This window comes from Notamacropus eugenii, chromosome 4 (genome assembly GCF_028372415.1).
Source record: "Notamacropus eugenii isolate mMacEug1 chromosome 4, mMacEug1.pri_v2, whole genome shotgun sequence".
NCBI lineage: Eukaryota > Metazoa > Chordata > Mammalia > Diprotodontia > Macropodidae > Notamacropus > Notamacropus eugenii.
Window position 1 is genome coordinate 35602988 of NC_092875.1, and position 122476 is coordinate 35725463.

A 122476-nucleotide genomic window follows, 5' to 3' on the forward strand; every position below is an offset into this window, starting at 1 on the left:
TATAAATGTGCCTTAAATTGTTCCCAAAGAACTAGTAAAGTAAGGCTAAATACTACTCATTTGTGAATTGGATTGATGTGACAGGATAGAGAAAAAGGAGACAGAGGACATGTTAATCAACATAATTTCTGAAAAAACCCACAGAAAGAAAGAAAGGAAGAGAAAAAGAAAAGGAAGGAAGGAAAGAAGGGAGGGAGGGAGAGAAGGAAGGAAGGAAGGAAGGAAAAGCACTCCGTACTTTATAAATATCATTTTATTTGATCCTCACAACAATCCTGGGAGATAGGTGCTATCATTATCCCCATTTTATAACTGAGGAAACAGGTAAACAGAGGTGGAGTGACTTGTCCAAGTTCACACAGCTAGTAAGAGTCTAAGGTCAAACTTTGAACTTCCTCCAGGCCCAATGCACTTCCATGCACTCTGAACTTCACCACCTAGCTGGTCACAGATTCACTGACCTGCACCTTTAAAAAGAACATAGAATTTCTCTATACCAGTTTATGAGTTAACTCCCTTTTGTCCTCTATCCATTCACCTCTACATTTATATGTGATTTTTTCTTTTTACATAACTAGGTACAGCAGGCTATCTTGCACTCTTCTGTTGTAGCCTGCTGTCTGCTCTACATTACTTTATGTCTCCTTGCATGTTTCTTTGTGTTACTTTTACTCAATGACCCTGCAGCACCTACTTCCTTTCTCCATACCAGTTGATTCAGCCATTCACCAAACGTTAGGCAAGTAGCTGCACTGCATTTGCTGTCCCAAAGGCTGCTCCTTGAATGTGTGAAGTCATTGCTCCTTCCAAATCAGATGGGAGCCAAGTTCCCAGCCTCTCTCTAGTTCTAGTCTCCAAAGAAATATGCTTAAAGGTGAAATTTCATTTCTGAGAGTAGGGATGCACTGAGTCAAGGAGGAAGGGGAAAAACAATGGGAATTGTTCCTCAGATCTGCCTGAGTCCCATAAGCCTGTCTATTCAGCAGAAGACAGTAGTTCTTTGTGACAGCTGGAGTTCCCAGCATCTCCTTAAGTTGTATAGAACACTTTATTCATTTACTCACTCAACAAGCATTTACTTAAGAACTTACTACATGCCAACATAACACTGAGCACGAAGACAAAATTAGTCTCTCACCTCAAGGACCTTACATGAGCATGGAAGGGAGGATAATAAACATATCAATAAAGTGGGGGGGAGGGAAGTGAGAGAAAGAACAAGCATTTATTAAGCACCTACTATGTGCTCAGTACTGTGCTAAGAGCTTTATATGCATATTATCTCATTTGAACCTACCCTAGGAGGTAAATGCTATTATTATCATTCCTATTTTACAGTCCAAGGAACTGAGGCAAACAGGGGTTATGTGATTTACCCAGCTGGTAAATGTCTGAGGCTGGATTTGGACTTGGATCTTCTGACTTCTGGCCCAGCCGTCACTCTATCAAGTTAGCCAGCTAGCTGAAGAGGACTGAGAATAGAGCTGGGGTGATCCCCACAGTTAGGGGGTGGGCCATGGATGACGGTTCTGAACAGGAGACTGAGAAAAAGCAATGACACAGAAGATAGGAAGCAAGAAGGACAGTGTCATGAAAACACAAGGAAAAAGTGTCCAGGAGAAGAGGGTAAGCAAGTGTCAAAGGCTTCAGGGAGCTCAAGAGGACTGAGAAAAAGCCATTGGGTGTAGCCATGAAGAAATCACTGGTCACTTTGGAGGGAACAGTTTCAGATCATTGCTACTCTAAGGAAGGGACCCCCCCTGAGAGATCAGCCTCAAGCAAGACCCCTTGAGCCCTTCTTGACATTATGTTAATATGATCAGGGTTGAACCATCACGGTAATGAAGGAGTCTGGGAAGGGAGGGAGTCAGGCCATTTGCTTACCCCTTGCCCAGGTTTAGTAGTGGGTGCAGAATGAAACTTTTGTTTATTCTCCTATTTCAATACACCTAAATCAACTATTCATCAATCAACAAGAGGCAAGTGTGAAACAGTCCAAGTCTTCAAGGAGTTGCACTCTTTATGTTTTATTTTTATTCTGAGTTCCAAATTCTCTCCCTCCACCCCTCTCCCATCCATTGAGAAGGCAAGAAATACAAGGCTCATTACACATATGAAGTCATACAAAATGTATTTCCATATTAGCCATGTTCCCACCCCACTCCCTCCCTGCCAAAAAGAAAAAAAGCAAGAAAAATAAAGGAAAAACAAGCTTCAATCTGTACATTGGTTCTCTCTCTGGAAGTGGATAGCATTTTTCATCATGGGTCCTTTGGAATTGTCTTAGCTCATTGTATTGATCAGAGTAGTTGTCTTCCACAATTAATCATTCTTACAATATTGCTGTTACTGTGTACAGTGGTATCCTGGTTCTGCTCATTTCACTTTGCATCAGTTCATATAAGTCTTCCCAGGTTTCTCTGAAATTTTCCCCTTCATCATTTCTTACAGAACAATAGTGTCCATCCCAATCTCAGACCACAACTTGTTCAGCCTTTCCCTAATTAATGGGCATCACCTCGTGTTCCAAGTTTTTGCCACCACTGAAAAAGCTACCATAAATATTTTTTCCATACATATGGGAAGGAACTAACATTCTCTACTTGGAGGGGCACAAATTCATTCTTTTAACAAGGATTTATTGAGCACCTGCTGTTTAAGAGGTGCCAAGTTTGGGGCCACAAAGATGAAAGTGAACCAGTTCCTGCCCTCAAGGAGCTTGCATTTTACTGGAAGGGCACAAAATTCATTCATTTAACAGGTATTTATTAAGCACCAGGCTGCAAAAAAGACAAGCATGAACCATTTCTTCTAACCATGAAGACAATATAAATGTACATAAATATGCTCAAAATAGAAGGGAGGACTAGCTCATTTTTGCTACTTATTTTATAAAGTTCAAAAGGCAGTGTGACATAATGGGTACAGAGCTCATACCAAGGAGACCAGAGTTCAAGTCCCACCACTGATCCATCCTGGTTTAGTGACTCTGGGCAAGTCACTGGACCTTTCAGTGATCCAAAGTCTTTAAGACTAGAAGATACAAAGAAGGTATCAGACTGCAATAAGTTCCTTCATCAAGGAGCTCCTTAAACCAGTGAAATCTCCATCTATTTATGCCCCTTTACATGGTGAATCTAACATGTCAGAGAAGCTAAGCCACCTTGCTGTGATGATGTTCCTTATACATGGCTTGAGAGTCCAACTCAGAGCATGGGGCAAAGCATTCTGGGAAGGTCAACCTGCACTAGCTCTACTTCATTCCTGAGGCAGTAAGGTACAAGGCAGGTAAAGAGAACTGGGGGAGAGAGGGTGAGTGGGGACCAGGGATAAAAGATTCAGAGCCAGTATGATGCTGTGGGTATGGGAGATAAGGGGCACAGTTAATAGAGCACTGGGCCTAAAGTCATGAAGACCTGAGTTCAAATTCAACTTCAGGCACTTACTAGCTGTGGCACCTTGGGTAAGTCACTTAACCTCTACCTATCTCAGTCTCCTTAGCTGTAAAATTGGGATACTAACAGCACCTGCCTCCTAGGGTTTGTTGTGAGGATCAAATGAGAATGAGATAATACTGAGAAAAAGTGCTTAGCACAGTGTTTGATATACATTGGGGGCCCTATAAATGCTTGTTCCTTTCCCCATTGCTTGACACAGGATCTGGTGTACAGCAGTTGCATAATAAACATTTGTTGACATGAGTCTGGAGGATTGGAGTAAAAAAGAATGCTGCCCATTTCCTACCCTAGAGAGATTTAAGATGTATTTTTGGACATGGTCAATGTGGGAATTTATTCTGCTGGATTATGGGTATTTGTTATGAGGTTTTTCTTTTTCTTATTTCAGTTGATGGAGCAACAGGAGGGAAAGAGTTGACAGGTTTTTAAAATTAATTTTAAAAATCAATGCTTATAAAATTAGTCCATTAAAGAAAAATACTTGTAAAAAAATAAACCAACTAATTGAAAATAAGTGTTTATTGATTAATGGACAGGTAGGAGGAACTGGTATCTAAGTTTGAATAATAAATCTTGAAGAAGCTAGTGTGAAAAAGCACTGAATTCCAAGTCAAAGAACCTGAGTTCCAAACCATGGCAAATAATTTCCCCTTTCTGGCTTCACTTGCCTAAAGAAGGAAATGAAAGGGATTCAGCTTTAACTCTCTGATCTTGTCAGTCTAAGATCTAGGCTGTTTGGGGTCAGGTCAACAATACACCCTTTCCTTTCCCTAACCATAAAAATGCTGTCATGTTCCTCATTGCTGTTTTGTTCTGTAGGGGTATTCCCATATGATTGTAATGGTAAATGGTAAATATTTAGAAGAAAAGGGTGAAAAGTTCCCTGGAACTGGCATAGGTTGGATCATGGTTTTAAAAACATATGATTTGATTTTGTAAGCAAGAATTGAAAATTAGATGCAGAAGAAAGGAAGATTTTGACTCTTCACCCAGGCCTGAGAACCATGGAGCATATAGCCCAGAATGAACTAGTGCTATTAATAATAATTATTATTTATTATAATTATAATATAATTACAATTATATACAAAAATATAATTACAATTATAAATAATTGTATACCACTTTAAGATTTGCAAAATATTTTGTAAATATTATCTCATTTTATTCTCATAGCAAATCCTATAAGTCAAGTGCTACTATCACTCTCATTTTACAAATGAGGAAACTGAAGCAAACAAATTAAATGACTTGCCCAGGGTCATACAACTATTGAGTATCTAAGGCTAGATTTAAAGTCAGATCTTCCTTGACTTCAGGTCCAGCATCTTATCCAGCACAGTACCTTACTGCAGACAAAAATTCATTCATAATTATAGACCTAACAATCTAGTTCAGGGAATAAAACAATTATGCACTCACACAAAAAGACTTAGGAACATTTATAAATCATCATGGAACACTATCTTACCTTTTTAATAGCTCTTCCTAACATGACAAAACAGGAAAATGAAAATTTTGGAGATGTGGAAAAACTGGAACACTAATGTATTGTTGGTGGAGTTGTGAATTGATCCAGCCATGCTGGAGAGCAATTTGGAACTATGCTCAAAGAGCTACAAAACTGTAGCTAACCTTTAACCCACTTCTAGGTCTGTATCTCAAAGAGATCATCCACATGAGAAAAGGACCCACATGTACAAAAATATGTATAGCAGCTCTTTTTGTGGTGGCCAAGAATTGGAAATTGAGGGGATGCCCATCCATTGGGGAATGCCTGAACAAGCTGTGATACATGAATGTAATGGAATACTATTGTGCTATAAGAAATGATGAGCAGGTGGGCTTCAGAAAAACCTCGAAAGACTTATATGAACTGATGCTGAGTGAAGTGAGCAGAACCAAAACATTGTACACAGTAACAGCAACATTGTCTGATGGCTAACTTTGATAAACTTAACTCTTCTTACCAATGCAAGGATCTAAAACAACTCCAAAAGTCTCATGATCGAACATGCCATCCACATCCAGGGAAAGAAATCTGGAGCCTGAATGTAGATCAAAGTATACTATTTGCTCTCTCTCTCTCTCTCTCTGTCTTTCTTTCTCTCTCTCTATTTTTTCTTGTGGCTCCTCTCATTGGTTTTAATTCTTCTTTACAACATGACTGATGTGAAAATGTTTAATATGAATATATATGTAGAGTCTATATCAGATTACATGCCATCTTGGGGATATTTAGAACTCAAAATCTTATGGAAGTGAATGTTGAAAACTAAAAATAAATTAATAAAAAGGGTTTTTTAAGAGTTCTTCCTTTGTTTTCACATACATATGGAAAATGACAAATTTTCTGATTCAAAAAGCATTTATTAAGGGTCTCCTCTTTTCAGGACACTAGATGTTCCAACTAGATGCTGGGGACAAAATGTTGCATCAGTCCCTGTTCTTCAGGAGCTCACACACTAGTGGCATATTGGAGGAGGATACTAGTAACTGCAGAGGTCAGAAAAGGCCACAGGTGGGAAGTGCTACCCACATTGTGTTTGAAGGGAAGATTCAAATTCCAATAAGCAGAGGGTGAGGCATTTCAGGTCCATACATGCAAAGGCACAGAAAATGGAACACTGTGATTAGGGAGGAAACAAATAAGCATGTAGTGTCCATATGAGCAGTTCCTAATCCTGAGTTTTCTGGCATAATATTGTATGTTTGCCCTCTTGACTCTATAGCTCACAAACTTTAGCCTATGAGCCTCCCATTAACAATTAGCTAAATAAAATGAATATTAGCAAGGAAGCTACGGTGATATATCACAAAAATTATATACTATTTATAACTGGGCTGAATTTATGACAAAAATGAAGGGATGGTTCAATATTAAGGAAATCATAAACATAATCGACCATATTATAACAAAAATCATGACTATATCAATTGATGCAGAAAAAGTTTTTTTTAATAAGATGTCATTCCCATTCTAATTAAAAACTTTGTAAAGCACAGGAAAAAATGGGATGCCTTAATATGATAAATAGTATCTATCTATCTAAAACCAAGAGCCAGCACTATCTGCAATGGGAATAAAATAGAGACTTTTCCAATAAGATCAGGAGTAAAGCAAGGATGTCCATTATCACCATTACTATTCAATGCTGAGCTAAAAATACTAGGTATAGAAATAAGACAAGAAAAAGAAATTCAGAGGATAAGCATAAGCAAAGAGGAAATATAATGATCACTATTTATAAATGATATGACAGTTTATTTAGAGAACCCTAGTGAGTTAACAAAAAGCTAATTGAAGCAATTAACAACTTCAGCAAAGTTGTAAGATGTAAAACATATCCACATAAATCACCGACATTTCTATATATTATCAACAAAACTCAATAGGAAGAAATAGAAGGAGAAATTAATTTATCATAACTACAGATGATATAAAATATTTGGACAATACCTACCAAAACACATACAGGAACTATACAAGCACAATTATAAAACATTCTTTATACAAATGAAGACTTCTAAATAAATTGTATAAATGCTAATTACTCATGGATAAGCCAAGTCAATATAATAAAAATTACAATACTACCTAAATTAATTTTCCTGTTCATTGGAATACCAATCAAACTACCAAAGAATTATTTTACAGAACTAGAAAAAAATAACAACAAAATTCCTCTGTAAGAACAAAAGGTCAAGAATATCAAGGATGTTCATGAAAAGAAAAGGGGGAAAGAAGGGGATCCAACAGTGTCACATCTCAAAGTATACTACAAAGCTGGAATCACCCAAACAATTTTGTGCTGGGTAAGAAAAAGAGAGGTTGATCATTTGAAAAAATTGGGTATAATATACAGAAACCAAGAAGCACAGTAGCCTAGTGTTTAATAAACCCAAAGATCCCAACTACTAGGGCAAGATCTCAACACGCACACACACACACACACACACACACACACACACACACACACACACAAAGGTGTTAGGAAAACTGGAATTCTGTTAGGAAAGTCTAGATATAGGCCAGCATGTCATATTGTATACCAAGACGAGCTCCAAATGGGTTCATGACTTAGACAAAAAGGATGACACCATAAACAAATTAGGTGAGCATGGAAGAAAATACCTATCAGATCTATAGATAAGTGAAGACTTCATAACCGCAAAAGAAGCAGAGGGAAAGTTGGTACACTAATCTACTGTTGGTAGAGCTATGAACTTGTCCAGCCATTCTGGAAATCTATTTGGAACTATGTCTGAAGGGTAATAAAACTGTGCATACCTTTTAACCCACTGATGTCCCTAGGGAGAAAGGATATAAACATTTATTAAGCACCTACTGTGTGCCAGGCACTGTCCTAAGTAACTGATTTGATTCTGTTTGATCTACATTCTAAAGAGATCAAAGAAAGAAAAAAGATCAATACGAATAAAAATATTTATAGCAACTCTTTTTATGATGTCAAAGTACTGGAAAATGAGGTGGTACCCATCAGTTGGGGAATGGATAAAAATGTTATGGCATATGAAAATGATGGAATACTGATGTGCTGTTAGAAATGCTGGAGTGGATCATTTCTGAGAAATATGAGAAGACTTGTATGAACTGATTAAAAATGGAAATGAACAGAACCAGGGGAATAGTTTTTGTGCTAACAACAATAGTGTAAGGACAAACAACATTTTTTAATTATAGAAATTTATTTATTACCATTTTGGTTGTTCAGTTGTATTCAACTCTTTGTAGCCCTATTTAGAGTTTTCTTGGCAAAGAAGTGGAGTGGCTTTTCATTTCCTTCTTTAGTTCATTTTACAGATGAGGAAACTGAGTCAAACAGAGTTAAATAACTTGCCCATGGTCACACAGCTAGTAAGAGTCTGGGGCAGATTTGAACTCAGAAAGATGTGTCTTCCTGACTTTAGGTCTGGCATTCTATTTACTATGCTACCTAGCTGTTCCCACTTTAACCAAATAAATATTAGTATCTTCACAAAATATTTGCCTTTTAATCCAATTTTAACATTTGCATTTTGACTTAGTACAGTGTTTGACATACAGTAATACTTGGAACTTGTCTGATCAGACCCTAATGGCTTTTTTAAAGGTGTAATTGATTCATTTCATTTATTTCTCCTTCCAAATTCTCTCCCTTCCTTCCCCTTTAAGAAGGTGAGACAAATTAAAAACACTACAGATAGGTATAGATGTGCAAAACAAATTTCCTCATTAATCATGTTCCAAGAAAAATAAAAACAAGAAAAAGAAAGAATTTGAAAAAATTATGCTTCAGCTTACACTCTAAGTCCATCAGCTCTTTATCTGAAGGTGGATAGCATGCTTCATCATGGGTCCTTTGGAATTATGGTTGGTCATTGTGTTGACCAGAATTACTGTCTTTCAAAGTTGATGATCTTTACAATATTGCAGTTGTTGTATAAGTTGTTCTGGTTCTGTTCTTTTCACTTCGCATCAGTTCATACAAGTTTTCCCAGGTTTCTCCAAAACCATTCTCTTCAGCATTTCTTATAGTACAATAGTATTCCATCACATTCATATGTCACAACTTGATCAGCCAATTCCCCAATTGATGGGCATCCCTAAGTTTCTAATTGTCACCAGAAAAACAGCTGCTATGAATATTGTTGTACCCATGGGCCCCTTTCATCTTTCTTTGATCTCTTTGGATTATAAATGTAGAAGTGGTGGCCCTGAGTCAGAGGGTGTGCAGTTTCATAGCTTTTGGGGCATAGTTATAAATTGCTTTCCTGAATGGTTGGACTATTAGCCAATTACTGTACCTATATTCCCACATCTCCAGCATTTGCCACTTAACCTCTGTCTTCAACTGTAACATGAGGATAATTCTAGCATCTACTTCCCATGGTTGTTGTGAGGGTCAAAAGGGATAATATTTGTAAAACACTTGGCACAGTGGGGCGACTAGGTGGCACAGTGAGTAAAGATCTGGACCTAGAGTTAGGAAGATTCATCTTCCTGAGTTCAAATCTGGCCTCAGACACTAGCTGTGTGACCCTGAGCAAGTCCTTAACCCTCTTTTCCTCAGTTTCCTCAGCTGTAAAATGAACTGAAGAAGGAAATGGTAAACCACTTTAGTATATTTGTCAAGAAATCCCCAAAAGGGGTCACGAAGAATCAGAAGTGACTGAGAAAAAAATTAAACAACAAAAACTTAGCATAGTGCCTAGCACATAGTAGGTGCTTAATAAATGCTTGTTCTATTCCCTTTTCCTAAAAAGATCCACTCACATTTCAAAAATGGCTCAACCTCTACAAAATATAGTCTAAGTAGGACATACAAACTCTAAGTAGGACTACAAATTCACTGAAGTCTGGAAAGGACACATCCATACTGTAATATGTTTGGATGAGTAGGCTAGAGCTATTTAAAGGGCCTTAATTGGCAAAGGAGGTCTACACACAATCTCACCTTGACTCTAACCATCATCCTCATCCCTCTTCCACTGGAACCTTGGACTCTACCTCAGGTTGCCAAGTTCTGATCATTGAGTTTTCACCTTTTTTGCCTGAAATTAGGCCTCACATCACTTTCTGCCTGTTGGTACCCAGAACCAATTCCAGTGCTGCCCATAAGACCCTTTCTCTCTCCTAGCCCTTAGGGAAGGAAAAATGATCACCTTCTCCTGACTAGGGTTCAAATTTCTAACTGTTTCTGCATGCACTGAGGCTGATCTCCTAGAGCTTTACAGAACATACTATCACCACTTGCTATGAGGTGGGACCTCAAGGAAGGACCTTGGCCAATTTAACCAGGCACCTCCCTCAGCAGATGACCCTCCAATCACTGAGACTGTGCCTGGACATACTCATCAATGGCAGTACCTTCAGCCCCTGGAGTCAGTCCCTCCCTCTTATTTGAAAGGTGGAGAGCTCCTCACAGAACAGCCATCTAAGGAGGAGCATCAGGCCAGTCATCTCTTCAATTTCCGCCTGGCTAGACTTCTCTGGTCCACCTCCCCTTCCCCCCTTTTGTGTATTGTGTTCTCCCATTTGACTGTAAGTCCCTTGAGGGCAGGGTCCATCTTTTTTTTTTTGTATTTACTTGGCACAATGCCTTATTAGAGGGGCTTCATAAAAGTTTATTAACTGACAAACTCGAAGGTTAGTATGCTCCTACCCGTTATGTTCCTTCCATCTCACTGGTTCTGAATCCCTGGCTGCTGACGGTGAAAGTCTTTGTCCTCCCCCCAACTCCATTACTCCTATGCACCTCATCCCTAACTTCCCAGTGTCCCATTTCAGAGGGCAGAATGGAAGGGGTAGCAAATATGGAATGGGTCATTGGGATAGGGCTGCATAATTAACAAACTCTCATCTTAATTCCAGCACCTTTCTTCTGTTAATTATTTCCTATTTATCCTTGTATTTGGCTTGCTTTGTAAATATTTGTTTGCATGTTGTCTTCTCTCTTAGTTTGTGAACTCCTTGAGGGCAGGGACTGTCTTTTGCCTCTTTTTGTATCTTCATCACTTAGCACAATGCCTGGCACTTAGTAAAAATGTTTATTGATTGATTGATTGATTGAAATTAAACCTCTTCCTGTCTCACTCCTTCCATCCTCTGCAATTCTATTTGATTTGGCTCTGCTTCCCTCAACACTTTCCAATATTGACTGTGCTTTCTCTTATATCCTCCAACTCACTGGTCATGATGGAAGAGTCAGAATACTCCTTCCTCCTGCCTGCAGGGGACACAGAGATTCCATTCCTTTCTCCTCTCCAATTGCTCACCTGGTTAGCCTACAGGGATAGGAAAGAAACATCATCCCCCACTGGTCCCCTGACCTGAGCAGACAGACCTAGAGGCAGTCGTCTGGGGGTTGCTATCTCCGCCTAGAGAACCCCCCTACCAGACTGAATTCCCAGTGATGCTAACAACCCACCTGCACTCATTCATCAATGATTATCAAACCCCCTTTCCATCATACCCTCCTCATCCCAAAGACACTGAATTCCCAGCAGATATCATTCTCCATCCTCTTTTGGTGGCTTTCTTATTTCCACTCCCTTTAACCCAACCCCTTCCCACCATGCCCATTCTCAATCTATTTCCCCCTGAAAAGTTCACTCTCTTCCTTTCCCACTCCTTTTGTGGAGACCTGGCTCCCTCCTGATGAGACAGCTTCCCTAACCACTCTTTCTAGGCCCCCAGCTACATTTTCACTCATTCCCCAGACTCCCTGATCGAGCTGGGAGAGTTGAAAGACTCTTTGTTCTCCATTACCACTTCCAAGTGACATTACCATTATTTAGGAAACTCTTCTCCTTTGATGTTTACTCAGTCCATACCTGGATAGCTAGGTGGCACATTGGATAGAACATGGGGCTTAGAATCAGGAAGCCCCATCTTCATGAGTTCATATCCAGCCTCAGACACTTACTAGCTGTGTGACCTTGGTCAAGTCACTTAACCCTGTTTGCCTCAGTTTCCTCATCTGTAAAATAAGCTAGAGAAAGAAATGGCAAACCCGTACCTCTGCCAAGAAAACCCTAAATGGGGTCACTACTGAAAAGACAGAATAAAAACAACAAGCTACCTCTACTTCCCCCAATCAAAATTCTGGTGGCTGTTGTCTACAGACCCACAGGACACTCCCTTTCTTTCTTTAATGAGTTCATTGCCTAGCCTTACACTTTTTCCTCCCTAATGCCTGCCCTCATACTAGGGGATTTCAACATGTGTGCTCAGTCAGTTGATTATAGAAGAATATTTGATTCTGTAAAGAAAAATGAAGCATTGAGGTCTTGTCTCTGGTAAGACCTCTCTCATGCAATAGGTTAATCCAGAGGAGGGGAACAAATGGGGAATAATTCAGTCAAAGGGCTACACTTGAGGACCTAGGTCACATGTGGCCACATGTGGTCTTGAGGCTGCACATTCCTCACCTCTGGAATTTCTTATCAAATTCCTTTAGAGGTCCCTACATGATTCTTGATTCTGTCTGTTTTAAAATGTAAAATCCTTTGCAGATGATATTAGATTTCAACATGCTCCCTCAAACATCCTAATCTCCCATTTCCCCAATTTCCTCATTTCCCATGACTTCAACCCCATCTCAGCTACACATAGAAATCGTCCAACACTTCATTTTGCCATCACACACAAATAGACCATTTTCATATTGGTGAACTCTGAAATTCCTTTATCTGATTACAGTCTGTTGTCATTCCATCTCTCCTTCTACCTTGCAGCACCAACTTTTGTTCTTTATTCTCACTGAGACCTCTGATCCCTTGCCCCCTTGGTTGGTTCCCAAGCCATCACCCCCTTCAGGCCAAAATGTCCAACAGGTAGTTTGAGATGCAAGACTGATGGTCAAGAGAGAGGTTCTGAGTAAATCTGAGAGCCATCAGTATAGAAATGATAAGTGAAAATATGAAAGCTGGTGAGATCACCAAGGGAAATATTAGAGAAGAAGGTCCTTTATGGGACCTTATAGGGCATCTAAGGTCATCAAGATCATATATATATATATATATATATATATATATATATATATATATATATATATATATATATATATATATATATATATATATACAGAGAGAGGGAGAGAGAGAGAGAGAGAGAGAGAGAGAGAGAGAGAGAGATGGAGAATGAGTAGTCAGTCAGATAAGAAGAGAACCAGAACAGAACATCACTTAGAACAGTGCCTAGTGCATAGTAGGTGGTTAATAATGGTTATTGATTGTTCCCCATTTCCACTTGCTTCATAAGCAACTTTTCCTCTTTTGGGGTTCACACTATCCACACTCATCACTCAATCTAAATATTGGTGGTTTTTTTCTATTGACTCCCAGGCCTCCTCCCTTCCTTCTTTGAGTTCAATGACTGGCTCATAGTGTGTCTCTCCTACCCACCTCCTACCCTCATACTGGGGAACTTTGACATACATATTGTTACTCCCTCAAACACCTTAACCTCACAATTCCTCAATGTACTCCGTTCCCTTGACCAATACTCTTCAGAGCTTTTAGTAATCAATCTCTATCATGTCTTATGTAAATGGACTCAGACTCAGGATACATTATTGACAGGATGGATTAACAATGGGTATGAAGAAAATTTGGTGCATCGAACCCATTTAAGCTAGGTTATCCCAAGAATATTTAAAGTTGAAACTGAAAGGAAGCCAAAAAAGAGATTGAAATAGATCTATTGCTAAATCAAAAATAACTGTGTGGACCTTCCACAGCTGGACCATCTCAGTCACAGGTCATGTCTTCCTTCCCCTGAGAAACTCCTCATTGGGAAATCTCAGCCTGCAAGATTGAATTTGCCTGGTCCTCCCATCTCACCAGTCCCCTCAGTGCCTCTGATTGGACCCTTTGGAAAGCAGGGCCATGGGCTCTGCCACTTTTATTTAAAGAATGGAGTTTAGCAAAGGGTTTTTCCCTCATTTCCTATCAGCTTTATTGATTTTTGGCTTCTTTGAAACTCTCCTTGCTCCATTGCTGGGAATCTTCTATCCTGACCCCACCTCAACACTTGCAAGTTTCTTTTCCCATGTTGTCTTCCTTCATTAGATGGTAAGCTCCTTGAGGGCAGGGAGTATCTTTGTTATTTTTGCACTCAGCATACAGCCTGGCACATGGTTGGTATTCAATAAATGTCTTTTGACTGAGTAACCCTGACAGGAAGAGCTTCTGGACCAAAATGAGTATAGACCAGAGGTGGGGAACCTGAGGCCTTGAGACCACTGAATCAGTCAGAAGGCCACACTTGACCACCTAGAGGGCCACATGTGACCTCAAGGCTGCAGGCTGCCTACCCCAATATAGACAGAGGACTTTATATTAGAGGCAAAATAATTTGAAGAGATCAAATCTCTAAAGGAGAAGATACCAAAATTAATAGGAGGGAAATCATAGACAATATTACTACCCAAAAAAGGCAAACAAGACAACATCAGTAGCTACAGCCTCATATGAGAATAGCCTACATAAGCACCAGAAGTATCCTTGATAAGAACATAAGAAGGGAATAGATAAGATTTTGCAAATAATTTTCTACTCACAAAACTGAGTGGAAGAGGTAGAGAATACAAGATCACAGGATAATAAATGAAAAGAATCTTAGAAGCCATCTCATCAAACCCTTTATTTGACAGATGAGGAAACTAAGGCTCAGAGAATTAAAGTACTTGTCCAAGGTCACACAGGTCACACATGGCAAAGCTAAAATTCCAACCCAGATCCTCTGACTCCAGAACCCTCCCTTTTCCCATTAGACCATATCCCAGTAAGTTCAGAGTCTGTTGATGATAGATGAGCATTTGATTCAAGAAAGGAATATGCAGATTTGAAATCTGGTTTCTTAGCAATCAATGTCTCTCCCATGCAGTAGGTTAAGATCTTATTCAATTACTTGATGGGTTACAGAAGGCACCTGTGCCCTCATGTCCCAACTGCTCTTGGCTCTATGTTTTAACATGTAAAATTCTTTGCAGATGATAGTTCCGAAATTTAAGTCTAATTTGACTCATTTGTCCTATCCAGATATGAAGCTTTAAGACAGTTAGCAAATATGACTCCTGTTCCACGTCCCATTAAGTAGCTAATCTTCTACCTACCTTTGCATGACCCTGAAGGAAAATACAGTGATCTCATACTTGAAAGTATGTTTGTGGTTTGAAATCAGGATTTTTTAAAAACAGCATCAAACTTCTAGATGCTTCATTTCTCCAATAAAAAGCTAAGTCCTGGGATCTCCACAGTCTCTCTCTCTTTCATGGGGGAGGGGGAAAGGGGAAAGCAATAAGGGTGAAGTGACTTGCCCAAGGTCACACAGCTAGTAAGTGTCTGAGGACAGATTTGAACTCAGGTCCTCCTGATTTCAGGGCCAGTGAACACAGTCTCTTAAGCATCAAAATTGTGGGTGACCAAGAAGGTAACCAAGAGGTGAATAGTGGATAGAAGTCAGATGTAACACATTTTAGTGACTGAGAAAAGAGAAGGGATTTCTGAGGTGTGTCTGGACTTGTAATTTTGTGAGGGACATGGGGAGTTGCCCCCACCATTGCAGACTGGTATTCATCTGTAATTTATAATCTGAAAGTCATTCACAATCTGCTTCTCATTTTTGTTCCCAACCTTTTAAAATTATTTACTACTCCTCATCGTGCCCTCTCTGACATACTTACTATATACCACATCTAGCATCCTGTCTTCCACCTCCATACTTTTGCACATGGCAGTCTCCCATGCCTAGAACACCTTCCTCTCTCTCCTCTGCCTCAGAGCATAGTGCATCACCTTCCTGCTTAAACACCCTCAACGGCTCCCTTTTGACTCTTGGAGAAAAAGCAAACTCTTTAGCCATGCATTTAAAGCCCTCTACAATCAGCTCCCACCTACGTTTCCAAGTTTATTTCTTTTCGCTCCCCTTCACGTATCTTTTGTTCTAGTCAAACTGGCCTGCCAGAAGCTCCTTGAATACAAAATTACATTTCCTGCCTTCATGCCTTTGCATAGGCTGGTCCCCATCCCCAGAATGCTCTCCTTCTTGGTCTCTGCTTCTTGGAAACATGAAAGTTCAGCTCAAATGTGACCTTGCAAAAAGTATTTTCTGATTCCCCCATTCTTCAGTGCTCCTCCAAAAAATGCAAATTACTTTATGTTTGTTTTAAATATCTATGTACATTTTAATATACATAAATATCTATGTGTATATATATATATCTATGTAAATTCATTTGTATACATGTATTTATATATAAAATATGTGTGTATGTACATATATTTAATATATGTATATATCTAAATATGTGTATATGTGAATACAAATATATTTAAATGTCTGTATTTAGATATGTGTATACATTAAATATATGTGTATATGTACATATATTTTATTTACTCATCTGCATCCATTATCCCCCCCAAATGCTGAGATCCTTAAAAGCACGAACAATTTCATTTTCATCTTTTTTTTACCTGTAATACCTGGCACTTTTTTTGGTCTAAACCTGTGCATGCATTCACTGACACAGGGAACTCCCAGTGAGGAAGTTTCCTCTACTAATACAGATTGGTACCAGCTCTTTCAGTCTTAGAAAATTACTTGGGCAGCAGAGAATAAAAGAAAACCTTCAAGGAAGCCAAGATGGACAGCTCTGAACATAGTGCATATTGCTTATTATAGAGACTTTCTTGAAATGGAAATTTATTGTTGCATATTTTGAAAATTACTTGGAAACGCTGAGAGGTTGAGTTGTTTGGGATCACACAGCCTGTATATATCAGAGATAAGACTAGAACCCAACTCTAGAATGGCAAGAGCAACTCTCTGTCTACTGTGCCATGTTGGCAATCATCTAGGAAATGAGTCATCAGAAAAGGAAGTGATACAGGGAGAGGAAGAGTCCCACTTCTGCCCAGCTACCTACAGAATCAATCAACCCACCAATTAGCATTTATTAAGTACCTCCATGCACCAGGCACTGGGCTGGGCACTGAGAATACTGAGATAAAAATGCATGAGCCCTGTCCTCAAGGAGCTTAGACATAAAGAAAGAACTCCAATACATTGGGTGGGTTCTTCTTAAAGATTTATGGCAAAATCTCCCTAGTTTCTTTTCTGAGGTGGGGGATTATGGGCATGAAATACTACATATAATATTGGACTTGTTTGATCTGTTGTTTAGTTTTGTTAAACTGTTTTTTCTCCTCTTTTTAATTTTCATTCCGTGTTACCAGAAATGACCATCCAGGTAAAGGAGTGAAAGGGATATATTCAGAAATGAGGATGATAACAGTAAACAAATATTAATATTTTTGAAGGAGCTATAACAGTCATGAGAAGATGCCGAGGATTTTGATCTGAACCCAATGAAGGCATTACTCAAGTTGATGAGATTACAGATCCATTGGCACATTCCATCCTTTTAACACGGCAAGTTAGGGTCATAGATTTAAATTCTAAAGGGACCTCAGAGGTCATCTAATCCAGGAGTCCCCATTAAGTGGTTCACAAACCCCCAAAGGGTTCAAGATGAGTATAATTAGTTCACATTAAAAATTCTATAATGAGCAAATAATTGCCCAGTTATGTTACATATATATTCCTCTGTGACAAGAATGTGCATGATTAAAGCGTTATAGATTTGTTGCTGGGGCAATTTAAAACCATCATGCTCTCATGCTCACATATACAATAATGTGGGTGTTCGTGCAGCAATTACTACGAACTCTGACCATTTCTGACTAAGTACAATGTATTCTTATAGGTTCTCAACCTGTCATCAAATTTTTTTCAAACCACCACAAGATTTCAACATTCAAGCACATACCAACTCGAAACACATGTTCAAACACACGCATACCCTCATTTGTATTCCGTAGACATCACCAGAGTAGCTCCTCCATCCTTCCCATTACCCTATAATTCTGTGCAAACAAAGGGTTTTCATTCTTGCAACACAAATATCGAACTGTTTGAGAACCATGATCGTGGGGCATGTGTATTATAAGTGTCATCTTGAAACCATCATGGACCATGTCAAACATTCAGCAGAAACAACTTATCTTTCACTTTTGTTACTATTTTTTTATCTGCTGAATTTTCGAAGGAACTCATCAACTCTGGTCAGTAGTTCAACAAACTTTCTGTGAGAGTGTAGCTGGCATGCCAGTGGAAAATAGAAGAAAATTGTATCTGAAGAGATTCTTTACAAAGATTTAAAACAAAAAGATATATGCAATTGAACTGTAAGTATATCTATCATTTAATATAATGCTTGTTTGTCATTAGCCAGTAGAAAAGTTAATATTTTATATCCTAATTAGCTACTCATTTTAGCTGATTGATTAGGTAGCCATGCCTTCTGGGTCCATGTATACTGATAAATTCAGTGTTTAGCTACAGGCCTGATGTCTGTCTACTGTTGTGAAACAAAGCATATGTCACTGCATCAATGGTGCTAAAACAAGGCTGTTGCGTAATTAACAAGTATTGAATATAAAATGAAATTTTTGGGAAATTCTTAAATTTTATTTTAAAATATTTAAAAATTAATATAATATATATAAATAAAAATTATAATAACCCCATTGGAAGACTGGAAGACTGGAAGCATGTGAAAAGACTGCTGAAAATATATTAGTGAAGAATCTTCAAATATTCATTTAGATTCAACATACTATAATCCAGAAATTTGCAAAAGTCATTCAATAGTTTATAATTCTGAAATGGCATACAAATATATTTGAGATACCTGCATTCACTAGGCATGAAAAAGAGGAAATATAATGAAAGATACATTAAAGTTCAAATTCTTATGGATAGACAACTACTATCCATCCATAATCACAGTGTGTAATTTTGCACTTTTTGCCAATAATGACTTAAAACCTCTTCTTCACATTTACAATCAAAATGTAAAAGCTATGTTGATAAACTTGTTTAGTTTTTTTTTAAGTGAAAAGAATAAAATTTGAAGATTTTATAATATCGATTCATTTATTTATGTGAAAAAGCAAAAAAGTAAGAAAAATGCAACTGAAGCTTTATATTTTGTAAGTTATCAAGTTATGAAAATTGGAGAAGGTCATACTATTACAGAAAAATTTTACCATGTTGTTCAGTCATACATGACTCTTTGTGACCCATTTTGGGGTTTTCTTGGCAAAGATACTGGAGTGGTTTGCCATTTCCTTCTCCAGCCCATTTTATAGATGAGGAAACTGAGGCAAATAAGGTTAAGTGATTTGCCTAGGGTCTTATAGCTGTAGTAAGTGTCTGAGGTCAGATTTGAACTCAGGAAGAGGAGTTTTCCTGACATCAGGCTCAGGGCTCTGTGCCCTATGGCGCCACCTAGCTGCCCATATTATGAGTAATATATTAAATTACTCTGGAAATTCACCACATTTGTTTGTTGTTGAACAGGGTTCATGGAACAAAAAACACTGGGAACCACAAACTGAGGCCCAGGGAGGACAAGTGATTTGTCTAGGGTCACACAAGCAGTAGCATCACAGATCATAGGCTTTTATAAAGACATGCTGGTAAACATTTAACAACCAGTTGTGGAAACCACACACATTAAAGTTTAATCTGCATGATTAATACTCCTTTAACACTTTCTTAAGTCTAGACAATCAACAAAATAATAAGAGGCCAGCTTGTCCAACCCTACCTCTCCCCCATTTTGCAGATGCTTCAGAAGCTAGGCTTGATCTCAGGTCCTCTAAGCCCAGGGTCTGGGCTCTTTTCACTACTTTATGACAGAAAAGAAATGCAGATCTTTAAAGGATGAGGAGAGATTCAACAGATGGGGAAAAGGAGGAAGAGAGAGGCTATTTATTCCAAGCATAGAGAACAAAGGGTTAGCAAAAGCCCAAGGCTGCCTTCGAGGACCCAGTGTCACGGGTAAAGAGGAGTGGTTCATTTGGGCAACAGAACTCCATTCGTAAACAGGCTCCAAGAATCCTGTTATATAATTCAATTATGTGCCACTTTAATTACCATTACTAATTAAGCAAAGCCTGCTGGCTGGACATCTGGCACTGTCACCAGGGCAATGTCAGGCGGGTGGTCAAGGCCCGCCCCTGTTCCCCCCACCCCCCCCCCCCAGCCTAATTCATGTGTTGCCACTTCCTTGTTAAGCCCATAGCTCTCTCCACAGGCACAGATAGACCATAATACCCCCCGCCCCTAACCCTCCCCTAAATGGTTTCAGAATTGGTTTCCTGGTAGCCAGCCTTTCAGAGGTAAACCTCTCAGCCTAACTAGGTAGGCTCTTGGCTCTCAGCTCCACATACATGGGCTCTAGTCAGCCTTTATGGGCTCATTTCACATTAGTGGTAAACTGATCCTTCTAAAGCCCAAGGCTGGCAGAATCCCTACTGTGCTATTCAGAAAGCTTCAGTAACTCCCATTGCCTCTAGGACCAAATACAAATTCTCTTGTTTCATTTTACTTCCCCTTTCAGCCACCTCTTCCCAATCCTCCCACCCACCCACACATAACACACACACACACACACACACACACACACACACACACACACACACACACACACACACACACACACACACTATGTTGCAACCAAACTGTCCTTCCCTGCAGTTCTCATTAAAGGACATCTCTCTCTCTCAACTCTATCCCTCAGGTTCTCCCCCGTGCCCGGAATGTTCTCTTCTCTCACTCATAACTTGGAGAATCAGAGGGTCCTAGTTTTAGAACTGGAAAGGAACGTAAAAGTCACTAAGTTCAACCCCCTCATTTCTTCAGAAGCCAAGGCACAGAGAGAATGAGTGACTTGCCAAGGGTTGCACAACTTTAAGTGTCTAAGGCAGGATTTCAATCCAAGAATTTCTAATATTGAATCCAGTGCCCTATCTACTATACTACACTGTCTTTGCTTCTCTTAAAGCACCCCTGCTTGTTAATGCTCTCTCCCTTTTGGTATGGCACCATTTCCAGTCATCTTGATCTATATCTGGCCACTGAACCCAGATGGCTCCAGAGGAGAAAGTGAGGCTGGTGACTTTGCACAGCCTTGCCTCACTTAAATCCAATTCACTAGCAAGTCATGGCATCACCTTCCTGATACCATGATCCTCTGAAAAAGAAGGACAAACAACCCTTTTGATTTTACAGTACTTCTTATTTGTGAGTGTGTGTGTGTGTGTGTGTGTGAGTGTGTGTGTGTGTGTGTGTGTGTGTATGTGTGTGTAGAATGTAAGCTGTTTGTGTCTCTCTAAGAATGCCTCCCATCTCCGACGTTTGTTATGTCTATGTATTGATTCGCACATGTTGTCTCTTGCCTTTGTTTCCCTGGCACTTAGCAGAGTGCCTCAGACATAATTGACCCTTAATAAATACTTAGTTGTTTGTTTGATTGATTGAGTAAAACACTTTTTCCGTCCCAGTGCCTGGCACATACTTAGTGCTTAATCAGTGGACTTGTATTAAATACATGGTCAACCCAGAGGCCAGTTTGGTCATGCTTGACAGAGCTATATTCTATCCTCAGAGCCTTCAAAAGTTCAGTCACCTGCCTAGGATGATGAGGCAGGAGAGGAAGGCTTTTAGGGGACTACTAGCATTTCACTTTTCTTTAATAAGTAATATTATTTATTAAAGAAATAATAATCACAATGATTGCATTGTAATAGCCCTTTAAGGTTGGCAAAATGCTTTCCATTTGTTATCTCATTTGAGCCTCCTAGACTCCCTTTGATATACTATGATATACTAACATTATCCCTATTTTACAGATGACGAAACTGAGGCAAAGAATGCTTAAGTGACTTGCCCAGGGCCATACAGCCAGTAAATATCTAAAGCAGGACTTATACACTCAGGTCTTTCTGACATCTCAAAGTGTAGTGGAGAGACTCTCAGGCATTCCTGAAACGCTTTCGGGGGTCCCTGAGGTCAAAACTATTTTCATTATAATACATAATAGTATTTTAATTCCTACTGCCATAAATATTACTAGATAATTTAATCCACATAAACAAAGCTCTTTAGAAAGATGCTCAATTCTTTTTAAGAATGTAAAGAGATGGGGAGGTTTGAGAATTGCTGCCCTGTGTCTTGACATCATGTTTTCATCTGTGTAGGTGTTTGGCTCATGGGTACAAATGGAAGCTGCCCATGCATGACATTTCATGCTACATGACTCTTATTCACATGATCCTTCTTTGTTGTTGCTCAGTCATTCCAGTCATGTCCGACTCTTTGCGACCCCATTTGAGATTTTATTGGCAGAGATACTGGAGTGGTTTGCCATTTCCTTCTCCTGTTCATTTTACAGATGAGGAAACTGAGACGAACAGGGTGAAGGGACTTACTCAGGGTCACCCAGCTAGGAAGTGTCTGAGACCGGATTTGAACTCAGGAAGATGAGTCTTCCTGATTCCAAGCTTAGTCCTCTGTGCACTATGGCACTCCCTACCTGTCCCTACAATCTAATGGGGGAAGACAAGATAGAAAATGAGGCTGACAGGGAGGTGTGGAAGAGGGAGAGGGAAGGGAAGGTGTATATGCTCATTCAACATTTATGCAACAAACATTTATTATTAAGTGACTCCTCTGTGCCAGACACTGTACTAGGCAATAGAGAAACAAAGACAGACCGAATAGTCCTGGCTTTCAAGGACTTGAAGGAAGAAATAACATACATATGTCAAAGTCCATGCAAAATATATACAAAGTAGGTATCAAGTAATATTTCCAGGAAGGAGGAGGGACACTAGCATCTGATCCAAGTTGTTGGACAAGAGGTGGCCCAAAAAGTTGGACTTTGAAGGGAGCCCGGGATTCCAAGAGGAGATAAGAAGGAAGGACATGAGGGAAGTGAGAGAATCTAGACAAAGGTTTGGAGGCAGGAGGTTTGGATATGGGGAATAACAAGTCTGGTTAGAAATGTGGAATTAATTGATGTGATATGTGTAATTAATTGGTATGATATTTGTAATTAATTGATATGATATGTGTAATGAATATACTAATAGATTGGATTCTCAGAATTGCTTTTTCTAACTTGAGACAGACTTAAAATGCAGCTTAAATTCATTAATCAACTTTCACAACTGGCATCACTGCCTGTGCACAAGAATCAGACTGTAAAACCCGGTCCAGTCACAGAACTCTGGTCCTGTGACTCACCAAGGAATGACCCCAAAGACTTGAACAATGCCATTCTCACAGAACTTCAGGATACTGTACTTAGTATTGTGGGATTTGTGAGCTAGTCGTGGGAAACCCCTCCAGTCTGGGGAAGGATTGCCTGTAATTCACCTTCTCCCCTCCCTTCCATTATGGTATGTATATAATCTCTGTCTTCACTTCAGCAAGGTGGAATTCTGATCAGGAGAATTCCCAGTCTGCAGATCTGTTTCTCATAATGAAAGTAATTAATTAAACATCTACTTGATTACTAGCACTCTGTCTCTGGACTGCTGTTTTGTCATTCTCAGGTTAGAGACTGGCACACTAAAATCCCATTAACAGAGTGTAGCTCATGCGTAGGAGAGTGGCAGGCAAAAAAAAAAAGTTTTTTTCATTTCATAAGCCAGATTGCAAAGGGCTTAAAATGCCAGAGGAATTTGTATTTGATCCCGGAGGCACGAGGGACCTTCTTGAGCAGGGTGTGACATGGTCAGACTTGTATCCCGCAGCTGCGGGAGAAACAAACTGTAGAGGGAAGAAAGCAGCTGGCATTTACTGCAGGTGCCAGCTTCTTCCTTACTTACTTGGTAGTGGGGTTCTTCCTTTCTTATTTCAGTCACCCAAGGGAGGCTTTTTTTGGTCAGTGGATCCCATGTTAGAATTCTATCTACCCTGGCATCCAGGATTATAGGCTCAGAGATTTAGAACTAGAAGGCTGATCTTTCCCCAGAAGAATTCTCTGTGTGACTTTGAGGAGAGGTCTTAGAAGTCAGCTAGTCCAGTTCCATCCCACCATTTTACAGATGAGGAAAACTGAGGTCCTGAGAAACTTAAGTGATTTGCTGTTGGGTTTGAGTCAAGTTACAAACCCAGGTCATCCCTCTCCATTTCCAGCAGTCTTTCTGCTGTACCCTGCAAGAAAACAGGAGAACTAGTCCAGTTGAGGAAAGAGAAAGCAACTTTCTCTAGTCACACACACTCAAAGCATACTCCCTGAAGCCAGCTGGGTGGGAGGGGAGGATTCTGCTTTAGCAGAAGATCAGAGTTCCAAGTCGAGGAGCTAGGTAAAAATTAAGCTAAGGGAAAAACAGTGAATGGATTGGTGGTTGGAGGCAAGAGCAAGGTGCTATTTCAACACCCAACCAAACCCCAAACTTCAGAGGTTTCCAGAAGGAAGCCCCCAGCCACTTTAAGGAAGAGTGGACCAGAACATGCCTTGACTGGCTCCCCTGAGATGGGGCTCTTCTGTTTAGGCCTACAGGCAATTCTTGAAGGGTCCAGAGCTCCCCTGAAGGGCTCCTTGGGATCAGAAGATTTCCCTGAGAGGCAGCTCCCTCCTCCTTGACCAGTTCCTGGTTCTCCTTCCTCAGCATGTGATTTACCTTCCAAGAGAGACCTTTGTCCATTTCTCCAGCCCAGGAGGCTTCAATAACCCAGGGCTCTGGCCTGAGTCCACCGAGGAAGGAGAAAAGAGGGAGAGAAAGGGAGAATCCAGGAGAGGAGGGAGGGAGGAAGGTGGGAAGGGGGAGCGAAGGAGAGGGAAGGTCTGAGAGAGGAGGGCAGAGGGAAGAAAGTAAGAAGGTGAGAAAAGGAGAGAGGAACAGAAGGAAGAAGGAGAAGGGAGAGAGGAAAGAGAAGAGAGGAAAAAAGAAAGAGGGGAGATCTAGAGGAAAGAGAGAAAGAGGGGAGAGGGGGAGAAAGAGGGAAGGGAAGAGAGGAGTGAAGGGAGGAAGGAAAGGAAGAAAGAGAAGAGAAAAGAGAATGCGAGAGGGAGCGGGGAAAGAGAAAATGGACGGTGGGGAGGGGCCCTGGCCATCCCGGGACCCTGGGTCGGAGGGAGGAGTAGGGAAGGAGGAGAAAGAGAAAAAGGAGGAGAAGGGGAAGAAGCGGGGCGGGGCCGTAACAAGTTCTCTTCAAGTTGCAGAGGCGGCTCTGACTTAACACCCGCCCTGCGCTGGAAGCTGGGGCTCGGGACAGGGTAAGTCCTCTTCCTGCAAGGGGCCGTTCAGCCCCTCCTGCCCCTGCCCCTGCCCCTGCCCCTGCCCCTGCCCCAGCCCCTGTCCCTTGCTCCCCACCCCCGATCCCTGGACTTGGCAGGGGTGGGGGTTGGGGACTATGTGCAGGGTGACTCTGAAATGGTTCAGGGCCGCTAGCTACATCCTCCCTGGAAGCTGCTGTAGTGGGGACCGCGGGATGGAACTGGCCCCTGAGCTCCTCCTGGTGGGTGGGTACTGGCCATAGTATTGGAGCCAGAGGGATGACACAGCTATGAAACTGGGAGGCTGGGGAGGGGGAGTTGCTGGGGAGACTAGTTGGCCTTGGTGACCTGATCTGGAAAATGGGAATGGGGAGCCTGTTCCGAGTTATTCCCTCCTTTCCTTCTCTTTCCCCATACTCACTTCTCCCAGATCTATCAGAAAGGTAGCTTTCCCTTTTAGGTTTGTTGTACCCTAGGAGATCAAGTTAATCTGCCTTCCCCTCCTCCGCCTAGGATCTGGAATGGACCCCTGGGGCCTCTACTGTTCCTGGTTTCTTTCTCTTCTCATGAGCGTTTCCCCCCTTTCCTGTGCTTGCTGATTGTGCAGAGACCCTATCCCCATTGCCCACCACCCTCAGGAGGGATTTCCAAAGGGAAAAATTGCCCCCCACTGTCTGGTACAAGAGAGAACGCTGATTCTATGGGTCAGCCCAGTTCAATCCAGCCCACAGAAAGTGGCCAAAAGATGACTAGAGTAATAGACAAAAATCTTAGAACTTAGAGAACGTGGGATCTGGGAGGGACCTTAGAACTTAGAAGAAGATCTCGAATCATGGAGCATTTATTAATTTGGGTATGGGAACAGTGAGCTATTCCAACTATATATCCAAGGAGTTATGAAGATAAAAACAGAACCTACTCTTAAGAAATTTATGTTCTAATACCATGGAATATAGAACTTCAGGACTGAAAAAATATCTGAGAACATAAAACTTTTGTGGTTCAAGGGACCTTAGAATATCAGAACTACAGGGGCTGTAGAACAGGGAATGTTAGAGCTGTATGGTATTATATTAAAACACAGTATCAAAGGTGGAAGGAGCATCTAGAAGGGACCTAGAACATAGATTCCTAGAACTGGGGAAAAACTTAGAAAAGACAAAGTTGGAATTGGAATTCCCCTCATAAAGAATACACTCCAGCTTCCTTATTTTATAGGAGAGGAGTCTTAGGTCGGAAGAGGAACGTTTGTTGCAAAAGATCAGGCAGCACAGCTGTGGCTGAGCTCCCCTGGGGATCCTACTTCTCTCCGACTTTACCTCTTCTCCATCCTCATCCCTTCAAAGCTCAAGGTTTCCCTGAAAGTATTCTAGAAATAGCCACAAAACCTGCAGAGCAGCATCTCTGAGAAGGAAGAGCCCTGCACGGGGGTCAGACCATGCCACATCCCTGCTCCTTCCTTGCCTTCTGTATGGCCAGAGGCAAAGAATTTGCCCTCTCTGGGACCTCCATCCATAAAAAGAAAGCACTGGACCCAATAGTCCCTGATACTGCTTGATTGGTTGTCTCTTTAGATTTTTACAACATCCCTCTGAGGGTGAGTACTATAAAAGGGGGGGGGGAATTGAATGAAATAACATGCCTGATACATAGTAGGTGCTATATAAATCCAATCATTACTATCTCTCCCAGGATTGATGTAAGAATCAAAGGAAATCATATTTGTAAAATAATTGCCTGACACATAGTAGACCCTGTATAAATGTCAGCTATCATTATTTTTATCATCATTAGTATTATTACTTCAGAAATTATCACTCCCATTTTACAGATGAGAAAGGTGAAGTTCCAAAAAGTTCTGTGACTCGCCCAGGGTCACATACTTAGGAAGCATCAGAGGCAAACTTTGAATTCAGATATTCTTCGTTTTTACTCTATTACTTGAAAGGCTTTGAGGCCTGTCGCTGCAGTTTCCACCAGAAAGGTGTCAGGGCGTGTACATCGCTCTGTCCTCTCTACCAGACTGCCTCAAACCCTTAAACGTCATAGGATGGGAAGATTTCGAGCTAAAAGGGACCCATGGAGGTCATCGGCTTCAGCCCCCTCATTTTACAGATGACTAGACTGAGACCAGAAAAGAGAACCAGAATCACAAGATCAGTAATTTCGAGCTTTCCAGCTTTACGACACATTGCTGTCCTTCATAGATTGTCTTCTAGTCAAATTGACTTTCCTGCTGTACCTTATTTATTTATGGCTCGATCTCCCACCTCCACACCTTTTCACTGGCCTTCCACCATGCCTTGAATGCACTACCTCAACTTCACCTCTTAGACTCTTTTGTTTCAAGATGAGCTGTGTACCATCTTCTACATGAAGATTTTCTAACTCCTCCCGATCACTTTGTATTTATTTGTGTGTATCTTGCATATTCATATCGTTCATGCTATATACATACAGTATACACACATGTGTATATAGGCACATGCATGTATAGGTATGTAACATGTTGCATATATGCACTGTGTATTTATACACACAACCACACACATACATGTTGTCTCCCCCTGGATGTAAGCTCTTTAAGGGTAGGGTATTTCTGACTTTCCCTGGCACAATGCTTGGTTGATTGATTGATTGATTGATTTGGAAGGGGCCTTCTCAGCGATCACTAGTCTGAACCCCTCACTTTACACGTGAAGAAACTAAGATCTAAATACTATAATCTGCTAATTGTTGAAGACACTATAGTCAGGATCTCTTGGGCTTATGGGGGACACAGTTGACAGAGCGTTCCTCTGCCTGGAGTCAAGAAGACTCATCTTCCTGCCTCAGACACTGACTGCCTGTGTGATCCTAGGCAAGTTACTTAACCCGATTTGTCTCAGTTTCCTCATCTGTCAAATGAACTGGAGAGAGAAGAAAATGGTGAGGATCTTCACCAAGAAAACCTCATGAAGAATCAGATACAGCTGAAGAACCACAGGACTTCTTCATCTCTGGTTGCTCAACTGAAAATGCTCCCAGCTCTTGGGGTAACAGGAAGCCAACACTAATTGCCTGGGAGTATCAAGGCTGCAGGAATCCTCCCTCCCCAAGGGTGCTTAGCCATCCCTTCTGCTGCACTGTTGTGCTCACAGGCTCTCGGTTGCAGTGTCCATGGGAAAGGTGTTGGAGGGTGCACATCCCTCAGTCTCTAGGGGGTTGTGGCTCTCAGCCTGGTATTATCTGCTATCAGCAGAGTTTCCGGGAGGCCTCCTGACCAGCTCCTGTCTTGGCTAGCAGGCAGTCTTGTGTAAAGCTAGAGTTTCACTTGATTTCCCTTGGGGAGAAAGCTGGAGGGAATGGAAATAGGACTCTGCATGCAGGAGAGAGCAAGCTGGTGACTGGTCATTACCAGAACATAGGGCAATGTAAGGTTTTGAAAACTTTCTTTGAAAAGAGATTTGCACAACTCCACAGTCACTTGGCAAGACAGGAAGCATGGGGCATTAGGATGACCTGAGTAAATTCCCCTCAGATAATCCCTGCACCATCACAAGATCACAGATCTAGAACAGAAAGGAACCACCCTTATCAGTTAGTCAGTCCAAAAGTATTTATTAAGCACTTACTGTATAGTTAGGATAGCAATCAATCCAACAGCATTTATTAAGCTCTTACTGTACACAGGATAGCAATCAATCCAAAAGCATTTATTAAGCACTTACTGGACAGTCCAAGCAGGAATCAGCCAGTCAATTGGCAAGCACTTATTATATCCCCAGCACTGGGGTGGGTGCTAGAAATACAAAGAAAAATAAAAAACAATCCCTGCCCTTGAGAAGCTGACTTTCTAATGGTCAAGACAACTTGTATAGAGAAAAGGAAACTGGAAGGTACCCTTGAGGGTGGAGGGGATCAGCATCTGGGACAGGGTGGAGGAGGACGATGCTTTGAGCAGAGTCTTAAAGGAAGCCAGAGATTCTAAGAGGCACTATACCTAGAAAAGAATTCCTTTTATAATATTTGTCATGTATTTTATATGTGTGTATATAGAGATATATCTATAGTAATATGTATCTATAGAGAGATATCTACATATCTCTCTATTTACCTGTCTATATATGCAGATATACATATCTAGATATAAACATAGCATCTCCAGGGAAGGGTAACTTACCCCCTCCTGACACCCCCCATTCCATTTTGGAACAACTTTGCTTGTTAAGGAATTTTTCCTTAATTCAAACCCAAAAAATAGGCTGGTTAGAAGGGGGAGAAAGGGAGTGGGCAACTAGGTGATGCAGTGGATAGAACACCAGACCTGGGATCAGGAAGACTGGAGTTCAAATCCACCCTCAGACACTTACTAGCTGTGTGACCCTGAGCAAGTCACTTACCCTTGTTTGCCTCAGTTTCCTTATCTGTAAAATGAGCTGGAGAAGCAAATGGCAAACCACTCCAGTATCTTTGCCAAGAAAAGCCCAAATGGGGTCATGAAGAGTCAGACATTATTAAACAACAACAGAAAGGGGAGAGACAGGGACACCATATTTATTAAGCACCTACTAAGTGCCATTCCTGCCAGTTTAGTGCTACAAAGACTAATTATAGGCTATTTTAATAGTCTATATAAGTCAGAATGGGTTGAAATGGATTGGTGCCTGTGTAAGTAGAGAGAAGGGGATAGATTCAAGAGATGCTGTGGATATAAATTGTAACCTCCTTGAGGTTACAGGGACTGTTTCATTTTTGTCTTTGGATTCCTAGCATCTAGCGGTCCCTGACACACAGTAGGCACTTAAATGTTGGTTGAATTTAAAGAAGTCTGAAAGAGATGTGGTGGAAGTCTCAGAAACTGACTAGTTATGAGGACAAGGGAAGTATGAAAGATGACCACAAGTTATGAACCAGGGTGGCTGGGAAAATGATGGCTGGAGCTCTTCATAGAAATAGGATAGTCTAGAGGGAAGTTCAAGGTTCCATTCTGAACGTTTGAGATGCCAACATTTGGGACATCCAGGAAGGGATGGATAAATGAACAAATGAATGAATGGGTGAATGAAAAAATATTTGTTAAGTGCTTACTATGACCCAGCCATGAAGCTGGAGTGAATTTTGCAATCAAAACTAATCTAGTCAGCAAGATGGTATGCGTGGCAAAAAGGGCGAATGACAGGCTCATGACAATGCAATTGCCACTTGAAGGAAAATGCCATGCCACCATCATCAGTGCCTATATTCCCACCATGATGAATCCTCATGAGGTCAAAGAAAAATTTTATGAAGACCTAGAGACCCTTATCGTCAATGTGCCAAACAAAAGAGTACAAGCTTATAATTCTGGGTGACTTTAATGCTAGAGCAGGCTCAGACTACAAGACCTGCAGGGAGTCCTAGTGAGGAATGGAATTGGAAACAGCAACACCAGTGGTCATTTACTGCTGAAGACTTGAGCATCACATGACCTCATCACCAACACTGTTTTCTGTTTACCTAAATGCAATAAAACTGCATGGATGCACCCTAGCAGCAAACATTGGCATCTAATAGACTATGTGATTGTAAGGAGAAGAGACAGACAAGATGTGAGAGTGACAAAGGCAATGTGTGGTGCAGAGTGCTGGACTAATCATAGACTTATCCTTTTCAAGCTAAATATTCTCATTCATCAAAAGTGCCTCCCCCAAGGCAAAATGACTACCAGAAGAATTAATGTCAACAAATTAGAGCTCTTCTCTGAGCATGAACAGTTTGTTGATAACTTGGAGGGAAAATTGAGCCAACACATAGTTGGCAACAGTGGAGCAGACAGCTTTCAGAGATTTGGTGTACAGCACTGTTATTTGTCCATCTGGGTCAGAACGCTCGAAAATACCAAGACTGGTTTGATGAAAATGATGGGAAAATTCAGAAGCTGCTAAACAAAAAACAAGAACTCCACAGCAGGACAGTTCATCCACCTCTAAGAAGGCAGAATTTAATTCCATCAAAAGCACAGTACAAGCAAAGCTTATAGAGATGTAGGATTCCTAGCTCAGTAAGAAGGTAGGTGAAATTCAGTTTTATGCTAATTGTAACAATCCAAAGTGCTTTTATGACTTCCTGAAAGCTATTTATGGACCAAAAACTTATAGTACATTACAACTACTAAGTGCTGATGGAGCCACATTGATTAGCGATAAGGATGTGATCCCAGAGAGATGGGCTGAACACTTTCATAGTGTTCTCAACGGACCATCATCAATCAATGCTGAGGTCATTGACCATTCACCTCAGTTTTAAGTCAATCCCTCCCTAGCTCAACTTCCAACTGAAGAAGAGGTTTTGAGTGCCATTAGGCTCCTTTCATGTGGCAAAGCACCTGGTGCTGATTCTGTTCCAGCTGAGATTTACAAGATAGGGGGACCATTGCTCATACAAAAGCTCACTGAAATTTTCCAGGATATATGGAAGTTATCCCCCAGGAGTTCAAGGATACCTCTATTGTCCATCTTTATAAAGATAAATGGGAATAGAATGTCCTGCAACAATCACAGGGGGATCTCTCTTAGTCATTGCTGGCAAAATTCTTGCTAGATTCCTCTTTAATGGGCTGATCCTTCACCTGGAAGATGGTCATCTACCTGAGAGTCAGTGTGGCTTCAGAAAGGACCAAGGAACAGTCGATATGGTGTTTGCTGCCCGACAACTCCAGGAGAAATGCCAGGAGCAGAATAGAGGTCTGCATACAACATGTAGATCTGACCAAGGCCTTTGACACTGTTAGTTGTGAGGGATTATGGAAAATTATGTCAAAATATGGTTGCCCAGAGAAGTTCATCAGTATTGTATGTCAATTTCATGATGGCATGTTTGCCTGGGTTCTGGATAATAGACAATGCTCTCATGCCTTCCCAGTCACCAGTGGAGTGAAACAGGGCTGTGTGTTTGCTCCCATGCTTTTTATCATGATGTTTTCAGCCATGTTGTCAAATACTTTCAATGAGGATGAACATGGCATCAAGGTCAACTACCATACCGATGGTAAGTTCTTCAATTTGAAAAGGCTGCAAGCAGAGACCAAAGTGGAGGGCGCGCTGGTGCTATTTTCTATTTGCAGATGATTGTACACTCAAAGCAGCCTCTGAAGCTGAGATGCAACAAAGCATGAATCAATTCTCTGCTGCCTGTGCTAATTTTAGCCTAATAATTAACACCAAGAAAACACAGGTGCTCCATCAACCACCACCACACCATCCATACATGGAACCATCAGTTACAACAAATGGAGAAATTTTGAAAGCTGTGGATAAGTTCACTTACCTTGGTAGAGTACTTTGCAGGGATGTACACATTGACAATGAGGTTGACACATACATTGCCAGAGTTAGCTCAGTGTTTGGGAGGCTCCAAAGAAATGTTTGGGAGAAAAGAGGTATTAGACTGACTACCAAACTGAAGGTCTACAGAGCTGTTGTGTTGACCTCATTGTTGTATGCCTGTGAAACTTGGACAGTCTACCAGTGCCATGCCAGGAAACTGAATCGCTTCCATTTGAACTGTCTTAGGAAGATTCTGAGGATCACCTGGCAGGATAAGGTACCAGACACTGAGATTCTTGCTCAAGCTGAACTGCCAAGCATTCAAACTATGCTTCAGGGAGCGCAACTCCAATGGGCTGGCCACGTTGTTCAAATGCAAAATGTACACTTGCCAAAAAGACTATTTTATGGAGAATTCAGGGCAGGCGATCACATGGTGGTCAGAAGAAGCGATACAAGGACACTCTCAAGAGCTTTGAATTTGACTGTGCAACATTGGGAGACTGTTACAGGACCACTCAGCATGGTGTGGCCACATCAGAAAGGGTGCTGTGCTCTTTGAGCAAAGCAGAAATGAGATAGCACAAAGTAAATGTAGGATGCGCAAATTTGGAGCATCCACCCCAAATGTTCACATGGACTATCTGTGCCCAATCTGTAGTAGAGCATTCCAAGCTCGTATTGGTCTGATCAGCCACAGTCAGACACACTGAAAGGTCACTTTATCATGGTGATGTCATTTTGGTCGTCTTCGAAGAAGAAGGACAACAACCAAGTATGACCCAAGCACTAGTGATGCAAATTCTAAAGCAGGCAATTGATGATGCCAGACTAGAACTCAGGAGAAAGATTAGGACTGGATATAGATATCTGGAACCCTCTACATAGAAATGGTCATTGAAACTATAAGAACTGGGGATGAACAGAGAGAAGAAGGCCCAGGACAGTACTCACACTAAGGAGAACGGGAAGAACCAACAAAGAAGATGGAAAAGGCAGAGCCATTCAGGTAAGAGAACCAGGAGATGCCAGTGTCATCCAAGCCAAGGGAGGAGAGGATGGTCCACAGGTATAAGCGATTAAGGAGGAGTTTTTCAATTGTGTTAGACTCTTGGTGACCCCATTTAGGTTTTCTTTGCAAAGATAGTGGAGTGTTTTGCCATTTCTTTCTTCAGCTCATATTATAGATGAGGAACTGAGCCAAACAGCGTTAGGTGACTTGCCCAGGGTCACACAGCCAGTAAATAACTGGGGTAGGATTTGAATTGCAATGTTAAGAGCTAGAAGGCACCTTAGAGGTTCTTAACTGGGCTTGTTTGTTTGTTTGTTTGAAAACATTTTCGATAACTGTATTTCAATATAATTAGTTTCCTTTGTAATTTTATTGATTTTTTGGATTTAAAAAAATTGTGAGAAGGGTACCAGGCTGCCGGAGGGGTCCATGACTCTAATAATAATAGCAGTTATATAAGGTTCTTGAAACACTTCATGAATATGATTCTCACAACAACCCTGGTATGCAGGTGCTATTAATTATTATTCCCATTTTTCAGTTGAGGAAACTGAGGCAGACAGCAGTTGAGTGATTTGTTCAGGATCGCACAGCTAGTTAGTGTCTGAGACTGGATTTGAATTTAGATCTTCCTGAGTCCAGTTTGCAGTGGAGAATGCATGAAGAGAAGGAAAGTGAGTTAAGTCTGGTAAGGTGATTTGGAGTCAGACTTTGGAGAGCCTTGAATGCCAGGGTTAGGGGTAGCATAGTTAATAAAATACTAGCCTTGAGTCAGAAAAATCTAAGTTCATATCCTGTCTCAGACATTTAGTAGTTTTATGATTACAGACAAGTTACTTAACCTCGAGCTTCAGCTTCTTCATCTGGAAAATGGGGGTAATCATATCACCTACCTTGACGGGTTATCAAATGAGCTAATATTTGTAAATTGCTTTGTAATGATTAATGATCTTTATAAATGCTAGCCATTATCCCTTTTTCCTAGAGGCAGTAGGGAACCACTGCAGGTTTGGGGTTTTGTTTGGTTTTTGAGCAGAGAGGAGGGATTTGGTTGGACCTATGCCCTAGGAAGACTATTTTGATAGGACAGGATGGATTGGTGAGGGGGAATGCTAGAAGCAGAGAAGGCTATTAGGAAGGTTTGACATTGGTCCAGGCAAGACATGACTCCAGTCTCAACTGGGTGGCAGAAAGGAGAGTAGAGAGAAGGGAAAGAAGGCACCTGGAGGACTGGGGAGAGCAAATTGGCAAGATTTGGTGGCTGACTGGATGGGAGGGAGGAAGGTGAGAGAGGAGTCCCAGGTGACTGATGGGGGGCTCCTCAGCAGAAACAAGGAAATATGGAGGAGGGGTAAAGATGAGTAGTATTTGACGGTCTATGTGGGGTGCTCTGGGGAAGCCAGGCAGGTACCTGGGCTTCTTGAAGTCACTACAACTTGGAAGTTTTATTAAACTGAGTTCGAGCAGCTAAGTGGTGCAGTGGAGAGAGCTCCAGCCTCGCAGTCAGGAAGACTCATCTTCCTGAGTTCAAATCCAGACTCAAACGTTTACTAGCTGTGTGACCCAGATGAGGTCATGAAGAGTCAGACACAACTGACCAATAAACTATAGTACATTAGAAGCCTGAAACAGTGGAAAGTGAGCCAGTTCTTGAGTCAAAGGCTTCAGATTCAAATCCTGCCTCTGAGGCTATGAATACTTCATTTAGCTTCCCTAGGACTCAATTTTCTTATCTGTAAAATGAGGCCATTGGACTAGATTGCCTCCAAGATCCCTTCCAGCCAAGAACTAGAATCCTAGAGGGGAAATGCTGTAAACAACACTTAAAAACAAAGATTTTTTAAAAAATTTAAGATGAGTGTGTTACACAAGTGAACTCAACTGCATCCTTTTTTCCCCAGATTCTGTGACAGCTGAGAAATGGACATAGAAGACAAAGAGGTGAGTGGATTTTCATCACTAGAACTCAGATGGGAAGAGATGATAGAGGCAGGAGGATGGGGGAGAGGGGAGTCAGCCAGAGAGACCTAGGTTCCAGCCCTACCACTGACACTTGACCTTGGACAAGATATTCACCTCAGTGCCCCGAGACCCCTCTCTAAGACCATAAGTTACAGATGAGCAGCTTAGCCAACATGGAGAAAAGTGGTTTCTGTACTTAGTGTTCCTCACATGAATGGAGACATAGATCTCCAATAATGAGGAGGAGGAGAAGGAAAGGAGGATGTACATTCTCCCTAGTGCTTTAAAGTTTCCAAAATGAACTTCTCTGCATACCCACACCACCTGGTGGTTCAGTGGTTAGAGCACTGGGCCTGGAACCAGAAAGACGTGAGTCCAAATCCAGTCTCAGATACTTACTGGCTATGTGACCCTGGGAAAGTCACTTGACCTCTGTTTGCTTCAGTTTCCCCGATTGTAAAATGGAGATGAAAACAATAGCACCTGTCTCCCAGGATTGTTGTGAAGATCCAGCGAGATAATAATTGTAAAGCATCTAGCACAGTACCTGGCACATAGTAGGTGTTATAAAAATGCTTATTCCTTTCTCTTCCCCATGGAAGGCAGGGAATTCCGAGCAGAATTAGCCCTATTCCACAGATGAGGAAACAGATTGAGCGAGGGTCAAGAGACTCACCCAGTTAGTAAGAGTCAGAGTCAGCCTCTCTGCCTTATTTGCCCTCCCCTCCTTTTTAGTAAGTCTTTAAGAGGAGCTAAAATTCAGTTCATCTGGCTGGACTGGGAATCAAGGGGACCTGAGTTCAAGTCTCTACTCAGACATGTTCCATCTATAAAACTCTGGGCAAGTCACCTTCCTGCGAAAAGTCCACCAGCTGAAAGGGGGCTGGCGAAGGGGGGGTGCTGAAGGAGGAGGCCAGGGAAGAACATGCCAGGTGATAGTGAGTCTGCCCTCTGGCCAGATATGTTAAGGCCCATAAGCATAAAATAATGCCTCTTAACAGGTCTCAAAGGGAACTACGAAGTAAAGTTGTTGTTCTTTTTCTGCTGCCTAATTCTACGATTCTATAAACTTGATCAGCCCTAGTCTGTGTGTGTTTGAGGTGGAGGAAGGATTCTGTTCTATACCAAGTCCCTTCCTTTCTCCATGCCTCAGTTTCCCTATATGTAAAATGAGGATAGTATGGCTTATTGGCAGGCAGTGTGATCTAATAACAAGAACACTGAACTTGGAGTCAGGGTCCTGAGTTCAAATCCAGGCTTTGCCACTTAATACCTGTGTGACCCAGGGCAAGTGGCTTGCATTCTCTGAGCCTGTTTCTTCATCTACAAAATGGAAAGGAAGATTCCTGCCTGTCGTCTCATCCCCCAAACCTATTAGTGACACATCTAAAACATTAGTATGGTAGCTGTAAAGCAGAGGTCTACAGCCCCCCCAAAGGGCTGAGTACATAGATTTCATGAGATCTATGAACTGGGATGGGGAAAAAAAATCTTCATTTTCACCAGACTCTGCCTGAAATTTAATGTTTCCTCCAATTGTGAATGTAAGTAGTAACCTGATTTGGGGCAGTAAATATGCTTCAGCAGACTGCCAAAGGGGTCCATGCCTTTTCCAGTTGTGTCTGACTCTTCATGACCCTATTTGGGGTTTTCTTGGCAAAGATTCTAACCCTAATCTTAAATCCGATTCTATTTCCTTCTCCAGCTCATTTTACAGATGAGGAAACTGAGGCAAACAGGGGGAAGAGACTTGCCAGGGGTCACACACTTAGCAGGGTCAGATTGGAACTCAGATCCTTCTAACTCCAGGGCCAGAGCTCTATCCACTGTACTGCCCATGATCCATAGTAGATAGCTAATAGATTCTTGTCAGGCTTAGTTGAATTGAAGCAGCGTCTTAAACTTAATAGATGCAGTACAAAAACCCCAGAAGCACCTTGCAGAGGATGACCTCAGGGTAGGTCTTGAATGCCAGTCTGCAGCCTGAGCTCCAGGCCCAGGGATTTCCCCCTCCCAGACTCTCTGTACCAGGCCCCCATGTCACGTGGCTTGGCTGAATTTGTGGTTGCTCTTCGTGGCCTTTACACTTCCTCCCTACCCCTGAAAAGGAAAGTTTGCTACGCTTATTTAAAGACTTCCCTGATTTAGAAAATGAAAAAAATCATTCCACGTAATCTGATCCCCGAGAGTCTGGTGAGGGTCCCGGGCAGCTGTGTTCCTCCTGTGCAGTGGAGAGCTCAGTCCTGTTCTCCCTGCCTCCTACCCCTGGTCCCCAAGGATGGCTTCTCTCCCAACCATGACTCGAGAAGGAAGCATTTGCTTAAAGACAGAAGCCCAAGAGAAAAATCTCCCAGGTGGATTGTTCTCTGAAATGAGGAAGGGGCAGGAACTTCTGCGGCCAAACAGTTTGACAATCCAGGCCGTGGAGACAGGCTGTATAGACTCAGACTGGTGGTTTCCACTGAGCTTGTTCCTTCCCTTGGCCTTTAGCCTGGATGGGAAGTTTCTGAAAAATGGAAGAAAAACCATACTCGCTAATCCCAAACGTGAAGGCACATTAAGAGGGACCTTTTAGCCATTCTCTTCATTCTCCTCGTTCCTGGGCCTCTCAGAAAGACCATCTACCCAGGCTTCCTGCTGGAGTGAAAAGATTTGTAGTCTAAGTCTATTTAAATTCTGGCTTTTCCTCTTACAACCCATGTGACCTTGGCCATATCACTTCCTATCTCTGAGCCTTAATTTTCCCATATGTAAAACAAGGGGATTGGTCTAAAAACACTACAAGTTCCCTAATCAAATCTATGATCGTATGATATCTTTTCTGTTTAGTGTAGGGGAATGGCGCAAGATCAGGAATAGACAGAGAAGGAGGAGAATCCATGAATATGTTCAAGCTACCATTTCAATGATCAGCCCCTATAAAATGGAGAATTACCTGCATTTCTTTATTGAGACTGGGCCTCCCCATTTGATCCACACTCATGGCCCTGCTCCAAACAGTGATGGATACATGAACTTTAACTTGCTCTTTTTGTCTAGCTTGGGCTGGGTCAGCTCTTTAGCAACTTGATGGCCCTCTTCTCAATCTGGAGGCTCACTCTGTTGGTGCCAGACTTAGTACACACACCCAACTGGCTCTCGCCCATTGCAGCTCAGAACTCTAGAACTCAAGAGATCCACCAGCCTCAGCCTTGCCAGTATCAGGGATCAGAGGCAAGTGCTACCACCCTGGGCCAAACTGCCTACGTTTCTAAAAACAACCTTATTTGAACAATTCTTAGAACTGTACAATGTTTTCTTGGTGGTTGTTCTGTGTATCTTTTCTGCCTCACTGCGTGAGTTTTTTTTAAAATATCACTGAGAGTATTCCTTAGACATCATTAAAAAAAACCCTTTCAAAATGCCTCTTGATTTCATGATTTAAAAAAAACACTGTTCTTTGCAAAGACAAGCATTTTATGGGCCCTCATCTTAATATATCACACTGTGTGAAGAAAAATAGATTTTTTATTTGGGTTTAAAAGGTAGGAAGGCAACCGGAAGCAGTTACAGATGAGAAAATTGAGGCCCACTGAAGGGGGGAAATGACAGGACACAGAGCTGAGCTGGGAGAGACCTTAGAGGTTTGGAGTCGAAGAACTCCTATAACTTCCCCCACTCAGCCTCTGCTCACGCCTTAGTGAGAGAGTCCACTCTCCTCCTGAGGTGGCCCATGGCACTTTTTGTTGGTGGTGTTAAGTTGTGTTTAGCCATGTCTGACTCTCTGCGACCCCATTTGGGGTTTTCTTGACAAAGATACTGGAGTGGTTTACCATTTTCTTCTCCAGCTCATTTTTACAGATGAAGAAATGAAGGTAAATAGGGTGAAATTTCTTGCCCAGGGTCACACAGCTAGTTGGTGTCTGAGGTCAGATTCTTTGGGGCAGCTCCAGGACCTGGAGAATGTTCCCTTTAGACTCAGCTTTAATTTGTCTCCCTGAACTTTCCATCGGTTGTTACTGATCCAAACCTCTGAGCGGGAACAAAAATAAGTCAAAAACCATCTTCCACATGACAAGCTTTCAAATGTCAGGAGACAGTTTCTAGATCCTCTTTTCCCCTCCCTCAACTTCTGTTCCCAAAGTTACCTCCATCTCCGGGTCCCTCATCATCTTGGTCTTCCTTATGGTCCAGCTTGTTAATGACCTCCCTAATAACACGGGGCAGCCAAAATAGGACACCAGCCTCTGGATGCCATCTGACCAAGGCCAGTGAGCAGAAGAAGGTCTACTTCCCTTGTTCTATAAACTGATAGGGCTCTTCCTCTTGTACCCAAGTAAATGCCAAAAATGGCTGTACTAAATGATAGTATGGGGGGGTGCAGTAATAGGAAGGGAAAGAGAAGAGGTGACTGAAGAAATCTTCTACCCCATGGCACATTTCCTTTACCTTCTTCACTGACCAACCAATGGTGTCAGCTGAAATCTTGAGCTTAGTGGTTTGCCAAGTATTTGTTTATGGATCCTTCTCATAAATGTAAGCCAGCCCAATAAATAACATACTGAAAGACAAAATTCTTGAGGGAATGTTAACCTGATTACTTCCCCTTCATCCATAGCACACTTCAGAACAGGAGCATCAAATGCATGACCTGTGGGCCAGGCCACTTGCAGCCCACAACCCTCCCCCGACAGCCTGAACCAGAGGAAAATGTGATTCCTATATGATTTTAATGGTGATATATTAAAAAATAAAATGCTATATAAACATGTGTGAGTCCTAAGGATCTCACACACAAAGTAAAATTTAGCTCCATCTTCCACTCTTTGCCGGAATGGTCTCAACAGGCTGCTCACTCCCAGTACCCAAACAAGTGTTTCAGCTTGTCAATTCTACTTACACATCCTTCCCATCTATCCCCTTTTCCCACTTTACATGACTATCATCCCATTCCATCTCACCTTGGCAACTGCAGTAGCCTTTTAGCTGGTTAGGCAGGTAGGTGGGTCAAAAGATAAAGCACCAAGCCTGGAGTCAGGAGGACCTGAGTTCAAATCCAGCTCAGACATTTCTTGGTTGTGTGACCTTGGGCAAGTCACTTCACCCTGTTTCCTCATCTGTAAATGAGCTAGAGAAGGGAAAGGCCAAGAAAACCCTAAATGGGGTCACGCAGAGTCAGACATGACTCCAACAACTGAACAACAGTTTCTCCTTTCTTCCACTAACCTTCCACGCAGCTGTGAAAATCTCCCTCAATCCTAAATCTGACCATGTCACTCAAGAGTCTTCTATTACTTCTAGAATACAATATAAACTCCTCTCCTTACCCCACTCCCCAAGAGAATGTAAGCTCCTTGAAGCCAAGGATGACTTTTTTTCCTTTTAACTCCCAGAGCCTAGCACAGGGTCTGGTCCAGCTTAGGCATGTCATGAATTTTTGGAATGGATAAGAAGACTGAATGAGATTGACAGAGAGGTCCCTTCTGGTCCAAGAGCCATGATCCAAAGACTCAAGACAAGAGAGGGGGATAGTCTGTTCTAAGTCAAGAACCCAATTGATAAACATCTGGATTCACACAAAGTCTAAACCAAGTGGGGTGGGGAGGAGGAAACATTGTTTGTTCTACAAAAGGATTCTTTGCTTTGTTGCTATAGGGATGCTTTTTAAAAAACCAGCATCCTTGACTCTTTTATGAGGCCCCACTTGGCCAAATTGGTCAACATTCTGTTTCTTCTCCACCTTTCAGGAACCTGACTCTTGTCTAAAAGGAAGTCAACAAGAGCCTGTTTCCTTAGAATTCTCTGTGTTTTTTTATTGTCATTGTCTCCCCCGCCCTCCATCCATTTCCACTTCCACCCCCAAGGTACAGGCTCACTTCTTCAGAATGTGGTCACCTGTGAACCGTGACCCACAGCTTTTCCTGTAGACAGCCAGCACACAGGGCTTGGGGGCCATTTAACATCATCACTCCCCAGACTCCCCCGCCCCTGCCCCATGCATTTTATGATTGGACTGCAGAATCAGGGCCTTTGCTGACAATCAGGCAAACCACAAGGGCAGGCTGGGGCTTCCTGTTGCCAGGTCTCTATAAAGTGCCTTGGTCCCAAAATAAGAGACCAAGACAAACTCCTTAAAGCCTTGAGCTCTGAGTCCCATACAGTCCTTCTCCTACCTTCTTTCTTTCTATTGTTTTACTTGTCTATCTAGGCCCAGCCCAGCTCTTACACACGTGTCTGTCTCTGTCACACTCTCTCTGTCTCTCCGCCTCTCTCTCTTTGTCTCTCCATCTCTCTCTCTTTGTCTCTCTCTCTCTCTCACTGTCTCTCTGTCTGTCTGTCTCTCTGTTTCTCTGTCTCTTACTCTCTGTCTCTGTCTCTCTCTCTGTCACTCTCTTTCTGTCTCTGTCTCTATCTCTCTGTCTCACTCTCTCTGTCTCTCTCTTTGTCTCTATCTCTGTCTCTCCATCTGTCTGTGTCTGTCTGTCTCTCCCTCCTTCATTCCCTCTCTCTCTCACACTTGGTGTGGATAGCCTGGGCTGAAATTCCTTTTCTCTCTCCCCCCACGTTCCCAGGGCGGTTCGCCCAGAGCCATGTCAAGGTTCCTGAGACACTTCACCGTGGTTGGCGATGACCACTACAAATGGAACACCAGATATAAGAAATGGGACAACGAGGAGGAGGAGGAGGAGCAGCCGCAGATGCCAACAGCCCCTGCGCCAGCGGCCGTGGCTCCTGGGCCTGAGAGTGGCCCCACAGATGTTCCACCGGAGGTGGTGACCCCTCCAAAGGTCCCCCCAGACTTCAGGACCGTGATGAGGAAGCTCTTTAGTTCCCACAGGTTTCAGGTAGGTGCCACCAAAAGCTGGCCCAGTGGAACAGGGCAGGGGAAGGTCCAGATGGGAGAGTCAGGAGTCTTGGCTACTGAGCCTCAGTGTGTATAAGGTGGAGATAATGAAACCTGCCTCCCTTACCTCTCAAGGCCATTGAAACTGGAAAATCAAATGAGAGCTGTGAATTTTTCAGAAGTTCAGAGCATTCAAAAGTCAACTTAGCAAAGTATTTTTATTATATCACAATCATAATAATTTTTATTTAAAAGGAGAAAATAAGTGTGCTGCTGCCTGTTTTGACAACTTCCCATTTTCCTCTTTAGAATTAGAATGTCAGAACTGGAAGGGACCTTAAAACAGATTATCAAACCTGGGAGGGGCCTTAGAACAGGGAATGTCAGAGCTGGGAGGGGCCTTAGAACAGGGGAGGTCAGAGTGGGAGGGGCCTTAGAGTCTGAATGAACATCAGGGCCTAAATATCTGAGCTGGGAGGCCCCTGGAATCCTCTGGGTCAGCCCCCTCTTTTGACAGATGAGGAAAGGGAGACACTGAAAAGGCCATACTAAATGAGAGCCCTAGATGTGGGCTGAGAAGTCGGACCCAGTCAGCCTGCTGTGTGACCTTGGACAGCCTCTCTGAGTCTTCCTTTTCCTTCTTATGTTTGGTCCCTGCCTGTGCCTAGAAATGAAACAGGGAGTGTGTCCCTGGGGCTCTGAGCATCCCTGTTGGATACTGCATGCTCTGTGAGGCAGAGGAACCATGAAGCAACTGTCAGGATTAATTCTTGAACACCTATTTTTGTGACCCTGCTCGCAGGCCCCTTGGCATGCACACTGCTAGAAATAGAAATGAACCTGATTCTGCAGATTTGCAGATGTCATTTGCACTGTACCTGGGGGTGGGAAGCAGCCTTGTTTCTCTTCTATCACTGTCATTGTTCAGCTCCTACTATGTTTTACCCATCCTGGGGCTTAGAGAGAGATAAAGCTGATCAAATACCCATTTCCAGTCTGGGATCAGCCCATCCCTCCTGCGGCTGTGACAAGCAGAGACTCATAATATCAACTCAGGAGGAGTGTCCCATTCCAGCCATCTCCATCCCTCCAAGTAAAGGGTTTAGCTAACACATGGACCTGCATGTGGCCAACAGGGCTCACCCCTCCCTAGAGGCCGTGGCACAGGGCTTCATTCCCCAACCCTGGCCACACCTTGGGCCTGGAGCAGATTTGGAGAGCAGGGCTAACAGAAAAGAATCAATGAATCAAGTGTGTAAGAAGGTTGGAGGTTTGCACACTCATTACATCTGCTCTCTCATTCAGTCATGGTATCCAGCTAGTGCTATGCTGGGCACCTGGGGGAAACAGAAGAGAAGGCGAAGGGAGAATGGCCCTGTGTGCAACAGAGTAGGAAAAACCCTTGATCTGTAGGCAGAGAAGCTGGGTTCCTATCCCACCCCTGATGCTTATTAACTGAGTGACCCTGGGCAAATCACTGAATCCTCCCTGGCATCAGTTTACTGATCTATAAAATGAAGGGGTTGAATTCAGTGACCTCTAAGATAGATGGATACAGGGGAAGGGGGGAAGAGAAAAGAGAAAGGAAGGGAGAGAAGAGGGGGGAGAGAGAAACAGAGATGGAAGGTGTAAAGAGACTGAGAAACAAGGAGGGAGAGAGAGAGACAGAGACAGAGAGAAAGACAGAAAGAGACAGAGAAAGAGAGAAGGGGGAGGGTAGAGAGACAGAGATAAAGAGACAGAGAGATGGAGGGAGACAGAGAGAGGGAAGGAGAGAAGGAAGGAGAGAGAGAAGGTGGAGAGAGACAGAGAAGAGAGCAAGCATATTTATTAACTGTTTACTGTGTGCCAGGCATTGTGCTAAGTGTTGGGGATAAAAATACAAGCAAACAAGACAGTCACTACCCTCACAAAGCTTTCCTTCTAATGGGGGAAGATAGCATTCCTCCAGAATGAGAAGCTGGAAAGGGGGGAAGGGAAGGCTGCTCCTAGTGAGTAGAGAAGTTCTAAGAACAAAGAGGGGGACTTTGATTGTGCTCTAAATCCACAATCGATGATCCTAAGATCTATTTCTATTTAAGGTTTTCAAAGTACTTTCCTTGCACTAGTGATCCTTATGCCCATTTTAGGAAACTGAGGCACAGAGAGGCAAAACATCGCAAACTACCTCCTAAGAAGCATAGAATTTGAACATGGGCCTCTTCTGAGCTAAAGTCCAACACACTTTTCCTTTGCCCCATGCTGCCTCGGTTTCCTCACTGGTCCCACCATAGAATCTTAGAATTAAGAGTCCTCAGCTGCCATCTAATCCCACCTGTGTCTCACTCTAAGCCACCCAACAAATGGTCCTCCAGCCTTGACTCAAAGCTCTTTCATGAGGGGAGACTCCCCTACCCTCCCCCCCGCCCCATTATGAGGCAACCTGTTCTACATTTGGGGTAAGACGCAAAGTTTGCTGTTTGTTTGTTTTTCATTTGCTGAACTTTATCTTACAGCATTCCTTTTACTTCCTAATACATCCTAATGCATCCTGGTAAAAATAGCTTTGAGTTTCCATATTGCAGGTGTGATCCTTTGTTCAACATTTAACACTCATTTTTTGTTTTCATTATCAACATCTATCCCTTAAAGGGGCTTATAAATAATAATGTTTTGGGGATTCATAAAGCTTCCAAGTATATATATGTAGCCTTAAAATGTCTGGACTTTGAGCTCTGCTTTCTTATTTGCAGATGTGTTCATGTATATATGCTCTACATCTATGAAAAGAAAATTATTTTAGTTTTATTAGAAATTGGATGTGTTAAAATTTATATCAGCTTCTTAGTATTACAGTAAGTCCCAAGATAATAATTTCTATATTCTACTTAGTCTACATGGTGTCTTATTTGAGTGTATTATTTGAATTTAATCATATCAGGTCACAACTGGTTACTTCAACTAACCAATTTTTTATGCATTTCTGTAGTTATTGGTGGAATTTGTTCCTTCTGACATCATATTTTTACGTGGTATACTGTCACATAATCATTAGAAAATGTAACAGGGGCAGCTAGGTGATGCAGTGCATAGAGCACTAGTGCAGGAGTCAGGAGGACCTGAGTTCAAATCTCACCTCAGACACTTGACCCTCACTAGCTGTGTGACCTTGGGCAAGTCACTTAACCCCAACTGCCTCATTCTGAGTCATCTCTAGTCATCCTGATGAATATCTGGTCACTGCATTCAGATGACTCTGGAGGAGAAGTGAGGCTGGTGACCTGCACGGCCCTCCCTCACTCAAAATAAAGTCAAGTGCAAGTCATGTCATCATTTCTCTGATGGCATGGTCTTCTTTGGCAATGAAGGATGAACACACACACACACACACACACACACACACACACACACACACACACACAGAAAGACACGAAGTTAGGAAGTTCTCCCTGACATCCAGACTATAATTGACCCCTTGCAGCTTGGGCCAGCGTTCCTAAGTCTGCCTTCTGGGGCCAAGCAGGGAAACAAAATGTTAAATTCCTCTTCCCCAGGACAACCTTTGATGTACTTGAATCAAGAAATGAATCCATCAACAAGTAATTCATTAAGGGCCAGCTCTGGGCCAAGTACTAGGGATTCAGAGATAAGATAGTTATCCTGTTTTCCCTGAATTTCTCTTCTCCAATTTAAATACCACCTCCCACTGCCCAGTGCCCTCAATCCAGCCTCAAATGGCATAAAACAAAGGTATTTCCCTATTCAGCTGGCCCTCACTATTCCCTCTGCCTGCTGTACACTGTGAAAATGTAGTGAGTGCCTGCAAGGTACTGAGGAGGTGGGAGGTGGGGAACTGGAGGCAGCAAGGACAGCTGCCTTTGTAGAGCTTTGGTGGGGAAGCGGACAGAGAGATGGGTTGGTACCTGAGAGATTCTGGGCACAGAGTGCTGGACCTGGGTTCAAATCCAGCCTCAGACACTTCCTAAATGTGTGGCCCTGAGCAAGTCATTTTGCTTATGTCTGCCTCCGTTTTCTCATCTGTGAGATAGGGATAAAAACAGCCTGGGTTGTTGTGAGGACAATGAGATATTATTTGTAGACTGCGTGGCACTGGCATAGAGAAGAGCTATATAGATACTTCTCTTTTCATCCCCCCTTCCATCCCCCAAACCTCCCACCCCCCAGATAGGTAGGCAGGGTTGAGGGAAGGCTTTTTGAGGACTGGACAGGTGTGAGCAGGCAAAGGAGGAAAAAGCCAGTGGAAACAGACAGATGGAAGATGTTAGAAAGAGAGGGGGTCTTGGAGGGGGATTAGAGAAACTGAGAGAGCATGCAGTCAGGTCAGAGGCTGAGGCTGCAGGAGATCAGAGCAGGACCAGATCAGAATAAAGCAGAGGAACCACAGAAACCTTCCTGGAAAAGTCCCAGAGGCTGAAGGTGGCCCAGCCCAGCAGCTCCCAGACAGGGCAGTGGTGTGGCTCCTTTGTCTATGGGTCCTGAGTCCCCAGGTGGCATCAGCCAGAGAGTGTGCCAGTTCAGAAGCTTTCCTGCCCCAACCTCTTTCTGCTTTAAAATCATCAAGTTAGTGCTCATTAACAAAGACAAAGATGTAAAATCAAGATTGTTTGAAAGCCACCTGTAAATGGAGTCTTATTCACATTGACAAATATCTGTTTCTGTCTCTGTTCCCTTCTCTTTTCCTTTTGTGTAACTTTTCCCCCTTTGGATTGAGTTGCTCTAATTCTTTTTCATCTTCTATCTCCAGCAGCAGCTACATGTTTGTTGATTGACTGTCAATTGACTTTTTCAAACAAGGCTGTAATCAGTGTGTTCTGACTGAGCTTTCTTCATTCAGCATCATTTCTTGTCTTTCCATATTTTTGGATGGGGGAACAGGAGCCTGTGATTTTACTTGTACAGGGAATTCCCAGGTGGTAAAGTTTTCTCCACTAACACAGTGCTGTATCTGCACTGTAGACTCTTAGAGTCACGCGGGGCACAGAGAGAGTCTTGCCCAGTGTCCCCCTGCAGCCAATGCACATACGAGGCAGGATTTGAACACAGGTCTTCTTGATTCTGAGGCAGATTCCCTAGCTAGGATGCCATGGTATCTCTAAGTCTTTGTATTTTCCATATTTGCCATATCCTGTAGCCCAGGAATATTTCATTATTTTAATACACATGATATCAATTTCATTTGTATTAATGTATTATGTAATAGAAAAGATCTACTGTATTTGAATATGTAATCACTTATATATACACACATATAACTAGAGGGTTTACAAAGAGCTTTGCATACTTTATCTGATTTCAGCCCCATGGTAGCCTTGTGACTTAGGTTCTACAGGATTAATAATGTCCTTTTTACAGAGCAGGAAACAGACACTCCTGGAGTTTTAGTGACTTGCCCATAGTGACTGTCAAAGATGGGCTTAGAATGCAGGTGTCCTCCAGGTTGAACCCCTAGGCCATTCCCAGCTCTTTGAGATTGGAAGTGAAGCAGCTACAAATGCCAGAACAGATAGGTCTGTTTTTTCCTCTTTTACGATACCTTTAGGGTATAGTCCCAGAAGAGGGATCACAGGGCCATGAAGCAGGATCACGTTGGTAATTCTCATTGTGCATTAAAGGGTTACACTCATGCTTCTGAACAAAGTCCATACGAGTTCTTGTTTCCCATCAGTGTGATAGTGTGTCTGTTTTCCCACAGTCCTGCCACCATTGAGCTTTATCCTTTATTTAGCTGGTTTGGCAGCTGGTGACAGGTTTAAGAGTCCCTCCCAGTTGTTTTAACTCCCATTCTCTCATTAGGAAAGAGTTTAAACTTTTTTTAGGTGCTTATTGGAACAATCTGTGGGTTTCTCACATTTTTTAGAATAGTTTTCTATATCTTGTGTGTGTGTGTGTGTGTGTGTGTGTGTGTGTATGTGTTGCTAGAAGGCACAATAGAGCATGAGGCCTGGAGTCAGGAAGACCTGAGTTCAAATCCGACCTTGGACACTTCCTAGCTATGTGATCCTGGGCAGGCCACTAAACCCTGATTGCCTCAGTTTCTTATTCTATAACAAGAGCTGGAGAAGGAAATAAAAAACTATTCTAGTATCATTGCCAAGAAAATTGCAAACAGGGTCACAAACAGTCAGGATGGAATCTTTTAACCCCTAAACTCTTACAGATGGAAGAAAGTTTTTATCACTTGACATTTTCCTCTTTTTCTTCCCATAGGTTATCATCATTTGCCTGGTCATCATGGACGCCTTACTGGTGCTTGCTGAGCTCATGTTAGACTTGAAAATCATCCAATCAGACAAGGAGAACTATGCTGCCAAGGTACACCACACATGGCTTATTTAGTTTTTCACTGTTCTCTCTTTTACCTCCCCCCCGATGAAATGACCATTCCCCACCCTCGTCCCATGCCCTCCAAAAAAGATCTCCCAAGTGTCCAAAACCACTCTGTGAAGTCACAACATCCTGAATAAATTCTGAGGACTTGTTGTGAAGAATGACTCTGGAGCAGGGGGAAAGTGGCCCAAGTTTGCAGAGATCATGTCAGTGGAGCCCAGGCTTCTCAGCTCCTACTCCAGGGAACTCTCTCCACTATATATTATATGTCTTCTCCCCCCGCCACAGACTCAATCACCAAGGTAGATGGTTAGAACTGATCCTCTCCACTTTTACATGTGCCTTCTCTTTCCCTTCTCATTGATATGTCTTTATTGAGATAAAAATGGTCAGTCAGTCAGCCAACAAACAATTAAGCACTTACCATGTGATAGGTGCTATGCTGAATGCCAAAGTAAACAAATAACCAAAGAAAAACTCACAGTCCTTGCCCTCCCAGAACTCCCATTCTAATGGGAAAGACACAAACCAATATGTACATTTGAGATGTCTACTACAGAGCAAAGGGAAGGAAATCTCAGGGGACAAGACACTGGTAGTAGGGAGGGAAGGTGGGAAGGAAGCCTGGGAAGCCAGAAGGCAGAGGGGAGGCAACCAAACATTCCAAGCCTGAAGGATGGCCAAGGCGAAGGCTTGGAGACAGGAGGTGTGTTGTCTGTGAGGAACAGGCAGGGGGCCAGTGTAGATGCATTGGGGAGTGGATGGAGGGGTATCAGGTGTGAGAAGACTGGAAAGGTAAGAAGAGGACAGCTTATGGAGGCTTTACAAGCCAGACAGAGGATTTTAGAGTTGATCCTGGAGGTAAGAGGGTACCCAGGAGCTCCTAGAGCAAGGGAGGGTCATGGTCACACCTGCACTGTAGAAAAATGATCCTTATAGCTGAGGAGATGGATTGGAGCAGGTAGACCCCCAGCACCTACTGAAATAGACCAGGAGGGAGGTGTTGAGGGCCTGCACCACGGTGAGGGTGGTGTCACAGAAGACAAGGGAGAGTCCTCCCTTCCAAAAAAATTTATTAATTTGTTTTCAATTTTCACCATTCACTTCCATAAGTTTTAAAATTTCTTCCTCTCCCTTCCCCCTCCCCAAGACAGCATGCAATCTTATATGGTCTCTACACATACATTCCTATTAAATACATTTACACACCAGTCAAGTTGCATAGAAGAATTATAACAAATGGGAAAAACCATGAGAAAAACAAAACACAACCAAGCATAACAAAAAAGAAAATAGTCTGCTTCATTCTGTATTCTGAAGCCATAGTTCTTTCTCTGGATGTGGATGGCATTTTGTATCATGAGTCCTTTGGAAATGTTTTAAGTCCTTGCATTGTTGAGAAGGGCTAAGTCTATCAAAATCAGTCCTCACACACTGTGGCTGTTTCTGTGAACAATGTTCTCCTAGTTCTGATCACTTCACTCAGTAGCAGGTCATATACGTCTTTCCAGGTTTTCCTGAAGTCTACCTGCTCATCATTTCTTATAGCACAATACATTCATATACCACAACTTGTTCAGCCACTCCCCAATTGATGGGCATCCCCTCGATTTCCAGTTCTTGGCCACCACAAAAAGAGCTGCTATAAATATTTTTGTGCACATGCATCCCTTTCCCATTTTTATTATTTCTTTGGGATACAGCCCTAGAAGCAATATTGTTGGGTCAAAGGGTATGCACATTTTTGTAACCCTTGGGGCATAGTTCCAAATTGCCCTTCAGCATGACTGGATGAACTCATAGCTCCACCAACAAAGAATTAGCATTCCAACTCTAGCACATCTTCTCCAACATATGTCATTTTTCTTTTTGTCATGTCAGCCAATCTGATAGCTGTGATGTAGTGCCTCAGCTGTTTTGATTTGTATTTTTCTAATCAATAGGTTTAGAGCATTTTTTCATATGACTATAGATACCTTTAATTTCTTCCTCTGAAGACTGCTTATTCATATCTTTTGACCATTTATCAACTGGGGAATGACTTCTATTTTTGTACATTTGACTCAATTCTCTATATATTTTAGAAATGGGGCCTTTGTCAGACACTAGCAAAAATTCTTTCCCAGTTTTCTGCTTCCCTTCTAATCTTGGTTGTGTTGGGTTTGCTTGTACAAAACCTTTTCAATTTAATGTAATCAAAATTATTCATTTTGCATTTCATAATGTTCTCTATTTCTTGTTTGGTCAAAAATTCACAAGGGGGTGTCTTTGAGGGACATTGCAAAGGTAGAAATGGCAAGATCTGACAATAGATAGATTGGATATGCAGGGTGACTGTGAGTTAGGAGTCCAGGACTGCATTGAGTTTTTGGAGTAAATGATTGGAAGCAGGTGGTTCTCTCAGTGAGGAAGAGGGAAGGGTTTGGGAGGGCAAAGATAATGAGTTTTGTTTTATATATGGTAAGTTTAAGATGTCTCTGAGGCATCCAGTTTGAAATATCCAAGAGGATTCATGATTCTGTAGCTCAGTAGAGAGACTGGGGCTGGCTGTAGAGACCTGGGAATCCTGTGCATAGAGTTGGAAGCTGATGAGCTTACCAAGAGAGATAACATAGAGTGAAAGGAAAAGCAACTAAGGACACAGCCTAGGGGGACAGGCACAAGTGTGCCATGAGTGAGAAAGCAGCCAGGGAGACTGAAGGAGCTGTCAGCCAGACAAGAGGAAGCAGGAGAGAGCAGTGTCATGAAAACCCAGAGGAGAGAGTATTCAGGAGGAGGTGATCGAAAATGTCACATCCTGCCAAGGAGTCAGGGAGGATCAGGATGGAGAAAAGGCCATTCAGGCAGTTAGGAGATCAGTGGTGACTGTGGAGAGAGCTGTTTCAGTCAAAGGATGAGATCAGTAGCCAGAGGACAGAAGGCTTAGCAGGAGGAGAGGGAGTGGAGGCACAGACTGGAAGTGACTTTCTGAAGACATTCACCTGAGAAAAGGAGGTGAGAGTGAAGGTTTTTTGAGGATGGGGCAAAGATGGGTGTGTTTGCAACAGTGGGGAAGCAGACAGTAGATGGAGAGAGGTTGATGCTGAGAGAGAACAGGCATGGTAATTTTGTCAGTCTGGTGGAGGGGATGGAATTGAGACCAATTGTAAGGGGTTGACTTTGGCAAGAGAAAAGGCCACCTTTTTATCTGAGATAGGCAAGAGGAGGAGATAAAAGAGGAAGATATTGAGAAATTTGAGATGGGGAAGAGGGGAGAAGATGGAGTTCTCCACTAACTGTTTCATGGGTTTGTTTGGGGTTTTTTTGGTGAAACATGAGGCATGGTCCTAGGGTGAGAGTGTATGGTAGGGGTGTAGAGGAGGAATTGAGGAGAGATCAGAATGTTTGGAAGAGCCACAGTGGAGGGGGAGGGGACAGTGAATCAATCGGAGAATAATATAAAGTATGTTTTGCTTCAATGAGGGCCCAGTTGAAATGAGACAACACTAGTTTGTGGTTGGTCCAGTCAGTAAGATTTTGTGATTTCTTCCTGCTTGGTTCAATAGCACATGAGTAGGATTGAAGGAGGTGAGTAGTGGGAGTCTTCCAGGGTTCAAGCTTTGTAAGGCATGATAATCAGCTGGATAGAGGGACAAAGGGAATTGTGCTAGAAGATAGTGTAGAGTTGAGTTGATTCACCAAGGGAGATATGGTAGCCAGTCAGTTCAGGGGTGATGACCTGGGAAATAGCTAAGGGGTAGAGATGATGAAGATCACAATGAGTTTAATAAAAAGGGTTGAGGGTTGTAAGGCAGAGGAAAAGATGGAATGATAAGAGATGATGATTAGATGAAGGAATTTCAGAGTTCATGAACATGGAAGTAGAATATTTGGGCATGATGGCAAGATCAAGGGGGTGGGCATCTCTTTGAGCAGATGAAGTGGAGTGGAGGTCATGGGAACTGAGTAAATTCAGGAAGGTAGATGTTTGATGGGTTATCAAAAAGTATGTTGAAGTCCCCTGATATGAGAGTAGGAGATGGGAAAGAGAAAAGTTTTGAACCAGGCACTTAACTTTTTGAGGAAAGAAAGAGGGTGCCTTGGGCTGGGGCATAGGCTGGGGTGGGAGGATGTCTTTAGCTAAAAACCTCCAGGATTTCCTATTGAATAACAGATTTGGCTAATATGAATGTCAAAACAGGAAGTTGGCTAGTGAGGTGCTCAAGGCAGGATTTGAAAGTGGTAATGGGGGAACAAGGAGTATTCTGACTTGCCCACCACAAGCAGGGAGCTGGGAGAGGAGAGGATATAGAGAAAATGTATCCAATACTAGAAACTGCCTGCCTCAGTTTCCTCCTCTGTAAAATGAGTAAAACAACAGCACCTCCCTCGTAGAGTAAAATCACAGGATAAAATGAGACAACATCTGTAAAGTGCTTTGCAAATCTTAAAGTGCTATATAAATGCTAGCGATTAGCAATAGAAGTGGCCAGTGTACAACACAGGTCTTGTCTCTAAAGTTCCTGTTTCTTATCTCATGATTCCCATTAGAGTCGTGAGGCTGCCACTGTCATGGCTTCGAATGTCAGCCTGCTCTTTCTTTGATTCTCAATTCAATAAACTTTTTAAAGCATCTGCTATGTATCTGATGAATGGAGTGGACACAGAACCACCCTCAAACCCAGAAAGGCGAGGTTTAAGAACCACTTCTGACATGTACTGGCTGTGTGACCATAGTGAAGTTCCTTAACCTCTCAGTGCTCTGGCATATTCTGTAAGTCTGTGAGTTGCAGATTAAGTGCCAGCCTGTACTGGTAGAGAGAGTTTCCCTGCCTGGGACTTCCTTCTACAAGGGAAATCACAGGTCCAGGCCCTCTCCCTTTCTTCTGTGTGCAGGCTGCTGGGTACAGTAAGACAGAAATGGAACAGCCCCTGACCTCAAGCAGCTTATGCTGTATTCATTACTCATTAGAGTATGCCTGCCTGTCCTCACTGGATCATAGAACTAGAGCCAGAAGAGATCTCATCAAATAAATCAAACATTTCTATTAAGTGCCTACTGTATGCCTGACACGGTGCTAAGCAGTGTGGATACAAAGAGAGGCAAGCATGGTCTCTATCCTCAAGAAGCTCCCAGTCTAACTGGGGAAACAACACATGCAGAAGTCTGTATAACTCATCTAGTCCAACCCTTTCCCCTCACCCACCCATTTTATAGATTAGGAAATGGAGGTCTAGGAAGGGCTCAGTGATTTGCTCAAGGTCACACAACTAACAAGCATCAGAGTTTGGATTTAAACCCAGATTCTCTGGATTTCATCACCACCACCACCACTATTAATCTTGCTGCTACTAGGTTGCCACCATTGCTATTGTAACCATTGCTGCTTTTACTACTATAATTACAGCTATTGTTACTATTACTGTTACTGTATCTGCTACTACTACTACTATTGCTACTACCGTTACTACTACTATTACCACACAACCAGCACCATTGCTACAATGACTACTGTTAATACTACTACTATTACTACTACTATCACTCCTAGTATTAATACTCTTTCTACTATCACCACCACTACCACCACTACTGCTAATACAGTTCTACACTGTCTTGAATAGAAAGAAAAAATTTATTTACATTGGGCAACCCAACCAACATAGGCAAGAACACAAAAATGAATAACCATGCAGGGCAAAACCAGGAGCTCCTAACTTGATCATCTATCTAAGTAGTCAAGAAAATGCAAAATGAAAGAGAGGCCAAAATAGATGGAGATGGAGGAGGGGATTTCCTAGAGGAAGTACCTTTTACACCAAATCTTAAGGGACTTGATGAATGTCGAAAGAAGGTCACACTTGTACTTAGAGAAAGCCCTAAAATAACACTGGGTATTCCTTTTACCTTAAAAGTGAGAGTCTCTCTGGAAATGCACAGATGCACAAAGCATGAGAGTTCACTTTTTCAACAGAAGGAAGCAGACATAGACGTTTCTCAGTGACCATACAAGTTGTTGAGTGGAGTACGTATGGCTAAGGGAGCATTAACAGAAAATCTATTACTAGGTAAGGACTAGACCATGTTTTAGAGCAAGAGAAGAATTTCCCCTATCTCCCTTCTCTGATGTTTCAAAGTGGTGGGAGGCTGACCCAGGGCTTTTGAAAACAACTGTATGCCTGTCTTCTGAGATCAACCTAGCTAATTTTTTAAAAATTTATTTCCTTTATTTCCAAATATGTCACTCCTTACTCTCCTATCAGCCAACATCACTTTTAAGAAGAAAAATTATAAAAGAAAAAAGGGGGAAAAAAACAAGTTCAACAAAACCAACCAACATATCAGTCATATAGAATAGTATATGTGCTCAATCCAATATAACAGTATACATACCACACGCATAACCTCCCACATCTGTGAAGAAGAGAAGGTAGTAGATTTTTTCCACTCTTCTCCAGGGACTAAGCTTGGTCATTATAATTAAAGATTGTTCAATTTAAGGTTTTATTTTTAAATTTTTCCATTTATATTTTTTGGCCTTTCTTTGCGTCTCCTGTGCTTAGCACGGTGTAGCACGTAGTAGGTGTTCAGTAAATGCTTGTTGACTGACTACATTGCTGCAGTCATTGTGTATGTTGTTTACCTTGTTTTGCTTCTCTGGATTCTTCAAATTCATCATGTCTTTAGGTACGATGATATCCCATTGCATTTATGTAGGGAAACTTGGTTGCCCATTCCCCCAACAATGAGTTTCTTGGTCTAGCTAATTTCAGAGAAGCTTATCACCAGGTTGATCACAGGATGATGAATTCTTCAGCCATAGCAACTCAAAGACAATCTGCTAAATTGTTTTGAATAATGTTAGCTAATAAAAACAGCACTTATCTGACACTTTAAGGTTGACAAAGCACTTCATATATGTCATCTCATTTGCGTTTCTTAACCTGGTAAGGTTGTTAGTCAGTGAAGATTTGTTAAGTGGCTACTGTGTGCCAGGAACTGTGCTAAACTCTAGGGATTAAAAAAATAGGCCAAAGACAGTGCCTGCCCTCAGGGAGTCCATGAGCAAACAACTATGCAAAAACAAATTCAATACTCGATAAATAGGATATAATTAAGAGATGGAAGGCACTAGAACTAAGAGGTGTTAGGAAAGGCTTTCTGTAGAAGATAGGATTTTAATTACGATTTGGAGGAAGCCAGTGGGAGGAGATGAGGAAGGAGACTAGTGAGAAGGAGGAGGAGGAGGAGGAGGTGATGAGGATAGTGATTGATGATGATGATGATGTAATGCCCAGAGTAGGTGTAACATAACTATTGGCCTGTTTTTCTAGGTGTTCCACTATCTGAGTGTAGCCATCCTGACCTTCTTCATGATAGAAGTTGGATTAAAATTATTCGTCTTCCGTGTGGAATTCTTCTACCACAAGTTTGAGATCCTGGACGCTGTTATTGTGATTATCTCTTTTGTCCTAGACATTGTCCTTTTGTTCCGAGAGCATGCCTTTGAAGCCCTCGGTTTATTGATCCTTCTCCGACTTTGGCGAGTGGCCAGGATTATCAACGGTGAGTCCTAGTAGTGGCAGGTCCTCCATGAACAGTGGGCTGAGCAAGCTGCTCTGAAAACTGGACAGAGGTGGTAGGGGGTACCCATTCTACAAGGCACTAGGCAATCTTGGGTTCCAATCTAACAAACATTTATCAAGTGCCTGCTTCAGGTCATGCCTTGCTTGGTGGTGGGAACACAAAGACCAAACACCATGGTGTATCTGTCTTCAAGAAGCTTATCTTTCTTTTTAAAAAATTTAATTTACTGACACCCTTTATTCTTACAGCACAATAATTTCAGGTAGGTGGCACAGTGAATAGACTTAGCATGTGGAGTAAGAAAAACTTGAATTCAAATCCTACCTCAAACACTTACTGTGTGAACCTGGGTAAGACACTTAATCTTTGCCTGCCTCAGTTTCCTCATCTGTAAAATGGGGATAATAATAGCACCTACCACCCTGGGTTGTTGTGAGGCTAAAAATTAATAATATAAAATGCTTTGCACACTTTAAAGTAGGATATGAATGCTAGCTATTACTATTTTTATCATCATTATTAATTTTTTATAGATAAGTACTCCCATATACAAGCCAGAAATAAAACCACCACCCCTTTATAACACTTAAGTAAAAAATAACCAATACAGTACCCATCTAACAATGAATACAATGTTCTGCCCCTAGACGTCCCCATCTCATTGTTGAGAAAATATATTTCATTATCTATTTTCTAGTACCAAGATTGATTATTACAATTAATCAAAGTTCTACTTCCTTTTTCATTCTTTACATTACATTCTTTTAGTCATCTGTTGTTCAGTTCAGTTCACTCTGCATCAGTTTATTAAAATCTTCTGGTACTTCTCTGAACTCCTCACATTAGTGTTTCCTTAGCATTCGATGAGATTTCATTGTATTGGGTGGGGTGAGAATGGGGATAAGTTATGTGCCCACACCCCCTATATATTATGGTCTTTTCTGCTACTAAGGAATTGAGCACCCTAATGAGGTGCAAAGATCAAATGTCCTATCATGACTTCTCCTGTGGCTCCATGTTGGTATTGTAATATGTACTTTGATGAGAAATAGGACTTCCCTTTGTACTTAGAAGATAGGAAATTCTAATCATTCCTTCTAAGGCTAATGCCTTTGTACTTCGGTATTTTCATGATGTCACTGGTGTAGCATTTATTCTCCTGATACAGACTGTAATCCTCCCCTGACTTCTTATCCTGAGTGATCTTTATTGATCTCTTTCCACCAGACTGGTCTACTTGCTATTCCCTGACTTATAGATTTCATGAAACATTGCTGTGCCTTTACAAAGACTGTCCTATATACATACATACATATTCACATACATATATGTATATATAAAAATATTTTACATTGTAAATGTACATATATATTGTATTTACATTGTAAATTTATGTGTGTATATAATATATACATATGTATGTATATATTTTACATTTATATATATTTATAATATATATATATATATATATATATATGCACACATAATCCATTCCCTCCTTCCTTCTGCCTCTTAGAATTCAAAACTTCCTTCAAAGCTCAGGGCAAATGCCACCTTCCCGGGACAGCCTTCCCTATTGGCCCTACTTGTTAATTCTCCTGCAACCAGTCAAAACCAACATTTCCTAAGCACTATATATCTGCTAAGTGCTGAGGATACAAAGCACTAAAAGAAATGATGACTGCCCTCAAGGAGCTTACCTTCTCTTAGGAGAGATAACATGTACATATGTAACTGGGTATAAAACAGATACAAGAAAGATACATCGATATAGAGAAAGAGACCTCAAACTATATTGTGTTTATTTATCTGTTTAAATGTTGTATCTTTTCTACATCCCACCCTCCACTACCATCCCCTCACCAAGTAGGGTATATGTTCCTTGAGAGCAGAGACTGTTTTTTGCTTTTATTTTTCTATCCCCAACACTTAGCACATAGCAAGTATTTAATGCTAGTTGATTCAAATTGAACTTAAGGTTTTCGATGTGCTGACGATCTTTCTCTGACTCTTTCAACATGACAACAACAAAAATCACATTTATATAGTGCCTTAACATCTGAACACCCTTTACATGTGTATCTCATTTGATCCTCACAACAACCAGGTGAGATCAGTGCTGTTATTATTCCCATTTCACAATGAATTAACTTTAATTAAGTGACATACCCAGGGTGACACAATTAGCAACTATCTGAGGTCATCTTTGATTCAGATCTTCCTAACTCCCGGCCCACAGTCATACTTGGGCTAGTTATCTATTATCCCTCCTTCTGTTCACATGATGACCAACCTGTCCTTTTTTCTGTCCATATGGGCCCTTGATTATGTCTTTTACATCATTTCCTGTGCACGAATCATCTTTGGTAATGTACTGTAGTCTGAGTATACCCACTGTCCTTTTCTCCATCCTCTCTTAAGTCATTATTTGTAATTTACACCCTTCAAAGAACATGGTCTTCTGTGATTCCCAGCCACAAGAATGTAAATGAGTTTATGTAACTGAGAACAGATTGGTAGCATGTTCCTTTCTACCTGATCTAATAGCTTCCTTGCCTCCTTGACCTAGGTGGAGATTCACCTCTTGTAGGGTTATACTGGACAGGGAGCCTTTTCCGGGAAGAATTCCTTTTCTCCACTGGTTTGATAAACTTAGTAGTGGATAGTCTGGGAAATTGAGGCTGATGTGGATTGGAGAACACTAGGGATAGGACTTAGACCTTTTTGAAGGGAAAAGTCTAAGTATCAATTTGACTTGTGTATAAGGGGGGTTTATAGTACTCCACATGGATCCCTTCATGTCCTCTCAGAATCTCAATGTGATGGCACCTCAGAAGCCACTTAGTCCAATCTATACTCAAATCTCATCTCCAAGAAAGAAGTTCAAAACAGGTCATGGATATAAATGGAAACATTTAGTTACTATTGAGTTAGTCAATATCCATAGGTTTTGATCTTAGGGAGGGGAGAGAGGATAGAGAAGACTTTTTTTTTTAATTGACCAGATCTGTGATTCCATGGCCAGTGAAGAAACTCCCTCTATCAAAGCAGATGAGAAGCTGTTTTTGCAACTGAAGGTCTTGGGGTGTTGCCTGGGGCATTCGGAGATTATGTGACCTGGCCAGGGTCAAGGGTGAGGGTACATCAGAAGTAGGACCTGAACCCAGGACTTCCTGTTCCCAAGGCCAGCTCTGCCATGCTGCATTTCATATGGGAATTAACCACCAGTAAATAACAAAAAAAGCTTATGGACACATGTATAATCATAGAATCTCAGAGATATCAAAGGTGAACTCACACTTGAAGAAAAGTATACTCTATAACCCAGCCAACAAATGGTATTTTTGAAGATTTCTAGAGAGGGAGAATGACTACCTGCCAAATCATCCCATTCCACTTTGGGACAACTCAAGCCCAAATACTGTTTCCTTTACCTTTTGAGTAAGAGAATATCCTTTGAATAAGGCATATCTTGTTCCTTTTAAATAAAGCACACCCTTCTAGAAGCCTGTCTTGTCACTGGGCCAGCGATAGATACCTCATGGCCTAGGAAGACAAATGTGTCTCTTTCTGTTCACCTCTAGTTCCTCTTGTCTGTTATCCAAACTGTACATGTGTCTCAATGGGCCTTTCCTGAATTTTCATTTCCTGTTCATTTCTGGTCATTTCTATGGTTCCTCTTCCTGCATTGCAGCTACTCTACATGGTAGCTAGCTGGGTGGACATGCGTTTTCTCCCACCCCTCTCTCAGCTTAAAGTTCTTTGGATTCCATTCCTATTATCCTTTACATTTTGAATTTGAAACAAGCTAAGTTTTCCACTACAGAGTACCTTATAGGTCATAGTTTGCCCTTCACTCTTGAGGAGGCCCATGGTATTAGGGAGATGATGCCATGACTTGCAAGTGAATTGGATTTAAGTGAGGGAGGGTTGTGCAAAGTCACCAGCTTCACTTTCTCCTCCAGAGCTCTCTCGGTCCAGTGCCCAGATGTAGGTCAGGACAACTAGAGATGGCCCCTGTCAACAAGTCAGTTCAATGAGCAATTATTAACCATAGTGTCAGGCACTGTGCTTAAGCACTGGGGTTCCATAGCTAGTATGTGTGGCAAGATTTGAACTCAAGTCTTCACTCCAAGTTCAACACTCTCTCTACTGTAAGATAGATATCAGGAGATGAGGAAATGGAGCTGAGAGGAGGAGAGCTGAATATGTAGATTTGGGAGTCATGTGGGGAGACAACAGTTGAATCCAAGGGAGCTGATGAGATCACCAAAAGTGATACTATAGAGAAGAGGAAAGAGTCCAAGACTGGGCCCTATGACATGGGTTAGAGTTGATGATCCTGCAAAGGAAACTGACAATTACAAAATGAGAAGAGATTTTCCAGGAGGAAGGAGTGGTCAAGAATGTCAAAAACTCTTTAGACCTCAGCCAAATAGTATATGGTCAAAGGATAAAAATTGGCATTTTCTAAGGAATAAATCCAACCTATCAATTGTCATGTGGGGAATAAAATCACTAAAATTTAGAAATGAAAAATTAAAGCATCACTGAGGTTCCACCTTATGCCCACCAGACTTGAACAAAAAGGGAGAATGACAAAAGCTGGTGGAGATGTGGGGAAATTAACACATAATTAGTGGAAGTGTGAACTGATCCAGTCATTCTAGAAGGCAATTTGGTATGGTGTCGCCTGCCCCCAATTACTTAACTTTGCATACCAATGACATGGCACCTAACTCCAAAAAGATCAAAGGTAAAAATGCCCTATATGTATGAAATTATTTATAACAGCATTTTTTTTTCTATGCAGGCAAAGAGCTGGAAAGTAAGGGGGGCATGAGGAGAAAGGAGTTACCCATAAATTGGGAAATAGATGAACCAATTATGGTATATGAATGTAATGGAATATATTATTATGTAAGAAATGGTGAAGGGGATGTTTTTAGGGAAATTTGGAAAGACTTGTATGAATGAATGCAGACTGAAGTAAGAAAAACCAGAACACAGAACATGAAATTTATATAACTTTATATAACATGAAATTTATAGACCCAAAACTTTGAAAGACTTAAGAATTCTGACCAATGCAATGACCAACTATATTTGGCCAACAAAATATAGTTGGTCATTGCATAATTTGCAAATTCCAGAGGACTCAGGTGGAAGCCTGCTGCCCACCCCCTTGCACAGATGGACTCAGGCTGCAGGTTGAGACAGATTTTTTGACAGGGTCAATGGAGAAATTTTTTTAACTGATTATGCCTGTTTGTTATGAGGGTCTTGCTTTCCTTTTCCATTTTTTCTCCAATGAGCAGAGGAGGTACAAAGGGCAAAAAACAGATTTTTTTATTGAAAAAAATAAAATTTAATTTAAAAAAAATAAAATTCTTTGACTCAACTTTGAGAAGGATGAAGACCAAGAAAAGATTGTTAGGTTTAGCATATAACTGATAATTGATTATTTTTAATAGATTCATTTAGGTGAATGGTGAGAACAAAGGGCAAACTACAAGAGTGTGAAACAGAGGTGAAAAGATAGATGTCGTGTACGGAAAGGTTTTTCTAATAGTTTGGCCATGAAATGAAGGAGACACATAAGATGAGAGTTTCAGGACACACTGGGGTCAAGTAGAGATTTTAGGGACAGGGAGATGTGGGCATGTTTATAGATAGCCAGGAAGGAATTTGTTTATAGGAGATTGAAAATTAGGGAGATGAGACGGTAGAAGGGGCAAGCTCCTGGAAACAGGAAGGGATGCAGTCAGGGAAATGAGCAGAGGCATTGGTATTGCAAGGATCATCTCTGAGACTGGAGCAAAGGAAGGAATGAGGGAATGATGTGGAGGTGACTTGAAGAGTGGAATCCGGGAAGAGAAGTCACTCATGGCAGCCTCAGGTTTTTCAGTGAAGCATGAGGCAAGGTCTGCTGAGAAGGGGAAGAGTCAGACTCAGTGGCTTGAGGAATACAATAGGTCAGTTGTGAAAAGTAGAATTGGTCAATGCAGTGCTGAGGCCCAGGTGAAATTAGATATCAACTTGGAGTGTACCCACTCAGCACAGGTACATGGCTTCCTCCACTGGCTTTTTGTAACTTGAAATGAAGAGTGTAGGGTTTTTTTCTTTTTTTTAGGCTGAGAGAGGTTAGGGAACTAGCCCCAAGGTCACATAACTAGGAAGTGGTTGAGGCAGGATTTGAACTGAGGTCTCCTCTGACTCCCAGTCCTGCACACTCTCCACTACACCATCGAGCTGCTCTTCTTGTTATCGCTGGGAGATCTTTCTTTCTGACCTCTTTAAAATATCTGCCCTGGAGTTGGGTCAACTATGAAATTTGTAACTTTTCTTTATTCCAAGTTGTTTTCCAAAATTGGGCCAATTCAACACCACTAATAGTGTTATTTGCGTCTGTCTTCCCACAGCTCTTCCAACAACTATTTTGGTCTCATCTTTGTCAGTTGGATGCATGAGATAACAAAACAACTGTTTCAATTGATATTTTTCTTAGTAATGCCTTGGCGTATTTTTTCCACATGGCTGTTGTTAGCTTACTTTTATTCTTTTGGAAACTTCTTGGTCGTATCCTTTGATCACCATCTCCTGTGAAATGTATTTAGTCATCTATTTGTGTTGCTGATTTCCTATATATCTTGGATATAGTATTTCATCAGAGATGTTCAATGCAAAGATCTTTCCCTCTGACTCGCATCTTTTCTTACCCAAAATTTCATTGATGTCATGTGTGCAAGAGCTTCTAAAATTGCATACCATCAGAATTGTCTACTTTGTCCTTGGTGGCCTGCCCTACCATCCTGTTTGGTCATGAACTCTCCCAGTAACCAGAGTTATGAGAGCTTCTGTTTTCTACTTTTCTTATGTTCTATGTTTATATGTTTGCCCCTAATTCATTTGGAGTTTACTGTGGCATATAATGTAAGCCACTTGTTTAAATTTAGTTTCTGCCAACCAGCTCTCCAGATTTCCCAGTTACTGGGGAATAGGGAGTCTTTTCCTCCAGTAATTTACATTCTTGGGTTGATGAAAGACTGGGCTCCTGTGTTCGTGTGCTTTTAGGACTTGCTTGCCTGATCCATCAATGATATAATTTCACAGCCTCTCATACCCTACAAGAAACAGGGGATGAATTCAAACTGGACACTATACATATTCCTGCAGAAGTTTCATCTGGTCAGTTCAAAAGCTCAAGCCACATGCTCTGAGTTTCCATCCCTCTAAATAATAATTAATGACTGGAGAAAATGAAACTCCCAAACAAATACATTGTGTGTTAGCCTATAGTACACATCTGTCAGTCTTTGGGGATGGTGGGATTGTGGGGAGGTTGCAGGAGCTTCAGACCCCCTGAATTTATGTCTCAGCTCCATGAGTTGTGCCCTGGATCACAAAAGGCACGTGTCTTGAATTCTCAGAATTGGTGGTTCATTTTTTAAATGCCCTGTCTCTCTCACAGGGCTGATGAGATGATGTATGGAAAGTACTTTGTAAATCAGAAATTAAGTATGATGGACTTACGTTAATGCCCAAACGTCACAATTTGCCCTCTGAATTATTTTTAGGCATAATTATTTCAGTCAAGACACATTCTGAACGACAACTTGCAAGGCTGAAACTAATTAATCATCAGCTGGCCACAAAAATCCAGCATCTTGAATTTAGCTGCACTGAGAAGGTAAGACAAATGAGAGCCTCAAGTAAGATAGATGACTGATGACCTCAACAGTAACTAGACTTATGAGCATCAGGGATGTTCAGAATATAAAGTCAATCTTTGTTTTTGAAACAGGAACAAGAAATTGAAAGACTTAACAAACTATTGAGAGATCATGGACTTCTTGAGTAGCTGAACCATGAAGTATTTGCCTAACCATATGAAGAGGAAACGTCTTGTTTGATGGACTGGCCTTGTGTACATGTCTGTGCAGCACCCTGGGTGTCTCCATGATAATTTCTGGAAATGATCTGAAGCCTTCATTTTGTTTGTTCTCAGGTCTGATTATGTCCAGATGTTACAGAGCTCCTCCTAAGAGCTGTCTTTTTATCTTAAGATGACAAGAGTTCTCTTGGTAACAGATGTTTCATAAGCTACCTTTTTTCATCTTCCAAACTCTAAACTTGTTAGAAAATGAATGCTAGAGAGGGATGGGTTTGTATAAAATTTAATTTTGACAAATGTACACTTTCAAAATAGTTTCCCATATACTTCAGTGCTGGATTCCCTAATTGTGGACATTCTGAAAGACACAAGTAATAAAAAAATTATCTTAGACTGGAGGTCATTGTAGGAAGGTCATTTTATTCATGAGCTAATCAGAAAAACCATGTGTCCTGTAGCTTACCACTAAACCCCTGCAGTTTGGACCTTTCCACGGATATTGCCCAGGAACCCTCTGTAGCAACCAGCTACAAAATGCAGTCTGAATTTAATTATATTTATTTATGCCTGTGTCTGACATTTTCTGGAAACTACCACACAATTAATGTATGTGAGAAGCTGCCTGCTTTCCTTGAGCCTTCCTACTAGGTTCTCTTGCTCCAATAGTGATGAACTCCAAAAATCCACCTCCATTCTGTAGCATCTGAGGAGTGTTCCTGGGCTGGGCCTGGGATGGCACATAGCAATTAGACTGAAGGCTAGACTGCAATTAACGGGATATTCGAGTGAGGTGCCTTCGTTAGCCTTTGTCTTCTACTTCTAACATTTTTATATGATATTGTGCTATTTTTGCACTTGTTTGTACATAGAGGGAAAAGGAAGGACAGCCTGAATTGAACAGCTACTGCTTTTAAAATAATTTTGATATTAAAGCAGTAGGATGAAATAAGGGGTTGGATTTACTAAGGAATAAAGGGAAGAAGCATTTATATAGTGATCTGCTAAGCAATTTTAAAATAGTATCTCAGTTATTATCCTGGGAAGGTACTATTATTATCATTATTTTACTGCTGAGAAAACTAAGGCAAAGAGAGGTTAAATGACTTGACCAGGATGACACAACTAGTAAGTGTCTAAGGCCAGACTTCTGAACTCAAGTCCTCCTGAGCCCAGGCCCAGTGCATCACCAGCTACCTTCATCTAAGACAAACCTACAAAGAGGTTTGTCCTAAACATATTCCTTCCCACAATCCTGAGTTAATTTACTTCCAACCTTTTGCTTTGTTTCAATATGAAGGCTAAATGTTGCAGGGTTGAGCAGGACCTCTGCCCAACTATCACCTCCTTCTGAAGCAAAACCAGGGAGACAAGCTCTGGGGTCACCTGGCCCAGCACCTAGCTGGGAAGAATCTTTGACAGCTGGTCATGCAGGCTTCACTTGAGGCCCTCCACTGAGGGGGTAGCTAAGTAATTTTGGATACATTCCATTTGTGGACACCTGATTGTTAGGAAAGTAACTTTATACTGAGCCAAAATCTGCCTCTACACCTTCTACCCATCACTCCTAGCTTTACCCTCTGGAGCCAGAATAAATTGCATCCCTCTTCTACAAAACAATCCCTCAGATATTTCAAGATGGCAATCACATCTGTGCCTCCCCCTCCAACCTCTCTAAGTCTTCTTTTCTCTAGCATAAATGTCCCTACTTCTTCAAGTAATTATGGTACGACACAGTTCTCAGGCATAGTGGATAAAGCGCTGGGCCTGGAGTCAGGAAGATTCATTTGTGTCAGTTCAAATCCGGCCTTAGACACTTCCTAGCTGTGTGACCCTGGGAAAGTCACTTTACCCTCTTCGCCTCTGTTTCCTCATCTATAAAATGTGCTGGAGAAGGAAATGGGCAAACCACTCCAGTATCTCTGCCAAGAAAACCCCAAGTGGGTCATACAGAATCGGACACAAATGAAATGACTGAACAACAGCAAAAAATAGTTTCCAGGCTCCACCCTACCCCACCCTGGCCTGCAATGTCCTGTCTAACCTCAATGAGATATTCATGCACTGCCTTGTCAACATCCTTCCTAAAAATGGGTACCCCAAATTGAAGGCAAACTTCAAATGTATTCTGGGCAAGGTACAGCCAAGTCTCTCTCCCTGACTGCTACAGTGGTGTTCAAAGGAATTATTTGGAGAGTTTTAGCCAAACCTGTGATTTCACCAATGTAGGGAACTAAATGAAGAAACCATTTCAATGAATGCCCTCACTCTGTCATTCGCTGTGTTCAGACCATGGTCACACAGCCAGGATGATTCAGAGACCAGGACTTGAATCTAGGTCTTCCTGACTCAGAAGCCAGCTGGCTATCCTATACCAAACTGCCTAAAGGAAGTCTCTAGGAATATTGGACAGCTCCTCTTGGTAGGATTATGGGAAGACATAGACTGGAACTGCATAGAATGAGCAGGCATAGCTCTGACCCACTGAAGGACTAGAAATCCTACGAATTTCTTGGGTCTGCTCATCTGCCAAAATCAAGAAAAACCCAGAGAGAAGTGACAAGAGAAATCTCAGGTGAACATTCTGGGAGAAGTCAAAGGCAGAAAGGCATTGAGGAATGGCATGGCTCTCAGAGTTATGGGGAATCATCAGCCCAACAGTCACAATTTTCAAGGCTAAAAATACTCAACAGCAGCACCAGGATTTCCTGAATTTAGTAACTACTTACGTCACACAAATGGAAAGAAGAAATTGAAGGGCAGCTTGGCATCAATGGTGGGCTGAGCCTTGTAACCTGCTTCGGCAGGTGCAGACACATCAAAAAAACTAACGATTGTAGAAACCTGTACCATCCTGCCCTTTTCTAAGTCGGTCTGTAAGGAAAAAGTAAGAGGTGCACAAGTCCTAGAGAGCCTGTTATTACTCACCAGGGTAGCAGAGACTGGGAAACATTTCATTTTATTCCTGACTCTCCATTCCCACCCCATCACCTCCCACCCCCAACTTGACTGACTCACAATGTGAATCTGGATGAGAAATATAACTTTTATTTCCTTAGTAAAATTATTAAAATAACTGCAATGGTAGGTAAATATAGAGAAAATTAGCAAATAAAGCATTTTGAAGATACAGGATGAAAGGTAAATATTTTCCTCAAAGTTTCAATGACTAAAACATTAGGCTTATTTGTATTCTACATGAATTTTCAAAAAATTAAAAACCAAAGCCTGTTTTTAAAGTCTGAAGTCATACAGGTTATTAACATGAATAAAATCTGTTATTAATGAATGGTGTTCTCCCCCCAAAGAAAAGATTAAAAATAATAACTAAATTGTTTTGGAATGCTCAAGGAGGAATAAATACACAGGAAGCATTTTTCAATCTTGGCAAATATGACCTGTAATGTTTATGTTCTGGAAATGTGTCATATAACCACCTTTAAACAAAGATTAGTCATACCTTGGAAAAAGCAGATGCAATCATTTTCACTGCAACATTGACTATTTTGGCTTGTGGATTCATTAAGGAACCATACTTGGTCCACTTCACTCTTATATCATAAATCACTGGAATCGAACATGGCTTCTAGAAGAGTAAAATGACAATCTTACATTACTCCATGGAAGCATTTTCCAATATCTGATGAAATCCAAACTTCAGCTTTTCTTTTTTACAGCAATTTTATCTTTTTAATGATGTTCTGAGCAACAGACTAAGCATTTCCCAAAAGTATGGATAAAATGGTCTAACAAGTGCTATTCCTGTATTCAAGTACTCCTTGTACCAAAAATATCTTAACAGGTAGGGTATTACTTTTTAGATACCCTTTACACTCTAATACTAAACTATTTTGTCTTTTGATTCATGCATTAATTGAATTTAAGTGACATCAGAATTGCACGAAGTGGTCAGTCTCACTCCCTTCCAGAGTAATCACAGTCCAGTGGCAGGACTGAGTCAAGACAGCTAATGAGGCTGTGGATGCAGTGGATGACGTTGGTGTCTCAATCAATAACTAGCCTCCTTTGCAATTTAGGGTAACTCAGTTTTTCTACAGCTTAGCTGCTCTGGCTTAGAAATAGGGAAAATCCACCCTGGCTGTGCCTCTCTGATTTGGTACTAGGGACAATAATCTCAGAAGGAGCTGGTGAGGACCACGTTGGTAGTACTGACAGAAAGGCAGGCTTGTACACAGAATGATATGTGATGAGTATTACCTTGGATCTGTCTCCATAGCAGATCAAAGTGGATCAAAGCAGGCGCACAAAGAAACGCCCACCTTTCCTTGAAAAGATGGAATTCAGGAGGAAGCTGTCGTTACCTTCTTCAGGACCTTCCTTCTCTCAGAGGGGACAAAGAAAAGGGCTGGGAAAGGAGATGTAGCTACTGGAAGCCTGTCAGCCCCTGGCCCCGCGTTCAGTGCCCAACCGCAGGGGCTTGGAGGTGACTGGAGTCATGGATGCTCCTGGGGTTGAACTTGAGCCTAAGACACTTATGAGCACATAAGCTAGCAAGAAGACCTACTGCAGCTATGGGAGAAGAAGTCCACATATCCGCTTTGATTCAGGTTCTCCAGTTCATACTTCTTGGAAGAAAAGCAGCAAAGCCTTGAGTCTGCAAGATCCTCAGAAGCTAGCAAAGAGGCAACAAGAACTATGGGCACTTCTCTCCTTGGTTTTTATTTGTGCGACTGACCAAAGCAGCCAGGTAGACTTGGGACTAAGCTGCTCGCTTCTCAGAAGAATGGCCCAAGCAAACAGCATCTCCAAGAGTGAAGCTGAGAGCTCCAGTCTGAGCTGGCAATGTCCTCCTTCTGCTATGAACAGACTGAACTGTGTAAGACAACTGCACAAGAGACCAGCAAGACTGGCCTCTTAGACAGAGATGGAGAACTTGCCTCTGGAGACACAGGTCCACGCACATTCCTTACAGTTCAGACAAAGGAGAAAGGTAGGCAGGAAAAGCATCACAGGGAGTTAAGGGGGCTGGAAGAGTTATCAATCTCATGAAGCTTGGAGATTTTGGATAAAAAGTACTCAGTGTGGGTTGCATCTATAGCCTAAAGATGTTCATATGACTGGCTACTGATAGCATGGCATCATAGGTAGAACACCCAGATTTTAGAGTCAGAGGACTCCAAGGTTCAGTCAGTCAACAGATATGTACTACAGGCTTACTCTGCCTCAGACTGGGCAAAGAGCAAGGGGTAAACAAGAAAGGTCACTTGTTTTGCGTATGACTTGGAGTTTCCTCGACTGTAAAATGAGAAGAGGTTGGGCTCAGTCCAATTCTAAATCCTGTGACCCCAGGAAGGTTGTGATGCCAATCATCAAAACCTCTGGGTCCCCTGGAGCAGTCTACAGGTCATAAAAATCCAGACTGCCAGAAACAAATGAAATTAGCCTCAGAAATTTAGTCCAACCTTTTCAGTTGCCAGAAAAGGAAAATGAGACCCAGGGAGGAGAAGGACTTGCCCAGGACCATAGAGGAAGAGCCAAGGACTAGAAACCAGAAGAGGTTTCCTGATTCCCAGGTCACTGTGCCATTCCCAACACCACACTATCGCCCCTACAATCCTGTCCCTCCTGTCATGAATTTCAAGGGAAGGAGAGTAATAAGAGTAGGACAACTGTTGGCAGTGTTTCTGTTTTTTCAGGGCTTCATCCAAAGTCTTCTCTATACATAAAGGTGACGCAGGAAGTCAGCACCTGCCGCACTAGACATCTTAATGAAAACAAAAATCAAAACTGTTCTCCAAGAATTAGGAGCCGTATTTACCTGTTTTTTTACTGAAAGAGTGGAGAAATGGACAGGAACCCAGTCCTGCAAATTCTGGGGCGAAGAATTTCCAAAAGAAGATATGTATTTCGGTAAGCTGTCCCCTATCAGTAACTTTTCCAGTCTTTTCCCAACTAGTTGGCAATCGGTAGTTTCAGTCAATCTTTCAGAAAGAAAAAAACAAAACAATAACCCAGCGGAGAATCCTTAGTAAAGGCATGTTGACAATCTCCTGCTCTGCGGCCTCCCTTTCCCTCTGAAAAGGAGATCCAGTAGATGGAAGTGGCTGTGTTTCTCAGTGTAGAACTCGAGTCCTAGGTATTGGATCATAGAGAGATGTCCAAGCAGCCAGAGCCAGCTTTGTTCTCTCTGGGTTGTTGTATAGTTTGAAATTCAGAAAAAAACAGGAAAAAACTGGGAGCAGGGGAAAGATTTGCTGTGAATTCACTTGTTTCCTCAAATGCAGGAAATGCACATTTTTCCATTCTTATTGAAGTGAATTACAAATAGTTGCAGTATTTTTCTCTAATATTTTATCAATTCATCTAAGACACTTTACTCCAATGAATGGTTGAAAAACAATTTATTAAACATCTACTATGTGCCAAAAGAGACCCTGCCCTCAAGGGGATTACATTCTAACAGGAAGAGACAATGAATATAGGAAGTGATGTCTAGGGAAGGGAGTTTTGGTCTGAGGAGTTACAAGGATTTTAGAGTATCAGTCGTCAAGAAACATTAAGCAAATGCTTACAATGTACACTGAGAATACAAAGAAAGGCAAAAGCCCGATCTCTACCCTCAAGGAAGTCACATTCCAATGGAGAAAACAACATGCAAACAGCTCTGTACATAGATGAAACAAAGGACAGGTGGAAGGGAGTACCAGAGGGTAGGCACAAGCGAAGGGGGAGGGGGACAACACCTGCACACAGCGAAGTCACTGCAGCCCTGAAGGAAAGCAGAACTAAAAGGCAGAAGATGAGGAAGAGCACTGCAGGCTTAGGGGCCAAGCCTGGATCCCAACACTGGAGTTAACCAGTTCATTTCTCTCCTGCTCCTTGCTCTTGAATTCCTTGCCCCTAGTCCTATTTCTGATAGGCCTGGCCAAACCCCAACCCTACAGCAATGCCACTTCACCACAGAGACTGTGCTGCATACACTCCAACATCACTGAGCTCATCTCAACTGGGCCCTCCTGGAAGCACAGCAATCCTTTGACTCCTCCCTAAACGATGCTCTATCACACCATGACATGAGTTTTCATTCCACACATCTCAAGTTTCCCACACTTCACCTTCAGTCCTCTGCTGAGGATCTGGAGGTCATTCACCTGGAACTCTCTCCAATCCCCCTCCCCCTTTCTACATCTCAGAGTCCCTAGACATCAGCCTTCCCTGACTCTCTTCTCCTTTCCTCTGGATTCTGATGAAGAGGTAGTCCTTCTCCTTCCCAACATCAACCCCTCTATATAGACCCTTGACCCCATTCCCTCCTGCTCTGGCAAACTGTGTCCACTATCATTCTCCCTCTCCTCTTCCATCTTTCCCTAATCACTGCTTCCTTCCCTGCTGCCTATAAACCTCACCAAGTCTCTCTTTAAAAACCTACACACACTTGACCATCTCCCCTCAAGATAGTCTAACTCTCTACTCCTTCCCACAATCAGAATCCTAGAAAAAGCTGTCTCCTCTCACCACTAACTTCACATCACATCCTTTCCTCTCCATCATTCCTTGATCCTTTGCAGCCTGGCTTCCAGCCTCATAGCTTGAATGTACAGCTCTCTCCAAAGTTATGGAGGACCTTTGCATGCCTATTTTCTCAATCTTCATCCTTACAGACCTCTCCGTAGTGTAAAGCACTACTAATCACTTCTGTACCTAGACACTCTCTTCTCTGATTTTCAAGATGCTGTCCTCTCTAACCCATCTAAACCACCCTTCCTGAGTCTCCTCTGCTGGACCAAAATCCACACCGTGCCTCCTAACAAGACCAGGCCTTTCTTCTCCCTCTACACATTCTCTCAACGACCCTTCTTGAGTTCCCTTGAGTTTAATGATCATCTCTGCAGAAAACATCTGGACCCATCCCTAGTCTGTCCCCAGAACTCCAGTTCCATATCACCAACTGCCTCCTAGACCCTGGAAACTGGCTGTCCTAAAGGCGTCTAAAACTCAACATATTCACAATAGAAGTCATTATCTTTTTCCCTAAATCCACCCCTCTTCTGAATTTTCCTAGCTTCCTAATTCTACTACAGGGACCAACAATCTTCCAGTTCCCAGGTTTATAATTTTAGAATAATCTTCTTTCTCTCTCACTCTATATATCCAACACTCCAGGTCAACTCCTTTCTGCCTCCACAACATTTCTTGTAGCTACCCCCAAATCTCTACTCATGGAATTCCATCCTAATTCCCACTGCCATCTCTTCTCACCTGGACTATTATAATTTCCTACTAACTGGCAGCCCTGCCTCAAGTCTCTTCCCACTCCAATTCATCTCCCCACAGAGACCAAAGTTTCATAAATCACCTATCTCCTATTCAGTAAACAGGAGTGCCTGCCTATTACTTCCATGAGAAACCACAGACTCTCATGCTAGGCTTTTAAAGCCCTTCACAATTAGAATCATAACCTACTTTCGAAATTTAATCTTTACTCTTCCAAAAACAAGACTACATTCATCCTACCATCTGTCACACAGGATGCTCTTCCATGGAAATGCCTTCGCACTAGCCATCACCCATGCCCAGAATGCCATCTTTCTCACCTCCACTTCCTCCTCTTTCCTTGAAAGCTCTGCCAAAGCACTTCCTTCTGCCTAAGGCCTTCATGTCACCACAGCTGTAATAGCGCCTCCCCCACTCCAAATTATGCTGTGTTCATTTTGTATATATTCTGTATACATTTAGACATGTGCCTGTTGTCTCCTTCAATAGAATGTAAGTTGCTTGAGGATTTCATCTTTGTCTCTGTAAATCCCCAGTGGCAAACACAATGCCTGGCATACAGTGGATGCTTAATCAATGTGAGTGACTGTCACACTTCTCAGCAGCCACGGTGTGTATTGAATCATTTACTGTTTCCTGCAGTCACAACCCCCGGTTTAAGAAGTGTTGCAGGGGTTGTGAGTAGTCAGCTTAAGAAGCCCTGTCTAAAGAAAGCCCAGGAGACAGGAAGGGGGAGTGAGGGACTATGTGTTGGGAAGTCAGACGACAAGATGCATGGTTGAGGGCCAGAGACAGAGATCGTGTGAGTTTTCACTCCTGCCCTAGGGCATGCTCAGGTTTCCTGGTGGGTGGGATGTGGAGAACCATGGGAGGGGGAGGCTCTACTAGATAGGGTGAGTAATGATGAAACCAGAATCTACATTATGGATTTCATACCAGCTAAGCTTGTTCAAAGTTAAAGAGATTTTCTGTTTGTTTGTTTGTTTGTTTTAGGGTTCTTTTTAGGTATCCAGGAAAAGGTAGTAACATTTTATTATCTAACATCAGAAACATAATTGTTAAATGGTAAAAGATCAATCCCTTACCTTATTTTGCATCCAGTTATCATATTATTACCAAAAAACACTGGTTTTCGAAGTCCTTCTGCTAATAAGCAGTTCTGCTCAGCTAGGCTGTAAAAAATGGTAAATTGTCCATATCTGTTAGTACTTTGAACAACATGAGATGTTCACAGAGTTAAGAGAAAACACAACCAGTAGTTCATATTTGCAGTGTTACGCAGTTTGTAAAGCTCTTTCTTGGGCCACAAAACCCTATTTGTTAAACAGTGGGAGAATTATAATCCATATTTAACAGAAGAGGAAACTGAGGCTTATAGAGATTAAGAGATTTGCGCTTCAAATAATGCCCTATTAGCCAACCTGTGAATTGGTCCAACCACTCTGGAAAGCAACTGGGAACTACACTAAGAAAGCGGTAGGAAGAGGGAAGTGTATGGTGGGCTGGTTGGTTGTTGTCCTTCGTTCTCGAAGATAATCAAAATGACATCACCATGATAAAGTGAAGTGTCAGTATGTCCAACTGTGGCTGATCAGACCAATATGAGCTTGGAATGCTCTACCACAGACTGGGCACAGATAGTCCGTGTGGACATCTGGGGTGGATACTCCAAATTTGCACATCCTATGTTTACTTTGTGCTGTTTCAATTCTGCTTTGCTCATGGAGCACCACACCCTTTCTGATGTGGCCACACCATGCTGAGTGATCTTGTGCCAGTGTCTCCCATGTTCCACAATCAAATCCAAAGTTCTTGAGAGAGACCTTGAGAGTGTCCTTGTATCGCTTCTTCTGGCCACCATGTGATCACCTGCCCCATGTGAGTTTTCCATAAAATAGTCTTTTTGGAAAGCATACATTTTGCATTCAAACAATGTGGCCAGCCCATCAGAGTTGTGTTCTCTGAAGTATAATTTGAATGCTTGGCAGTTTAGTTTGAGTAAGGACCTCAGTGTCTGGTACCTTTCCCTGACAGGTGATCCTCAGAATCTTCCTAAGACAGTTAAAATGAAAGCAATTCAATTTCCTGGCATGGCACTGGTAGATTGTCTATGTTTCACAGACATATAACAATGAAGTCAGCACAACAGCTCTGTAGATCTTCAGTTTGGTAGTCAGTCTAATACCTCTTCTCTCCCAAACTTTTCTTCAGAGCCTCCCAAATGCTGAGCTAATTCTGACAATGCGTGCATCAACCTCATTGTCAATGGGTACATCCCTGGAAAGTATACTACCAAGATAAGTGAACTTATCCACAGCATTCAAAACTTCTCCATTTGTTGTAACTGATGGTTCCAAGTATGGATGGTGTGGTGTGGCTGATGGAGCACCTGCATTTTCTTGGTGTTAATTATTAGGCCAAAATTAGCACAGGCAGCAGAGAATTGATCCATACTTTGTTGCATCTCAGCTTCAGAGGCTGCATTGAGTGCACAATCATCTGCAAACAGAAAATCATGCACCAACACTCCCTCCACTTTGGTCTTTGAGAAATAAATATAGGTGATATAAAACCAAAAGATAGCAATAAAAATAAAGCTAATAAGCAGCAAAGCTGAGACTTGAACCAGGTCTTCTGTCCCCAAATCTGATATGATCTTGAGACCATCAGACTGCCAATCAAGCACTAAGTGGCATAATGGGCGTGTTCTCCCCACTTTTCACTGCCTTTTATGATACCTTTCAGGCAGCCTCTGGCAAGACAAAGATATCACTTTTCTATGCCACAGTTCCTTAGATGTGCATTAGTTTTTCAATACTTTCTTCAAAGCATTATTATGACTACTTTCGTTGGCTAGTATCAGCTGAGGAAAAGATAAGATAGAAACTGGCTTCACTCGGTGTCAGCTGCAGATTTCCATCATCACTAAACTGGCTCATAAATCACTTCTATACATCAGTATCTCCAGATTTGGGGCAGCTAGATGGCTCAGTAGATTATGCGCTGTGTCTGGAGTCAGGAAGACCTGACTTCGAATCCACCCTCAAATATTTACTAACTGTGTAATCCTGGGCAAGTCACTTAACCTCTGTCTGCCTTAATCCATTGGAGAAGGAAATGAATGGCAAACCACTCTAGGATCCTTGCCAAGAAATCCTATATGAACATGAAGACACGGACACAAAGACATGATTGAACACATGAACAACAACAAAATCCCAAGATTAAATTAAATAAATGGCATCTACAGAAACTTAGGAAAGCCAGCAGGTATTGGGGGAAGAAAACAAGTCAGTGCCCAATGACTGTGCTTACCCCTCAGTCAAAATATGTGCCCAATACACCAGACACAGGGTCACGTTGTCCCCTGACCCTTATCCCATACTTCTTCCAACTACTAGAGGTTCCACAACCAAATATAGAGTCATCATAGCCTCTGGTGTCTGCCAACATTTCTACCTTGAGTCATAATTTTCTGTTTACTAAAACATTTTCTACAAACATATTCAACCTCGTAAAGATTCCCCTTGATATGCAGCTAGATCAGTAACTGGGGCAGAATTGGTCTAGGTAAGTCCTGGTTGGGAACAAATGCCCTCATTTCCCTAAATAGTCTAGAGAACTTAAAAAGATACAAAGAGACAACATGATCTCCAAATATTGGCAAACTGACTCCTAACAGACAAAATAAAAAGGATATTCTATCTTATATCCAGCTATTAATGGTTGTCCTGGAACATAACCTGGATTTCCACTGAGAGGGAATGACTTAGTATTTTGCTGAAAGACAAAATATGACATAGAAAAATTCTTATTTTTATTCATAAAAAGGCATAAAAATTGAGAGCTTTAATAAAGTCCAGAATATCAAACAGTAAGACATCCTCTCCCACAAACAACTACAAATATAACTACTGAACACAGGCACACCTCTTGCTGTAAAATTACACGCTTATAGAGCGTGTTGCTCCTAAGAGAAAAAGAAAATTAACACAATTCCACCATAAAGCTCTACTACTAATGACTCCAGTGTTTCGTACAAACATGTTATGGTTGGCACTTATAACCTGAGGTTTTAAGTCTTAAAATAGGATGATTTTAATCAGTTAGCAAGCATTTGTCTTAAAATGATAAAAATTACCTGAAGAAATCGAACATGAAATTGCTGTTGGAGTGGAAGCATTGAGCTGCTGACTGTTCCAAGAAGGAAACAGATTTTAGCCTTTGTGATTTCACCTGTCTCTGTGTATGTGATCCTGTACTTTACCTGAAAATAAAACCACACACAATTTGTGGCCCCTTTCATTACTTCCCATTTAGAATCAAACAATACACTCACAGAACTTTGGAGCTGGATGGACCTTGGAGATCATGCAATCTAATCTTCTTATTTCATAAATGGGGAAAGTGAGGCCCAAGAGGGAAAATAATCTGCCCAAGTGTGCCTCTGAGGAAGTTCCCCAAGCCTCTCATTTAGCAGCTACATTTAACATATTGAAAAATACTATAGAAAAAAGAAAGAACAAATCTTTCTCTGTCCCCACACTTCTTGGAGATTTATTTCTCCACTACAATCTCAGCTGGGTCATGAAATGCACCACAAACCCAGGCATGCCCCTTGCACCATAAACAAGAATGAGAGCCCAAGCCAGAGGGTACCCAAATGGGTACTTTGTGCACCCACTGGCATTTTTGGAATGTTTGCCATTCAAGTCTAACACTTTAAAATCTGGAAACAAAATGTGACTGATGTTTGGGGACTGGTTATATAAGTAATGGCATGTAAATGTAGTGCAATGATAAATATGAAGACTTCAGAAACACAAGGCAGACTTGTGCAAAACAACCTAGTGTGAAGAAAGCAGAACCCAAAGAACAACACACAAAACGACTACTACAACGTAAATAAAGTCAACACGGACAGGCAGCAAAGCCCAAGTCAAACCCAACACTCAATGTCCACTCCATGATGTTACACAAAGGAGAACCCCTATTTCCTTTTAACAGCTGATATTCAGTCGTTTGGTAAGAACTGTCACAGTCCCCCTTTGTTCCTCTGTAGCTTCAGGAGGATGCATAATTAACTAATCTATCTTCATAAGCTAACCAGCTCCTAGATGCCAAGAGGAGGACAAACAAATATGAGAATCGATGTGGTCTACTGCAAAAACACCATTTGGAGAGGAGTTTCTGATGACTGTCCCAAGACACGCAGCTTGATTCTGCCTTAAATAAAGCTTCATCCAAAAAATGAAATTAGGCACCTACCTGAAGAACAACATTAGTGCAGGCTTTCAGACCATTGATGATGGCAAAAGTGGGATGCAAAAGAACATCACTCTGGGCATTACGCGTCATTGTTTTATTGAGAGATTGCAGAAACACAGACTCGATAGTGATAGGAATCTGCAAAGTGTTATAAATGGACTGTTCAATACACTTCACAAAAACATGCTTCTGTGACTAAGAAGTTCCATAGCTAGAAATCTTTACAATACCTATTTGACTTTAACATGTATTCTATCTCCCATGACATCTACAGTTCAATGTTAAAGACTCTCTGACTCTACAGCATAATTAACCAAAGGGCAAAATTAACGAAAGTTTTCTATCCACGTAAAATAAGCACCTCTCAAATATCCCAGAGAGACCAGCAAATGAGTGCCTGTTAGCTAATGCCTACATCTGGAGGACAGATAGAGATTCTTCTGCTGTCATATACAGTTTCCTTGTTCAGGTCATCATAAAATCAAGTCAGATTCTTCTCATTTGTGTTAAAATTATATCTTGTTCAGGACCCCTGACCACCCTTCCCTCTTCCAGTCAGTATAGTAAACAAGTTTTATAGGTAGCCAGTATAAAGTAGCAATAACAGGAAATAAGATCACAAAGAGAACCCTGGAAGACATGTACAAACCATCCTAAAGATCAAAGGAGCATAATTTACAAATTGTACTACACATCAGCTAAAATTCACATCCTGTTATGTTAATATGTGCCCAATCAGAAGAAACCACAGAGGTGCTGCTTGTAAAGGTTCTAGCTCTATGATATGTAAATTCCAGACAAAATCCAGACCTCCACAGTACCAGACCAGCAGAATATCAAAAAGATGCTTATAACTTAAAGACAATGACTTTTAACGTTAACTTTGAGCTGATTTAGATATGTTAGGGAACTAACTGCAAGGTGGCCCAGTTAGGAGGAGTCAGTCTGTGTCCCCAAAATACCCCAGGAGAGCTCAAACTCCTGCCCCCCTTGTATCTCTAATGGTCCATGCTATAGAGTGCTCCCAACTCTAATCCAAGCTTCTCCTCCTCCATCTCTTCTTTCTCACCCCATTTTGTTGTCCCCATGCCACCATCTGCCTCTCTACCACTTTTTGCCACTTTTCTCTGCCTTTTTGGGTTTTTTACCCCCATATCCTCTGTTTAAAGTGTGACTACCATCCCATTTCCCACCACAGACTGCTTTTTCCTGGTAAATACCTAAAAGAACTGGATATGCCTGCCTCCATTTCATCATTTAATAAATTAATTACCAATTCATCACTGAATATAAAAATCTTCTCTTTGGGTTAGTGACCCTAATGTACTAGGCGGCAGTGAACGAAAGCTTTAACTTCAACCTGCACATTCCTTTTTAGAAGTCTTTTTAGAAAGGATATGCCAGGGGCTAACAGAAATGCTGAGAACAGGGCACCTTAAATTCAAACATCCTCATTCATATGTCACATAAGCAGAGCTCCAGACGGCTCCCCTACAAGCCCTGCTTGGCTGAGCTTTCAGGCGATTTCTTTTTCAGTTAAAGACACTACCTCCTTCCTAGGTCTGTATCTTTTTTTTCCTACATTTATAACCTAAGATCCAATAAATATAAATAGCATCTGCAGAAACGTTGATTACTCATGAAAACCAGGAAGTGTTTGAACACAACAGCCAGTGCCTCAAGATTGTAACCCCTCCCTGATGATTACAGACAACAGACAGGGAAGGCTTCCTGTACAGGTGACCCTGGTTCTTCATCTCTTCTAGTTCTGACAGGTTCCACAACCAGTGAGAGACACAGTAGGGAGGGGACAACCCTGGAAGACCTTTTACTCGACAACTATTCACTCACAAATCACCAAATGTTATATTAAAAATAAATAATCTCCTAAAATGCAGTAGTTAACTGAATTCAATTTATAAACTCTTGATGGGCATAAGGCATCCTGATTGCTAAGCATCATTTTGACAAGAGACCATTTAACTCCCCCTAAGAAAACCAGAAAATATAGGATCTAATTCCATTCATTTGTCAGTGAAGGTTATCTGTGCAACTTTGGCACAGAGAAACTGTACAACTTCAAAGTCAACCAATTTAAATCGTTTAAATGTTATGAAAAGACAGGGAAGGTATACTATAATTCTTTATTTGCACTTACCTTGCTTTTTAGCTGAATCCTTTCTATTAATAACAAGGCACCATTTCTAATCATAAATATATTTATTTAAAAGATATTAAAAGTTAGTTTTGCTGTTGGTTCTTGTTTTACCATAAACAGCCTTTTCTCCATTAAGACATGGGCTCTTACCTCTTTACTTGAATTAGGTTTCTAGACAAAAAGAAAAGAGAAAGAATTTCATCTGTAATATCATAGAAAATCATTACTTTTCTTCCCTTTTTAACACTTGTTCTTATACCTAAAGTTTTTTTTTTCTTGAAGATTCCAAAAGAAAAATAACTGCATTTCCTGTAATGTGAATATGCTGTCAACGTTCTTATCACATTCATAATAAACTTGTTTGGCATTTTGTTTGCAAATGTAGTCCCAAAAATAGCATACCATCAGCCAACTCTCTGGACATTGCTAGCTTTGAGGAATACTTAAACTTTTTCTTAATCGATAAATTAACAAGTATTTCTTGAGCACCTCCTATGTGCAAGGTACTAGAGGCTGGGGGAAGAGGAAAAGCTATACAGAATTTGGTTGCTGTCTTCCAGGCCCTTACAAATAAGGTGGGTAGATAAGCTACATCAACAGGCAATCACAACTACATGAAACTTACATGAAAACCATGTTTGTTACAAGAGAAGGGAACATGCGTGTGGAACCCAAAGAGTTCACAATCCATACAGAAAGTGGCATATTTATGATAGCAGGATACCAGGAAGCTCCACCCAAAGGGGCGTGGCACAGGAGGGGGAAGAGGTGCAATAAAGGTGGGAAGAGGACAAAACCTCTCCGAAAGGGGAGGAGCTTGTGTGGTTGTTGTTGTGTTTGTCCTTCCTTCTCAAAGAGGACCATGACATCAAGGTGATAACATGACTTGCAGTTGGCTCTGATCTGAGTGAGGGAGGGCTGTGCAGGGTCACTAGCCTCACTTTCTTCTCCTGAGCCCTCTGGGTCCAGTGGCCTGATATGCATCAGGACAACCAGAGAGGGCCCAGGATGCAATGGGAGACCCTGGCCCTTTCAGGCTAAGGTCTTATCACATTACTTTGAGGAGGAGCAAGGGGACTGACAAAAGCTGAATTCTTTTCCCTTGAGAACTGCTAGACTGTCAAGATAGAAGGGTCTGCTTATCTACAGGGTCCCAGCTGCACAAAGAGTTTCTCAGTCCAGCACGGACTGACAGGAGCCTGGGAGTCCTGACTCCCAAGGACACAACAGGGAGTCCAGTTTGGTATGCAAACAATAAATTATGTCAGCTGGGGCAGGGGGTGTCCTTGACACATTCAGGCCAGTGTTTCTAGAAAATATAGCAACTCAAAAAGATAAGTTTGGGGGATCCCTTAACAGATACAAACACATGAGAAATTAAACCACCAGTACAACACAGAATATGGTAAAAAAAAAAAAAAAGAAGAAGAAGTATAGTTTCAGTGGAAAGGATAATAAGCAAATTGAGGAGGGGCCTGAATTAGATGATTTCTTCCTGTTCTAAATCTCTTTTATCCTGTGACCAGATTCTATGATGCTGTGAGTACAAAAGAAGGAGAGATCAGTGTTCTAGAGTGTTTGGAGAAACAATGTGGGCTGGGTAGGAGCTGGGCCTTGCAGGATGGGCAGGATTTAGAAAGACAGAGGGAAGTGAAAGGGCTTCCCTGAAAGAGACAGCATGCAGGTGGAAACACGCAAAGCATGCTCTAAGGACAGCCTGGCCAGAGCAGGAGATTGGATTGGAGAACAGTGGGGAAAAGGCCGCAACAGCAGCTTGGGCCTTGATTATAGAGAGATAGAAATGCTGGGCCACGGAGTTTGGAGAAATCACTATTTTTGACCATGAAAAATGAAAGAAAGATTACTCTCAAGGTGTTTGGAGGATGGAATTACAGAAACCAGTAGAAAGACAAGAACTAAGTAATGGTAAGTAAGGTGATATGGACTTTAACCTCACCTCTTTTTCTGAAGACCGTTAATCAGATCAGCATGATAAATTGCTTTGTTATTTCTCTCACTATCTGTAGGAATTCCTAGACTATAGGTTTACAAAGAGCTGGATACATATTGCCTCATTTTATCCTTACAACAATCCTAGAAGCTGAGAAAGAGAAATAACTTGCTTTTATATTTGTATCCTGATTTCCTGGGACAGTATTTGGCATACAGTAAGGGTTTAATAGATGCTTTGTACTTTTCTCATTTACCAACTTAGCCTGGTAAAAGCTTGAGAATCAGAGTAGAGGAGGTGTTGTTAGAATAACCAATATGACTTTCAATGCTTAAAAAAAATATGAAGTTAAGTAAGCAAGGGCATTTGCAAACTGAACTTACAGCCAAAATCTTGGGCTGGATGTACTGACTCATACTGAGAGCTCTGTCTTCACCACACCGCTCCAGAGTTACTCTTCTGATACATCGAAAGATCTCATTCATCAGAAAGCCTGGAAATCACAGCAGAATAACTAAGAAAAGGTAAGCAAAACAAAGAAATTTCTAAAAGCAGACACTGAAGGAAATGTCAAGATACAACAATGAAAGAGAAAACAGAGGGCAAAGTAAGTTGTGAAAGAAGCTATGAATGGTCTGCAGCAGAGGCTGATTTTTCTCCTTGGGTACAGCATGTGACTAAGGACCTTTACTCAAAAAATTAGTCTGTAAAGTGCACTAATGAGCTTAGCTGCCTTCAGGAAGAAGACAGCCACCTGACAGGATCCCACTTGCCCACAGCACTGTGAATAGGGCAAGGTAGCCCAAGGACGAGGGAGAATCACATTATGACCAGTTTAAGATGTAGGTGGAAAATGTGACCATCTTAGAATATCACAATGGTTGCTGTTACTCCAGAGAACAGAATAAAGACAAGAGGGCAGAAGTTACAGGGAAACAGACTTCAACACACCATGAGAAGAGATTTTAGAGCAACCAAAAGCATCCAAAACAAAATGAGCTGCCTCGTCAGGCAAGTAGAGAGCTCCCTAGAAGTCTTCAAGCAAAGGCTGGATGACCATGACCTGTCAGAGGCATCAGAAACGAGACCCCAATATTAAAAAGAACTTTGTGGGGGAGGAGCCAAGATGGCAGAGTAGAAGTGTGCACTTTCTAGAGCGCTGCCCCCACCAAATAGCTGTAAAAAATGGCTCTAAACAAATTCTGGAGCTGCAGAACCCACAGAATGACGGAGTAAAGCAAAGTTCCAACTCAAGACAGCCTGGAAGGTCACCGGGAAGTGTCTATCACTCCACGTAGGAGGTAGGGTGCAGTCCACCATGGACCATGCCAACACAGACAGGATCTAAGCAAGCCTTGGGGAGACTGAATCTCTCACACCTGTGGCCGTTTCCAGACTTCAGGACCCCAAAACACCGAGGATAAATTAGAAAGTCAGTGGAAAAAGCCTGTGGGACCAGTGCAGGAGAGTGAAGTGGTCTGGCTCCAGCCGCAGGGCAGCAAAGGGGGAAGGGGGCGGAGGAACCGGTAGCAGCCACAGCAGCAACAGGAGCACCTGCAGCCTCTGTTTCTGGAGCTCCAGGTCCACAGATTGTGGGGGGATCGAGCAACTGACAGAAAACCCTCCACCCCCACTGGAAGCAGAGAATTACCTTGACAAAGAGTTCAAAAGTCAAGTGAATGGCTGGGGAAATCATCAAAAAATGGAAAAACAATCAGACTATACAATCTTATTTAACAAAATCAAAGTTTCTTCATCCAAAGCCTCCAAGAAAAATATGAAATGGTCTCAGGCCATAGAAGAGCTTTAAAGGCATTTTCAAAATCAAGTAAGAGAAGTAGAGCAAAAATTCGGAAGAGAAATGAGAGTGATGCAAGAAAATCATGAAAAACAAGTCAACTGCTTACTAAAGGAGACCCCAAAAATGCTGAAGAAAATAACACTTTAAAAAATAGACTAACCCAAATGACAAAAGAGATCCAAAAAGTCAATGAGGAGAAGAATGCCCTAAAGAGCAGAACTGGCCAGATGGAAAAGGAGGTCCAAAAGCTCACTGAAGAAAGATTAGAATGGAGCAGATGGAAGCTAATGACTTTATGAAAAATGAAGAAAATATAAAACAAAACCAAAGGAATGAAAAAATAGCAGACAATGTAAAATATCTCATTGGAAAAATAACTGACCTGGAAAACAGATCCAGGAGAGATAATTTAAAAATGATGGGACTACCTGAGAGCCATGATCAAAAAAAGAGCCTAGACATCATTTTCATGAAATTATCAAGGAAAACTTGATAATATTCTAGAATTGGAAGGTAAAATAAATATTGAAAGAATCCACCAATCATCTCCTGAAGGAGATCCAAAAAGAAAAACTCCTTGGAATGTTGCAGCCAAACTCCAGAGTTCCCAGGTCAAGGAGAAAATATTGTAAGCAGCCAGAAAGAAATAATTCCAGTATGTGGAAATACAATCAGGACAACACAAGATCTAGCAGCTTCTATATTTAGGGATCAAAGGGTGTGGAATATGATATTCCTGAAGTCAAAGGAGCAAGGATTAAAATCAAGAATCACCTACCCAACAAAACTAATATTTCAGGGGAAAAAAATGATCATTCAATGAAACAGGACTTTCAAGCATTCTTGATGAAAAGAGCAAAGCTGAATAGAAAATCTGACTTTCAAACACAGCAATCAAGAGATGCATGAAAAGGTAAACAGGAAAGAGAAATCATAAGAGACTTACTAAAGTTGAACTGTTTACATTGCTACATGGAAAGATAATATTTGTAACTCTTGAGACTTTTCTCAGTGTTTGGGTAGTTGGAGGGATTGTATACATATAGACAGAGGGCACACGGTGAGCTGAATAGGAAGGGATGATATCTAAAAAAATAAAATTAAGGAGTGAAAGAGGAATATATTGGGAGAAGAAAGGGAGAAATGGAATGGGACAAACTATCTCTCATAAAAGAGGCAAGAAAAAGCTTTTTCAATGGAGGAGAAAAGTGAGGAGGTGAGAGGGAAAAAGTGAATTCTCATCACATTTGGCTTAAGGAGGGAATAACATGCACACTCAATTTGGTATGAAAATCTATCTTACACTACAGGAAACTAGGGGAGAAGGGGATAAGTGGGGTGGGAGGACAGATGAGAGGAAGGGATAATTAGAAGTAAACACTTTTGGGGAGGGACAAGGTCAAAAGAGAGAATAGAATAAATGGGGGGCAGGATAGGACGGAGGGAAATATAGGTAGCCTTTCACAACATGACTTTTATGGAAGTCTTTTGCATAACTACACATGTATAACCTATATTAAATTACTTGACTTCTCAGTGGGATGGGTGGGAAGGGAGGAAGGAAGAGAAGTTCAGACTCAAAGTTTTAAAAATGAATGTTAAAAATTGTTTTTACATGCAACTAGGAAATAAGATATACAGGAAATGGGGTATAGAAATCTATCTTGCCCTACAAGAAAATAGAGGAGATGGGGATAAGGGAAGGGTGGGGTGTGATAGAAGGAAGGACAGATTGGGGGAAGGGGTAATCAGAACGCATGCTGTCTTGGGGTGGGGGAGGGGAGAGAAAATTTAGAACTCAAAATCTTGTGGAAATGAATGCTGAAAACTAAAAATAAATATATTTTTTAAAAAATAAATAAATAAAGAGAACTTTAGACTAGGCCACCTCTAAGACGCTTTCAGACTTAGAAGTCACCGATCCTAATGAAGAAGCCTGATTAAGGGGATTATAAATTTAAGCAGTGGATTCATTAAACTAAGGACAAACCTTAAAGGGGAATGAGAATAGGACTTTACTTTAAATAGGAAAGAGAACATATGAGCACTTACCTACAGGATTGTTATCTGAGCAATGAGAGGAAAATAAAGGAGCGGGAAGCTTCAAAAATGAATCGGAAGTCTGCACAGGAACACTGTACTATAGAAACACATATAACAGGAAGGTTTAAGATTATTAAAAATAATCAGATATTTCTAAAAAAACAGAAAAATGCAACTAAAATAATGAAATGTAATTTCCCAAAACAAAACTCAATAAAGTTCTTCAAAACAAGGTCTTTTTATTTTATTTTTAGTTCTAGTTCCAAATTCTCTTCAGCCCCTCCCTCATGCAATGAGAATGCAAAACATGATGATATTCATTAAACTTATGAAGTAATGTAAAACATTAGCCGTGCCCCCCCCAAAAGTCAGAAAAATAAAGAGAAAAAAGCCTGCTTCAAATTTCATTCTGAGTCCATCTATCTGGAGGTGAGTTAGCATTTTTTATCATGGATCCTTTCCTTGGAACTGTGGTGGATCACTGTTATTGATCAGAGTTACTAAGCCTTTCATACCTGATTGTCATTACAATATTGTTGAAAATATGTATATTGTTCTGCTCACTTCACTTTGCATCAGTTCATGTAAGTCTTTTCAAGTTTTTCTGAAAACACCCTACTCATCATTTCTTATAAGCAAAATAAAATTCCACCACAATTATAGACCATAACTTGTTCAGCCATTCCCAATTGATTTACAATTGTTTGCCACTGCAAAAGAGCTGCTAAATAAATATTTTTCTACATAAGGTTTTTTTCCCTTTTTTCTTTCATGTCCTTGGGGTTTAGACTTAGTAGCAATATTGCTGGGTCAAAGGGGATAAGGGGATGTACCATTTTAAAGTCCTTTGGACATAGTTCCAAATTGTTCTCCAAAATGGTAGGACCAGTTCCAGATCCCCCCATGCATTAATGTCCCTATTTTTCCACATCTCCTCCAGCATATGTCAATTTCCTTTTCTGTCATCTGAGCCAGTCTGTTAGGCATAAAGTAGTAACTCAGAGTTCTTTTAATTTATATTTCTCTATCAATTATTTAGTACATTTTTTATATGACTATTGATAATTTTGATTATTTCCTCTGAAAACTGCCTGGTCACATCCTTTGTTGATCAATTGGGGAATGGTTCTTATTTTTATGTTTGGCTCAGTTCCCCATATATATTTGAGAAATGAGACCTTCATCAGAGAAACTTGTTTTAAAATGTTTTTTTTTCCCATTTTTCTGCTTTTCTTCTAAATTTGGCTGCTTTGGTTTTGTTTCTGCAAAAGCTTTTTATTTTTATGTAATCAAAATTATTCATTTTGCCTCCTGTGAACATATCTCTTGTTCAGTCATGAATTCTTCCCTATCCACAGACCTGACAGATAATTTTTCCAAGCTCCCCTAATTTGCTTATAATATCACTTTTATGTCTAAATCATGCACCCATCTTGAGCTAATATTGGTATATGGTATGAGATGTTGGCCAATGCCTCATTTCTACCAGACTCTATACAATGTTGATATTTTAAAGGAATAATGGCAAAGAATATGTCCTTTGCATGGCATCTCCTGGAATGTCCCCCCTGGACACGTTCTCCTCACAGAATCCCTCCTTTAAGATTCATGATGTCTTTCCCACTCTCTCAACAGTCAGGATCCACCATGCTTCTTATTTGTATTTATTTTATATTCCTAGAAGACTTAAATAAAGGATTTTAAAAGAAAAGATTTTAAAAACCAAATGAGAGCTATGAAAGGAAGATGTGAAAGGAGAATTAACAGCTTGGTAAAAAAAAAAAAAAACAGAAAACCTTACTAAAGAAAATAACTCTTTGAAAATTAGAATTGGCTAAACAGAAGCTAAAAAAAGTCTATGAGACATTAATAATAAAATAAAGCCAAAAGATTAAAAAAAAAAGGATATGTGAAGCATTTCATAGCAAGAACAAATGACCTAGAAAAAAGGTCAAAGAAAGATAATTTAATACTCAACATCAAAGAAAGATAATTTAAAATTTTCAATGGACTACCTGAAAGCCATGAAAGGGCCTAAATGTCATATTTCAAGAAATCATAAAACAAAACTTCCCACATATTTCAGAACCAGAAGGCAAAGTAGAAATAAAAAAAAATCCACTCATCACCTCCTAAAAGAACCCCATCTCAAAAAAACCCCCAAAACACAGATATATTACAGCCAAAATTCAGACCTCCTAGGTCAAGAAAAAGAAAAACACTGCAAGCAGCCAAAAAGAAAGAATTCAAGTACCATGAAGCCACAGTCAGTATCACACAAGATTTAGTAGCTACCCTTATAAGAAACAGAAAGCCTGGAATATGATATTCCAGAAGGCAAGGGGGGAAAAACTAGGCTTACAATCAAGAATAATCACCCCAGGAAAATTGAGTATAATCCTCTGAGAGGAGGGGGAAGAGAAAAATAGTTCTTTAATGAAATAGAAGACTTTGAAGCATTCCTGATAAAAAGCTCATTTGTATTTGACATACAAATATAATCATCATAAGAAACACAAAAAAGGTAAATATGAGTAAGAAATCATATGGAACTAAACAAAGCTAATTGTTTCCATTTTTATATAGGGAGATGATACATGTTATCTGTCAGCAGTTTATCATTACCAGAGGTCTTAGAGGGAATCTAAACAGAAAGCCTGGGTATGACACTAATAGTTTAGATGATCTCAAAAGAAGAATGAAAATGGAAGAATGGAAAATAGGAATGCACTGGAAAAGGGAAGAATGAAGAAGAAGAATGGGGAAAATTTGTTCAAGGAAGAATTTAAGCAATGGTGGGGTGAGTAAGGGAAAGTAGAATATACTGGAACATCACTGTCATTTGAACCAGTTTAAGAAAGGCATAATACACACAAGTTGAGTACAGAATTCATCTTACCCAATAGGGAAGCAGGAGGGAAAGGGGTTAAAGGAAAAGGACAGCTGGGCATAAAAGGAAGGCTAGATTAAATGAGAGAGTAGTCAGAAGCAAAACAGACTTTTTAAAAAATAAATTGATTTATTAGTCATTTCTTGGCCAATATTTCTTTGTTTTTAATCTTACTTAGTATTTTGTTTTTTCCCAAGTACACGTAAAAACAATTTTAACTTTTTTTCAAATTATTAGTTCTGAATTTTCTCCATCTCTCTCCTCCTCCCCCACAATGAAAAGGCAAGCAATTTGACATAGGTTATATGAGTATAGTCATGCCAAATACATTCCCATGTAAGTCATTCTGTAAAAGAAAACACAAACCAAAAAAACAAAAACAAGGAAAACAAAATGAAAGTATCTTTGATCTGCATTCAGGCTCTACCAGTTCTTTCTCTAGACAGCACATTTCATCCTAAGTCCTACAGAACTGTCTTGGATTATTGTATTGCTAAGAATAGCTAAATTATTCTTGGTAGATCATCACACAATATGCTATTACTGTGTACAGTACTCTTCTGGTTCTGTACATTTCACTTTGCATCAGTTCATGTTAAGTCCAGGTTTTTCTAAAGTATCCTGCTCATCATTTCTTAAAGTACAATAGTTTTCCACCACAATCATACACCACAACTTGTTCAGCCATTCCCCAACTGATGGACATCCCCTCAATTTCCAGTTCTTTGCCATCACTAAAAGAGCTGCTATAAACATTTTTGTATACATATGTCCTTTTCCTTTTTGTTTTTTATCTCTTTGGGATACAGATGTAGTACTGGTATTGCTTGGTCAAAGGGTATGAATGGTTCTATAGTACTTTGAGCAGAGTTCCACATTGCTCTCCAGAATGACTTAATATACAACTTCACCAATAGTAGTACATTAGTGTTTTAGTTTTCCCACATCCCCCTCCAACATAACCAATCTGACAGGTGTGAGGCAGTGGTTCAGAGTTGTTTTAATTTGCATTCTTTCATCAATAGTGATTTATAGCATTTTTATGATTATAATCAACACCCTTGATTATTTTGTCTGAAAATTGCCTGTTCATATCCTTTTATCATTAGTGAATAGAGGAATGGCTTATTTCTATAAATCTGACTCAGTTTTGTATGTTTTAGAAATGTGTTTATCAGAGAAACTCATTGCAAATTTTTTTTTTTGCACTGTAACAATTACCAACTATGTGTTTCTCTCCATCCTATTTTCCCGTTTATTCTTATCTCTCCTTTTAACCTGTCCATTCTCAAGTGTTTTGCTTCTGACTTTTGCCTCCCCCAAACTACCCTCCCTTCTATCAGCCCCCCCCCCACTCTTATCTCCTTCCCTTCCTACTTTTTTGTATGGTAAGATAGACTTCTACACCCAAGTTTGCATATTATTCCCTCTTTGAGCCAATTCTGATGAGAGTAAAGTTTATGGGCTTCCCTCCCTACTTCCTCCATTTCCCCCTCCATTATAAAACCTCTTTCAGACCTCTTTTATGTCAGATAATTTATCCCATTCTACCTCTCCCTTTCCCCTTCCCCCAATGCCTTCTTCTCTCTCATTCTTTACTTTTTTTTAAAGATAATCACAGCATCATACTCAATTCACATATATGCTTTCTATGTCTACTCTAACTGCCCTAATAATGAGAAAGGTTTTAGGAGTCATGAATATCATTTTCCCACATAGGAATATAAAGTTTAATCTTATTGAATCTCTTATGATTTCCCTTTTGCGTTTACCTTTCTCATGTTTCTTTTGAGTCTTTTTGAAAGTCAAATTTTCTATTCAGCTCTGGTCTTTTCATCAGGAATGCTTGAAAGTCCTCTATTTCATTGAATATCCCTTTTTCTCCCCTGAAGGATTATACTCACTTTTCTGGGTAGGTGATTTTTGGTTGCAATCTAGTCCTTTTGCCCTCTGGAATATCATTCCAAGTCCTCCAATCCTTTAAGTTAGAAGCTGCTAAATCTTGTGTTTTCTTGACTGCAGCTCCATGACATATGAATTATTTCTTTTTGGCTGCTTACAGTATTTTCTCCTTAATCCAGGAGGTATAGAATTTGGTTATAATATTCCTGGGAGTTTTCATTTTGGGATCTCTTTCAGGAGGTGATTGGTGGATTCTTTTTATTTCTATTTTAACCTCTGGTTTTTAGAATATCAGGGCAGTTTTCCTTCATAATTTCTTGAAAGATGAGGTCTAAATTCTTTTTTTTTTTTTTATCATGACTTTCAGGTAACCCAATAATTTTTAAATTTTCTAGCCTGGATCTATTTTCTAGGTCAGTTGTTTTTCCAATGAACTTTTTCACATTTTCTTCTATTTTTCCATTCTTTTGATTTTGTTCCTTTCTTGATGTCTCATAAAATTATTACCTTCCACTTGCCCAATTCTAACTTTTAAGGAATTATTTTCTTCAGTGAGCTTTTATACCTCTTTTTCCATTTGGCCGATTCTACTTTTTAAGGAGTTCTTCCCTTCAGTAAATTTTTGCATTTTTCCATTTGGTCAATTCCATTTTTCAAGGTATTCTTCTCCTTATGGGATTTTTGTGCCCTTTATCATTTAGTCTATTCTGTTTTTTAAGGTGTTATTTTCTTCAGTATTTTTTGTGCCTCCTTTACCAAGTTATTGACTCTTTTTTTCATGATTTTCTTGTGTCACTCCCATTTCTCTTCCCAATTTTTCCTCTACCTCTCTTGCTTGATTTTTAAAATCCTTTTTGAGCTTTTCCATGGCCTGAGACCAATTCATATTTTTCTTTGAGGCTTTGGATGTAAGAATTTTGACACTATGTTTTCTTCTGAGTATGTGTTTTGATCTTCTTTTTCACCATAGTAACTTTCTATGGTCATAATTTTTCTATGCTCATTTTTCCCAGCCTATTTCTTGACTTTTAAGTTAAAATGGGACTCTGCTTCCCAAGTAGAGGGGGCACTGTCCCCAGCCTCAAGTTTTTTGTGCAATTATTTTCAGAGGTAATTCTGGGGACCTATAAGTTTAAGGCTCCTCCAAAGTGGTATAATCCAGTGAGAGGTGTGTTTATTACTCTATTATATTGTGCACTGGTTTGTGAGTGACCACAAGTATTCTTTTCAACTCAGGAACCATCACCAGGATCCCTGCTCCACTGTGGTCACAAGCTCTGCTGTGCTAGTGCTCCTCATCACACTGGGCCTAAGATCCAGGACTGCAACCCAGATCCAAATATAGGCAATGCAACAGAGTCCTGCCTCATTGCTAACAAAGCGGCCCCTGTAAATCTCCGTCTGATCTGCTGTCCAATCTCCTTACTATCTGTGGGCTGAGAGGTCTAGAAACTGCCACTGCTGTCACTGATTTAGTCGCCCTGAGGCCTGCTCCTGGTTTGCTGGGGTCCAGTCTGCGCTGGCACAGCCCGCATTGGGCTGTGCTCCTCTCTCACTCTGGTGCAATAACCTTTCCTGCAAACATTGTAAGTTGTCTTGGGCTGGAAAACTGTTTTATTCCATATTTTTGTGGGTTGTGTCATCCTAGAACATGTTAAAAGTCATTATTTAAAGGTATATGGGAGAGGTTTGAAGGAGAACTCAGGTGAGTCCCTGCCTTTACTCTGCCATCTTGGCTCTGCCTCCCAAAACAGACTCCTAATGAAGGAACAAGGAAGAAAGAGAGTATAAAAGAACAGCATGAAGGGAAATAATAAAATTAGCAATCCTAATTATAAATATGAATAGGATCAACTCATGCATAAAATGGAAGAAGATATCAGACTGGATTAGAAACCATAATCCAACAATATGCTATTCACAAGAAACATACTTGAAACAGAAAGATCCATAAAGAGTTAAAATAATGGACAGGAACAACATCTATCATGTATCAGTTAAAGTAAAAAACAGGCAGAGGTAGTTGTCATGCTCTCAGATAAAACAAAAGCAAAAAGAGGTGTAATTAAAATAGATAAACTACATTCTTACTAAGAGGCACCCCAGACAGCGAACCCATGTCAGGATTGAGTATATATGCTCCAAATGGAATAGTGTCTTTTCTCAGTATTTGGGTAGGTGGAGGGACTGTACACACACACACACACACACACACACACACACACACACACACACACACACACACATACACACACAGAGTACAGGCTGTGTTGAATCAGAAGAGATGACATCCACAAAAAAAAGATATAAAAATTAAGGGGTGAGGGAGGAAAATACTGGGAGGAGAAAGGGAGAAATGGAATGGAGTAGGCTATACCTCATAAAAGAGATAAAGAAAAATCTTGTTCAATGGTGGAGAAAAGGGAGAAGAGGAGAGGGGAAAAGTAAAGCTACTCTCTCCACATATGGCTTAAGGAGGGAATAACATGCTCACTAAATCTGGTATGAAAATCTATCTTACACTACAGGAAATTAGGGGAGGAGGCGACAAGTGGGGTGAGGGGAATGATAAAAGGGAGGGCAAATGGGAGAAGGGAGTAACTAGAAATAAACACTTTTGGGAAGGGACAAGGTCGAATGAGGGAATAAAAAAATAAAGGGGGGATAGAGTAGGATAGAGGACAATATAGTTAGTATTGCACAACATGCTTATTATGGAAGTCTTTTGCAAAACGACACATATATAGTCTGTATTGAATTGCTTGCCTTCTCAGTGGGGCTGGGTAGAGAGGGAGGGAGGGAAAGAAGGTGGAATTCAAAGTATTAGAAACGAATGTTGAGAATTATTATTGCATATAACGGGGAAATAAGAAACACAGGTAATGGGGTATAAAAATTTATCTTGCCCTACAAGAAAAGAGAGAAGATGGGGAAAAGGGAAGGGTGGGGTGTGATAGAAGGGAGGGCTCATTGAGGGAAGGGGTAATCAGAATGCAAGGTATTAGGGGGTGGGGGGAGGGAGAGATGGGGAGAAAAATTGGACATATTACAAAGTGATGCATTAGTATTAAAACAATTGACTGAATTAATTACTGAGACTAAATCAGAGACATCTTTAGTTTGGGGAAATGAATTTTACTCTAAGTCTCCTAGAGGCAGGTAACTTTGGGTAAAATTTGGCATTGATGGAAAAGTTAAGGTTTTAATGGCAAATTTGATTTTATGATTGTTATTTAAGCAGGACTAGAACAAGTATAGAAAGGCATGTAAGCCACTTAAGACTTGCCTCAAAAGATGCTCCTTAGCCAATTATAGTCATATCTGAAACCTGGTTATTGGAACTTGCTGTTTTAAGATACTATGGGACTACTAAGTGACTGTTCTTCTGCATCTAACTCCAGGTATGGATAGCAACAAAGGCAGTGTGAGCCTCCAATTGATGATGCCAGTAAGTCTGTGAGATGCTGGTATGAGATGAAAAAGGTGATCTCTTGGAAGGGGTCGGAGAGCGGCTGTTCAGCCTGGGCTGAGGTAGGATTCTCCTGACTCAGTTTCTCCACTGACACCTGGCAGTCTCTAAGCCTCACTGAATGCAAGTTAATAATCTACTCTTGCCTGGAACTGACATGAAATTGGGGAGATATTGTTTCCCTGCAATGTCCCTACCCCTAGTGGCAATTTCCTATAGTCAAAAGGTTAGTAAGCTTAATACCAGATCTATTAAATTATAGATTGTTGGTAGGGGAACATCTGAGGTCAAGTCTAAAATTAAGCTATTAGGCTGAAGACTTTAGACCAACAACAATAAGTTAGGGTCCTTTAATTCTTAGTAATAGTGTGGAGACAATTAGGTTTATGAAGTTAGCATACATAGGTATTATTTGTGTCTCAGTTGGTAAATGTTAAAATAAAAAAAAATAATTCGTTTGTGTTCTATATTGTAAATGCTTTAAAAGAAATATCACTTGACCAAAAGTTGGAATTGTGTTATGAACTGTGTTAAAAATTAAAAATTAAAAAATTAAAGAAGAAAAAAAAAGAAAAGCAATTGTAAAAGACTTAGAAACTCTGATCAATGTAATGACTAACAACAATGTGAAAAGACTGGTGATGAAATATGTCACTCCCCTCCAGACAGAGAGCTGACAGATTCAGAGTGCAGACTAAAGCATATTTTCTTATCTTTTTCTTTATTTATTTGGGGGAGGGCGGGAACATGGCTAATGAGGGAATTTATTTTATATGACTATACATATTTGTAATGGGTTTTGTTTTTCTTGCTTTTTTCAGTGGAAGAGGGAGTTAATTCAGAACTGAAGATAAATATTGAAAATAAAATTGAATTTTTAAAAAAAACTGCTCCTCCAATAAAATCCTCCTCCCCTTCCACACTGTGGCATGGAGGTGACATATTCTTAAAGGCTACTCAGACAGAGCAAAATCTTGGCAAGTGTTACTAAGCTAGAAAAGCTTTGAGAATAAGCCCAATTATGGAAAGTTATCCAATGCTATCCAAAGACCAACCCAGTTAGTTCAGGCTAGTTTAGATGGGCTCATTATCCACAGGGTACAAGCACAAGGTGAGAGATCTTATGACCATGGCAACTCATCAAAATAATCTACTAAGGCATGTTGGGACAGAGGGAATACCTACATCACCAAAATCATACAGCTTCTGAAGTAATGAAGAAGTACACTATGACCAAGTTGGTGCCCATCAATTGGGAAATGGCCAAAAAAACTGCAGCATATGAATGTAATAGAATATTACTGTGCCACAGTAAGCAACAAATATGAGGAATTCAGGTAAACATGGGAAGACTTGTATTAACTGATACAGAATGAGGTAAATAAAACCAGTGTTAACAATACACACAACTACAAAATATAAATGAAAAGAAAAGAGATGAGGCAAATTCCTCTTCCTTTTTTGGAGAGATGGAGGACCAAGCATGCAGAATGCTGTACACGCTATCAGACTCGTCTGCATATTAATTAGTTTTGAGTAACTGTCTTTATTACAAGGGCAGGCTCTCAGGATGGAGGGATATGTATGATGTAAAACCAAAAGGCATCCATTCAACTTATTAAAGTTTATCAGTGGTTCAGAGAGAGAACTGGTGGACGCTAAGTGCAGACTGAAGCATATTTTTCACTGATTTTTTTTGCTTTTTGCTACATGGTTTACGTGGAAATATGTTTTGTATGACCTCACAGGGATAACAGGCATCATACTGCTTGCTTTCTCAAAGGATGGGAGAGTGAAGGGAGAGAATATGGAAGTGAAAGTTTGAAAACAAATGTTATAGTATAAAAATAAAAGAAAATAAAGGAGGGAATAATAAAACCAAGTGCATGGGACAGAAATTAGTTGAATCAATCAATTAACATGTCCAAATTTATATAACTAATAAAACTCTAGCCCTGGTACCTTCATCAGGTAAGCACATCTCTACCGAACCATTGTATATGCCAAAACATCCTTGGTCAATTTGGAAAGCGAGATGGCCACTGGATGAAGTGAGGCAATGTTATACTGGAATTGTATTGGGATCAACTAAGGAGAATCAGTCATGCCTTCTGGGGCCAACATATACTGGCAAATTAGTTTAGATCCTAACATTTGAGTGGCTGGCCAGGTCAGTGGTAGGAGCCATTCCAGTCCTCAAAGAATATAAAATGAAATCTGATTTGAGAAGAGGAACTCAGACATGAAAAGTTAATCCCACTCTATAGTCATATCATAATACGAGTATTTTCCTATATACTGTTGAGGCCAAGAACAATGAAAATAACTATAAAGAGAAGAAGTACATACTTAATGGAGGTTTTAAAAACCTATTTTTGCCCATCCTACATTTTGCATTTGTTTCTCATGCTTTGTTTAACACATATACATTAGTTACAAAACTTAAGTTTACTATGTAAATTCTATATTATCACAAAATATCTTGAAAGAATCTATTCAATTCAAAAACATCTTTTGAGTCTCTACAATGTGCAAGATACTATGCTAAACAGTAGGGATGAGAATATGAAATTAATTAAGCTCCCTACCATAAAACAGTATACACTCATACAGTAAATAAGATAGAGGAAAGTTAATTTCCCAGTGTAGGGCTCTGTATCTCTTAGCCCACCTTGACTTTACTAAAATCAGCCTCTCTACTTACCCTGTATTTAGTAGCAGTTGGGGCATTCAATATAGTTGAGTGAGAAATGTCTGATTCTTTAGTGTTGGCAAAATTAACAGACTTTTTCAAGAAATTATCAAAATCATTCTCATTGGGGAGTTCAGGAATAATAAAGGATAATGCAATTCTGTCTGTTGTGAAAGAAAGCATGTTTGTTAATGTCAAAATAAAACTTTTTCAAGAATGTACCTTCAAACAGAATTAAAACTAATAAAAGAAATATATTCATTTGAAATACACTATCAGGTTAAATGCAGCTATCTCCATGGAGTTCTCTTCCATATCCTTGTCATTTCATCTCTATGAGATTTAATTTCCTCCTCTGTAAAACAAGAAGGCTACACTCTATGATTTGCAAGGCTCCTTGCAAACCTGCCATATCCTTCTGTTGTTCCACCTGCTTGGATCTGGGCAAGTCTAATGTTCCAGCAGGCTGGGTCTATTTCTCACTGCAACATGGAGAGAAATCTAATATGGCTCCTGTGTAATGGAGCCATGTATAAAAAAGTAAAGGTCCATTCTATTCTCCACCCTACAGGCTAGATCAATAAATCCATCTTACGTTTGTTTTGGGTATAAAACAATTCATTTTTTACCTCTCGTGCAGGAAAACAGGGAGAGATTACTCCCCTCACCTCAAAGCCAATTAAAAAAAGAGGCAACTGAGGGTAGTTCTTCTGTGTCCTACAAACCAGAAGAAGGAAAATAAGTTGTGTGTATCCCTGACTATGTTGGCAGGCAGAAAAATAACTCACAGTGCCATCATTTCCTGTTATAAGTTACAAATCAGTAACTTAAGTTCTTGCTCTCTCTTAATTATGAAGGAAAAGTTGAATCACAATCTTACTATCATTCTGATAAAAAAAATGAACTACATAGTTGAAAAATATTTTTAGTAGATAGGTAGTGGCATAAATGAATATCCCTTGTCTCTCTAATCTGTCCAGTGTTAGTGGCATTTTCCAGTACCTGTTCTCTGAAAATGAACCTTGATAAGCCTTGATCAAGGCTAAATGAACTGATAAAAATAAATACTGTTTTTATGCAAATCTCCTCAATAAAAATAAAAGCGTAAAAGGAAACAGGAACTACAGCTACTATTTAAAGCTGTACCACTACAACAAAGAGGAAGTCAAATTAAAAAAAACATTCAGAAAATAAAAATCCAGATAGCTTGGTATACTACAAATTAGGAAAACATAAACACAATTACTTCAAAAGAAAATCCATTAATATGCAGTTATGTTGAGTTCCTTGAGGAGATTTGCAAAGAACACGCTGAAGAGAAGGAATAACTCCTTTGTATGCTAGCTGTATCACAAGGGTTAGACTACTTGGATCCTGAATTCAGGCTTTATTCTTGCTACAAAAGAAGTTTAAAGGAAACTTTTCCCCTGTGTCTTAACTAAATAAACTTTTCATCAGATACTTACAGTTGAGAGTGTAGAGGCAGAAAGCAGATGGATTTGTTTTCTCTATTAAATGAAATAGTCTTTCAGGTGGATGTGCTGTAAAATTCATTTCGTATAAGGCTACCTTCTGAAAGCAGAAATGACTGTCACTTCTAAAAACAAACAAAAAAAGGCTTTAAAATCTACAACATAGTCAGTTTTGGCAAGACTACTTTAAAGTCGTTACATGAACATATTTACTAGGTTAGCAGCTCTACTAAGACTATAGTGAATATATGAAATAGATCCATTCACTGTTAAAGGGTCTGGCATTCTTAATTCTATCTTTCCTATAAAGAAAGAAAAAATCTAGACCATTAAAAATTACCACCAAGAAATTTAGTACCATATGAAGCGGTCTTATGATATAAGAGAGCATTAAACACCATGGTAAAATTAATGGGATAGCAGTCCATGGAGAGTGAGATTACAAAACAATTTTGCCTATAACTGATACTAGGAGTGATTCAAGAATTTCCAGTTTGCTGAATTAAGGTATGAACTAAGGACTATAAGAATACATCATGTGGAATAAGAAAAAACGACTCTGAAACTATCTGATGATTTTTGGTGCTTCTAAATCATAGTCACCAAGCATACAACTCATGGAGGAAGTGACAGATGGTAATCAACATGACAGATGCATGGCCCATATAACAAAGTCAGGAAGATGCAGAAACAGAGAGCTGGATAGTTAACAGGAAAAAAAGTGAGGAAGATGATGCTAGAAGGAATTATGAAAAGATATCTAGCAGAGTAGTTAATGATGATACTGACAAATGATGACTAGACAGTGACAACTGAAAGCAGAAGGTAAAAAGATAATAGGGACAGTAGACCTGCTAAAAGTAAAGAAAATCATCTGATCAGGCCATTCATGCTTGTTTGGTTGCTACTGAGTGCAAACCTTATGTTAGGTGCTTTTGGTGATGAAACAAAGCATAATGCAGTAAATCCCTCAAGGAGCTGACAATCTAGATGAAAAGATAAAGCACACACACAAAAGGGATAACTAACAACACAAAGAAGCAAATGCTAACCACCAAGAGAGTGGTACATAGAACGAAAACAGGGATTCAGAGGCAGAAGACATCCCTTCCAAGTAGGCTGATCAGAGGGGAGGGAGCCTGGCTAGGATGTGAAGGATTGAGAAGATGCAAGAGAGCAGGGAAGTCATAGAGAAGTAGAGAGAAGAGAGAGAACAAAGGTGCTAAGGTAGGGACGTACGAGCACAATTTGGGGACAGTGAACAGAACAATCTACAGATAAAACAGGGTCAGACTGTGGCGAGCCTTGGACTTTATTCTAAACTGACCTGCACAACATATGGCCCATGGGCCATTTGCAGCCCACCAAAGAACTTTGGGCAGAGTGTGAAAAATGTAGGGTTGCCACTGCACACTCTCCTATTTGTTACGTGACCCACATCGTCAGTCTGTCTCCAGCCTAATCTATCTGTGGCCAAAGAAGTTTAGCCTATTTTACTTTTGTCCCCTACTTACTGCCAATTGTGCACACCGTTCTAAAGAGAATCAAAAATCACTAAGGATTTCTAGCCAGGAAAATGACACAAGAGATACACAGTTTAGGAAGGTTAATCTGGTAATGGTTCATGTGATAGGCTGGAATGGAGAAAGAACAGGAGCAGAGAACCCAGTGAGGGGGCTGTCACAATAGTGTAACAATACGATGATAAAGGTCTGGCCTAAGAGAGTCATTGTGAAAACAAAAATGGAAAGGATAGTTATGTAAAGCATCATTGATGAGAGAGATTTTGGGTCAAACTGGACATGCAAGGAAGGAAGGGGAGAGAAGGAAGAGTTAGAAATGACACCAACCAAGGCTCCTAGCACCCCCAGCTCACGCTGGGGTGAATGACAGCACTGTTGACAACAATCAGGAAGTCAGGAGGGAGAGTCGGCTTTGAGGGAAAGGTATTATGATCAGTTGCTGACTTAAGTCTTCACCATCTTCTTTAAGTTCATGAGAGGTAAAATATAGTAAACTTTTGGCTAAGAACCTAACTAACCACTAACTCACTTAATTGGCATTATTCTTTTTTCCCCAGGTAGAGGCAATGATATAAACAAAGATACAGAAGTAGGCATGTACAAAGCATGCTTGGAGAACACTAAGAGTTTTTCATTCTTCCAGCAGTCCTACCCTCCCATTGCCACATAACATTCCACTTTCAGGATAAAGAATAAACAGGTCAAGTTCCTATCCCAAAGAAGGGCAATGCCAAAGAATGTTCAAGTTACCTAATAACTGTGCTCACTTCACACACCAGCAAGGTTCTGCAAGCTGGCCTTCTGCAATATGTGAACCAAGAATTACCAGAAGAGCAGGCTGAGGCACTAGAGATCAAATTGCCAATATTCACTGGATTATGGAGAAAGCAAGGGAGTTCCAGAAAAAAACATCTATTTCTACTTCATTCACTACGCATGGATCACAACAAAATGTGGCAAGATCTCAAAGAGATGGGAGTACCAGATGATTTTAATTGTCTGCTGAGGAATCTGTTTGCAGTTAGAACCAAACATAGAACAACTAATTGGTTTAAGATTTGAGAAGGAGTATAACAAAACTGTGTATTGCCATCTTATTTCTTTAACTTATATGCAGAGTGCATCATGTAATATGTCAGCCTGGATGAATCAAAGACTAGAATTAATGTTGGTGGGAGAAATATTAACAATCTCAGAGACAGATGATACCACTCTGATGGCAGAAAGTGAAGGGGAATTAAGAAACTTCAGGATGAAAAAGGAGAGAGTAAAAGCTGGCTTGAAGCTTAACATAAAAACACTAAGATCTTGGCAACTGGTCCCATCACTTCCTGGCAAACAGAGGGAGAAGGAATGGAAGCAGTGTTGGATTTGATATTCTAGGGCTCAAAGATCACTGCAAGCAATGATTGCAGCCGTGAAATTAAAAGAGGCTTGCTACTCAGAAGGAAAGCTATAGCACATCAGGATAGAATATTAAAAGGCAGAGACATCAGTGCACAGAGAAAGCTATGGTTTTTCCAGTAGCAATATATGACTGTGAGAGCTAGACTTTTAAGGGAAGTCTGCAAAACTGATGCTTTTGAATTGTGGTGCTGCAGATTTTTGAGAGTCCCTTGGATGGAAAGAAGGTCAAGTCAGTCAATACTTAAACTAATTCAGGCTATTCACTGGAAGGGCAAAAATTGAGGCTAAAGCTTAACTACTGTGACCATATAATGAAAAGATGGGACTCACTGGAAAAGATCCTGATGGTGGGAAAGATTGAAGGCAAAAGGGAAAGGGGATGGCAGAGAATAAATAGTATCACAGAAACAACAAACATGAATTTGGACAGACTTTGGGAGATAGCAGAGAATAAAAGTGCCTGGTATGGTATGGTCTATGGGGTCATGAAGAGTCAGACACAACTGCACAATAAAAACAACAACAGATACCTTAATTTAGCAACAGTTAACAGACACTTTTTTTAGTTAACTTTCCATTAACAAGAAAATGAAACTGAACCACAGCATCCCATCCCTCAAACTTTCTATTTAATCAACATTTTGTGTTTTAGAATTGTTTAGAAATGTGACAAAGTTCCATTCTGATGAGGAAGAATCTTGAGTTCTTAAAGACTATGTCAGGGGAGCAAAAGCTATGATAGGTTCTCCCAAACTAGGAAGGCTTTCAGTATGGCCTCACCACAGACTAATTCTGCTTTCTAAGGATCAGCCTATTTAGGAAGAGGGAATTTCATCACCAGTAGATTAGCTACTTGCTGATTAAATCTTTGACCAAAGCAATTCATAAAAATGAAAAATACAAAATAATGTTCAGTCTTTCTACTTTAATAGTAACAGTGGCCAATAAGGGAACTAAGAATTACAATTTTTACCCTGTTCATAAACATTACTTTATTAATTGTCACCATATGAGATCCTTGTTCAATGAATGAATGGATGGACATTGCACCCATCTTGATTTTCTTGTTATAAATAAAATGAGAAGACAAAAAGGTTGCAGATAAATAGAAAGAAAGTTAACAAATTTTCCATGGAAAGGAAAATAAAGGAGTTGGTGTAATTGGTTTTATCATGCATCTAAAGGCAACAAGAAATATCATTTCCCAAGACATTTAGTTGTCTCATATTTGCAAAAACACCACCAAGAAAATAATGGTAGCTTCCATTCCCATCTCTGTTACAAATGATAAGACAGAAAGTCTACTCATCGATCAATCAACAAGCATTTAAGAGAGGAGGTATAGGGCTTTGTATCTTACAGATACAAAGGGGATAACAGTTTGTACATTCAGAGAAGCTTGCATTATAACATGGGAAACAACGAATACAAAACAGACACAAACTAACCTTGAAGGCAAGGCACTAGCACTTGGAAGGACCAAGAAAGGATTCATAAAGGAGGTGCTACTTCAGGGGAAGTTTCTTAAAAGGTTTCTTGAAAGAAACAAAAGATTCCAAGAAGTGGAGGTGAAGAGGGGGAACACTTCAGGCATGGCCAATAACCAGGCTAAAGAAGAACTCAGTAAGACCAATCCTCCCATTAAATCAAATTATAATTTGCTACCTGATGACTTCAATGCATATGTGTAGGAGAGGTTGACAAAAAAGGTCTTGGAAAATTTGGTTTAAGGGTAAGAAGCCAGACCAAAGGCTTCTGGACTACACTGAAGCCTAACCCATATTTATCATTAACTCCTTTAGGAAAATAAGTAGAAGAGGTAACTGATGGATATCCACTGATATTGTCAAGGGAATCTGAGGAAGGCCCCCAATACACTGAGGGCCCTACCTACCATGGCAGGCAGAGGTTGGAAGAGTCATACAGGATGGAAAGGCAGGGAAGGGTTGTGATCTACACTGCTGGAGGGGGGAGTGACATGGAGAAAACTATAAATCCACTGGGATATTGGGAGAATGGACCCACTTTTCCTTTGGCCAGCAAAAGAACTCTGATGAAAACAGAATGAATAACTTTCAAAAGCACTAAATCTATCGATTATCATTTGCTAAGCCTTCTATAAGGCTAAAGTTAAATCATCTTTCTCAGAATCATAAGTTTGTCTCATCATCTTACTATCTGCATCAATTATCATTCTCTGAGTCCCCCTTTTTTTAAAGCTTTGAAATTTGAGCTACTTATACACAGATAATTCAAGACAGATTTTTCCAATTCTAATCATTGGGGAATGCTGTTTTCCATTGTTTTCATGTATGTATGACATGAGTTGCCAGAATTTTTGGAAATTTACCTATCACAAAAATCTAAACAAAGCCTTCCCACTATTGAATTCTTTGCATATCAGCAAGCTTATATGAAATCAAATTGTACTTTTTCCCCACAAGATGTTAATGAGAATAGCTTACTGATGTTATAAAATGGCTGACTTGAAATATTGAAAATGGCTGAACTAATCTGCAATTCAGAAATACAGACTTTGATTTTCCTTCAAGGGCAAAGTTTTCAGACAATAGATAAACAGCTGAAATGATACACTAGCATTCTGAAAGTGGCAGAAGCACAAAAGGAAGGACTCCAAGAGACTGGGTAGATACCCTCTGAAGATTGATCAGGAAGCCTAGGAAGAGCAGGCATTGGAGGAGTAAGTGTCAAATGCCAATCAGAAACTACTAGATTCACCAAAGTTGTAAACTTACGAGACAACTGGAACTGAGCATGTGGAGAAAAGACTGAAATCTGTAGAACTGCAGTCAGGATCACAGCAGCAGTTTATGTCACATTCTTCTACTAACAGGTCACACACACACAGTGCAGAAACTAGAGGAAACAGAGGTCAACAGAGTCACATATATTGATAGTAAATACTACAGGCATTTTAGGAGAGGGGTAAGACTTGTGATTTCACTGGTACAGAGAATTCTCAGGTAAGAAAACTCCCTCTACCAATTCAGGTCAGCACCCTCTCTGGGCTCTACAGTCTTAAAGAGCAACCTAAAGCCTGGAAGGTTCAGGGACTTGCCCTGGATCACGCCTTGTATATTTCAGAGGCAGAACTTGAACCCACGTCTTTCTGGCTTTGAAGCCAGCTCTTCACTATGACAAGTTGACTCTTTACCATATACTTTACTAAGATAAAATCTGATGACTTCCAAAGTTACAAATAAATAATTCTAATGCTATTTTTGGAAAAGTGACTGTTACAAGTTAACCAGCTGAAGTAGAAGATACCAGACTGTCATTTTTTAAATCTATTGTTATATTTTGTTTTGATATAAGATACTTTCCAAATACCCAAATAATGGCCTCCTTCAAAGTACATTCCCTGCTTTACATGATTACACACATATGAGCTATATCAGATTGCTTACTATCTCAGGGAAGAGGAAGGGAAGAAAGGAAGGGGTAGGATTTGGAACTCAAAACTTCAAAAATTAAAAAAAAAGTACGTGCCAAAAAAATTAACACAAGTACATTCCCCACAGTATACTGTTAAGAGAAAGGAGGGGGGCATTACTTAATTTTTGACAGTACAGGAATAACACTATCATCATCATATCTGACCAAAGCTGTTATCCCTCAATGTCTGACTTTATTTACAAAGTTGTACAGTGCTTAAGCTAGACCTTAATAGCTCTGATTACTTCACGTGAAAACTGTTCAAATCTTTTAACCATTTATCAGTTGAGGAATGGCTCTTATTTTTTAAAAATAAATTTCATAGTTCTCCATATGTTTAATAAATGAGGCCTTGATCAGAAAAACTTGCTTCAAAATTTCACCATTACTACTGCTAAGTGTATTTTCCTCCATCTTATTCCCCCATCATTTGTTCTATTCTCTCTCTCCTTTTACTCTGTTCCTCCTCAAAACTGTTTTGCTTCTGACTACCCCCTCTCCCCATTCTGCCCTCCCTCCATCACCCCCTCTCCTTCTTTTACCCCTTTCCCTTCTACTTTCCTGCAGGGCAAGATACATTTCTATACCCAAATGAATGTGTATATTATTCTCTCTTTGAGCCAGTTCTGATGAGAGTAAGGTTTGCTTGCTCCTCCTCTTCCCCTCCACTGTAAAGGCTTTTTCTTGCCTCTTTTATGTGAGATAATTTGCCCCATTCTACCTCTTCCTTTCCTTTTCTCCCAGTACATTTCTCTCTCACTCCTTAATTTTACTTAATTTTACTTTTTAAATATCATCCTTTCATATTCAACTCACCTGAGCCCTCTGTCTACTTCTAACTGCCCTAATGAGAAAGTTCTTATGAGTTACAAGCATCATCCTGCCAAGTACGAATGTAAATAGTTTAACCTTATTAAGTGTCTTATGATTTCTCTTTCCTGTTTATCTTTACATGCTTCTTTTGAGTCTGGTATCTGAAAGTAAAATTTTCTTTTTTTTTAATTAAATTATTTTATTTGTTTTCAGTGTTTGACAATCACTTCCATATATCCTAGATTTCTTTCCAATCCCTTCCTCCCTCCCTCTCCATTCCCTTCCTGGGACAGCATCTAATCTTATATAGATTCTACATGTACATTCCTATTAAATACATGTTGCATAGAAGAATTAAAGTGAATGGGAGAAACCATAAAACAAAACAAAGCATAATACAAAAGAATATGGTCTGTTTCTATCTGATCCATTTCTATAGTTCTTTCTCTGGATGTGCAAGGGGTTTTGCTTCAAGAATCCACTGGAAATTTTTTAAGTCCATGCATTTCAATGAAGTACTAAGTCTACCAGAAAAATTACTCACACACTGTGGCTGCTGCTGTGTATAAAGTTCTCCTGGTTCCACTCCTTTCACTCAGCATCATTTCATACAAGTCTTTCCAGGCTTCTCTGAAGTCTTCCTGTTCATCATTTGTCATAGCACAACAGTATTCCACTACATTCATATATCACAACTTGCTCAGTCATTCCCCAATCGATGGGCATCCCTTGGATTTCCAGTTTGGGGCCACCACAAAGAGAAGTGCTACAGATATTTTGTACATATGGGACCCTTTCCCATTTCTATGATCTCTTTAGGATACAGTCCCAGAAGTGATATTGCTGGGTCAAAGGGTATGCACATTTTTATAGCCCTTTGGGCATCGTTCCAAATTGCTCTCCAGAATGGTTGTATTGGCTCACAGCTCCACCAACAATGAATTAATGTTCCAACTCTCCCACATCTTCTCCAATATCGATCATCTTCCTGTTTTGTCATGTCAGCCAATCTGACAGGTGAGATGTGGTACCTCAGAGTTGTTTTGATTTGCATCTCTATAATCAATAACGATTTAGAGCATTTTTTCATATGACTATAGATAGCTTTAATTTCTTCCTCTGAAAGTTCCCTGTTCATATTATTTGACCATTTATCAACTGAGGAATGACTTGTATTCTTGTACATTTGACTCACTTGGAAAGTAAAATTTTCTATTCAGCTCTGAATGCTTGAAAGTCCTCTATCTCATTAAATATCTATTTTTTCCCCTAAAGAATTGTACTCAGTTTTGCTGGATAGATGATTTTTGGTTTCAATCTCAGTTCCTTTGCCCTCTGGAATATCATATTCCAAGTCCTCCAATCTTTTAATGTAGAAGCTGATAAATCTTCTGTTATCCTTACTGTAGCTCCACAATACTTGACGAGTTTCTTTCTGGCTGCTTACAATATTTTTTCCTTTCCTGGGAGCTCTGGAATTTGGAATTACTTGGAGTTTTCACTTTGGGATCTCTTTCAGGAGGTGATTGGTGAATTCTTTCCATTTCTATTTTTCCCTTCTGGTTCTAAAACATCAGGGCAGTTTTCCCTGATAATGTCTGAAAGATCATGTCTAAGCTTTTTTTTTTTTATCATGGCTTTCAGGTAGTCCAACGATTTTTTAAACTATCTTTCCTGGATCTATTTTCTAGGTCAGTTGTTTTTTCAATGAGAAAATTCACATTTGTATTTTTTTATTCTTTTGGTTTTGTTTTGTTTCTTGATTTCTCCTAAAGTCATTAGCTTCCATTTGCTCAGCTGTAATTTTTAAGGAATTATTTTCTTCAGTGAGCTTTTGTACCTCCTTTTGCATTAGGCCAATTCTACTTTTTAAGGAGTTTTTTCTTCAGTGAATTTTTGTGCCTCTTTTCCATTGGGCCAATCCTGCTTTTTAAGGCATTCATCTCCTCATTTGTTTTGTTTTGTTTTTTACCATTTCGCATAGTCTGTTTTTTCAGTTTTTAAATTTATTTTAAACTTAAATACAGAATAAGAAAAGGAAAAAAACACTGTCATGTTCACAGCAGGACGTAAGAGTGGATTCAATATAAAGCAATAAATGTCCATTTCAAGAAAACCTATATAATAAATACTATACATTTTTTTCAAATCTGTCCAGCTTTCTTTTGTTCTCTACTGTGTACTTCTCACTTTTATTTTTTCCCTCCCTCTGCTCTCTGCCCACATCCCTCAGAGGCTACAATTAAACATGGACACATGCATGCACGCACACACACAATCCATATATGATATATAGATATCTACAAATACACACAAATACATATATCCTATACACACACACTCATACACATATATTTGAGACTGTACTATACTTACTTATACTTATCTGCTTCTCTGAAGGTGGATAGCATCTTCTTTCATAAGTACAAGTCTTTCCATGTTTTTCTAAGTCAACCAGTTAGCTCATCATTTCCTACACTACAATAATATTCCAACCCAATCCCATTCTAAGAGATTGTCTATTTTTTTCCCAATTTTCTGCATTCCTTTTATTCTTGGCTGCGTAGGTTTTATTTATGCAAGGAAATTTTAATTTAAAATAACCAAAATTGTTCATTTTACACTTCAATAATGCTCTTACTTTATAATATGGTTTAAGGTCTGATACTACTAGATCTGCTTCCATTTTTTTTCCCATTTTGTTTAAGTTTCTGACCTTTTGTTCTTCTAAATGAACAGTTATTATTTTTTCTGTCTCAGTAAGATAATTTTTTGTAATTTAATTGGGATGGCATTACATAAATAGATGAGTTAGGTAAATTTGTCATTTTTTTATATTGGCCTTACCTACTCATTAACAATAATTATTACTACAATTATTCAGATCTAACTTTATTGTATAAAAAGTGTCTTATGTTTATATTCATATACCTCCTGTGTCTGTTTTGGCAGGCATACTCTCAGGTATTTTATACCATCTAGATATTTTAAATGGTCTAAAACAATACTGAATAACATGGCTGACACAATGTAGTTTTCCTATTCTTCTCATTTGATTAAATCATTTTAGCTTTGTCTGAAATTATGATTACTACCTCTGCTTTTTTAATATAATAAGTTCTACTCTTAACTTTTATGCTTGTATCTCTTATTTTTAAAACATTTACTGAAAGCAACATATTATGGAATTTAAATTTTTAATCTATTAGTTTTCATTTTATGGGCAAATTCATCTTATTCACATTCTAAGCTATAACTGCATGTTACATATTTTTCTCCTTTCTATTTTTCTTCACTATCCTTTTCACCCTATTCCTATCCCTCCTCACTCCTGTTTTACTTCTACTCACTTCTACCTTGCCCTCCTATTCCTTAACCTACTCACACCTCTAAGAATCCTTACCTTATTCTCTCTCCCCACCCTATCCCCTTGCCCTCTTATTTCTTTCTGAATTTAGAAGACTTTTATACATATATGCATCTATATACATATAGATATACATACATGTGTGTATGTGTGTATACATATAATATATATTATATATATATATGTATATGTATATATATATAAATAATTTGTTCCCTCTTTAACCCATTCCCAATGAGAGTAAGGTGCCAGCATTATCTTCCTCTGAACATGAACCCAGATCTTCTCTATTTCCTTAGTTGGAGAGGTTGGGTTCTTTCTCCTTGGCTTGCTCATTTTGTTTTATTTTATTTTTTGCAGCTATCAGTGTGATCAAGTTCTAGCTCCAAGGTATGGGAAACAATGCCCCAAGCCTCAGGTCCTTCTTAATTGTTATTTTCTGAGGTCTGTCCCAGGGTTCAACCTTGAGTTCTCCTCTCCACTCCTAAGCCATGGCTAGAGTCCCTGGTCAAGCTGTTCCACAAATGGTCTTACTCCCTGCAGTCCTTCCAGTGGCTGAAAACTATAGCCACTCTCTCTTCCCTGCAACTGGAACCAGAGACACTGCTTTCCTGCAAGTGCCCACAGCCAGTAGGGTCCCTGTCCCTCTGTTACTGCACTCACCAAGTGTGTGCTAGCTCCTTCTCTGATCAGCACAGCTGTGCTTGGCATCCCTCAATAGTGGAATGTCCCTTCAATTTTCTCCTCCTCACACACACACATACTGGTCATGAAATGAAAGTTTCTAAGGCTGACTCTGCCTCCCAATCTCAGATGCCTCCCAGGCTTGCTGTTTGTTGATTCCACAGAGTTGGCCTGGAGGTATGCGCACTTCATTCATACCAAATCTTTGCTCCTGGAGATCAGGTCTTTCCTGGGGTCTTCTTAGGTGGTCTTAGGAGAACAGCTGCTTTTCCCTGACTTTTGTTTATTTCCACTGTTCTACATTCCCTTTGAGGTAATGTTGTCTTCTTCTGTGGAGGAAATTTGGAGAGTCAAAAGTTTTCTGACGTTCTCTACCATCTTCCCAGAATCGTCTCTCCAGTCTGTTTTTTTAATTGCTATTTTCTTCAGTATTTTTTTTGTGTCTTCTGTACCAAGCCGTTGACTTGTTTTTATGATTTTCTTGCATCTCTCCCATTTCTCTTTCCAGTTTTCCCCTATCTCTCTTACTTGGTTTTCAAAATCTTTTTGAGTCCTTCCATGGCCTGAAACTAATTCATATATTTCTTGGAGGCTCTGGATGTAGGAGCTTTAACTTGGTTAACTTCTGAGTATGCGTTTTGATCTTCCTTGTCACCATAGTAACTTTCTACAGTCAGAATTTTTTTCTGTTGTTTGCTCATTTTCCCAGTGTATGTCTTAACTTTTAATTCTTTCTTAAAGTAGGATTCTGTTTCCAGGGTGGAGGGTGCACCTGCCCTTTTTTCTAGCTATGTAACTGGGGACATATCATTAACCTCTCTGAGTCATGTTTTCCTAATCTCTAGAATGGGGGGAAAACTCTGGGACTTTTACCCTCACAGGACTGTTGTTATAAAGGGCTCAATAACTATGGTGGACTTTGATGACCATTCTCTTCTCTGGGCTTTATCCTCCCCATCATTAGTCCTTTCAGCCTCTAAAATTCTGAATTTATTCATGACATTCTCCCTGGAAGTTCACAGTCCCTGTATGGTTCAGATGGCACTCTCAGTTCTTAGAATTGGAAGAGATTCAAGAGATCACTTAGTTCAATTCCCTTATTTACAGATAAGGAAACTAAAAGCCCCAGAAGAAGGGAAATTACTTGACCAAGGTCGCACAATATGGAGCAGAAATAGGCTTTAAACCCAAGACTTCAGAAATAGTGCTCTCTCCTCCTCCCCACATTTCCTCAGTGGGCTTTCTGGAGACACAGGCTTCTCAAGGTGGTAGGTTTAGACAGCACTCCAGGGTCTGAGTTTTATCCAAGAAGATGAAGGGGTTAATCAGGGTTTGTCACAATCGTATGCACTAAGTATTCTAAGCTCACATACTTCCCTAGGCATGAACAAAGCATGCTCAAGGAAAACAGACTTCTGCATCACAGTGTAGGCATTCAGGTTTCATCCCTTCCCCAACTAGGCTCAACATAGCTCCCTCTCCCTGTCTTCCCTCATGCCAGTGTTCCCATTCAAGAGAACAGATGAGGGCACTGATTGTGTCATGTTAATAGTCACTTTTTATTTTAGTGGGGTACTGTCTGATCCGGTATATCATTGCCAGGATGGTATAAGTGACAGGTTTAAAACCACATAAGAACGTAATCTCCTTGAGAGTGGGGATTGTTTCATTTTTTGTGGACACTACATTCTTGTTGATTGACTGAAATTCTTATAACTGATTATTATAACTTTCTTATAATTGGTTCTTATAACTGATCAGGAACAACAAAGGAGATAATTCAGTAAAACTCTGAGAGCACTAGTTAACCTTAATTTCATACACATGCACATCCCCTTACCACTGCGGTATCTATAAGCTGGGGTATCACCTCTTATTTCCAGAAATCCGGTGCTTCCTCTACACAAGGTAGGGTCTTAATTGAAGCTCTGGCATCAATTGCTCTATCTGCAAGCTGGGATCTCACCCCGAGTCTCAGTATCAGTACCGAGTACCAATACCAGTACCTCCTCCACACCAGTCTCCCTCCCTCCCCCACACAGAGAGTGCACTTGGTACACACAGCAATGTCCACTAAGGAAAGGAACACATCTTATCCAAACTTTCACTCTCTCCCAGCAGCTAACCCAAAAGTTAACACACAGTAGACACTTAATAAAACCTTGTTTCTATTGTATATGTTGTTATGGCCTTTTTTCTGATTCCTATTAAGACTATATATTCCAGGAGAACATAAACAATAGTTTTGAGATCTAAATTTCCTTACCTCTCCTGTACTTGACACAGAATTCTGCATAAAGTAAGCATTCAATAAGTAGGATCACTGATTTAGAGATGAAAGGCACCTTAGGGGTCACTGAGTCCAACTTTTTCATTTTTCAAAAGAAGTAACTAAGTCCCAGAGGGGTTCAGTGGCTTGTTCAGTGACACAGGCAGTGTCTAAGAGAACAGTCAAGCCCAGGCCCTGCTGTCTCCAAACACAGCATGCACTCTGTTCACCATATTAAGCCCCTTATATGTAGCTAGCTGACACTGTAGATACAATTTCTGACCTGCAGTCAAGGAAGACCTGAGTTCAAATCTAACCTAAGACACCAGCTCTATGAAACCTGGGCAAGTCACGACATAACCTCTGTTTGCCTCAGTTTCCAGATTATAATAGCACAAGATTGTGGTGAGGATCAAGCAAGATAACACGTATAACATATACCACATAATCAAAGTGCTTTGCAAACTTCAATATACACTATACAGCTATCTGAGGTGTATGGGGTGTTCATGGAGGACTAGCACCTCTGGCGTGAGAGCTTGCCATGATGGAGTAAACCATCCAGCAGACAGGCTAAACCAGGCTAAGGATAACTGATAGGCCTCAAAACCCATCAGTGAGTTATGGAGACATCTACCTCAAGTATGTGAAGGCTTTCCCCAGCAGAAAAGGTAGATAAGAACAATTTAGAGCTTAGACAAAATGACACCAAGGTCATCCACCACATTTAGGGCCATTGCCAGTTGTCATGACTTTTGTCTTGCTACTGGACTTGGATGACTTGGAAAGACTGAAGCTAACTCACTGAAATGCAGTTCACATGAGTCAAGATGTCACTGGTCCTTTTGGTAAATGAAGGACAAACAATAGAGCTGTTGTTTACAATTGTATACAATGCATTTGCCATATTGGGTTGACTCTTAAGGAGCCTAAGCATTTGTAATGCTTGTATTCACCAGTGGGCCAGATAGAATCTCAGCTAGATGCCCAGATGACTTGGGTTCTACTGGCTCCTTTCCTTTCCTGTCCTGTCCTGGCCTATCCTGTCCTGTCTTCTTCGGCAATGAAGGACGAACACAATACAATGCAAACATTTAAGGGCCAGCTATTATGATATTATCCTATCTGTTCCTTGTTATTTCTTAATATACTTCTCACTTCATGAAGGCAGAACTTGTATTTCACCTAAAATACATATGTCCTCTAATGATGGGTGCCACAGTGTATAATGCACTGGGACCTAGAATCAGGAAGACCTGAATTTAAATCCTTCCTCAGACACTTAGTAGTTATGGACAAGTCATTTAATCCCTGTTTGCTTCAGTTTCCTTATCTGTAAAAGGGGTATAACGCAGCACTTCTCTCACAGGGCTGGTATGAAGACTATATGAGTTAACACATATAAAATGGTCTGCAAACTTTAAAGCGAAACATCAATGTTATTACAAGTAAGATGCACTCCTAAAATTCACTTTGCTTTTTGTTTCTCCAGCCATCTCCTGTCATCCTGATGAATATCAAGCCACTGGAGGAGAAGGTGAGGCTGGTGATCTTGCACAGCCCTCACTCACTCAGATCAGAGTCAACTGCAAGTCACGTCGTCATCTTGATGTCATGGACCTCTTCCAGAACGAAGGACAAACGCAACAACAGGCAGGGTCTGGCACACAGTTTGTCGCTTGATTGGGAGAGCTCTGCATACAGCAGGGACTTAACAGATGCTCCGGCTGCTGTATCTATGAGCTAGGGTGTCACCTTTTCTTTCCACAGACCCGGTACTTCCTCTACACGAGGTTGGGGCTTAAGAGATGCTCTGGCATCAGCTGCCCGCTGGGACCTCACCCCCTCCTCCGCACCAGTCTCCCCCCCTCCCCCACACAGAGTGCACTCTGTTCACACAGCAGGCACTTAGCAAATGTTGCTGCAGGCCTCCAGGTCTGTGTCCTCCCCTGCCTCCTCAGTACCCACCATTCGTGACCGGGCTGGGCCTCAGAGCAAGCCGCATGTCCTCCGCTGGGGCCAGGGGCGACTGAGAAGTGGCCCCGGCGGCCTCGCGGACCCCGGTCTCGGGCCTGTTGTCCCTGGAGCCCGGGGTGGGGCCGGGGTCGGGGTCCGGGATGGGCCCAGCATCGGGGCCCTGAGGAGTCTCTGCGGGGGCCCAAGGTGGGGGTTCGGAGTCTGGAACCTGCGCTGCCCCCAGGCCCAGGACGACGAGCAGCAGCAACAGGAGGCACCACCCCCCCATCTCAGGCCACTGAGCCACCGCCACGCCGGAAACGTGCGTTGTCTGGGCAACAGCAGCAGCCGAGCGCGGGGCATCACGGGAGGCGGGCAGGAGAAAGGGAGAGGCCGGGGCAGGCTGGGAAGAGTGGCAATGGCGGGGCGGGGCTAAGCCTGGGTTCCGGCCTGGGGAGGGGGAGGATGATGTCAGGAGAAGGGAGGCACCTCTGAGGACGCGAGGTTGCCGCAGTCCCGGGCGCAGAGCGAGGGGAGTCTAGGCAGGGGGATGGCGGCGGGGGAGCCGAACAACGTTTAAAAAGGGGCGGAGATTGACGTCAGCGCAGCCTAGCGAGGAGAGGGGAGTGGAAGGGGATGACGTCAGGGGCTCAGAGCCCTCCGTACCCTCCCCCCACCGTACCCCAGCCTGGGGACAGAAAGATTAATGTTAGGGAGACAGAGAAAATCTAGGGAATTGGAAGGCATAACGTCAGGTGCTCAGAATAGAGACTGAAATGTGACGTCAGGGGCTTAGAACCTCCCCCACCCCCATGACCCCGCCACCACCTCCCCCAAACACACACACCTATCCCGGGAAAGGGGAGAGAATAAAGGGCACAGAGCACGTCTAGGGAACTGGAAGGGGATGGCGTCGGGGGCTCAGAGCCCTCTCCTCCCTCCCCCCTCACCACCATCCTCCTGCCCCGGAGAAAGAGAGGAAGATCGATGTTAGGACCGAGTAAGCGCACACACACGCACACACACACACACACACTCCCCTGTCCTCCTTCCCCCCTCCCCCGTATCCCCAGCACGCGGAACGAGAGGTAGTTTAATGTTAAGGGCACAGAGCAAATCTAGGGAACTGGAAGGCCTGACAAGGGCGGCTCAGAATAAAAAATAGAAGACATCAAGGCTTTAGAGTCCCCCACCCCAGCACAGGCTGAAATTTTACCCCTGGAGATTAATGTCAGGAGCAGCAGACAGCATGTGTAAGGAGCTGAAAGGAGTTAACATCAGGGGTGCAGAGTAAAGTCTAGGGAACTGAATGGGGATGACATCTGGGTTCTCAGAGCCTGCTGAGGGATAGAGGAGACTGACATCAGCAGTTCAGAACCAGATTGGGGAAGTAGAGAAGACCCCAGTGATGCTGATGACATCAGCAGTGCAGACTAAAGGCAGGGAACTGGTAGAGACTGATGTCAAAGAGCAGACCTAGGGAAGCAGAGGGGGAATAATGTCAGGGACATAAAGTAAGTCCAGGGAATTGGAAAGGGATGACAACAGGGACTCCAAGGAAAGTTAAGGAAAGGAAGAGCATGACATCATAGGCACAGAACAAGTCTATGGAACTCTTAGAGTCTGATAGTGCCAAGGCTAAGGGAGAGGTTGAGAGACTGGCACAGTCTCCCTAGGCACAGAGTGGGCCTAGGGAACCTGAAGAGGTTGATGTCAGGCAGTGACCTAGGGAAGATGTGGGGACTAATGTCCAGAGTACAGACAGTGGCACCAAAGTAAAGCTAGGGAATGGAAGCAGATGGTGTCGTGGACACCTGGGGAATGGAAAATCACTGGAATCAGGGGTGGAGAACTGGGCTAGAGAACTGGAAGATAAGTGGGGGGGGAGGGGTACAGAGAGAGCCCAGGGAAGGGGAGGAAACTGATGCAGAACATAAGAGGAGGAGTGTGTCAGGGGGGTTAGTAAATTTAGGGAAATGAAGGTCATTGACATTCAGGGTTCAGAGCACAGCTTAGGGAATTAGAGGAAGATGAGTAAGGGGTGCAGAGGAAGGAAGGTTTAGTGTCTGGGAGGGGATGACATCAAAGGAGCAGAGCTATCCTACGAAGCTGGACAAAGGCCTGGGGACACAGCACTCTTGGAAAAGGAAGGTGATGGTCAGGAGAGGCAAGAGAGCTTGGTTAAGGGAAGGAGGATGAAAGCAGGGAGAAAAGGATTGAGGGGAGGAGAGAGTGGGATAGAGAGGGAAGAGCACTGGTCTTGGAGTCAGGAGACCTGGGCTTGTTCTGCTGCTGGAGAAAAGACTGCTGGGAAGGACCCTCAGATTGAATCCCCGATCTGCTGCTATGTGACCCAGAGAATATGACTTCTCCGGCCTTACTTATGCACAAAATGAGGTTGCATCTTTAAGGTCACTTTCAGCTCTAGGAGAAGCAGGCTAGCATCATCATAAATGGCAGGAGAAGCATTGCAGTGAAATAACAGAAATATGATTTTGGGGTAAAATATGAGCAAGGTGGAGACTAATACGGTTTTGTCAAGATATTGAGGGAACAGGCTCAGAGCAGTAGAGTGACACATGGAGTAAGCAGAGCATGGATTAGACCAAGCTCCTTTAGCTCTGCCCCAAGGGGCTTCCCACTCCTAAACCCCTGACGTCATCTTCCTGTCTTTATTCTGAGCCCCTGACGTCATCCCTTTCCCGTCCCCTAACCTCGCTAGGCTGCGCTGACGTCAATCTCCGCCCCTTCCCTAGACTTGCTTGGCACCTCCGACGTCAATCTCCTCCCCAGCGTAAACGCTGTTCGGCTCCCCTGCCGCCAGCCCCCTCCCTAGACCGCCCTCGCTCTGCGCCCCCAACTAAGTCTCCTCGCGTTCTCAGAGGCGGCTCACTCCTCCTGACGTCATCTTCCCCATTGCCTGAACCCGAGGCCCCACGTCCCTGACGTCAATCCTCGCCCCTTGTTGGGGATGGTTTAGCCCCTCCCCTCCCGTGCCCCCTTCCTCATCCCTCCTCTCTGCTCCTCCCGTGATGCCACGCGGCCGTTGCCCAGACAACACGCGTCTCCCGCCTGGCCAGTCTGTGGCCTGAGCTGCGGGCTCAGGCTGCTGCTCCTCATCCTCCTGGGCTCACCCCGAGCTCAGCCACTTCTCTGTCCCTCCTGACTCTGGTCCCGAGGCCCCCAGAGTGGGAGGTGCAACCTGCCCTGAGGCCCAGCCCAGCACGGTCCAGGCTGACAGCCACACTTATTAGGCGCCTGCTGTGAGCACCCAGAGCACACTGTGCGTGGGGAGGGAGGGCGACTGACTGAGGAAGGGGACACCCCCTCCTGCAGATACAGCAACTGATGCCAGAGCATCTATTAAGCCCCTGCTGTGTGCAAAGGGAGACAGTGAGACCCCAGCTCACAGAGAGCAACCAGAGCATCTGTGAAGTCCCTGCTGTATGCAGAACTCTCTCAAGCAAGCAGCAGACAGTGTGCCAACCCCTGCCTTGCTAGATGCTGGAGAGACAAAACTCAAAGTGAATCTTCATTGTTATAATGATAGCTACCATCAAGGTTGCCCTTTAAGCTTTGCAGACCATTTTACATGTGTTAACTCACTGAGTCCTCACAACAACCCTGTGAGAGGAGTGCTGCTGTCATACCCATTTTACAGATAAGGAAACTGAGGCAAACAGGGATTGCCCACAGCTCCTAAGTGGCTCAGGAAGGATTTGAATTCAGATCTTACCCCCCCCCCCTCTAGGTGCAGTGCATTAGACACAGTGGCACCCACCATTAGAGGATGAATAGATTTTAGATAAGATAGAGGTCCTACTTTCATGAAGCTAAAAGTATTCAGGGAATAACAACAAACAGATACATATTATCATAATAACAGCTGGTGTTTATATGGCTACATGAATTCACACATTATGTTATGTAGCTATATTGCTGGTTGTCCTTTGTTTTCAAAGGATACAATGACATCATGGGTATTGCCTTGACTTCTGTATGAACTGGACTGAAGTGAAGCAGAGTTGCACAAAGCCCTCAGCCTCGTTCTCTCTTCCAGGGTCATAGAAGTCCCGTGGCAAGACAAAAGTTAATCTAAATCACTACTGATTAGACAAATGCAAATCAAAACAACTCTGAGGTACCACATCACACCTATAAGATTGGATAACATGACAGAACAGGAAGATGATAAACGTGGGAAAATTGGAACCCTGACTCGTTGGTGGAGCTGTGAGCTGATCCAGCCATTCTGGAGAGCAATTTGGAACAATGCCCAAAGGGCTACAAAGATGTGCATACCCTTTGACCCAGCAATATCACTTCTAGGACTGTATCCCAAAGAGATCATAAGACTGGGGAAAAGTCCCACATGTACAAAAATATTTACAGCAGCTCTCTTTGTGGTGGCCAAGAACTGGAAATCAAGGGGATGTCCATCAGTTGGGGAATGGCTGAACAAGTTGTGATATATGAATGTAATGAAATGCTATTGTGCTATGAGAAATGATAAACAGGAGGACTTCAGAGAGGCCTGGAAGGATTTATATGAACTGATGCCGAGTGAAATAAGCAGAACCAGGAGAACATTGTACACAGTAACAGACAGTGTGCGAGGACTGTTTCTGATAGACTTAGCCCTTCGCAGCAATGCAAGGACCTAAAACATTCCCAAAGGACTCTTGAGGCAAAATGCCATCCACATCCAGAGAAAGAACTATGGAATCGGAACACAGAATGAAGCAGACTATTTTCTCTTGTATTATGTTTTGGTTTGGTTTGGTTTCTCTCATGGTTTCTCCCATTCATTTTAATTCTTTTTATGCAACATGACTAATGTGAAAATGTGGTTAATAAGAATGTATGTGTAGAACCTATATAAGATTGCATGCTGTCTTGGGGAGGGAAGGAAGAGGGAGAGGGAGAAAATTTAAGACTTATGGAAATGATTGTAGAAAACTTGAAACAAATAAATTAATTTTTAAAAAAAAGACAAAAGTCAAGATGACATGGTGATTTGCCCAGGGTTCACATAGTTAGTAATATCTAAGGTCGGATATGAAGTCAGGATTTCCTGATTCCAGGTCAGGAATTTTATCTACAATATCAGCTAGCTACATATAAGGGGCTGTGCTCACTCTGTGAACAGAGTGCATGTTGTGTTTGGAAACAGAAAGTCCTGGGCTCAGATCTTCTCTATGACACTGCCTGTGTCACTGGACAAGCCACTAAACTCCTCTGGGACTTAGTTACTTCATTGTAAATTGAAGGGTTGGACTCAATGACCTCTAAGGTCCCCTCCATCTCTAAATCAATGACCCTATTTATTAAATGCTTACTTTGTGTAGAATTCAGTGTCAGGTGCTTGAGGCGGTACCAAGTTTTGTTTTTTTAATTCATTTTGAACTTAAATACAAAAAGACCCCCCCCCCAAATTTCCATAGACACATGACATAAAAAGAGAATTACATATGAAATCATGAAGTTGCATTTCACCATTTACTCTATTTTTATAAACTATGTAATAAATTCTACACATTGTTTTCAAAGCTACCCCGCTTTTCTGTGATTTTTTCTGTTTTATTTTGTTCTCTCCTGTGTAATTTATTTTCTCCTTTCCTCACCACTCCATTATAGAGAAGGCTACCATTACACATAAATATGTATATACATACATATGTATATATATATATATATATATATATATATATGCAAAACCATACTGTACATACTTCTATTTTTCGGTTCTTATAAACACAAAATGACTTAGCCATTCAAAGTTGTTCTTCAAACAATATTGCTGCTAATGTATGCTTTTCTTGGTTCCCATTCGTTTCACTTTTCATTATTTCCATGCTTTTCTAAAATCAACCAGCTCATTATTTCTTATAACACAATAGTATTCCATTACAATCACATGCCAAAATTTGTTTAGTCATTCCCCAATTGACAGGCATCCCTGCAATTCCCACTGCTCTACCACCACACAGAGAGCTGTGATAAATATTTTAGAACAGAATATTTAAGTTCTTTTTCTTTTCCCTTAATCATCAACGGATCAAAAGATATATTGTTTTACAACTCTTTTGGAATAATTGCAAATTGCTCCCCAAAATGGGTTGGATCAATTCATAGTTCCACTAACAATGCATTAGTGTTCAAATTTTTCCACATCCCCTCAAACATTTGTTGCTTTCCCCTTCTATCATTTTAGTCAATATAATAGGTATAAGATGATATCTCAAGGTTGTTTAAATGTGCATTTCTCTAATCAATCATGATTTAGAGCATTTTTTCATATGACTATATATAATTTTGATATTTTTCATCAAAGAACTGCCTGTTCCTGTCCTTTGATCATTGATCAATTGGGGAATAACAAATTAAACTTATAAAGTTCTCTATATATTTGTGATATGACTTTTATCTGAGAAACTATCAATTTTTTTCCCAATTTCCTGCTTTCCTTCTAATTTTGGCTACATTGGTTTTATTCATACAAAACCTTTTTAATTTAATGTAATTAAAATTATCCATTTTATGCCTCACAACGCTCACTATTCCTTGTTTATTCAGAAATTGTTCCCGTATCCCTACATCTGATGGGTAATATGTTCCACGTTCTGATTTTCTTGTGGTATCTCCCTCTTGTAACTGCATCATGTATCCGTTTTGAACTTATCTTGGTAAATGTGTAAAATATTGGTCTATGCCCAGTTTGGTGAAAGAGAAAATCTGAGTTCATACTTAGAAGAAGAAAGTGAAGTTTAAAAAGGCACTTCTGCTTCAAAGAAAGTATCAAATGGTCACAACCCCAGTGTTTTTGGAAGAGTTGTAAAAGTCTTCTAAATTTATATAAAGAAATAGGAGGGCAAAGGAATAGGATAAGTATACAATGGGAGATGTTGATCAGCCAGAATTCTTTTCAGTTTTCACAACAGGTTTTTTTTTTTTAACCATGAGTTTTTCCCACAATACTTAGATCTTTGAGTCTATCAAACACTAGGCTACTGTGCTCATTTGCTTCTGTATATTATATACCTAATCTATTCAACTGATCAACCTAATTTTTATCCAGGACCAAATTTTGTTATATTGTTTGAGATCTAGTACTGCTAATCCCCCTTCCTATTTTTTCCCTCATTGATTCCCTTTGTATTTTCACTTTTTGTTCCTCTGGATTGATTTTGGTTTTTTTCCTACTTCTATAAAGTAATTCTTAGGTTGCATGATTGGTAAGGCCCTGAATATGTAAATAAACAATTAATATTCTTTGTTATTTAGATCTACATGGGAAGAGCATTTTGTAATTGTGTTCATATAGTTCCTGTGTGTGTCTTGGTAGGTTGACTTCCAAGTGTTTTATACTGTACCTAGTAATTTTAAATAGTATTTCTCTTTCTATCTCATCCTGCCGAATTTTACGGGTTAACATAAAGAAATATGGAATATTTGTATGGCTTTCTTTCATATCCTGCAACTTTGCTGAACTCATTGTTTTCATTAGTCTTGTAGCTGACTCTTTAGGGTTCTCTAGGTAAATTATCACATCAAGTGTAAATAGTAATAATTTTCGTTTCCTCGTTGCCTATGTATTTTCCTTCAATTTTATCTTATAACTAGCATTTCTAGTACAATATTGAATAGCAATGGTGATAATGGACATCCTTGCTTCACTCCTAATCTTTTTGTAAAGTCTTCTAGCTTTTTCCCATAATTGATAATGCTTACACTTGGTTTTAGATATATACCACTTACCATTTAAGGAAAACTCCATTCATTTCTATGTTTTGGGGTGGTTTTTTTTTTTTAACAGGAATGGATGTTGTATTTTGACAGAAACTTTTTCAGCATCTGTTAATAATATGGTGTCTGTTGATTTTGTAATTAATATGGTCAATGATGTTTTTTAGTTTTCCCAATATTGAACCAGCTCTGTATTCCTGGTATGCATCTAGCCTGGCCATAGTGTATGACTTTTGTGATATATTACTATAGTATCTGTGCTAATATTTTATTTAAAATTTTTGCAGCAGTATTTAGTGGAGAATTTAGTTTATTGTTTTCTTAGTTTTGACTCTCCTTAGTTAAGTATCAAAAACATATTTGTATCATTTTGTAAAATCCCTTTTAAAGACAACATATGTAGTATTGGAATTGTTTTCTTAAAATGTTTTTAGTAGAAATCATTTGTAAATCCATCAGGTCCTGGGATTTTTTACTTAAGGTAGTTCATTATGGCATGTTCAATTTATTTTGCTAAGAAAGGGACATTTAAATATTCTATTAAGCTGAGCAATTTATATTTTTGTAAATATTTATCTATTTCTTTTAGATTGTCATATAGATGATCATATAGAGACGAGTAGCTCCCAATAATTGTTTTTATTTCTTTTTCATTGGTTGTATATTCAATTTTTTTTTCATTTTTTATACTGATAATTCAGCTGTCTTCATTCTTTGTTTTTAAAAGCAAACTAGCTAATGGCTTATTTATTTTTTCCCCAAAAAATCAATTTCCACTATTAATTAGTTCAATTGGGTTTTTTTTTTCACTTTTTTTTCCAATCTCTTTTGATTTGAATTCTGGTATTTAATTCAGGGAAAGGGCATTGGTTTTCTAGTTTTTTAGCTTCACACTGCTTCTTTAGCTGCTCTTTCTCTTTGGATAACAATTTAGATATATATTTTCCCCTAAATATTTGGGCTGCATCCTACAAATTTTGATATGCTGTCACATTGTCTTTAAAAGAATTGATTATTTCTATAATTTGTTCTTTAACCAATCCACTTTTTAGTATTATTTAGTTTCTAATAAATTTTTAATATTTTATTCAAAGGTCTTTTTTTTATTATACATTCTGTTGTAGTGTGGTCAGAAAAAGATGCATTCAGAATTTCTGCTTTTCTGAATTTGTGAGGTTTTTCTGTTCTAATACGTAGTTAATTTTGGTGAAGGTCATATATACAGATAAGAAACAGGTATACTCATTTCTGTTGCCATTAAGTATTTCCCAAAGGTCTATGATATCTCTTTTCAAAAATTCTATTCATCTATCTAATTTCCATCTTGTTCCTTTTACAGTCATATTTATCATGACCTGAGAGAGGTAAATTGAGTTCCCTATTATGGTTTTATTATCAATT

At 40.8% G+C, this 122476-nt stretch overlaps 2 protein-coding genes across 3 annotated transcripts; one reads left to right on the forward strand and one right to left on the reverse strand.

The window, feature by feature from the left end:
- The first annotated feature begins 24980 nt into the window (after positions 1-24980).
- LOC140499282 (voltage-gated hydrogen channel 1-like) lies at positions 24981-64374 on the forward strand. The gene is made up of 7 exons (XM_072600475.1): positions 24981-25105; positions 35305-35344; positions 41917-42189; positions 48396-48500; positions 55830-56061; positions 63660-63772; positions 63887-64374. Exons 2-7 carry the CDS (start codon positions 35324-35326, stop codon positions 63941-63943), a joined length of 801 nt encoding a protein of 266 aa, XP_072456576.1. The 5' UTR covers positions 24981-25105; positions 35305-35323; the 3' UTR covers positions 63944-64374.
- On the reverse strand, positions 64244-114385 carry TCTN1 (tectonic family member 1). Of its 2 annotated transcripts, none has more exons than XM_072600473.1 (15): positions 113342-114385; positions 103541-103661; positions 97849-97979; positions 96395-96546; positions 85439-85526; positions 81969-82078; positions 79785-79805; positions 77477-77614; positions 76350-76475; positions 75907-75988; positions 73294-73432; positions 69753-69915; positions 67434-67559; positions 66703-66847; positions 64244-64334 (listed from the first exon to the last, which is right to left on the reverse strand). In XM_072600473.1, the coding sequence occupies exons 1-14, from the start codon at positions 113616-113618 to the stop codon at positions 66704-66706; spliced, it is 1818 nt and encodes a 605-aa protein (XP_072456574.1). In that variant the 5' UTR covers positions 113619-114385; the 3' UTR covers positions 64244-64334; position 66703. The 2 variants fall into 2 exon arrangements, with proteins under 2 accessions (XP_072456574.1, XP_072456575.1); XM_072600474.1 differs by lacking the exon at positions 113342-114385 and adding an exon at positions 105598-105810.
- Positions 114386-122476: the final 8091 nt, after the last annotated feature.

Coding starts and splice junctions, on each gene's coding strand:
- LOC140499282 (XM_072600475.1), top strand. CDS start 35,324: ATGGACATAGAAGACAAAGAG. Junction 48,501..55,829: donor AGGAGAACTATGCTGCCAAG/GTACACCACACA, acceptor CTGTTTTTCTAG/GTGTTCCACTATCTGAGTGT. Junction 56,062..63,659: donor AGTGGCCAGGATTATCAACG/GTGAGTCCTAGT, acceptor AATTATTTTTAG/GCATAATTATTTCAGTCAAG.
- TCTN1 (XM_072600473.1), bottom strand. CDS start 113,618: ATGGGGGGGTGGTGCCTCCTGTTGCTGCTGCTCGTCGTCCTGGGCCTG. Junction 76,476..77,476: donor GCACTAATGTTGTTCTTCAG/GTAGGTGCCTAA, acceptor TTTTATTTTCAG/GTAAAGTACAGGATCACATA. Junction 75,989..76,349: donor TTCATGTTCGATTTCTTCAG/GTAATTTTTATC, acceptor TTTGTCTTTCAG/CAAAATACTAAGTCATTCCC.